The sequence below is a fragment of the Chenopodium album genome, chromosome 21 (genome assembly GCF_948465745.1).
Source record: "Chenopodium album chromosome 21, dcCheAlbu1.1, whole genome shotgun sequence".
NCBI classification, from domain to species: domain Eukaryota; kingdom Viridiplantae; phylum Streptophyta; class Magnoliopsida; order Caryophyllales; family Amaranthaceae; genus Chenopodium; species Chenopodium album.
Window position 1 is genome coordinate 28,451,453 of NC_137854.1, and position 111,652 is coordinate 28,563,104.

At 34.7% G+C, this 111,652-nt stretch overlaps 5 protein-coding genes and 1 long non-coding RNA gene across 13 annotated transcripts; 4 read left to right on the forward strand and 2 right to left on the reverse strand.

Moving 5' to 3' along the window:
• Positions 1–8,059: 8,059 nt before the first annotated feature.
• LOC145602423 (choline monooxygenase, chloroplastic) lies at positions 8,060–14,024 on the forward strand. Its single transcript, XM_081658614.1, has 10 exons — positions 8,060–8,551; positions 10,884–10,929; positions 11,024–11,159; positions 11,294–11,368; positions 11,572–11,769; positions 11,892–11,987; positions 12,187–12,299; positions 12,426–12,519; positions 12,933–12,983; positions 13,490–14,024. Exons 1-10 carry the CDS (start codon positions 8,194–8,196, stop codon positions 13,622–13,624), a joined length of 1,302 nt encoding a protein of 433 aa, XP_081514740.1. The 5' UTR covers positions 8,060–8,193; the 3' UTR covers positions 13,625–14,024.
• A 2,581-nt stretch (positions 14,025–16,605) lies between these two features.
• On the reverse strand, positions 16,606–30,065 carry LOC145601045 (glutathione S-transferase 2-like). 3 transcript variants are annotated; one of them, XM_081656962.1, is made up of 11 exons: positions 29,927–30,065; positions 29,668–29,764; positions 29,477–29,533; positions 25,773–25,858; positions 25,602–25,673; positions 24,580–24,633; positions 24,391–24,466; positions 21,438–21,499; positions 20,838–20,897; positions 20,570–20,680; positions 16,606–16,630 (listed from the first exon to the last, which is right to left on the reverse strand). In XM_081656962.1, the coding sequence occupies exons 1-10, from the start codon at positions 30,002–30,004 to the stop codon at positions 20,570–20,572; spliced, it is 753 nt and encodes a 250-aa protein (XP_081513088.1). In that variant the 5' UTR covers positions 30,005–30,065; the 3' UTR covers positions 16,606–16,630. The 3 variants fall into 3 exon arrangements, with proteins under 3 accessions (XP_081513088.1, XP_081513086.1, XP_081513087.1); XM_081656960.1 differs by lacking the exon at positions 16,606–16,630 and adding an exon at positions 17,357–17,572; XM_081656961.1 differs by lacking the exon at positions 16,606–16,630 and adding an exon at positions 17,852–18,438.
• Positions 30,066–31,795: 1,730 nt separating this feature from the next.
• On the forward strand, positions 31,796–35,733 carry LOC145602026 (uncharacterized). 6 transcript variants are annotated; one of them, XR_014104490.1, is made up of 5 exons: positions 31,796–32,245; positions 33,404–33,591; positions 34,159–35,181; positions 35,328–35,460; positions 35,566–35,733. It is a non-coding gene; the product is annotated as an uncharacterized LOC145602026 (long non-coding RNA). The 6 variants fall into 6 exon arrangements; XR_014104488.1 differs by having other exon boundaries at positions 34,159–34,934; positions 35,085–35,181; positions 35,328–35,733; XR_014104489.1 differs by having other exon boundaries at positions 34,159–34,206; positions 34,498–35,181; positions 35,328–35,733.
• Positions 35,734–56,968: 21,235 nt separating this feature from the next.
• On the forward strand, positions 56,969–62,163 carry LOC145600217 (ferric reduction oxidase 7, chloroplastic-like). The gene is made up of 9 exons (XM_081656120.1): positions 56,969–57,307; positions 57,406–57,499; positions 57,832–58,029; positions 58,831–59,065; positions 59,407–59,734; positions 59,937–60,210; positions 60,612–60,867; positions 60,989–61,424; positions 61,699–62,163. The coding sequence occupies exons 1-9, from the start codon at positions 57,076–57,078 to the stop codon at positions 61,866–61,868; spliced, it is 2,223 nt and encodes a 740-aa protein (XP_081512246.1). The 5' UTR covers positions 56,969–57,075; the 3' UTR covers positions 61,869–62,163.
• An 8,733-nt stretch (positions 62,164–70,896) lies between these two features.
• On the reverse strand, positions 70,897–71,568 carry LOC145600603 (uncharacterized). The gene has a single exon (XM_081656490.1). It carries the CDS (start codon positions 71,566–71,568, stop codon positions 70,897–70,899), a length of 672 nt encoding a protein of 223 aa, XP_081512616.1.
• A 4,916-nt stretch (positions 71,569–76,484) lies between these two features.
• LOC145603024 (endoglucanase 25-like) lies at positions 76,485–80,757 on the forward strand. Its single transcript, XM_081659156.1, has 6 exons — positions 76,485–77,142; positions 77,783–78,093; positions 78,236–78,694; positions 79,446–79,581; positions 79,678–79,850; positions 79,961–80,757. Exons 1-6 carry the CDS (start codon positions 76,761–76,763, stop codon positions 80,360–80,362), a joined length of 1,863 nt encoding a protein of 620 aa, XP_081515282.1. The 5' UTR covers positions 76,485–76,760; the 3' UTR covers positions 80,363–80,757.
• Positions 80,758–111,652: the final 30,895 nt, after the last annotated feature.

Here is a 111,652-nt window from a genome sequence, read left to right on the forward strand (position 1 = left end):
TGGCTTAAATTTTTTTTTAAAAAAAAAAAAAAAAACAAAAAAACAAAAAAAAATAAAAAAACCCCACAAACCACCCCATACCCAGCAGCCGGCCACCACACCCCCACCCCAATCACGCCGGAAAATCACCCCCACCCTCGAAAAACCCCTCCCTGCTGCTCTGCCGGAAACCGCCGCCCAACCTTCCCCCTACCTCGAAACCCACCCTTTCCCTTCCCCCACCCCCGAAAACCATTCCCCCACCCCCGAAAACCCCTCCCTCACTCCCGAAAACCGCCGCTCAACCCTCCCCCTTCCCTCAAAACTCCCCCTTTCCCTTTCCCCACCCCCGAAAACCCCTCCCCCACCCCTATTTCCTCCGTCACTCCCCTCTCCCCCGTCGTTTTCCGACCCGAATCCCCTTCCCCTTCCCCTTCGTTTTCGCCGTTTCCCCCTCCCCGTCGTTTCCACCCTTCCCCTTCATTTCCGACCCAAATCCGGCCTCCCTTCCCCGTCGTTTCCGCCCCCTTCCCCCACTGCCATTAACGGTGGTTGCCGTTAAGGGGTGGCTGGGTTTTTTTTTTTTTTTAAATTTTTTTTTTTTAATTTTGTTTTTTTTTTTTAATTTTGTTTTTTTTTTTTAAATTTTTTAAATTTGACCATTCATGTAGTGACACGTGTCCAAAAACAATGTAACACACAAATGTTGACCGGATTAACCGGTTGCATGTAAGTTGGGTGCAACGAAAATTAATACCCCCCAAAGTTCGGTGCAATAGATAATAAACGAAAGTTGGGATTATTTTCGGCGGACGAGGCAAAGTTCAGATTAATGGGAGCAATTTTTCCAAGTTAATAATGTTAACTTTTCACAAAAGCTACTTCAACCACTAAACTCTACCCCCACCACTACATTCCCAAACACTGATAATTTTTTCTATGTAAGTCAAACCACTAAAAGCTACCTAAAAGCTACTTAAAAGCTAGTGTCGAACACGCCCTATGAGTGTTTGGCAAAAGTAGCGGTTACAATACCAAAATATATCAAAATTGATATAACTATTGTTTTAAAAGTAATAAAAAATTGTCAAACGCTACCCGCTACTTCTAAACGCTACTATTTTTAACGTTTAAGAAAAGCTACCTAAACGCTACCTCTATCGCTACTAGAATCGCTACCTTACCAAACACTCTCAAATTTTTTCTAGTAGTGTTTTGATTGGTCCAAACGCTAACCGCTACCTCAAACGCTACTACCAAACAGGGCCTAATAAATATATAACCGAGCTTGTTGTGCTAAATTAAAGCGAATTTTTTCGGGACAAACTCTAACTTTGGTTAAAACCAAAGTAAAAAAATTATTAAAACAACCTAAACAACAAATTTTTTGGATTGATCAGATAGATTCAGGCTAGTGGATCGATCGGGTCATTGTTGATTATGTTTAATTTGAACCACGAATAATAAGTTGGAAAATTTGTCAAAAATAACACGACCTTTGAGCGGTCTTCCCAAAATAGCACCACATTTCGATTATTACAAAATAAAACGACCTTTCACATAATTCCGCTATACATGGTACGTGACCTGTTAGTAACCTGTTTTACAGGTTACCTATGACACGTGTTATAAAATTACTGGCAAAAATTTTTTTTAACAATTTTGATTTAAAAATAAAATAAAATAAACCTACAAAATCAAAAATCAAAAACCTTAAAATCAAAAAAAATAAAAATAAACCCCCTGCTCAGCCACCCTTTTCACCGGAACCACCACCCCCACCGACCCACCCCTCCTAAAACCACCCCATCTTAGCCCCCATCCCCCTTTCCGACACCCTTTCCCTTTTCCATCATCATTTCCGTCCCCCCATTCCCCTTCCCTTCCTCGTTTGTAATGCACCTATAGGTTGTAATGCACGATTATATAAAGGGAAGGAAGGATGACAATCTCCTTAATTAAGGGATTATTTCACCTATTCTTGCATTCTTCATGTCATGGTTGTGTAAAGGGGAAGAGTTTGAAATTGAAGACAATGAGGAGAAGAAGCTACGGGGAGGAGAAGGGGATTGAAATCGGGAACGGTGAAGGAGAGGGGGCATGGAAGGGGAGGCAGGTTCTGAAACAGGGAAAGGGGTCAAGGAGGGGTGGTTTCAGGTGGGATTGTTTGGTGGGGGTGGTGTTTCCCGGTGAAAGGGGCAAAGGGGGGTTGGGCTGGCAGGGGAGGGGTTGGGGGTTGGGCAAAGGGTTTAAAACTTTAAATTTTAAGTTTTATTTTATTTTGGGTTTTTTTTTTAAATCAAAATTGTAAAATATAATTGAGCCAAAGATATTGTGACATGTGGCACGGGGTAACTTGTAATAAATGGTACAAGTTTTTTGTACCATTTATAGCGGAAGTATGTGAAAGGACGTTTTATTTTGGAATAATCGAAAAATGGTGCTATTTTGGGAAGACCGCTTAAAGGTCGTGTTATTTTTGACAAATTTTCCTAATGAGTTTATATGGAAATTTCACCAGATGCCCCTGAGTTATTTTTTAATGCATTTTATACCCATGAAAATTTTCAAATTCACCATATACCGTTGAGTTTAACAAAAATGTCACCAAACGCCCTTAATGACTAACGACAGTTAAGTCCATTTGTCATTAAGGTTAATTATGCCACGTGGAAGCATGTTATTGGTTATTATTTAAGTTAATTAATTATATCTTATAAAGATAGCTTAAAATTAAAAATTTTCCAAAAAAAAAAAAAAAAAAAAAAAACAAAACTCAAACCGCCACCTTAGCCCAGCCATCTCCCCAAAACCGACACGGCAACACCCAACTAACCTAGCGTCACTATCACTGTCGCCTCCTCACCACGTCGACGACGCCTTACCTTTAGCCTTTCGCTAGTGCCCGTTCGTTCCCCAAACCACCACGCCCCCTCCTTGTCGTTGAACCACAAAAACCCCTTTCCACCTTAGCGGAACATCAAACAACCACCCCAAAACCCATTTGTCGGCAGCCCAAGTCTCATCCCCACATCGCAGCCGCCTACCTTAGCCGAAAACCACCAGTCCGAAATCGTTAAACCCCAAAATCGAAACCCCAAAAATCAAAATCTAGGGTTTCAATTTTGGGTTATTTTTTTTTATTTTTTTTTATTTTGGGGTTTCGTTAAGGTGGTTCAGGAGATGGAGGTGGCAGCGGAAATGGCAGTTTGGGTTTGTCGGCCTGGGGATGGGAGTTTGGGCGCCGGCGGTGGGGAGGGGAGGGGTTTTCGAAACAGAGAGAAGGGGGCAGTTTTAGGTTTGGGGAATTGGTGGTTCAAGGGTTTCGGCTGGTGGGGTGTCGGATTGGCGGGGGCGGTGGCGCCGGCGCGAGGGTTCAGGAGATATCCGCATTGTCAAGTACCAAGTGGTTGTCGGGGACTGGGCTCGTGGTTGGGGTTTTTTATTTTTTGATATTTAATTAAATATTTATTTTAAAATAATAATAATATAATATAAATGACAACCAATCATAAGCTGTCACGTGGCAAATTAAGCCTAAATGACTAACGGAGTTAACGTCCGTTAGTTATTTGGATATTTTGTAACAATTTTTATAAACTCAGGGGCATGTGGTGATTTTGAAAATTTTCATAGGTATATGATGAATAAAAAAATAACTTAAGGACATTTAGTGAAATTTCTGTAAGTTATAAAGTTAGTTTAAATTAAAAATGTGTATCTAAATCAATCATATGTAACACACTCGTATACAAATTTTTGACAACTTCTCCTTATCTCATCCTTAAGATCGAAAAGGAAAATCACCTAAAATGGAAAAAAAAAGTGTAAAACCTCTTTGGATGAATCTAAAACAAAGACATCTTCGATCGAGTAACTCGTCACATTCGCATTATACCACTGATCTGACCTCATTAAGCCAAAAACAATTTTGCTACTTGTTTAGGTAATTTAACCTATTTATTTTTATAATAATTAATTGAGCCGTTACCACTTATTGTGTTAGTCATACAATAGGATAATTTTCATTTTTTTACCAATACAATTGGATAATTTTTTTTAACAAGTACAACTAGTGTGTGGCTCGTACGATGTCGATGCTCCGAGTTGCTAGTTTGTAATTAATGTTTGATTGATTTTGCTTAATGTATTAATAATTATCTTCAAAATGTAATATTTTGAATAAAGATTTGTATAAGGAGAAACATATTCAATATTTGTACCAAAATTTAATATAAGTTGTTAGATTATCCTATGATATGTAACAAATAGTACAATTAAGGACTAATAATCTAATCCAAGTTAATTAACTATAATTTTGTTGGATAAATTTACACAATTTATAGTTAGCTAAGGCGGTAAGACTTGTATCGTAGTACTTATTGGTCTCAAGTTCAAGTCATGTTGTAAGCATTTTTTAAATGTCAAATCTAATTCTTGTTGTGGAGGTGACATGACTTGACATGTTTATAGAGCTTAAAAAGGTGACACGTGGCACATATTCTGTTTTAGGAACACTTTTTAATATAGAAGTATAGATTGATATAAATTGGATAATTCACTGCTATAATCACCGAACTTTAATTTTTTATTTGTTTGAATTACTCTATTTGTCCTAATTTGGTTCGCATTGGAGTAATTTTTAAAATTTCCACTACTAAATATTAAGATCTCTACACTTCATTATTAATTTTAACTAGCCTTCCCGCCCGTACAATGCACGGGTTATTCATATAAAATTGTATTGAGAGATAAGTGAGGAAATACTAGTAAGTCATTATAGGGTATAATATGTAATTGGAAACATGATTAAAGAAATTAAAATTATGGAACTTTAATCGAAAAAGAGGCTTGAATAGAAGGTGGAAAGGCTAAAATTAAAGAGAGAATAGGAAAAGGTTGAACTAAAGGGGAGAGATGAAGATTAATGGATGAAGTGTGTATGAAAGATGAAGTACAAGTAAAATAAAAGAATTTTAAAAAATAGTGTAATAAAAAATTAATATTGTAAGATGACATGTGACACTATGGTTAGAGAAGTGTAATAGAATGGATGGGGACATATGTCTTTCTTAGTTTATTGGTTATAGTTTTTAAATACAAGTATAGATATAGATATAGATATAGATATAGATATAGATAATACTCCCTCCGTTTTTAAATACTTGCTCAATTTCTCCATGCACGGAGTTTTAGAAGAAATTGGAGAAAGTAATAAAATATGTAGATAGTGGGGTTGGTGGAAAAATAAAAAAATTGTAGAAAGTAAAAGGAGTGGAGAAAATAGGAGGAGAGAGAATATATATTGGTTCCACAGGGTGAGAGAAATTAATTAAATATTATAAAAGCTTTCCAAATAAGCAAATGGAGCAAGTATTTAAAAACGGCCGCAAATAAAAAGTGGGGCAAGTATTTAAAAACGAAGGGAGTATACAAGTACCAAACCAATTGACTGTTTGTGCAGTGGTGATTGAGACTGCAATTAGTAGGGGACCGCGTGTTTAATCTCCTGCAACAATAATTGAGAGGAGATGAAACCTAATCATCCAAAACTGATCCCGAATCCGGATTAGTCCAAAGGATGATGCGGGTGGAACACCCAAAATTTTTTTTATATACTCCATCCGTCCCCTTTTGATAGTCCCTTATAGGTAAATTTTAGTCCCAAAATGTTCACCCCATTTGCTTTTTCCAACAACCATAAATATTAATTTTTAACTAAACTTCCCTCTAATTTGCAACAATACTTGTGTAAATTTATATTTCCCATGTAAATTTTGTTTTCTCATGTACTTTTACTACTTTCGCTCTCTACTTTTTTGCATACCCAATGTCAATTTACTTTTTCAATGCATGTACTTTAACTATTTTTATTTGTGTTTATTAATTCCCGTGAAAAATGTCCATAAGGGACTATGTGTGTGTGAATTAATACTTGTTAAACTCTCAAACTACACTAAATTAGTGTGGTTTTGTAAAGTGCGAACTAAATTAAAAAAGAGAAAGTATATATTTATGAACATTTGTTTAGTTACGCCATCGTACCATATTGCAGGAGTGATGTTATCATGATAAGCTATCACCACATAAATTATTGAATAATGGTGACATAGGAATTTGTCGACATCAAGTATAAACAAAATGAAAAATTGTAAACAAAGGAAAAACGTTACAAAACGACATATCAGACGGACACATCAACTGCACTACTTTACGAATACGTGGTACATTGCATGTTACATTGTTAATCTACAACTACAACAACAGTAATAATTAAAATAATAATAATATTAATTAAATATGTTCCATTATTAATAAACTTAAATACTACGTAAATCTAGCTTAGTTTAGATAAGTTTGAAAAAGTTTATACAAACTCAAAGAAGGTGCTTGAAATATTAAATAGATCACAACCTTAATCCATTTTTTTTAATGTTGTCCTTATCCAGAGTCTAAATGAATTTTAATGCAAATGAAACTTTTAATAAATATGTACTTATAAGGCAAGACATGTTTATGTATGATTTTATTTGATTTGTTTAATGTTTTTTTTTGAACAAATATTATCTTTTTATTTTTTTTAATTTTTTTTTTAAAAATAAATATATTGTCATCGATAATTATTATGTGCAACTTTAGTATTGATACGCGTACGATTAACTGCATGTATTAAATATTGTGACAATAATGATATGGATGAAAAATTAGATATTAAAGCTTTTCATTTAAAAAAAAAATACTATCATTCCTTATTTCCTTTGTACAAATCATGATGGTTTTTATATTAGTGTTGTTTTGAAAGTTTTGGCAAACTTTGTTTTTTTTGCTTGTTTTTTCAAAATATAGTACTCCTTCGATTCTACAAGTATATTATTTTTATCTTTACAAAATGAAAAAAAGGAATTACGTTTTTTAGATTATTTTTGAACAATATAACAAGCGAGTAAAAAAAAGTTCAGCAGCATATTAAATTTTTTTGACAAATATTTCAAGACGTCATAAAATGAAAATTTTGACAACAAAATTGAGACTAAGGAGGGAGTCTGACTACGTTAAATTCAGTTGTGATAAAATGTTACTACTCGTCCAAGTTTGGGCTAATATTATTCGACCGTTAAATAATAAAATTCGTGTCATTCATTAGAGACCCTCCAAAGTTCTGGTTTTCTGGACCTTTATTACTTTTTTTTTTTTTTTTTTTTTTTGAAAACCTGGACCTTTATTACTTTTACAATATTATACTAACTCCATCTCCTTTTGATGGTCCCTTATGGACATTTTTCACGGGAATTAATAAACACAAAAATAAATAGTTAAAGTACATTGAAAAAGTAAATTGACATTAGGTACGCGAAAAAGTAGAAAGAGAAAGTAATAAAAGTACATAGAAAAACAAAATTTACATAGAAAAGTTAAATTTGCACATATATTGTTGCAAATTGGAGGAAATTTTGGTAAAAAATTAATATTAATAGTTGTTGAAAAAAGCAAATGGGGTGAACATTTTGGGACTAAAATTTGTCCATAAAAAACTATCAAAAGGGGATGGAGGAAGTACTAATTTTTTTTTTTTTTAATTTTTAATTTTTTTTTACGGGAATATTATACTAATATTTAATATTTTGTACTTCCTCATTTTTATTTTGTATCCTTTCTCTTTTTCAAAGTAATTGACATATTATTACTCTATAAATCTACTTTATATTTATTTTGACCGCATGTTTTACTATGTAATGTTTTCAAACAATATATCATGTAAATTATTGTTAAATTAATATTAATACTACCTCTGTTAATTGTTATGTGCAACTTTGGTATTATTTGTGAGATATAAAATATTCCAAAGTTGCACATAATATTTAACGGAGGTAGTATGTATTTTCAAAATGTCAAAATTTTACTAGTGTTTAATTTTAATACAATTATTTTATGTATCTGATCAAACCGTGTCAATTATTTTAAAACGGAATAATAGTAAAATTCTAATAAGAAACCTGAAGAAGCTTCCACGAGGGCCCTAAAGTGAAACAGGGGTGAAGGATTATTTATATAAATAGGATATAAGAGCGAACTAAAAAAATGCGCACAGCTTGAACTATACAAGCTAAGTTAAGCTTAAGCTATATTGTTGATCATTTCACACTACTTCCTTTAAAAAAAAAATTAGAACAACAAAAGTGTGAAATTTTTGGTTGATCATCATATAATATCAATATGGCAGCAAGTGCAACAACAATGTTGCTGAAATACCCAACAACTGTATGTGGTATACCAAATTCATCATCAAACAATGATACTTCAAATAATATAGTCCCAATTCCACAAACTAGTACTAATAATCCGGTACTTAAGTTTCGTACCCCTAATAAAACCATTAACGCCGTCGCTGCCCCGGCTTTTCCTTCTTTAAACACCACCACTACTCCGCCGTCGATTCAATCACTTGTCCAGGAATTCGATCCGAAGATTCCGGCTAAGGATGCTCTTACGCCTCCTAGCTCTTGGTATACTGACCCTGCTTTCTATGCTCATGAACTTGACCGTATCTTTTACAAGGGATGGCAAGTCGCAGGTATATATTTTTTTCTTTAATTTTTTAAAAATCCTTAATACTATGTTTTATTTGTTGATTTTATATTGTTAAAAAAAAAAAAAGTCTTATTTTTGCTAATTTATTTGTTATAGAACAAAATTTGGACAGTGAAAAAGTATAATTTAATTATTACTTGAGAATATAAACTTCATCATTTGACAATTTTGGACCCTTTACATCGGACATGCATATGAGATATGACGAAGTACTACTTTGTATCATCATTTTTTTTTTTTTTTTTTTTTTTTGCTACACTTAACTTGAATTATCATCTAATAATTATAATAATTAAAATTTCATCAAAAAAAAAAAAAAAAAGAGTAATAATTAAAATACTAAATTATTTCTGATTCTAAAGATTCAGGCTATTTAAAAATGAAAAATGAAGATTGAAATTTGGACCACCAAATAAAAAACTCATTTAGAAATATTGTTGTACAGAAATCAATAAAAAATTTCACATAATTTATATCGAATTTATAGGAATGTTTAAGAATGCAAAAAATAAAAAGGAAATAAAGATAATATTGTTTAGTTACGGTTTGACGGCATGTCAACCGAGTTTAGTAGTTGCAACGAAAGAGACAACGGTGGTCAGGTGGTGGTTGCATGGTGGTGGAGGGACAAGCCGTGGTAGTGGCCTAAGCTAGTCATAGCAGGCCAGGTGGTCAGGTGGTGGTTGCATGGTGGCAGAGGAATAAGCCGTGGTAGTGGCCTAAGCTAGTCACAGCAGGCCAGGTGGTCAGGTGGTGGTTGCATGGTGAAGAAATCAGGAGATAGAGAACAGAGGTGGCTGAACCAGGGGTTCCATTTCACAAGTCCTTGAATAAAATTATTTAATTTATTTTTTTATTTTTCGGTTTAATAAGATCTACAAGAGGCAATGATGTAGACGATACTTGAATATACTTTTTATTTTTTAACCATACATTAATCAATAAAACTAGTTGACACTAATTCACTAACTATATGCATGCATGTTTCTTTTTTTAGGTTTTTGAATAAAGATCTACTTAAATACACTGATGTAGGCGAGATTAGTTCGATGAGACCGTGAACATTCTTTATAAAGCTTGTGCTATTCAAGATAGCTATCCGTTAATATCTACCTATACTTAAGACTTATAAAATTGTACCTAAAGCTCGAATAGGATATTCGTTGCGTGGTACGGAGTATAACTTATAAATAAAATAATTCATTTTGCTTATCACACGGCACTACAAAATTATAAAGGCAATATAATGGATATAGACGACATCTAATTACATATACGTACCACCTTCCAAACAATTAACCTAGAGGCATGTTTCCACCGTACTATCCATTTACTCTATTTCAAATTTTATGATGGTTAAAAAAAATATGTAGTTACGTAGAATTTTGTTAGATTCATCTCTCTCGAATCCTTGATTTTTACTTCTATAATATTAAACTCTATTACATAATTTTAAGTAACTAAAAACAAAAATACATGTGTGAAAAAACACTTACAGATAGTGTTAGAGTAATCCATAGCATTAACTAATTGTATATTAAAGTGGGTGTGATTTAATAATTCGAAAAAACATACTTGTGTAAACTTCTAAAAGCCATTGAAAAGCATAAAAAAAATAGTCAATCCATGATAACATTAAAAATAAATCATGCCAATTGCCAACTTATTAAAAAACAGGGGTCATGACTCATGATAGCCATGTATACGATTTTTTAATTTTACTTTCATTACACCTCACATATCGAGTTAATCATGGACAATTTTGTATTTGGTTTAGAAGTTGGACTATGTAGGTCAACGGCATCAAGCCAAGATATAAACGTTGGGCCATAAAAATGTTATAATGTTAGATCTTAGATTAAGATGATGATACCATCTAAATAAAACTATGTAATGTGAATATCAACTAACTTGGATAGTTATAGTTTTGTGAACTGGCATTCATGATCCGAGATCAAATCACGTCTACATCACTACCCTTTGTAACTTCTTTTTACACCTAACCAAAATAAATATTGAAACTGATGAAGATGTTTACAAATTTGGTATGTCGATAATTAAAGAAGTTTTTCATTAATATAGTGATGATTAAAGGACTTTTCTCCTGTGTTACTTGTGCTTTCGCATTTTGTATCATATGGGATCTATAATTGATTTAGCTACGATTTTTTTAGATGATTCATGCTTGAGCATTTAAGAACTATAGTAAAGAAAAAACCATTTCAAAAGGACTAGTTTTCTTAAAAAAGAATTTGGATGTTCTTTTTGAAAGGGACTTACTATTATGTGCTAAAAATTTGGTCTTCTACTCGCAGGGTACAGTGATCAAATTAAGGAGCCTAACCAATATTTCACCGGAACGTACGTTCGTTATTTCATCTTGAAATTTAAGCTTAATTGTAAATCATAGCAAAATTTCTTAAATGGTAAAGATGCTAATATGAGTTTTAAACAGGTTAGGAAATGTTGAATATTTGGTGTGTCGAGATGGTGAAGGAAAAGTTCATGCATTTCACAACGTTTGCACCCATCGTGCTTCGATTCTTGCTTGTGGAAGTGGCAAAAAATCGTGTTTTGTGTGCCCTTACCATGTAAGTTTCTACTTCTATTTCGCGTCATTTAGCAATACATTGAATGAAAAACCAATAATTGTGATATCTTCGATATTACTATAGTTTTGCTAAATACATGTGCTAATTTGTCAATGCATTTCTGTTTTTTGTAGGGATGGGTATTTGGCATGAATGGATCGCTTACAAAAGCTTCCAAAGCAACCGAAGAACAGTCACTTGATCCCGATGTATGTGGTCTTAATCACTTAATTAGTATCCAATCTAATCTAAACAAATACAACCTCCGTTTCAAATTATTTGCAACAAGATGTCATAGAGTATGCGTAAAAAAATGTTGCAAATATTATGAAACGGAGGTATTATAAGCATTTGATTTCAATCCATTTTAATCTATAGTTTATAAAACTAAAAATGGTGATTCATGTTTTAGGAACTTGGGCTTGTACCCCTGAAAGTTGCAGTATGGGGCCCATTTATACTCATAAGTTTGGACAGATCAAGCCTTGAAGTAGGTGATGTTGGATCTGAATGGCTTGGTAGTTGTGCTGAAGATGTTGAGGCCCATGCTTTTGACCCTAATTTACAGTTCATCAATAGGAGTGAATTTCCAATGGAATCTAATTGGAAGGTATAATATTGATAGTCTACTCTCTTATTAACAATTTAATGTTAGATTAGTAGAATTGTTATGTGTTTAATCGCGCGACTAACATTTGATTCTATGATTTTTCTTGTTGTAATTGAATTCAGATTTTCAGTGACAACTATTTGGATAGCTCGTACCATGTTCCTTATGCACACAAGTACTATGCTACTGAACTCGACTTTGATACTTACCAAACTGATGTAAGTTCACTCTAGTTCTTACCTAGTTACATATATTCTAATGAGGATCCTTCTAAGATGTCACTTATGTGTACAAAAAAGCCGATTAAACTAAGTTACTCCTTACAATTTTTAGTGCACCACTTCTGTATTGAAATCTTCTATTGTATATATTTTTATGTTATGGACTAAATATTGAATGTTATATGATTATCTTTAGATGATCGGAAACGTCACGATTCAAAGAGTGGCAGGGAGTTCAAACAATGGTTTTAATAGACTTGGATCTCAAGCATTCTATGCTTTTGCATACCCTAACTTTGCTGTGGAAAGGTACACATTTGGTTTACTCTTCTTACCTTTTCATGTAATGGTGGAGTCATTTAAACACTCTTTGATAATGACATTTTGGCTACTAATTTGAAAATTTTGGACCCTTTTTGTGGTTATCTTTTTCAGGTATGGCCCTTGGATGACAACAATGCACATTCTTCCATTAGGACCAAGGAAATGCAAATTAGTGGTGGACTACTACATTGAAAAATCAAAGCTGGTAAGTTTTCATTTGTGTAACTTCTAATATAGTGTTTAATGTTTACCGGTGGAAAATAAGTCATTAATGTTGAGCTTATCTCGAGTTGATTTGGTTCGAGTCATATTTGGGTGTAACACCAAAATTGATTTTGTTCTACTCAATCCGAGTTCATAATGAATTTTTATGAATAGTCAATCAAGAAAATAAATTCATAGTAAATTTTTGGGTCGATATATTTGGGAACCATTGAAAGTTGATTTTTCAAAGTATGTACTTGTATTTTTTTTTTTTAATTTGTGTGTCACATAATTGATACCATGAAACATATTTATGCTTAGTAAAAATACTTCTCCTGCAACATTATTATTTGGTCAAAATATTTACTTGAAATTTTCTTCTTTTAATTAATTTAAATTATAATTTTTGTGTAGGACGACAAGGATTACATCGAGAAGGGAATTGCAATCAATGATAATGTACAGGTACGTTAAAAAAAGAACATGTGACTTTGTTTTTCATGGGCCAAGTAACTGTGCAAACTTGGCAGTGTTACCTCAGAAATTTAAAGCTTAGGTGCAACCGTAAATGTTCGTTACTATGCATAAAAAACGAGTTTTTGGTGCACTTAGAATTAGGTACACACGCATGCACCTTGATATGTAATAGACGCGTTAAATAACCACAACCACATATAGACATGTGAAACTCCCAATTATAAACTTATATATTATACCGCTGTGAGATTTAATAATGCCAACATGACATGTACTCTAACTCTATTGCTATTATGTACTTCCATAATGTTATTGAACAAAAAACTAACAAGTATAATCCGAAAATCTACCTTCAATGACCAATATCACGTGTGAAATGACTAAAATACCCTAGTATGGATGCTACACGCGCCCAGAATGACTCGACAGTCGACACGCCATTTAGACATATAATAAGGAAATATCTAACTGAGAATTGTGGTGTAAAATTGCAGAAAGAAGATGTGGTGTTGTGTGAAAGTGTCCAAAAAGGGTTGGAAACACCAGCATATCGTAGTGGAAGATATGTGATGCCAATTGAGAAAGGAATCCATCATTTCCACTGCTGGTTGCACCAAGTATTGAAGTGATTGCAGCAGATCATCAGATGTTCGTTTCTTCTTGTATTGGAATTGGATATTATGATTAATAAGTAAAATTATAATGTCATAATGTAGTTGAGATTGTTGCTAGAGTTGAGCGTATGCTCCTCATGCACTACTTTAGTTATCAAGTGTGTATGTCTTTGGTCATGGGCAAAATGTATGTTTCTTGCTAGAATTTATATATTATGGTGCTAATGTCCAATATAAATAAAAACCATAGCACCCCTTTAATTCCCTACTTAGGTTTATATCCCATTTATTTTCGGGGGATCTATGAGATAGATTGTCTATGAACATTATTTTTCGACTCGTGTATGGTATTCATCCCTTGTGTAGGGTGAAGTAAACATTGAGTGTATGAAGTTTTCATTGAGTTTCTGCTTTACTGAGTTTTGTTAAACAAAATCACGAGATAGTTGGTGTTATTAAATATTAAGACAATACAAAATATTTCTACTATGTTTAATCTTTACAATTACATACATCTCATTTCTTAATTAATGGAGGAGTAGTTGCCAAGTATAGTCATAACTATCTCTTACTCAAAACAATTCTACCTTTTTGTTAAATCAAGAGTAGATAGATACAATTTTAGGAGGTATCTTTCTATTGGTAGTGCCTATTTTATATTGTTATATAAGCAATTTACATGTTTTCCTTTGTTTAAAAACAATCTCCTCCCCTCTCCTCCCACTCTTGCTTCCTAGACCAATTTGCTGACTATTACACCACCCCTTAGTCCTAATTCTAACAATCACAACAACAACAAGAAAGCCTTAGTCCCAAAATGATTTCGAGCCGGCTAACATGAATCGTCATAAGCAATCGTACGATATAAAGAAATGAACAAACCATCATTTAAAATAGTTTGAACCCAGTCACAAACTTTCCAAAGGTTTTTTTCATTCCCGTGTATTATGGTGTGTTTTCTTTCTTTTGTTCCCTCTCCCAAATCTTGGATTTGTTCTATATAAATTTTGTTGTCCACGATAGTGAATAGGCATTTGTCAACCCTTAAAGTAAAAGTTAAGAATTGAACATTGGTTAAGATAAGAAGATTTGATAACAATACAAGGTTTTAGTAAATACTATGCCTATTATGCGTTTTGAGTATCTTGCAAATAATCGATATGCACATAATTTGATGTACTTGAATTAATTGACCAGGGAATCAATTTTGCTCAAAATTGCTTCATTTTCAAGGCGTATTTTTTAAAGATTTTTGAGAAGAAACAAATTTGATTCATATCACAACTTTTCAATGTTAATAATTATTAATGGAAAAAATGAAGATGAAATAAATTATTTAAATTCATTATTAATACTTGTATGTACATTATGATTTATAATGTGTTATATATTATCTAAAATGAATTATAGGTTCACTTTATTTTTAACAAATGATTGCCCTAAAAATAGCAAAAAAAGGTCTCCAAAATGATGGAATTTTTTTCATTTTCATCTATTTTTAACACATAAAAGTCAATGGAAAAGGTGCCAACTCTAAGAGGAATGTCTTTTACTTTCCCTATGGATAACTTGGTAAAACGATCGGCTTTGTAATAGAAAGGTTGCCTACACCTACTTTTGCTACATCAAAAAAGGCATAAGACTCACATTTGCACCCAAATCACACAAGGCTTTTCCAGATTAACCCAATTTAGATCTCTCCGCTGGTTGAGTCAACTTTTCTCCACTAATTTAGCACTAATTGTAACTCCGTTTCATTAGTGCATCTTATTTCTTTAGCTTCATCGTCAACCTCACTACTGGCGGCAATAATACGACATCAAGATAACGGAGTACCGAAATACGATGACTGAAAATATTAAATACAGTAGAAAACTCAAGTGATGTTGTATCTAAAAAAATCTTCTACAATATCAATGATATGTGATGTAGAAATTTGAAATATTTATTAGACGTACAGAAAAATCTAGAGAATAGGAAACAACAACTCTAAAATTGTAAAATTTATTTGAAATTTATTTATAAAATTATAAAATTGTTGTATGACATTCGGGTTTATTAAGTTGAAGGAACATTTGATAGAAAAACCAAGATTAAACTACATCTTAATAAATATTATTAGAGTTTTCTAATGACAAGAGCATCAACGAAGATGGTTGGTGACATGAGCACCAATAAAGTAAAATTGTTGGTAACATGAGTTCCAATTAGGGGAGCAAGTTCGTAGCATGAGTACCAACACAAATTAATGAAGATGAACAAGATGTGACGAAGAAACAAATTGGAATAGTTGATAATATGGGTACCAACACAAAAGATCAACAATATATATAGAAAATGAAGCAAGTCAAGACATGGGCAAAAGTGGAAAACTACAAAAAAAAAATCAAATTTGAAACCCTTCAATGAAGATTTTTCAAGATTAGAGGAGTATTAGAGATTAATCTAGAAAAATCTAAACGTGTAATGAAAAATCTTGAATGGAGTAGAAAACTCATCTGATGTTGTATCTAGAAAGATCTTGCAAAATATCAAAGATATGTGTTGTAAATATATTTAGAAACATGTAATACTCCGTATTAGACAAGTGTAAAAAAATAGGTAAGCTTATCAAGAGGCCACCAATGGTTCTATCAAGAGAGTGAGAGACATGATCTCTCACAAACTTGTTTCTGTAATTTATAATGAAATATATGAAATTATAAAATTGTTGTACAGCATTCAGGTCCATAAACTTACACGTGTGCCCAAATTTTATCAGAATCAGTGTGTTGACTTTAGCTAAGGATTCAATAGTGGCACGCTGATGTAGCACGACTAATAATTTGAGTGTCGTTGATGATCAAAGTTTAATCGGGAAGGGGAGCAGCTTTCGATTAAAGTTTGGAGAAGGCCTTCTTCGGAAGTTTGTAGATGACGAGACCGCTTATTTAAGACCTCTTCCCTATAGCAACAACTAGGCCTATACAAAGCTATCCGAGAATCCGATCCGCAACCGATTCGAATTTTTAGATATGCAATCTGAATTTTCAGAAAAAAGAGGATATCGAATGAGGATTTGGATATTGAGTTTCAAATTTTCGAATATCCAATATCCGAAATATAAAGACTGAAATAGTGAAATATATATTTATTTTTATATTGTAAACATAAAACTAACCATGTATTATTAACTTATTACAATATTCTTAATATATTTGATGCTAACTTTTATTGCAAAAAAACTATTATGTTGTTAAAATATGTAGTACAGCTTAGCGATAAAAAAAACAATAAAATTAGTAAAATTTAGAAAATAATCATAATAAATTTTAATTAATATTGGATAATGTATACATATATCCGAAATTTTTGGATTGGATTTGGATATCAGTTTTTGAACAAGCCTATTTGAGAATGTTGTGAAGGGTATCTTGTGAGGCGGCAGAGATGCAGTGGTGGTAATGGAGGAAGAAGACGAAGATCGGAAGCTAGGGTAAGCGGTGGTCCAGCTATCTGCACTAGGGTGAAGCTTAGAAATTGCGATCATATAGGACTCCCTAGGCTCCAACTCCCACCAATAGAGCTAGACATTCAACATGAAATTCATCAAAGCCTCATTTATATGACAATATAACATTATTGTGTCATTAGTTTGGAGCAACAGTCACACCGGTGCAGACTTCCCCATATTTATAAAGTAGTAATCTAGCATATATTTCATATTTACTCTTCTTATTCCACAAGCAGAAAAAACTACAACTGTCATCCTTCAGCATTATTTATATTCCATAAGGCAGAAAATACTACAAATGCCCTTCTTATTTGTTGTTCTTTGTTTTCTACAGTATGCTTAAATCTGTACGAGATAAAATCTGAACATTCTGCGATAGTTGACTACAACAAGCTGGTACATTTTCAACATTCACCATACTGCTTCTTTCAGGAGATTAGCAGTAACAGTCCTGATACAAGTGGCCTAAACTGCAAATTAAAGTTGGAGATGACAGTTCAGTTAGTAAAGAACTGGGAATTAATAGTCACAAAACCTATTTTAGGATGTCCGAGAAACCTGTCACCTTCCCTGATATAGTAATGCTTTTATACTTATATACCAGAATATAGCCAACTAAACTAAAAATGATCACGATAAGATTAATATGATCCAAAAGGGTCCTTTTGTAAAAACACATCATATCCTGATCCATGTTGGCTTGTTGGGTATGGCTATTGTGATAACTAATGTTGGAGGTGGGGTTGATTAATATAAAAGAGAAGATGCATGGCCTTAAAGTGCTAGTTGAATGTATTACAACATTAAAAGTCTGATAGTTTTATATACATAATTAAAACAAACAGTAGGATTAAGAAACAGAAAGTCAGACTGAAGCTAATGCATTGGAGATAATTCAGATGGACAGCACAAGTCTTAATGAACAAAATGTTGAGCCAAAATAACAGAACATTAGCAATGAAGATTTGACAAGAATTTAAATGCATTTCAAGTATACTTCCTTGGGCTTTACACCTTTGTGGTACCCAAGACTTGCAATCGAATCCCGTCTACTTCCTTGGCCTTTGTGGCTCTTTCAACTTTCAACACCAAAAAAACACGAAATATACTATGTGTATCTATACATTTTATTTGTTGATATAAACTAATCTAACAGTAACTTACACTTTCATTTTTCCATGTATCCTAAAAGAGAAAATGAGGAGGTATTTGGTGCATGAGTATCAATATTCTACAAAGGATGATAATCTCCCAATTCCATTTTGGTCATCATTCGGATCCTGACATACTCCCTCCGTTACTTTTTACTCGCAACTTTGAGGGCAGGAACGGACTCCTAGGCAGAAGATGGTAAATGGTAATTAACAAAAAATAAGGGCATGTGTTTAAAACTAATCCAACCAAGAAAAAAAAAAAAAAAATTGAATTAAACACAACCATCTAGCAGCAGCACCACCACCTAGCAAGACCATCACCTAGCACCGTACCACCACCACCTAGCACAGTACCACCACCACCTAGCAGCACCACACGCAAACCCAGAGCCACGATTTCGACCCAGCACCACCCTCGATTTCGCCCACAACCACGATTTGATTTCTACCCAGCACCACCCCCGATTTCGGCCTAGAACCACCCACCAAATTCGAACAACCCATTAAATTCGAACAACCCATTAAATTCGAACAACCCAAAACCACAACTCACCACCACCCACAACTCCAAACCCACAACCCACGAACCTGACGAACCCACAACCCACGAACCCAGAATCCAAAACCCACAACTCAGAACGCGAACCCAGAAACCCAACCCTCAGAATGCGAACCCAGAACCCAAGAATCCCGCCCCTGAGGAAAATGGCAACCCACAATCATCAATTAAGGCTTAAAATTGGTCAAATTTAACCCTCAAAACTCTAGATCTAGAGTTCTCATGGTTAAATTTGACCATAAAACCTTCAAATTTGAGCTTCAATACCAAGGACGAAACAAAAACAAAATTGAAAGAGAGAGAAGACGGAGGCGGCTAGGAGCAAGGGGAGACGTAGGCGGCGAGTCGGCAATGGTGACGGTCGAATTGAGGGGAGATGAACAAAGAGAGAGAAAGTTCTTTGATTGTTGAATAGAGAGTGGAGATCGGTGGTAGGTGGTGGTGGTGGTGGTGGATGAAGATGATGATTTTTTTTTTTTTTGAGGAAAAGATGAAGACGCTGATGAATTTGGATGGAGAGAGAAGTATTTTGGTGGAAATAGTTAAATTAATTAATGTTAAGGTTTAAGTTAATATGATAAAATTAATAGTTTAATTAAGATGTTTTAGAAAAAAAGTAAGGGTAAATCTGTAAAATCACACTAAAAAACTTTCTATAAAAGGAAAAAAAAAAGTTTGTTGCGAGTAATATGTAACGGCCATTTTTAGTAATTGTTGCCAGTAAAAAGTAACGGAGGGAGTATTTATTTGGATGGTTATACTGCTAAACACTCTCCTAGTTGCTTAAATTGAGCATTTGAACCTTTCAAAAAGCTGAGAAGTTTAACAACGTTTCCTGGCCAAGAAATACACTTCCAGACAATCAAATCACAAAATTCACTTTTTATTGGCCAGTCATTGCTAGTGTGGTGACTTAAGTTGCCCCATGCCCTTCCCTAATACACATACACAACTCAAGTACCTAACTCCAAAACATCATATCCTAACAACAAATCAATAACTAATGTCCTATATTTTCTGCATTACACCATTTCGCCATCCTCTTTGAGATAAACTCAAAGTATAATTGATACTACCATAACTTTTGAAGGAATAACTCAATGGCTTTGTACAAAGATCATCGATTCGTACCACCTCCAACTGAATAAGAAATACAAACATAATTGACTTGCCACTCTCTACTTCCAAAGTTGAACCTATATTCAAATTTATCCTTCAAATTGAGCAATGGGTGAGGTCAGGGGTTCACTATCTGGATCTGCAATTCGTTTCTTCAACTCTAAATTAAATGGGTTTCTAGCAATTTCTCCACATCTATATTCGACCCCTTCATACATTAGAGTAGAATGTTACATCATTGCTGTTGAATCTTGACCTTCGTTCAAAACTTGTTGATTATGTTCTTTCTACATTAGACCCCCCCACCCAAAAAATAATAATAAAAAATTAAAAAAATCAATAAACAAAAATTACAAATAAAAAAAGCCACCCAACTTTCTTGAAGGATACTCCTTTAACTAATTTATTGCACAACAACACTACCAATTTGAGGAACTGAAAACAATCACACCATCTTACAGGACCTAAAATTTGAGGCCACACGCTTTGTTATCAATTAGTAAATTCGTATTGCTAGAATCAAATTGAGTTAGATTTAGGAAGGATTCTGATAGAAATTCTTTATCATAGGCTCCATGTATGAATATTCTCTTCATTCAAGTATATTTTACTGATATGAAGATCAATCAACTAACCTAGGATTTAGCGTGATCTGGGGCATCTGGTTGTTTTCCTGGCTCAGCACTCTGAAACGCTGGCAGTTCAGAATATGCTCCATTTAACTTCTCTAATAATGGGAACTCGGCCTGAGAACATTTCAAGAAAGACATTTAGGGCTTTACAGGAAATTAATAAGTACCATAATATAAATCAATGGCAATCTGTTTAGTACACGAAAAAAGAACACACTTTGACTATGAAACATGAACAAAATGATATGATGTTGAAGAAAGCTAATAATACCATGTTTATGTTGAATCTCTTAACTGCTCCTGCTACTTGGGGAGCTAGAAACAAGTCCGCCTGCATATAGTCAAATAATCTGCATTACATTACTGAAATAGTGAAATGACCATAGGTCCAGTGTTTGATAAAGCACGCCTAGGCGCTGAGGCGCAAGGCGATCAGGGGTGAGTGCTTTAATTAGATCTGGGCGAGGAGTTTTGGGTTAGGCGCACAAAAAGAGCCTGAGGAGCACCAAAAGCGCACGAGGCGCACCTGAGGCACACTTGAAGCAAACTTCAGGCAAAAAATTTTAACGCCCATATACTGCACCTCACTTCAAAGAGGCGCACTCAGGCGCGCCTTAGGCGACCCTAGGCGCAGCAGAAACCCTCTCGCTTCAGTGCGCCTTGAACTTTTTTATACATTGCATAGGTCCATCAAATATCAGACCTTCATCTACCATAAACTAATCATCTCACTCGAGGAGCAGGGGCCTTAATCTATAAAATAAGCGCTATCCCCAGTAGGAAAATAGGATAATGCTCAACAATTGAAATGTTATCAGATTGCAATTCTATTTTATAATTGAATGCTAGCAGGAGAGACCGAGAGACATACCAAGGCAACTTCATCCCCAGTAGCATATTTGCCAGAGTGTTCAGCTAATAGCTTCTCCAATGCTGAAGTTAAAAACAAAATGGAAAACAACTAAGGGTCAAACCAATGTAATTGCCACATATGGATACTATGGATTAAAACTCAAAATTTTGTCACAGCATGTATTGACTGGTAAAATTTTGCACATAGTTGACAACAATTTTTGTCCATTTGAAAGATGTACACCAACTTCTTCAACCATTCTTTGGACATGAGGTAGAAATACTTAAATAAAAAGTAAACAGATTATGCCAAGCAGAAATTTAGGGAAAAACAATCATTCAGAAACATGCTCATTCCTGACTGATCTATACTAGCTCTTCAATAAATGACAACAAAAAGTAGAGTAGCAGTGGCAGTTGTAAGATAAGAAATTTAATTGTACGAAGTAATTCCCATTTGCTTGGATAACCAATAACTGGATAACTATCTTACTATAGTAAATTGTGGCCAAACAAAGTTTATAGGCCTCGTTGGATTTTTAGAATAATTTCTGGCAAGAGAGCAAGTTAAATGGTGTCTTAGGTATTTTAGAGTATTTATCATACCTTGGTACTCCAATCCACTCTTCTTTAACATATTATTTCCAATATGCTTATTATTAAGTTCTATTCACTTTAGTCTATTATAATAGAAGAAAGGATTGAGCCACATCTTTGGTCGTTCATGCCAAACAGGCATTGTTCTCATAATCACAACTAATATTGTCTCACAGAAGTTAGACAGCACAATAGCTTTGCAACTCCATAAAAAGGTGTGGTTAACAACCAAGTTCAGAGCTTTATTGAAGCAGGACCTTGGTTAAGATAGTGCCAACAAGTAGGACACAGCTCTTCATTGCCACTGCCGGGAATCAAGTGCCAGCTACTATCCACCATGAGAACAAGGTGAAATTTTGGGCGGCGTGTAATGCAAGGAATCAATATTAGGGGAAGGGCTTGTTAGTCATAATATATTAGTAGTAACTTGGGGAATAAGCTAGAGGTTTGTTAAGAGGGATTTTCAATAAATAGGACTCATTAGGAAGAATAAGGAAATGTTGAAAATTGTGAGGATTGTTATTGGGAGAGAGGGGCCTCTCGAAAGCTCATACTTAGGAGAGAATCCACCTCTCGAAAGTGAAATTATCATTTGTTTTCCTGTAATTTTCACCTTCATACTACAGTCATTAATTTACTTCTTATCTGCTGCCATTGTTAAGCTGAAAAGTGCAACGCACCCATCACACCCACCACCAGACAGAGTCAGAAACAACAGAGGCAACGGAATAGCAGCAACATACAATCACTCCCAAGCACAAGCAACGGTCCACTGTTTGGCAGGCTGTGTTCTTTAGAGTTTTACTGTGGGTAATTTAGCTACAGGACAAGTTGTAGTAAAATAGCAATTAAGGCCTTTGGCCATTTGTGTAGTACTTGTAATAATTTAAATAGAGGAGGGCAGTAGCTAGAGAAATTAGGCAGAAAGTATTAAGTTTAGAAAGTCTTGGAGAGTGATGGCCTAAAGCCATTAACGATTGTACGAAAGCTTCGAGCTTTATTTATCCAAATCAACCTTCCGTCACATGAAGAACCCTAGTGGAGCCTTTCCTAAGTATGGACCCTCTTCTGATTTTAATAGAAGCCTAGCTTCTATCCCTCTTATTCCTCTAGGAGCTGGGCCGGCCCAATGCTACACAACACACAACCAGCCTTTTAACTCCACAAACCCCAACCCACAAAATGCTCAAACCTCAACCCCAGTCGTACAACCCTTCAACTCAAACCCAAACACCTTTCACTACCAGCAAAACCAGTCCTACACCACCGCAAACTCCATCCAAACTCCACAAACCTCTGTAGCTTCGATAAACCACCCAACCCACCCCTACCAAAATCGAACCAACCCAAGCTCCACCAGATTTAGTGGGGAGGTGCGGCGCCTAACTGAGAAGGAACTTCAAGACAAAAGGGCGAGAGGCCTCTGTTTCAAGTGCGACGGCCGATGGACGGGTCCCACTCACGTCTGCACAGCCAAGAGTCTAAGCGTTCTAATTGTGGAGGATGATGAAACGGACAACGCAAGCGAGCTGATGGCACTAGAGGGGACGGCAGCAGGGGAGTTGCTGGCTGCGATGTCGATGAATCCTTGACTCCCACCTTGAGGACAAGATGGCTCTTTTTGGGGGCGGTATTGCAACGCACCCATCACACCCACCACCAGACAGAGTCAGAAACAACAGAGGCAACAGAATAGCAGCAACATACAATCACTCCCAAGCACAAGCAACGGTCCACTGTTTGGCAGGCTGTGTTCTTTAGAGTTTTACTGTGGGTAATTTAGCTACAGGACAAGTTGTAGTAAAATAGCAATTAAGGCCTTTGGCCATTTGTGTAGTACTTGTAATAGTTTAAATAGAGGAGGGCAGTAGCTAGAGAAATTAGGCAGAAAGTATTAAGTTTAGAGAGTCTTGGAGAGTGATGGCCTAAAGCCATTAACGATTGTACGAAAGCTTCGAGCTTTATTTATCCAAATCAACCTTCCCTCCATTTTATTTATCAACACCACGCTAGTTCGTTGCAAAAAGTTGTCAGTTCCTAGCAAAATAGTTCCCAGCAAGTTACGAGTCATGACACAGTTTCATGAATATAACAGATATATATCTTCAGACTACAACATATCTGAAAATAGGGCATGATTCAAGTGAGAAATAGTGGTTCTTGACATAAGCATATTGCAATTATATCATGCAAGAATATTAAATCTTAGAGCAGAAGGGAAAACAATCGAATAAAAAGGAACAAAGAAACACCACAGTTCTTGGGAAGGGTCCTTTCACAGGAAGGAATGCCACCCGTAACCCCAGAAGTTAAAACAAAGAAAGAAACTATTAACAAATAAAACATCTGTAAGAGGATAGCAAGTAAAGGCTAACCAGCAAAGCCTTTTTTGATATGATGTTGCACCCAAGAAAGTCTTTCATCAGAACCGAGTTTTTCTTCAATATACTTCTGCATTAAGAGAAAATGCATCATATATGCTTCTCTACAGTGTAAGAAGAAAACAATGGTACTGTAAAGAACAGAAAAATATAACAAAAAACGGAAAACACATTAGGACTAACCGCTACAGCTAAGTTCTGGAAAGGCTGTATGTTCGAAGCCACAATATTTGCAGCCTAGAAAAAGAGAGAGAAAAGTTAGATATCATTTTAAAATAAGTGCTCTTTCCATTAAAACACGTCAACATAAGCCTGAACTGCTAGGCCAGCCATTCTACACGGGTCATCCTTCAACCAGCTTGTGTCCGGCCTTAATCTATTATTATACACTTATGCTCCTTCTTTTCATAAAGAATTGCAAAATTTTGTATTTTAGATGTTTAAAATTAATTTCAACTTTGCTCTCTCTCTCTACACACTTTCTCTTAATCTTAATTTTCATACAAAAAGGAACCAGGTTTACTGAATTCCACATTAACAGAGGAAGGCTTATTTAAGGTGAAAGTACGAAAAGTTTCATGTGCACATAGGTATAGTAGCAGAATGCTCCTAAAAAGGCTACAAAAGTCGGAAATATTGAATTTAGTTGCAACCTCACAATTGTTAACAAGAAATCTATCAGCAATTGATGACAAGGTTACTGCTATTTTAATGCTTGGCATATAGAAACATAAATAAATAAAATAAAAAATAAAAAATAAAATAAAAAAAAGACTGACAAAAAAGTAATATTTATAAATAAATATATAAATAAATACAACAACAAATACATACACAAATAAAGAGATACTTGATAATCAATGATATAATAATTTATCTGGGTAAATGCAGCCTGCATATGTTATAATATAGAAAGACAAAAGATATACACTACATAAACTAGCACAGATTGGAAAAGTAATGAAACAAAGAACCGTGGAGAGAGACATTAAAGGCATTCAAACGATTATGACATTGTTTATAATGAAAACTGTTAAAAAAACTAGCAAGTGCACCCAGTATATACCCAATTGATGTTTGCCTGAACACAAGACTACAAGAGAGTGAATTAATTTCTATTAGACCATACTAACATAGTACCATTTATACATGACACAAAATATGCAATCAAATTACCAAGTTTAGTGAAAAAACTTATGCTACACCTGGTAATTGATAGCTCTCTTCTGAAGATTCTGGGGCAACAACGGATGTTGTGGGTACTTCTCTTCTAGATACTGCGTATTGAATTAAGAAGCTTCTTTAATAAATATTTCAAAATGCTAGAATAAGAGCTACAAACTCTCATCTTGAATAATTTGACGGCGTATACTGACCATTATAATAGCAAATGAATCGGCAGTCACTATGTCCTCATCCACCAACACCGGCACATAACTAAGAGGGTTCAATTTTTGAAACTCTGACAATCAAAAAAAGTGAAAACGGTTTATTGCACCCACAATGCGTTGTTGACACTAAGAAAAACACCATCAATTATATAAAAAAAATAATAAAAATAAAAAATATAATTGAAAATTAAAAATAAAGAGTTAACTAGCAGTGTGCATTACCCGAAGGCCGGAAAAGTAAAATGCCTATCTCTCACAACTTTTATGCCTCATTTATGTAAGGAAAGGGGTGAGCAATGAGTAAAAAGTTGGTGTCCAATTTTTGAACTACCCATAAGCCCTTCTCTAATATAAAAATAAAAATTAATAAATAGAAACAATTATGATTGCAAATATTGAGTTTCAGAAATCATCATAAGATTTACTTAACCTTAGCAGAGATAGCCATTGAAAGAGACAATGTTATTCATAGTGGTTGCCTTAAATGAACATAATATTCCCGTTTTCATATCTACTAACCTAAAGGGTGAGGGCATTACTAAGTTACTAACATCTTGCCATGTACATAATAGAATTCCTTATAAGAAAATGAAGCTATCTCCATACAATATATGGAGAGAAGAAAACCTGTCATTAGTTATTATAGAGTTTGGGGATGATTGTCTGTTATAAGGTCCCTAACCCTAACAAAGCTAATTTAGGTCAGCTTTGAAAAGTAACTTTGTGGGATATGTGAAAAATTCAAAGGCTTATAGGCTTTTGGTTTTGGACTCAAATTTGATGAATATGAGATTGATTTTTTTACATAAAATTATAATGTGATTCCAAAAGTGTTGATGAGTCATTGCAAACATCGTGAACAGAAACAAGTTCTAATCCTCCTCATATGAATGCAAGGACAATTCCAAATGTTTTTAGTAATCATATAAGAAGTGTAAGAGCTAAAAAAAAGTAAAGAATTTAGCGTAGGAATTCATCAAATCCCAAGATATAGTGGAAGGATACAGAGAAGGTAATATTAATTAAATTCTTATCATTCTCAATGTGGAAGTTGAGAATGATGTGCCAAAGACATGCAACACTTAAAAGGAAGCAATAAATGATAAGATAAGAGTCTTTAATGATTAATATGAATGAGTCATATCAAATTTGCCTCCTAGTTCCAAAGGTGAAAAGAATGTTAATGATTATTCAATACAAAATTTCAAACAAGGCTCTACACAAAGAGAAAGAGTATATTATTATAATACACATAAATGTGGCTAGAATAGGATATATAAGGTATTGATAGTTTTATCTTATTTATTTGGTTTGCATGCTCATCCACTTTTGTAGCAATTGTAAATTCGCTACAATATGCACATATGTTTGTGAAATAGTAGAGGAATCCGTATCATTTTACAATCAACATAACTCATATGAAATCGATACGAAAAACATAATGATATTTATTCTCCTTTTTTCTGCGCATTTATAAAATTATGGAAAAGCATATTGTTTACAATCGCTACTAAAACAAAAAATCGATACAAAAAGCCTTTTTTACACTAGATTTTACAATTTTGTTTGACAAAGAGAACATAAAAACATTTCATAGCTTATTGGAAAAACCTATGTTACTTGGACTCGGATGAAGTGTCCAATTAGACGCGGGTGTCCAAGTATTGGACTCGCCCATTTTCTTGAAAAAAATTGTGTTTTTAGTTAAAAATGAAGTGTCCAAGTGTCGGTGTCGGTGTCCGACACGAGTCGTGTCGACACGGACACGTGAGGTAAATGAAAAAGTCCGAGTAACATAGGGAAAAACATTTAATATAAGGGCTTGAGGTTGCATGTTCGAATCTTGTATAGAATATATATAGGGGATTTTTTTTTTTTTTAAAAAAAAAAAAAAAATTGTAGAAAATGAGCTCAACATTTGTAGCAATTATAATCGCTACCATAATCGCCATGATTAAATATAGTTTTCCGTGTCGATTAATGAGGACAACCTCAGTGAAAGCGAAAAACACTACTAAAAGCTCTGATAACAGTGAATATTGTGTTGATTTTTTTTTTTTAACAATCGATAAGAAATGTTAGAATAATCGCTACGAAAAGGTTTTTTCTTGTAGTGAACAAATAGATGTAAAACAATAATTTAAATGGAGATTTGAATGAAGAGGTGTACATGAAGCAACCATAAGGGTGCAGAAATGTTTTAATCTCGTGGTGATGTGCACAATTTTGGATAGATTATATATCCTACATTTACAAAGGGTTTTGATATAAATTTATGTCTTTATGTTGATGATGTATTGAAATTTGATACAAACATAAAATGCATAAAAGCAACCAAGCATTATAACAAAAGCTTTAAATTTTTCATCATGTCTACCCCTATTTTTTTATTTTAATTCTTTTCTCCGAAATTCTCCTAAAATATGGCAATCTTCTTTTCTCCATCTTATCTATATTAATGGTGATTTTCGAACAAGATATGTTTTTCTTACATGTTTCTTCTCTTTTTTCCTCTCACTCTTAATGGAAGTTTCTAAGTGCACAGTGAAGGATAGGACATGTGCCCCATGTCCGGACACTTTGTGATATTAGTCATGTCCGATTAACATAGGCCCACACGACATTACATCCCATCCCACCAAATTACAAATTAATGTCCCATAACCCCATGTCCCCATCCAATACTACCACCGTTTTTTTTAGTTGACACGTATTCCTTTTTGAGAAACTTCTTTTTAGTTGACATGTTTCTGTTTTGGGTAAGTTTAATGATATAAAATTTCTATTTTACCCTTATTAAAACAAACTTATATTAAATGAAATTTCCAATTTACTTTTAGCTTTAATTGATTACTCCTTACACTTCATCTACGCTTCTGATTCACCCACCCCTCCCACATCAAATTCTTAGTCTGACTCTTGAACTCATCTTTCTCTTTCTTCTTTGTTCATCAAGTTTATTTCACGGGTATCACCGCCACCGCCACATTTACCTCTACAACCACCAACACATTTGCTCTAGCCCTTACTCATTTTCACAGGCATCATTGATGCACTGCCAGTCTGCCACCACTGACGCTGTGTGTTGTCAAATAGTCAAAGTTTAAAGCAGAATGGGTCAATTACTCGATGGTTTAATGGGAGGGAATTATTGTCTTTGCTTTCATTTACTATACCTCCTTAATATGCGCGCCAAAATGAAATGTCTAAGCATCATTTAACTTTCAAGAACCCCGTTCAACACCAACACACAAAGCACATTGACATTTCACTTTGTCAGGAAGAAACTGGTGAAGTACATGCTAGACATGTGCCTTCTCGTTATCAAATTACGGACATTTTCACAAGGGGTTGTCTCTTCTTTTATTTGGTGATTTCCGGAACAGTCTTAGTGTTCGTGCTGCTCTCGTTACAAGCTTACAATCTTCTGTTAATATCTTTCTATAATCAGTTACCTTTGATATAGTCTAACTCTATGTTAAATAGCCTATTGCCTATTGGTAGCTTAACTATTAGCATTGAAACCACTACTTAGAAATCATCTCGAAATTATACTCTTTCAATATTTTCTTTTGTTTCCATCATTGTAATTTCTAACACACATATCATGCACCACGAGCTCGTTCACATTAAAAATAACAAAACATACCCAAAACAAATAAAACTATGCATAACATTTAGAATCTCACCTTCACTAAATTGATCTCCTTTTAGCAAATTCACAGTTTTGTACTCATAATCTAACCCTGCACCAAAATAAAAAGGAAAATATTACTAGTCCATAATCATAGAAAATCAGAATAACAAAATTATTCAAAGATAATTACAAATTTTAAATTAATTTCTGAAAAAAATAAATAAAAAATTTAAAGAGAGAGACCTTTCAAATTGAGAGCAATACGGACACGCCAGGCGCAAGAACTCATCCAATAAGAGTAGAGCTTCAATTTTGGTTTTTCTCTTTCTTCTGAATTCGCCTATTTGTTAATCAAATTCATAAAATAACGGCAAATTATTCAAAATATATAATTAAAATTAGGCAGGAAATTTGAAATTCAATACTAAATTAACGATTGTATTATTTTTTTTGACATTAGATCAAAATTTGAAGTGAGATTGTGTGAGAGAAAAGGATGTACCATAATCACTTGAACAAGGATGGAGAGTTGAGAGAGGGTTGTGAGATTAACATAGCTAATAGCTAATAGCCTCAGCATTTGTAGTCAATGACGATGACAAGGGTAGTTTAGTCTTTTTGTTGTTTTAAAATATCATGACTTGGTTATGACTCATGAGTTATGAGGAGGCGGACTCAGGCAATCAGCCTGATTGACAAAATTTCGTCAATCAGTAGCTGATGTGGGCCATATACTGTCCTTTTTAGGAGTATTATATTGTATTGTACGGATTTTCGCAACAGTGAGAAATTGGCCGTTAGTAACTGTAAATTTAACGGGTCACATGAAACTTTAACAGGGATTCGAACACCTAGCCATAAAAACCTCATTCTTTACATCATCCCCTGTTTTTCTTCATCACCAAAAAAAAATTAAAACTGGCGGTTGAATTATAAACAGATGGTCCTTCAAATAGAGGAATGAGTCCCATAATTTCATTCTCTCATGACCTTAAAAACTCAGAAATTGTTCCAATTGAACCCTTAAAATCATATGTTCTCGATTACGATTTCGACTTTTGTGTAACTCGAAAAAGCTCTAATCAAGAACCTACATTAGCCGATGAATTATTTGCAAATAGGATAACTATTCCAATTCAAATCAAGAAAAAAAATATACCCACAATTCAATTTTAAAATCAAAATCATGAACAAGCTTACCGTGATTCGAGGTCGCCAAATCAGATCGCAGAAACCTGGTAATTCCCCGAACTAAATTTACGGGAATCGCTCGGCATCAAAATCTTCCCAATTGATTTGACAAAGAGCGGACTAGTTTAGGGGAATTGGTATCACAATCTTCCTTGTTGATTTGACTGGGAACGAACAATGATTCAAAATGGACGAAAGTAAAAAAAAAAAAAATCACATTTGGCCTTACACTAACTGGAATTAATCTTCAATTGGTTGGAGAAGATGATTTCGCTCGCTTTGAAGTTGATTACAGTTTACAGGGTTAACAATTTGAGAAGGTAAAGTAAACTCACGGACAACTAACGTCTTGACTCATGAAGCCGTTAGTCAAGAATTTCCCCCGTTAGTCAACAAAAACCCATCAAGTTACCGTTTATATAACTTCAACATGAATTGACACATTTACCCCATACATAAATGTGTAAAAGACGAAAATACCAGTTGATTTACATGGGATGTAAATCAGGCTGATGGACTTGGAATTCCTCAGTTATGAGTCATGAACTCATGACTAGATTAATGTACGTAGTATCTTGTTGTGATTTAGGCAATTTTCATCGTATAACACACATCCTCCCTATTTTTCTTTTGCTCTTTGCCAAAAGTTTAATCAAACTTTTAGAACTTTGATGAACAAACAAATACCCTTAGGTGTACCGTACACCCGAAAATATATAACAATCTCTCAGAAGGCAGAGGTAATATATCCATGTGGATTTTGTTTGATTCGTTTCATTTATATATTATAATATAAACTCTTTATAATTTTTACGTGTATGTAAATAGAGATTTAAATGTTTTAACACTTGTTTTAGAGATCATAAAAGTCAAATACGACAAATAAAAATATAAACTAAGGCCCTGTTCTCTTCATCTTAAAAAAATAATATTAAGTAAAAATAATTTCAATTCAGCAAAAATAAGGTGAAGAGAACGGGGCCTAAGTGAGTACTATGTAATAAACTTTGCAAAGTACAACTTTTTCCATATACACGCACAACTTTTTAATGCACGCGTTGTGTGCGTTACACATTCATTAATTGAAGTAATTTACATCATTAGTTTTGAACAGTATATCTTTAACCCTTTCTATAAATATGAGCAATCACCTACTGTAGCTTATGAACAGTACAGTACTGTAGCTTATGAATAGTGAATTGCCTATTTTGCCCTACTGCTTTCTTTCTCTCTTCTCGATGTCTTTTGCTGTTCTTGCTTTCCCCATTTTCCTTCCCATCACTCATTTGGCTCTCTCTCTTCCTACTCTCTTTCTCTCTCCTCCTCTATTTTCTTTTCTTCTTCAATCTCTGAGTTCTCCTCCTATCATTTACTTTGGGTTTATGAAAGAATTCAGAAATTGGGTTTTATGCTTTTTTGAGAGTTAAAGATCTCGGTCTCGGTTGGATATGGTGGTTTACACGTGTTAATTGATGAAGTTACGGGTTGATGTAAGGGAAAATGATGGTGATCGATTATTTGGATGAGCTGCACTATTTCCTGTTGATCGAACCACTCACTCAGGAGGAGATCGAGAAGATGGAAGCAGATGGGGATACAACAACAAGTTCGAGGTCAAAGAATCCCAAAGGTTTAATTTTTTTTTTTTTTTTTTTTTTTTTTATTTTTTATTATTGCCTTTTTTCAGTTCGATTGTTAATTTGAGGGATTTTTCAAATTCGATTGTTTGTGTTTGATCTAAATCCTGGCACACACTTTCTCCTTTTATAGTTTGGATCAAATTTTAAGTTACTTCCAGATTGATAATTGATTAATATATTGTTCATTTTTATTTTTGATTTGTTTTATTTTTCGATTGATCAAGGGAAATTAAAGAAGTTTAGTAAGCTGATCTGATTAACGAAGAAAATGGGTTAGAAATCAAACATTACAATCACTCTTCATAAAAGTGTTAGTTTATCAGTAATTAAATGGTGAAAATAAGAGTAATTAGCTTTATAAAAGTTTGCATTATGAGCAGTAAGTTGGTGTTTTTTGATTAAATTTGGTTTCTGTATGATAAATCAATTCATTTGGAATAATAAATTTGGTAAATTTTTTGGTTTATTAGTAGTAATCTGGTGAATTTAAAATCTTAGGTTTGATTAATTTTGGCTTTTTAGTGGTGAATTTGGGGTAACAAGCTTATTACTAAATTTTGGTTTAAAGTAGTGATCTGGTGAATTGGAAGTATGGGTTTGGTTAATTTTTGCTTTTGCGTGGTGAATTTTGAATAATGAAGCATATTTGATTTTGGTTGGTCCATGGATAATTGATAAATTTTGCATAACTGGTTTGATGAAGTTTATGAGTGGTAATATGTTGAATTTTGGATTGCTGGATTTGATGAAGTTATGGTTTACAAATTGTAGTTGAAACTAGATTAATGACTTTGTCTAACTTTTGGCTTTTTACATGTTTATTGGTAAATTTGGATCATTGGGCTGTTAAAATTATTTGTGGCAATTGCTGTATTTGAATTACAAAGTTTGAGCGATTCGGAGTATGAATTAGTGTTAGTTATTTGTTGTTTGAATTACAAACTAAAATCAGCTGATCAATCAGAGTTTGCAATACTAGCATACGCTGTGCAAGTTCAAATGTATTTATCAAATATATGTAAAAAAAAGTGATTTGTATCTTTGTTATTTGTGAGAGCTATGTTTCATGCTATTAGGCTAACTGTTTTTTTCTTCATTTTCCTGTTATTTTTCTGTCAAGTTTTGTTACATGTCTTTTCTTTATGTAGGCATGATATAGGAGAATACGTAGGCTGGTCCTGGCAAACCAAAGCACGAGCAGAGTAATGTAATTAAAATCAATATCTAGAGGAAAATGAAAATGAGTATATGCGCCATCAGAGGCCTAAAATGGGAGTAGATGACTTTGAACTCTTGGTTTTATGAGTGGCAATCATGTTGAAGATTAATATTACAGGTATGATCTCCCTGACAAATTCAAGGTTATTCATTGTCCCCTCTTTTATCCTTTTCAATTACAATGTTTTGCTATTGGTATATTAAACTTGTTAGTTATGCAAAAATTATAAAAAAAAAAAATAGGATTCATTTGTTTGAAATGGAAAATGGAGGAGTCAGTTTGAATTAGACAAGCAATGGTGCCTATTGAGCTTGTCAAAGTGGTGACATTGGTTGAACTTGAATTTGCTTGATACCTTGCTTTGTGATTAAACTACCAAATTCACAAAGCAAGGTATCAAGCAAATTCATAATAATCTACTAAGCAAGTTAATTATTAGTTGTTTCTCGGTTGATTGTTGTTGTCCTAGAAATGTTTAGGCTTCGTAATTCTTCAGTGTAGTTTTGAGCAGTTATAATTATTGATTTAGGGTTTAATTTAAGTGGGTATTTATTAATTTTACTCTAAGTTAAGGGTAGATCTTTGATTTTAGGTTTAGGTTCTGTAATATCTTTCATGACGATAGGTTTTGTGATTTGATTTAGTGTGGTTTGTTGATATCGTTTGATTCTCCACTTTGTTCAGATTAGCAGCGGAAGTGGTGGTGGAGGTTTGATAATGAGGAAAATGAGGGTGAGAAAAATGCTGTGGATTTATTATTTTTTTAAAAAAAAAAATTTATTTAATGTATGTACACTGCTGAAATTTGAGACACACTTAGCAAGGTGGGAATTTGGTGAGCAATGCTGCATTCTTTTAATGAAGTGTATGATGTTTATTATATGATGAAGCTTGGATTCGTTAAAACTATGGACAAGTCTTATTTTGTTGAAGTGAAACTCTGGAATTCCTTAATCTCTGTCTCTTTAATTTCATTGTTTAAATATGGTGTTGCTAATTGTGATTCTCTGAATTATGGCTTAGGATAAAGGGAAAACTATTTGCAATATGTTTTCTTAAAAGCCCACATTAGACAACAGCCAGAGCAATTAGATAAACTGCAGAACACAATGATCATGTGAAGAGACTGGCAGAGCAATTAGATAAACTGCAGAACAATCTTCATGTGAAGGAGTCTTCATAGAAGCAATTGAAAGACAAAGTCCTGCTGCTTTTTATTGTTATTTGAGTAATTTCAGGGTTAACTTTTTGTTAGGATTATCAAAGCTACAAATTCAGAATGCCCACATCACTAGGATTTATATAAATTAATGCAGGAATTCTATGTTATGTGTGTAAGATAGCCTTAATAAAACAACTCATGGATTAAAATAACCTTTTTCATGATTCTGCAATTTTCAGGATTATACTTCCTCCGTTTTCTTTTACTTGCAACACAGCCTTGTGGCACGTGTTTTGAGGTCGGGTTTATGTAATCTAAACGGACAAATTTTTCATTATAATTTTTACAAATGATACTAAACCCTATTCTAATTTTCGTGTAAAAATTATATTGATAAAATCTCTCGTTTACCCTCACTAATTATCTCCTAAAACTGCGTGCTTAAAAGGTGTGTTGCAAGTAAAAGAAAACGGAGGAAGTATACTTCAATTCCAGGTTCTTTCATTCAAGCTTGGGCTATTGGACTCATGCCTTTGATTCATCAGGTGATTCTCTTTTCCCCTCCTTCACCTAGCTTGCCTTAGTAATCTGCATCATCCTACAATTATTGGGTCCCACCATAAACTGAAATGCTTCGAATTAAATTTAATAAGCTAAATATATATTATCATTATCATATTATGTGTCTCAGGGAGAGAAAGATTACAAGATAATAGCAGTGTGTGCCGATGATCCTGGATTCCGCCTTTACACGAGCTCAATGAACTTCCTCCTCACCGCCCTTGCTGGGATTCGTTTTTTTTTTTTTTTTTTTTTTTAAGGCTGTATCCTTTGCTTGTCATTTTAGACCTTTAGAGATTATCGGTCCCATTTTAGACCTTTTAATTTTCTTCCACTTCCATTTAAGGTTGCCTTCACAGAAATTATAGATAAGAAGAACGAGAATAAGAGTGCTGTGGTGAATGATTTTCTGCCAGCTGTACATGTGATTGCTACCATCTAATCTTCAATGTCAGATTCTAACTTTGTGATAATAATAGACGATTCTGGAGTTCCTTTAGTTTCCAACTCTCCAGTCTCCACTGCTTTTTTCTTCTCATACTGGACATCAATAATACTTGTGTTTGCTCTGCTCTGTATGATTAGCTACGAATCTACGATGGGGAATACTTCTTATTGCAGTTCTGCCAGGGTGTACGTTTTACTGCACACATTGCGGAGGCATATGAGACTAATTAGAGTCACTTGTTTCTTGTGGTGATAATGTTATAGAATATACTTTGCTCCACTCACATCTTTAGATTTCTTGCGACAAATTAGATTTTGGGATTAAGATGATATTTTAGTATACTTTTGTTCACCTAGCAGGAAACTTGATTCTTGAATTTTGAGCATATAAGGAAATTTTATCATATGTCAGATTGGTTATAATGAGTTATTTGTTTGTTTCTTGATACCATTTTTGCAAGTTATAATCTTGTTAGACACAATCTAATCAGTGAGCTTCAATAATAAGATTTATAGAATGCATGAAAAATACTCTGTATGTATTGAAGCTAAAATGCATTATCTTTAACTTTCCCCCCTTATTATTATGTTTATATCAACTCACATCTGCAGATCATATGTGTTGGAATTATTGTTGTTGCATAGGTACTTATTATTGAATAGGGCTGTTGGAAAAGTTGGTAACTTGTTATCTTTTCACTTGCATTGACTAATAATTGTCATAATGGTGTGCTCGATTTTGGTCTTAATGAGATTGAGTGTGCCTCAGCATCTAATAGTTCGCGTTACTAATTTGCTTATAATATTATAACTACATCCAAAATCTAATTCTTATTATATCACAAATCAAGGAACTTAAAATACTATTTTGTATCTTTTATGACAACATATTACTTCATACATTTTTTTTTTAATTCAAGCTTTCTTCTATTTTGTAAACAGATTGCATTTTTTTTACGTTTAATAATTTTTAATTTATTCACCAATTATGTTAGGTTGAAAGATATATATACATGATTTTTTTACTATAAATAATTGATATGGTTAGATATCTAAGTTATAAATATATATTATTTTATGATATTTTTTCCTAAATTTTGTAAGAAAATATTTTGAGTTTATTCTTTTTCAATTATTTTAAAAGTTTATTTTCTTACAAAAATATATTAAAGACACACCTAAAGATGACACGTGTCATTGCTGGTGTGTCTTTTGTAGACTAGAACAGATACTTAAGGAAAAAACGTCCATAAATATATGATGAACATACAAACAATGATAAAACAATGACCAAAAGATAATACCGATAACTTGGGGAATCGCGCGCAACGCGCGCGAGTCCACGACTAGTAAAAGTATAAAATAGTGAGTAGCATGGACGTTGTATGACTCTATGACTCTATGGATACATTTTTTAAAAGCTTTGGTTGACTTGGGGACTAAGATTTCAATGTATCAAGTCTGAGGCTTTTTATTGCATTGTAAATCTGCAAAAAATTATTCATGTGACTGGTGACTTCCATATCCTCTCGAGTTGAGGAGGTTGTTTTTAAAGTTTAAGCAATATGTAGGTTACTGATCCTGATATTTTTTAAGGTCAGACATACAATACCTTCTCTATATCATAATGATACTTTCTTCGTTCATGATTTACGATCTATTACTAATTGATAAACTTGTCAATGCATATGTCTGACCTTAAATATATATAATAGTGTATTTTTAATATAAATTACGAAAAAATTGTATGTAAAATTATAAATTGAGACTAATCCAACAACATATTACACAATGTAATTTATGAGTGATATAATGGGCGGTGAATAATGATCTTAAGTTTCTTAACACAAAGGTCAACTATTACAAGTTGAGTTTATCTCATTTGTGACCATAGTATTGTATTAGTCATGTTGTTGCAACATTAGTTGAGTTATTCAAGATAATTACAAATGTAATCTTACAATTGTGAATAAAATAAATTTGTCCCAAGTCGTGATTACTTGCGCATCACACCGTTGGCGAACTACCAATTTTCTAATTACTCTGATGATTACATATTTATTTAACAAATATAATGAGCATAAATATAATATGTTGAGTTTCTTGGTCAACAATATTTAATCTTTGTCACTACTAATTAAACAACATAAACTAAAAACAGAAGGAATAATTCTGAAAACCATAACACAAGTAGTCAAATTAATTTAGCCACCAACATCTCTTCCTTCTCCACCCCTCTTCTATGTTCCTCTCTACTAACATACATACATGGATGATTATATGATTAGATGGATCGTAACGTTCACACGACCATTGTTCTTGTTTATCGTAGGCAGTTCTATAATTTCAATTTTCGCGACCGGTTTGTGGCTAGATTTCCAGCCCGGTGACTCATGCCTAGGCGTGGACATGGGCACGGGCTGGGTATATTTCATTTGTGCCTTGTTTATAATACTAGGGTGTGGTTATGTCGTGTTCGCTTGTATCAATTGTCACGAAGAGGAAAATGATCAACTATATTCAAAATGTTTCTTATGTGCGATAGGCTTCTTAATTGTCGTAGCATATACCGGTTGCTATGCTATAATAAAAAGCACAATTGGATTCGCCTCACTTGAACATAAAATTGGTAAATCGGAGAATTGGAAGGACATCAAGCATTGCCTTTATGAAAATAGCAATGTGTGCTCTCAATTCCAACACAAATATGTTAATGATACGGCAGACGAGTTCTTTGCTAGACGCTTAACTCCTATTGAGGTATGCCTTTATTTGATTATGTAATACATATTTATATATATTGAATTTGTTCTTTCACATAAGCAATAAATAAGTTAGGATGCAAATTGACCAAGTAAAGCTTGGTGGAGTTGGTGGGGAACTCACCTTATGACTCAGAGGTCACGAGTTCGATTCCCACTAATTACAAAATGGTTGGGAGTAGGGCGATTCCCTTACCTCACTACTCACAAGTGGTGACATGTGGAGCTGAGTTGGCTAAACATGTGAGAGGTGTCGGTTCAGTAGGGTCTTTCATCTTAGAAGTTAGGATGCAAATATAAAATAATAAAAATTAGGAATATTTGGTTTGAACGATCCTAATCTAGTCGAAAAATTAGAAATGATAATCCCAACTTTCATGAATTTTGGTAGAATAATCCCAACTTTTAATTATTATGGAATAATCCGAACTCTAGGGTTCTTCTTTTTTTTCAATCACTAACCGATCAACCAAAATCAATAACCTATTATATCAGGTCACTTGACACGTGTCAAGTCCCGATTGGTCAAAAAAATAAAATAATTTTTTTTTTTAAAAAAAAGAAAACCAGCAGCCTCCCTTTCCACCAGCCATACGCCGCCTTCGTCGCCCCTCCCCTTCCACCAGCCATATGCCGCCTTTGACGCCTCTTCCCCCACCACTCGTACGCTGCCTTCGCCGCACTGCCACATCTCCCCATCCGTCACCGGACCGTCGGCTCACTAATTTCCCCCTCCCCGAAACCCCCTCCCATCCCCCACGAAACCACCAATGAAACCGCTCCCCACTTTCAAAAATCCCAAATCGCTCCTCCCAGCACACCAAAACGATGGTGGGGGAGGGAGTTTTGGTGGTTTTCTTGAGTGAGAGAGGTGGATTTAAAGGGTTTTCGAGTGGAGAAAGAGATTTCAAGGGAGGGAATGGTCATCGGAAAAAGAGAAAATGAGATAAGGAAGGAAGGGAAATCGGCGCAGGAGGAGGGGAATTAGCGGCACTGGAGGAGGGGTAATTAACGGCGCAGCAGGAGGGGGAATTAGCGGTGTAGGGTGGTGGTTGTTAAGGTTTGGTTGGTGGCCGTAATTGGGATGGGTTTTGGTTGGGTGGTTTTTTTGTTTAATATTGATATTTGTTTTTGGAAAATTTGCCAATTAAAGCCATTTAAAGTTTGTATTTTGTAAAAATTGCAGCCATTTAAAAAAAAGATTGCAAATTGCAGCCCAAAAGTTCTTATAAATTGTAAATTGCAACCCAATTCAACTTTTCCATCGGTTTACGTGTCAAAAAATATTCGTTTGAGGTTTTAGGGGCCTTTTTAGTCCATAAGGATCCACATGAGCTCGGAATAGGCAAAAAATTAATGTAAGTGCCTCGTTTTGCGTAACCAAAATGTATCAATTTGTGGACAACTATTTTTTGCTGTAAAATCGAGGCACTTACATTAATTATTTGCCTATTCCGAGCTCAATTAGGACCCTAAGGACTAAAATGGCCACTAAAACCTTAACCGAACTTTTTTCGAAACCAAACCAATGAAAAAGGGCTAAAATGGCTGCTAAAACCTTAACCAAACTTTTTTCGAAACCCAAACCAATGAAAAAATTGAATTAGGTTGCAATTTACAATGTATAACACCTTTTGGGCTGCAATGTGCAACTTTTTTTAAATGGCTGCAATTTGCAAATACTAACTTTAAATGACTGCAATTTGCAAATTGTTCTGTTTTTTTTTTTTTGTTTTTTTTATTATATTTTTTTAACCAAATTTGCGACACGTGTCACTTTAACAAGACAAAAAAAAAAAAACACATTCAAATGGTAATCGGTATTTGGGATTGAAGAAAAAGAACCCCCAAAGTTCATATTATTCTTGAATAATTCAAAGTTGGGATTATTCTAGCAAAATTCATAATAGTTGGGATTATTATTTCTAATTTTTCTTCTTAAAAAATACAGATTAACAAAAAATACTGAATATACCTATATTAAGACTAAATATAATAGTTATTCCTCTATTTTTTTTAAAGTGTTTTACTTTGACTTTATTTTGACACTATTCACTCACATTAGATACATTTGGATTTATGTATTCTAAATAAAAATATTTATAATCTTTTCAATTACGCAATTACAAATATTAAGGGTCTAGATTATGTATTGAAACATGTACCTACCAAGTTAAAATGGAACAACTAATAAAATAAAGGAGGAAGTATAATTTATACTTCGTACAATGTATAACTCACTTATCACATGTTGAACTACACTAGTGGGTAAATTTATTAGAGTTTTGAGAGTTGATAAATAAGACACGAGATCAAATCTCGTCTATATGATTTGTGCTTGCGACTCTCTCAACATCAAAAAAATATATAAAAAAAAGTTCTTGGACTACATTAAAGCCCCTTAGTTTTTCTATAATATATGGACCACTAGATTAAGGTTTTTATCGAAGATTTCGGGGAAATTAAAGTAATTTCTAACTTTTGAACGAATGATTTTGATGAAGGGCTTAATTATAATTTCTTGATTAAGTCGTTGGAGCATTTCAACTCATAAAAACAAACAGGTTTAATAATGTCAAACTTGTAAAAATGAAACATTCTAGAGAAGGTATTGGGTGCAACAAGCCGCACCAATGCATCAAGCATATATGATATGCAATATTTGATATAGGATATGTATCATTTGATAGAGGATATGTACAACTTGTTGGAGGATATGCGTTATTTAATAGAGGATACGTACAGTTTTAATTTGTTGTAGGATATGTATTGTTTGCTATAGGATATGTAGTAATTGATAGAGGATATGTACAACAATTTATTTTTGGTAGATGATACTACAGTTTGTTAGAGGATATCATCATATAGCCAATAGAGGATATTGTCTAGCCTATAAATGATACCATAGACACAATTATAAATGATATCATATAGCCAATAGAGGATATCATCAAGCCAATAAAGGATATCATAGACACAATTATAAATGATATCATACAACCCATAGAGGATATCATCCAGCTATGACATTATACAGCCGATAGAGGATTTCATCCAGCCAATAAAAGATATCATAAACACAATTATAAATGATATTATATAGCCAATAGAGGATTTCATCTAGCCATAATATCATAGAGGCATATAGCCAATAGAAGATATCATCCAGCCAATAAAGGATATCAACCAGCTAATAGATCAAGAATATCATCCAGCTAATAGAGGATATCAAAAATCCGCTGGACTAACGAAACATTTGGTGAGTCCGAACTGACGCAATAGTTTGTGAAAATTCTAATACCAACAAGAATGCCACACATTTTAAAAGAAGACTTTTGTTAAGGATTAACAAATTTTCCATAACTGTGGAGTGAGGAGGAACTGAATTGAACTGAACTGAAAATAAGTTGAAGAGAATAGGCCCGTAGTGGGGTAGGTAGTAGAAGAATAAAAAATTGTAAAAAGCAAAAGTTGTTGAAGGAGTTGGAGGAGAAAGAATATGAACTTAATAAAATATGGTTAATGTTGGGTCCACTAGTTGAGAGAAATAAATTAAATATTATGCTTTTCAAAAAAGGAAATGGAGCAAATATTTAATTAAAAACGCACGTAAATGGAAAGTGGAGCAAGTATTTAAAAAGAGAGGGAGTAATTTGCAGTGGAAACTCAAACTCTTTCTTTATTAATAAAAACTATAAATAGAAACCATTGTCATGAGTACTCATAATAAAACAAAGACCAACATTTCTAAATCTAAGTCAAGAACATCTCGGGACTGCCATAAGCTCAACTATTGACTCCACCTGAAATTAGTCAACACTACTTACTATTAAGGTAATCGAACCAAAACAAATAGCAAATACCGATTAGCAAAAATATGCTAAGTACGATAAGTGTAAGATAAGTAAACTCGATTTATTTACAAACATGCTTTTAAAATCAATTCCACTACTTAATCCAATAAATTCCAAAACTCATTATTCAAAACCAACTCTCAAATATAATTTCAATAACTCAATATTTCAATAATAGTTATTATTAAAAATCAATTCTTGTCAAAACCCAATTTTCTCTCTAAGTGTGCACACCCCCCAAGCTAGTCTCCTACTATTTCAAGATGATTCTTGAGGAAAGACTAGGTCATACATTACAAAGTCCATAGTCTTCAATGAATCCGCATAGTGGGATTAATATAATAATCATGATTGTAAAGCTTTTAATAATTCAATAAAATTCCAATAAACAACTCAAACTCCTTTTTATCAAATTCAACATGCTTTCAAAATTAAACCTTTTAAACATGATAAACACTTTTAATCATTCAAAACATGATAAAAAAAAAACCTATCCTCCAATTTGTTTATTAAAACTAATTATTTAAACATGTTTTTATTTTATAAACCATAATTCAATTCCATTTAATTCAATTATCATAAAAATTATATAAAAACACATGGTATTCAAACCATTCACTTCAAAGGTATCTAGCTGCCTAAATGTACCTTTGTTCCTAGCTAGCAACACAAAAAGGAACTTCAAGAACTCTGATCAAACACGCCCTACAAATAAATATAACCTTAATTAATATAAGGTTAACAAATAATCACAACAATTAAATTAGAAACCCCCAACTATATGTACATGAACCTTATAAATTATTTTTCATAAACAGGAATAAAAATCTGATTTTATTTAATTAAAACTACTCATTATAATTTGTACAAATCCCCCATAATAATTATTAATTAATTAAAGAGAATAAGAAGAGATAGAAAACCAAGGAAAAGAGGAAGAAGAGGTGGCGGCAAGGGCAGCGACTGTCCGACAGGTGGCTGGCGGTGGCAGGTGGTGTTTGGCGGTGGTGGCCAAGTGAAAGCAAGAGAAAAAGAGAGGAGAAAATTAGAGAAATTAAAAAAAGAATTAGAGAATTTGGTGTGAGTGTTTAGCCATGAATCAAGGGGTATTTATAGTCTATCTCATGCAAGAATTATGATAGGAGAAATGTCGGAATAATTATGGTAAAAATAATTAGGGAATTACTCGGGAAGAGAGCTAAAGAATTATGAAAAGTTTAATATTAAGGTGACTAAGAAAAATTAATTTAAGGAAAGTATGTAGTCATGAAAAATACTATGGAAAAAGAGCTTTTCTTGGGGAATAATCAAGGATGATATAAGGTAGGGAAATAATATGATCAAATATTTAGGAGATGGAAAATAAGATTTAAGGAAAAATAATATATTTTAGGGAGATAATTGAAACTACAATTTACATACCAAAATAAATCACCCAAAATCAAACCAAGGTGGCCAAAAATTTAAAGCTTCCATAGCTCAAATAATTTTCGGATCCCTTATGTAGTATTTAGGGAATTATTTTTCTAGGTTTAAGGGACTAAAAATAATTATGTAAATTATTGTATAAATAATTAATTAAGAGAATAACAATTATTCACTATATAAATTAACTAAGAAAATCATATTATCCACACTAGGAAAATCTGAAAATAATAGCCAATTAGTAGGAATTTTCAGACCTCCAAATTAAAGAATAAAATATATATTTTTTTCTTAAGTAAAATATCCGAAACATATATAAATAATCCGATTTTTAAAAATAAATAAATGGATACTAAATCTTATCCAAAATCCAAAATTAATTAATTGAGTTTTAAAATACTTTTGGCGCCAAAATTCAAATATCATTTTGGCTCCAAAATTCAAATAGTAAAATAAATTAGTAAAATACCCTTTTTAGAAAATATTAATTAATTAATTAGAAAATACGTTTCAAAAATACGGGGGTTTTACAGCAATCCCTATAACACAATTCGAGTAACCCCTATAACATTGACCGAGTAACCCGTGTAATATTAACTGAGAACCCCTATAACCTTGTCAGAATAACTCTTATAACACCGATGAAGCAACTCCTAAAATACTAACAAAGTAACCCCTACAACACTAACAAGGTAATCCTCATGATGTCTGTGTGGCATGCCACATGTAAGAATTTGTTATTATATGATAGTAACATTGTACTATTCATAACCCCTTTCCACAAAAAAAAAAAAAAAAAAAGATATTATTTTTATCGAATTGGTATTCCGTCAAAGGTTTCGGGGGCTATTTTGGCCCTAAGGGATCCAAATTGAGTTCATATTTGGCAAAAAAATAACATAGATGCCTCGTTTTGCTTATTAAGAAATGTCTCGATTTACGTGTTAACATTTAAACACACAAAACGAGGCATCTACGTTATTTTTTTTGCCAAATCTGAGCTCAATTTGGACCCCAAAGGCCCAAAATAGCCCCCGAAACCTTTGACAGAATACAATTCGATAAAAATAATATTAATAAATGGAGAGTGGGCCCCACTAACGGAATTTTTTAACGGCAGGATAACGGCAAGGTTACCGTATGGAAACAAAAGGTATATTGGGGTTACCGTGTAGAAAGTCATATATGTTGGGGCACAACGTAGAAAAATGAAAAAAAAACAGGGTTACTGTGTAGAAAAACCCAATAACAAATTATAAAATTTACATATAATAATATAGAGTAAGATCAATACAAACAAATTAATCAAACAATTTCAAGGAAAATAAATCATGTGATTACCTTCGACATATTACAATCGAACTACATACATGTAGTCAAGGCAAGAAATAGATGGAGTTACAATTCACCTGCGTCCTCTCTATTGATCACACGATGCAAATCATCACCTAAATTAATAATTAAGGTGATGGATAGTAGAGAATGAATAAAAGCTAATAAGAAACAAACAAATTTGGATTTGATTACGGAATATATCATATCGAAAATTGGAAAACAGTTGTGGGTCTTTTTTTTTTTTTTTTAGTCATAAAACAACAAGAGTCCTACTTGATATTAAATAGGGTTTAAAACATTCCAAACTCTAAATTAAACATATGAAATTAGAAAAGTTATTTAATAAACAAATATAACTATTTTTTTATAAAATATAATTATAAAATCATAAAATATTTGGGTATTTCAATTTACATGCTTATAATGCTCGAACTAAGCTTCCACATATACATATTAGGGGTGTTCAAATCCGGGTACCCGGGTTTTCGGGTACCCGAAGACCCGGGTACCCGGAGTTTCGGGTACTTGTTAATCTGTCCCAAGTCCCGACCCGAATATCTCGGGTACCCGAATTATTCAGGTCGGGACATAGGGTACCCGAATCTCTTAGTTCGAATTTCAGTAGTTTTGATTTACAAAGTAAAACTTAGTTCCAATTTCAGTTCTATAAATAACATGAACAAACGCTAAATTAAATTCAATAAACAAACGCAATAAGACAAATTTGAGCACAAAATTCACTACATTTAGTACAATCACCACGATAATACAAATTACAACAAATTGAAATCGCATGAGAATTATAACGAAATTTAAAAAATACCCCTAAATACAAATTCAATTGGATTATATAAATTCAAATCTACCACAAATTACAACGAAATTAAAAAATACCCATAAATAAACTCGCATGAAAATAGAAATTACTTGAGAAGTAGTCAAAACTGAGGATTGAATCGCTTGCCTTGAACTCGCATGAACTCGTGAAGGCTTGAATGAAGGCACATCCATGAAGGCTTGAATGAATGAAGGCAGATCCGTGAACGTGTGAAGGCTTGAACTCGTGTGAACTTGTAATGGCAGGAAGCAGCGAAGCAGAGAGAGCCTAGAGAGGAAGAGAAAGAGAGAGAGAGAGAGAGAGAGAGATAGAGAGAGAGAGCGGCGTTTGGGAATTGAGGAATAAGAACCCTATTTTGCAGTAAAACTAAATGGGCTGGGCTTAAATTTTGACGGAGGTTTTTCTTTTTTTTATTTAATTTATTTTCGGGTAATTGGGTACCCGAAGATTAAAATATGCGGCCCATGTCCCGACCCGAAAAAAAGTTATTTTTTTCCCAAATTTCCCATCGGGTTTTTATCAGGTCGTCGGGAAATCGGGTTGGGACAATCGGGTCGGTTTTTTTTAACACCCCTGATACATATCCTTCATTCAATGACCTTGATTCATCGATCGATTTTTCGTCCTTTCATTGTCTGATTCTTCTAAAACTACTCGAAAAGCTCCAAATAGTTATAAAAAATTATCTGAAATGTTAAGAAAACACAAGAAAGTGTAATAGTACACAAAACGAATAACTTTAGGGTTCGTTTAGCGTCGTTGTGGTTTTCTGTTTTTTGGTTTTTTGTAAATTATATATGTCACACAAAATCAAAAAATATTTAGACTTATTAAAATCATGATAATTTTGAAAACTGACAACAGGAAAGTGGAAACACCTTTTAATTGTTTCTTGTTTTCTGTTTTTGGTTTTTAATTTAAAAAAAAAAACATGAAACAGAAAACCAAAAATGATGCCAAACAAGCTCTTATGCATTTGCGATTTAAGAAGAGACTAAAAGTGTAACACCCCAATCCCAAACAAATTAGGGAGGGGCCTATTGTCACGAAATGTGCATCAAGGGTCAACAACTGTCCTCACATACCAACACAAGTCTTTTCGGTGCATTTTTTCCTCACTCATGCAAACCCCAAGAAAACTTCTAAGGAGGTCACTCATCCCAAGACTACTCCCAGCCAAACACGCTTAAATATGGAGTATCTTAATTAGCATATGAGCTCCTTAAAAAAAATGCATCTTGTTGATATGAGTAGTATATTAAATCCATTTAAAGCAATCATATGAAGGGTATTACATACACCCCCACTTGAGCACGCCCTTGTTGAGCATAGAAAGCTAGGGACTCCAATATTACGCCTAATGGAAAATAGGTAGCCAAAGTGTTGCATTAAGTCTGGATATGGCCAAATAGCCCCAGATATGAGTATTATATTAAATCCGTTTAAAGCAATCATGAGGGGTATTACAAAAAGACCTTAAAAGTAACTATAAAGTAGCATAAACACGCCTATAAATCGTGTATGAATATGATTCATCACTATCAAATAAATATATTTACCATGACTAACGGCTAATATAATGGTAGTTGAATTCCCAAATACTATATGTCTAATTATTAATGATGGAGTACTCCTCAAATTGATAAAATGATTTATATCTTTCTTATCTCTAATTATTGGTCATGTAGGAAAACAAATGTTTGAATTTTAAACATGTTTCACAGGGGTGTAGTAACAAACTTTATTAATTATATAAACTAACTTTTATGTATGTTTTGCTTTTGATTTTAATTATAAATTTCATTTATAGTCTGGATGTTGTAAACCGCCCGTAGAGTGCAACTTTATCTTCTCAAGCCCTACAATTTGGATCAACCTTACCAATGGCACCTACTCAAATTCTGATTGTTACAAATGGGATAACAATCCCAAAAACCTATGTTATGATTGCCAAGGCTGCAGGGATGGTTTAGCCCAAGATGTGAAAAAGGAATGGACTATAAGTGGTATTGTTGTTGTCGTCGCATGCGTAATGATTATTTCATGCTTAATATTGGGGTACATAATAGGCCGATGGGAATGTCAACGATGTGAAAGAGAAGAACTACTTCCTCAATTTGTTGCATAAGTTAGAACGTATTTTTGGAGCATGTAAACTAGTTTTATAACTTGTTTATTACTATAGAAGTTCAATTAAAAGAATGATGTACAATTCATCTATGTTATTGCGTGCTTGAAATTTTGTTCGCTAACTATAAGTTCAAAGTATATTAATCCCTCCATTTATTGTCCCATTTGGAATTTCGAGAGATTATAATGCATGTGGAATCTTGTGCTTTAATGACTTTTCCATACTTTAAAACATAGTCATGTGAAGATTGGTCTTAATTTTTAATTGTTAAATATGTAACTTTTAGAAATTTTAGATATTACGACATAGCTTGAGATATTTTATTTATTATATTGAATTGAAAATTGTGAGAAAAGTAAAGAAAAAAAAAACAGAGGGATATATCAATATTCTTCTAATTTCTTCATACCCTTTTTATCCTAAATTGGTTGCAACACTTTAATATTTCTATTACAAGTTTGAGCTCTTCATTTAATATTATTTCCATTAGTTCACTTTGGACAATTAACAAAAATATAATAATCTCACAAACCACTAAATCTAATCTAATAACAACTAAAGTAATTACTAATAATTATATATATAATTATATATATATATATATTCCACTACCCTTTTACAAAAAAATAAAAATAACTTCAATATTAATTAACACTTTAATTAGACCTTTCACCGAGTGCAACATGTGACTTTAGGATTTGTTGATAGACTAAAGTTGTATCAGTTAATAAAGATAACCTAAGGTTCATAGGCTAAAATAAACGGGAAATGAAGTAGGATCGAATTCATTGGGAGAAAGCTATCCTATGATGGACGATTAAAAGGATTGTTACTCCCAAAAATTAGATTTTTGTTCTTGAATTATTTTTTTTTACTTTGATCCAATTGGTCAAGTAAAATGGACTTTAGAGTCAGTGAAAGGTTTTGGGTTAAACAAACAAGGATAAGTGAAAATACATTAGGTATTACCCAAAGGATTAAGATGAAAAAGAACTGGCTCAGAGGCAAAGTAGGCAATTCAATTTTCAAAGAGCTGAGAGTTGGCAACAAGAACCATAGCTACAGAATCAGTTGTGGGAGTCAGCCATAACTGCTCTAATTTATCTATAAATAGAAGCATGAATACCGAAGGAGGAACATCAGTAAATCAATCAATAACAAGCTTATTTCTTGTTAAGCTTTCTTCTTAGCTTTCTTAATTTCCCTTGGCTTAGTAGCCAAGAGATATGGTAGTTTCTTAGCATGTATTGAAGATCGTCTGTTCTTTTCCAATTGTATCAAATACTATGAACAACCTCAACAAAGAACATCAGATATAGCCTGCATTTCCTGCTAGCTTTCCTGCAATATCTTGTAACCGATTGCTGTTCAAGATCAAAACTCTGAATTGTCTTCTTAACCTTCAGCAGATCAATGATCTTCTGCCAAATTTCTCTAGAATAAGAGCAAGTAAAGAACAAATGAGCAACACTATCATCACAGACAAAAGAAATAGGAAGGATCGCAATTAATATGCCATTGGATAAGCCTGTCTTTAGTCACCATTCTATTCTGCAAAGCCAACCAAATAATGATACTCTTAGGAGAGGCTTGATTGTTACAAATAATCCTCTTCCAACTCACTTTGGCAGCTTGAGGTCTGATCTTAGCATAGACTCTAGCAGTAGTCATCTTACCATTATGCATAACTGCAGATCAGCCACCAATGTTGTCAATAACTTTTCTGCAACCTAAGATTTTCTTAAGGACCCAAGTGCATTTCTTAGGAACAGCTGCAGACCATAAACTCTTATTGTTGAAATAGTAAGTGTGAACCCATTTGACCCATAGATTATCAGACTTATGAGCCAAATCCCAAAGAATCTTACATATAGCAGCCTTATTCTAATTACCAAGAAGAGTGATATTCCAGCCACCACAAACTTTAGGGAGAGCCATATGATTCCAAGAGACATGAGCTTTCTTAGAATAGGTATTCTTACCAGTCCAAAGGAACACCCTGAATCTGGACTCAATTTCCCTGCACCATTTTGGGAAGAATGGAGATTTTAAGCCCAATAAGCTTGAATACCAATAAGGACACTTCTAATGAGCTGCAACCTGCCTGCATAAGATAAGTGTTTGGTAGACCAATTATCCATTCTTGTAGTAACTTTCTCAACCAAAGGCCTACACTGAGCAATGGTCAATTATTAGAAGATAGAGGGACACCAAGATACTTGAAGGGAAGACTGCCTATGCTCATCCCAAGAATAGTTTGCAAATTATCCTTCTCAATCTCTGACAAGCCCCTAAAATACACCTCACTTTTACCGAGGTTAGCAGCCAAACCAGAGGCACTGGAGAACTTTTGAAAGGCATTCAAAAGTAGCTGAACAGAACAAGCATCATCTCTAGCAAATAACAGCAAATCATCTGCAAGCATTGTATGAGTGATTCCAAGCTTCTCACATCTAGGATGAAAGTTAAAATTAGGATCTTGAGTCATTTCTTTCAAGCATCTAGCTAGAGAGATACTCCATACAAAGAGTAAAAAGGAAAGGAGACATAGTGTCACCTTGCCTCAAACCTTTCTTAGTAGGGAAGGGCTTAGAGGGAAATCCGTTCACCATTATAGAATAAGAGATAGAAGAAACACAAGCCATAATCCACCCAGCCACCTTTTGAGGGAAAACTGTCCCTTCGAGGACAGTTTGCAAGAAGCTCCATTCAACTGAGTCATAGGCTTTTCTCAAGTCAGTTTTGAGCATACATCTAGGAGTGACAAATTTGTGAATATAGCCTTTCATAAGTTCAGTAGCAAGAAGGATACTATCCCCAATATGCTTCTCAGGTTTGAAACCAGCTTAACAAAACCCACCACCTGAGCAATCCTATTCGTAAGGACTTTAGAATAAGCTTGTAGCCCATTGTACATCATGCAATAGGTCTATATTCTTTTACATAAGAGGGATGTTGGACTTTAGGAACCAAAGTAACTATAGTGCAACTCCACTGCTTAGCAATAATACCAGTTTTAAAGAACTGAGTAACAGTAGTATAGATGTCATGCTTACTAATATATCAAGCCTTCTCAAAAAAGACAACATTAAAGCCATTATACCAGGAGCCTTGTCATTACCAACATTAGCCAGAGTTGCATCAATTTCAGAATGAGTAACCTCAGCAGACAGAATATCCATAGCAGTTCTTCCCAACTGTTAGCCAGCTCTCATAGTTTGGATATCAACAGTAGGCAAAGAGGTAGCTCTAGTACTGCAGGGAATAATTTCAAGCATCCCAAACTCAAACCCCACTGTGATCATGCACTTCAGCATGGTGGCGTATAAAGGGAAAGAAACAAGAGCAAAAGAGTCACCAACAAGTTTTAGGAACTTGTAAACCGTTCCCAGGGTGAAGGTTACACCCCTTCACGATCTATGAGATCGCTAACTCCATAGGTCTGGAATCATGACTGGATATTCCGGGATGAGGGTATGAATCCAATCTAAAAGAGATTGAACCCGCCCTAAAAATAGGCCTCTAATTTATTCTTCTCATATTCACGTGCGCTTTCTGACTAACATGCAATCATTAGTTTAGCCCTAAACCTGTTTAATCTATGTTGGTTGAATATTAATGCACAAATAAAACTATTTTTGACAATCACTTGAATTAAAATTATATTAGCCTAAACCAAATTATTTATTATCTTATTAGACGTGATTTCAAGTATAAATTCCCTTTAAACCTGCATAAAAGGCATGATCAAGCAATAAAAATAATATACATCAAGCAACATAATAATAACAATCATCATAATAATCTCAATCTCAATCATAAAGCTTAATAATAATAGCAAGATCCTAGGCATGATACTAACATGATTAATAACAAATCCTAACATGTCACTAAACAATAAATATTAAAGCTTTAGCCCTAACATGATATTAACATGACATTAGAAATAGAAAGCACCCTAAACATGATACTAGGAAGCAATAAAAACATCCTAACATGATACTAGGAATTAATAAAATTTAAGCATGCTTTCTAAAAGAATAGGGAGTAAGCTAATTACTTTGATGCATTGTACCTCTTTTTAATAACAAAATACACACGTTAGTAACTTCAATAAAATATTAAATCAAACGATTAAATTAAATAATTGAAATAAGTATAGAAATTATCAACCTTTCACATCGAGGGCGAAGGCAACTTTGAACTTGGCTAGGTGTGTCTAGAACTTGTGAATGCGGTATTGTGTATTTTGAAAAAGGGATAGGCGTAGAATAAAAATAGAGAGTGAATAAGCTTTAGCTTAGAACGAGAAGAGAGATGATTGTGATCAAGCTTGTTGATGATTGAAAAAGGGTAGATATGAACTCTATTTATAGAGAAAATAGAGAGTCGAAGAATTAAAAAAAGAATCTGAATTCAAATCGAAATAAAACTCGATGGACAGCAGTTTTTGCGGATTTTGTTTTTATCATATCTTTTTATCAAGAAGTCCAAATAAGGCATATAATATGTCGTTGGAAAGCTATTGAAGTCTACTTTCCAACCCAATTGGAATCAGATTAAAATATTTTGTAGATAAGATATGGCCGAAATAGTGAAACGGTGTCAGTTTTGAATAGAGTTTCGTATTTCTTTCATATCTTTTTCGTTATAGCTCGGAATTAATATTATGATATATCATTGGAAAGATAATTTCAAGATCTATCCAACCATATAAGATTTGGATAAATATTATGAGGCAAAATAATAATATTTGACTGTCTTTGAACATCTTTAAATTCGAATAGAATTATGACTTAAAAAGGGAAAGTTTTTATTCAATTTCAAATTCTTTGATCTTATCTTTTTAAAAAGGATAATTAAGATCTTTTAGTTACTTATAAAAGCTTCTAATAAATCCTAATTTGTTTAGGAATGGGATTAAACCTTTAGACCCTCCACATGATCATTGGGTCGTAGGTAAAATCCAGTTTGGGCCCAGTTAAGTATTTTGGCCACAACTTCCTCATTATTCCTCGGATTTGGGATTATAATATATCGTTGGAAAGATTTTTTTAAACCCCATCCAACTACACAACTATTGGACCCATCTCATGGACCAAACAAACTGGATTGGACGTTTTTCATAAACAGGATACGAAAAAGGAATATTTTCGAAAACAGAGAGAAGTATTTTTATTAAAAATAACCGCATCACTAGACTTTTCACACTTTCACTTTGTTTGATAATCAATGGCGTGAAAGGTATTCATCATTGGGTTTGGATTTAGGAAGACACATTTGGGTGTCTACAAGTACCCAGCAGAACCTTATAAAAACCTACAATCTCATTCTCCACCAAAGTAGGATCCTTCAGCACAACATCATAATAACTAAAAATAGAATCAATTATATTCCTACTTTGCCTTTGCTTCATAACAGAAAAGTAGTGAGAGTTAGCATCTCCTAACTTGATCCAGTCCACTCTAGCTTTATGTTTATAGATATTCTCCTGAATATTCATCCAATGCTTAACCTACTCAATATCAGCAGCTTCCTGCAAATGAAGAGTAGTATTGGTAATATCAACAACAAGTTTTTCCTGAATTTGAACTAAAATCAGGTTAGCTTGATCAACTCTTTCAGCAATATTTGCAAAATGTTTGGTGTTTAAGCTCTTAAGACCCTGCTTGACAGTTTTGAGGTTCTGCCAAATATCAGCTTTAGCTGCAGCCTCGGAAACCTTTTTCCAGCCAGCTCAGCTTCAAAAACAAGGCAGAAATCCTTGTGATCAGCTAGGTAGTGTAAGAATATGAAAGGCCTACCTTTCCCAGGAGTACTAGTACAAATCTCCACTAAAACTGGACAATGATCAGAAAGCAAAGGGGGAAGATAAATGGCTTCAGCAAAATTATAAACAGATATCCAGGCTTGATTAACCAGACCTATCGGGCGGCGGAGAAGGAGAATTTCACGTCCATCCTCGCGCCCGGTCGGGCGAGCACTTCCCTGACCGAGCGGCAGACCGGGCATCAAAAGGGTCAGCTTCTTTGTCTTCTCTAAACAGAGAAATGAGTTTCTCATTGTCGAGAACTCTAAACTTCCTTCAAAAGTTATTTGCTTTAATAATCTTTATTAATTAATTTACAACACATTTGCCTAAGTAAACTAATTAATTAACATGAATTTTGTCTAAATTCTCAAAATTATTCAACATATTATTGTTGTTGATTTTTCGTTAACACTTTGTTTGGATAGGAAGAAATGAAAGGAAAAAAAGAGAAGAGAAATAGAGGAGAGAAATTCTCTTGTTTGTGTAAATATTGGGGGAAGGAGAGGGAGAATCCGTTTTTCCTCTCTCTTTAATAAGCATAATTTCTCCAAAATTGGAGAGAATTAAAAATTGTATGTGTGACCTCAGACACAAGCCCTCTCTCGTTACGACTAGGTCATATAGTAATATCATAATCACAATTTTAAGAGCTACTTGAGTCTACGCTATGTGTACTAAAAACAAGTAAGTTATTGTACCAGAAATGGCCACACGATGCATATACGAAACCTTTTCTGGTAGGTCCTTCATACTTGTGATACATGTAACATGTCACTTCTTTTTCCTTTCATTTTACTTTTGTGGTTGCCATTCTAAAGTACATGCGTTAACAGTGAATTTTCATGTAACTCCGTACTTCTTATCTATTCAGTTACAACCACAAAAACGAACGGCACATAAATCTCAATAATATTCCTAATTTCGTTTTCTTTGGGTTGAATTTTCAATTTAATTTTCAAATTATACAGAAATTCAATCTTTTTTTTTTTTTTGAGGTTTGGTATTTTATGTACATAAATAGTCAAATGTAGAGGTGTCAAACCCGAACCGACCCGAAAAAAATTATCCGTTTCGAACTGTAACCGATCTGATTTGATCCGAGAAATTCAAGACCCAAACCCGATCTGTAACCGAACCGAACTCAACCCGAATCCGAACTTGACCCGATCTGAACTTAATCCGGCACCAATTTGATCCGACCTGAACTCAACCCGAATCCGATTTGACCCGACCTGAACTCAAACCGAACCGATTTGTCCCGACTCGAGCTCAACCCGATCCGAAATTGACCCGACAAATAACCGATCAGATCCGATCTGTTTTGACCCGAACTGATATTAACCCGACCCGATTTAAACTCGATTTGATTTTTACCCGATCCGAATTTAACCCGACCATAATTGATTATTGACCTTTTTATTCAAGTTCTTATACTATATATTTACTAATTATTAATAAGTTAACTTCTTTACTACAAAGAAATAGTCTGGAGTCTTAAGTTTACTACAAACCCATCACGTGAGACAATCTGACTAAAAAGTAGATGGGGTTCATATAAAGAGCTCTCTCTTCCTATCTCTCTCCTTTTTTCTCTCTCTACCATGTGTTTTTAGAATATTTTAATCGTTGTTATGTATTTACAAATACATAACATTCCTTCATTACTACTTCCTCTACAACTGTGCATTATCCTAGAATTATAGGCATTATACATCGTACGGTTATACACACACTACGTACATATGCAATAATTTATGCTCAAATAAAAAGAATGTACATAGTAACAATTAACTATCACTATGTATAATGTCAAGTTTTTAATATAAAAATTGAATTAGTAATAAAGTAATTCTAACAACTCTAACAAATATCTTATACAAATTGAATTAGTAATAAACTAAATTAATAGTACAGAACTCATAACCTCGCAAGATTGTACAATTGATGAAGAGTTGTAACCTTGTAATAACCTTAAAAAATTGATATTCTATTTTGTATATATCACCATATGTAACTATTATTACTCATCAATATATCACTAGCTCGGTCTCACTTATATAGGTATGATAAGTTATCGATAATTATTCAATCTCAATTTTCCTTTAAGATAAAAATTATACATAACTTGATCAAATGAGAAAACTAAAACTTCGTGCTTCATAATTAATAATCATATTGAACCAATAATAAGGTAAAAACTCAATAATATCTCTAGATTAAAAATAACCTTATTTGGATATGAATTTGGTCAGCTCGACCAAAATCCAGCCAAACACAAAAAGGAATTAAATCGAAACTGACCATTTAATGAATCAACGGATCAACCTTATCTTAATCAAACCGAACTTGACCGAACCGAAATCAACCCGACCCAAATTCATCCGATCCGAAGTTATCCGGTTAAACCTGTTTTAAACCCGATCCAAATTTATCCGAACCGAAAGTGAACCGATCTGGAGTTGACCCGACCCATATCCGACCCGGACTCGATAGACCATGACCCGAATTTGACCCGACCCGAATTTGACCCGATCCGACCCGACCCGAGTTAAAAGGATAATTTTGATCTGAACATATCCGACCCGAGTAGACCCGACCCGAACAGACCCGACCCAAACTCCATCCGGTTATCCGAATTGACACCTCTAGTCAAATGTCGAGCTGACAATTTGGTCCTTAAGTTTCAGATTTTCTTTTTAATCATAATATTTTTGGAAAATTACTTTATTACTTGACCATATATAAATGAAAATAAATTTCGAGCCGTATTGGGTTCAAGTTGATTCCATTGTTCGTGTTAGTTTTGGGCATCTCTTATTAGCTTCGTGTTGACGTTAAAAATGCCAACTCTCAATGGATGGACATTATTTTTCTTTAATAAATACTCTTAAATTCTGCAAAAGAAAAAAAAAAAAAAATCCTCTGAAAATGTGTCCTTTTAGACAGGGTCTGAAATTCTTGTGGTCTCATTTTTTTTCAGCAACAGATAAATTCATATTGACATGAAAAAGCCACCAATGGTTCCAATATCCTGTAACACTTTTTAATTAATTTTTTTTATAAAACATGGTTGCTAAATTTAGGTGGGTCATTTTTTCAAAAAAAAAAAAAAATTTAGGTGGGTCATTTCCAATAATTAATTGAGGAAAATGAAATTGGGTGCCACATATTTTGTTCCTTTTCCTCTGATAACAGCAACTTCCCTCTTTTTAAATTAGGGAAAATTCTAGTTCTGAAAAACTTACATTTTTATAATATTTTTATTTTTTAAAGTATGGGTGAATACTCTACTGATGCACCTTTACTATTGAAAACACCTGAAGTTGAGAAGAAAACAACACCTTCATTATTCAAATCATCAGCAAAATGGGTTCTGAAATCTGTAATTTGGGTAGTTTTTGTTTCCTGGATATTGCTCATGTTTCTCTATCCTTCAGGGTTTATGACTCATTTGGTTAATCATAACTGGATTAATGCTACTAATGGAACTATTTTTGGGTTAACAGGTTTGTGAACTGATCATCCTTTGCATTTTGGAATAATTTTGCATTTTTTTCGTAATTTTCTTGACTCGAAATGTATTCATTTTGATCATAATTTGCAGGAAGTTTGTTTTTTGCTTTCACTGCACCAGTTCTGTTATTGGCATTTCTTGCCATGTTGTATCTCATCATCTCAGATGAGGAAGAGATTCAAGAGTATGTGTTTTTGTTCTTTAATGAATATTGAATTTTATAAAATATACGTCGTATAAGTTATGTTACTTAGATTCAGGGTACTCATGTCCGACATGGAAACGTGTCCAAATGTTGGGTTCAGCTGTATTTTTGACAAATTTTCTATAATTTATCGAAAATCTTGAAAATACAACATGGGTGTCTGTGATGAAATGAAGAGTCTGAGTAAACAATTTTTTTTTTTTTTGAAGGGTCTGAGTAACATAATATAGAACACTAGATAGATATTTATTTTCTGATTTTCAGATTCTTTGTGTAGTTTGTTTATGAACCCTGAATTGTTATGCTTGTAGGAGCAAGGGTTCAAAACGTCCTGCTTTGCGCTTATGGACGTTCCCTGTAATGGTGGACGGACCGTTTGGGGTGGTTAATGCAGCAGAGTTCATAGGGATACTTCTCGTTGTTGTGTTTGTTATTTGGGCCTGTGTTGTTGTTACTATACACAACTGGAAACTGATCTCTTCATATGATGCAACTTCCTTCTTCAAGAGGTAATACAAAAAGTTTACCACTATGGTGTTATACCTTTGTTACCTCAACCTAGTTAGCAATTAGCATACTGCCAAGCTTCTGTATAGTTGAAGTGTGAAATGTACTTTGATTCTACCAAACTGCATGGTTTTCCCCGTATATTGCAGCTTTGATTTATTCTGTTCTTGAGTCTGAAATGGTCGAGTTAGACTGAATATTTTGCAAAACAGCTGAATTTAGGGTGAACCTTATCTTACATGGTTACACCTTTATAAACTAGCTGCAGAATTTACTTCAGAAAATTGTTGTTTCAGAACCTATGATGGACCTTAATTTTTGTTACAGTGTAAGTTCCACCTGATTTTGAGGTTAATATCATGTTGACATTAAGTCTGATCACCTACCTCCTGCCCTCCTGGAAATCACCTTGTTGCTTTGTATCACAAGCTCCCAATTCATATTCGTAAATAAGTTGCTTTCTGCTCTTAATGTGGTCAACTCTAATCCTATTGCAATGCAAGAGATTCATCCTTGTGTACTGGTATATATAGTGAACAGATTTATAGTAAACGCGACTCTCTGTTACTGTATCATTTCGTAAAATTTATGGCTCATAGAGGTTTGGATTGTTTTGCTAGCCTTTATAATTACTTTTTAAGGAACATCAACTACTTCTGCCTTCTGTTATCCATATACACATCCTAGAAGAAGTTGAATTCATGTGCATATATGACCCTTTCATTTCTGAAATTGTCTACTGTCACTTGATTCTCTAACCTTAACTGTATCATCTTACATTTATTTCCTTTCTAATATTTCAGCTGTTTGATGTTGGAGCAGTCAGGAGCTAAACTTGGACTGATAGGGTTGTTTTGTTTGTCACTTCTTTTTCTCCCCATTTCGAGGGGGTCTATTCTTCTTCGCCTTATAGACATCCCTTTTGAGCATGCCACCAAATATCATGTTTGGTTGGGACATCTTACTATGGTGCTCTTCACTCTGCATGGATTGTTTTATGTAATTGCTTGGGCAATGGAAGGCCGACTGGTAGAACAAGTGAGTAATCCTGCCTAAAGTGTCTGCAATATGCCTCTATCTTGGACAATAAACTTATATAAAACTACTATAAGTGGCCGTTCAACAAATGTAGAAAGAAATTACATGAACCATGTATATTGATTAACTAGGAAGTGAAAAATGTGTTTGGCTGAACATGAAAGTTTAGCTTAGCTTACCTAAAGGAACTGTGGCAAGCAACTTTATAGGAAGTACAGCTTCTCAATGTTTTTGCTAACTATTCACACTTTTCCACCTCATACTTCCCATGATTTTTTATGTCAACCTACCATTAAGCTTCCGATTCTGCAAATTCATGTGTTTCTTACTTCTCCCTGCAGATATTGGAATGGAGGGATATCGGTGTTGCCAATCTTGCTGGTGTCATATCCCTTGCAGCTGGGATATTGATGTGGGTAACTTCCCTCCCTGGAGTAAGGAAGTGGAACTTCGAGCTATTTTTCTATACCCATCAACTCTATGTCGTTTTTGTTGTGTTTTTTGCTATGCATGTTGGTGACTTCATATACTGCATGGCTGCTGGAGGAATATTCCTCTTCATGCTTGATCGCTTCGTAAGATTAATCCAATCTCGTAAGACAGTGGATATAATTTCTGCTACATCACTTCCTTGTGGAACTGTGGAGCTTGTGCTTTCAAAACCTGCATGTGAGTACTTGATCTGAGGCCATCTATTTCCATGTTTTTGATAAAAATTCAGGAAATTATGGCGATTGGCTAAATTAAACTTGTGGAAGCATGTTACAATGTAAACTTACTCATTGACTTGAAACATAAGCCAACATAAACTGATAAAGATAACTAATTAATTATATGTTTCGTGATATGTCACTGACAGCTGCAATTACAGGTCTTAGGTACAATGCTCTCAGCTTTATCTTCCTTCAAGTTCGGGAATTATCTTGGCTTCAGTGGCATCCTTTCAGTGTCTCATCTAGCCCTCTAGAGGGTAAAAACCATCTTTCAGTTCTCATAAAAGTTCTTGGAGAGTGGACAGATAAGCTTAAAGGAAAAGTGTCAAACAATCAAAAGGAGCCTCAGAAGCTTCTCGAAACTCAGCTAAAATCTTTGGTAACTGCTTCTGTGGAGGGACCTTACGGACATGAATCACCATATCACTTGACGTATGTCCTATACTCTACAAGATTTTGTTTATGCTTATGTATGCTCCAAATAGCCATTGTAAGCCTGAATGATAGGCTAATTTTCAAACAGAATTTACCTATTTGAAACTCTCTGTAACCCCTGAACTCAAAATTCTACTGTTTAATTGACTAATGAGACAGTTTCTAATAGATTCCTCAACTGAAAAAATAAGATCATAAAGTGATGCTTTTCAAGTTTAGGGCTATTTTGGATCATGTCAGATTTTTTAGTGTCATTACATAATAACTAATAACACTATAGCCTTAGGTTACCATAGTCCATGGATAGTTTCGCTAAACCTTATTCTTTATTAGTCTTTGCTTGCACTTTCTTACATACTTGCATAACAACAGTCTTACCAATTCTTTATTCTTCTCAGGTACAAATACTTGGTCTTAGTGGCTGGTGGCATTGGTATATCTCCCTTTCTTGCTGTCCTAAGTGATGTCATGCACCGTCTTAAAGAAGGAAAACCTTGCATGCCCAGAAACATCTTTATTGTTTGGGCTATCAAAACCTCAGATGAGCTGCCACTTCTGTCAATGATTAATATTGACTCCATAGACCCCATTTTCTATGATGCCTTAAATCTCGACATTCAAATTTATGTCACTCGACAATCAGAACCTAAACTGGTTAGTTACCCTTCCACTGTTACCTGTTTTTTTTTTTTTTTTTTTTTTTTTTTTTTTTTTTTTTTTTTTTGTTCGGCACTTCTCATGTACATTTCTATGTTTTTGTTTTTAATCTTAACAGGAAGAGGGGAAATCATTTGGAGCTATGAATACCTGCACATATCCTGTCTCAAAGCGATCTGCAATATCAGTTTTGGTTGGTACTGGAGACAACATATGGTCTGGGATCTACATCATTGCTTCTTCAATTGGCTTCTTGATCTTCCTGGGTTTCTTGGATGCACTTTACATAAATCCTTATCGTATATCTGCTTGGTGGTACAAAGGACTTCTTGTATTTTTGTGCATGTTAGCTGCTGTTGTCATCTTTGGGGGTCTAGTTTTGGCCCTTTGGCATCTGTGGGAGCAGAGAATGTTGGCCGCTGAGAGTAAAGAATCTGATACCAAGACATCTAACACGGCGCTCCATGATGTGGCAGTTGAACAGAAGAATTCAAATCAAGAGTATCTGATTAATTCAAGTACTCTTCGATACGGATGTAGGCCAGATTTCAAAGGTACATTGCTTTCCCCTTTTCTGTTTTTGATATATATTAGACTAAAAACCCGATAATCTGTAGAATACAACATAGACAATCATCGAGTTTCCAGCAGCCTTTCATATAATCTGATCTTATCAGACCTGTTTGTCAACTCTGTTTAAATCATCAACATTATAAGTAGCTTCCAGATTTCGCCACACCCCCTAAAAAATATATCTGTCAAAGACATTTTGGGCAGTTTTTATTTTTTATTTTTTAATTTACTGCTTGATTTCAATTGTTATTGCAGAAATATTTGAATCATTGTCAGAACAATGGGGGGCAGCTGATGTTGGTGTCTTAGTCTGTGGTCCTGAAACTCTTACATCAACGGTTGCCAAGGAAATAAGATCACACAGCCTAAGCAGGAAGCAAAATCATCCGGTTTTCCACTTCAATAGTCATAGCTTCGATCTCTAGAGTAATCTAGTTATTATGCCATGTATTTCGTAATTTTACCTATAAGTTCAGTACTGGTAATAGGAAGGCATAAGTCTGCATGCCCTTCTCCAGAGCTTTGCTTTGGCACAAGCTCTATATCTCCATTATGTGTTACAACATTACAACCGAGCTTAGTACTGTTAGTAGTGTAATTTTACATTTTTACTTTCTTCTGTTTATTGTACAAATGTATGTTATGTAAAGAGGTTGTATGGTACTTTCATTTGGCAATGTATATACAGTAATACTTATGTACAGATTGTACACTTTAGCATTTTCATGGGTGCACAGAAGTTCTTAAATTGCGCATTTTGCTTTTTTGCTTTTTGCGGTGGCCATTGAGCGGTGCCTTTTTGCTTTAATCTACTAGTGTTTTCATATTTTTGATTTGGGTTCTCTAATCAGTTTTCATGTTAACCCATGACTACTAATGGGTGGGGCCGTGGGGTTAATTTAATAGGTTAATTTGGCCAGTTAGGTACTTAGGTCACATCAGGTCATAATCTATTCTGGTTAAGCGACTTAAGTCTTTGCTTGCTTAGATACTGTTCGGATTCAAATCGAGTCATATTCAGGTCAACTTGTCAAGTCATGTTCTGTTTGGTAAATTACTTGATCCAGCAAGATTGTAGACAGGTTGAAGCGGGCTATTTCAAGTTCACATAGACTTCTAATCCAATAATTTTTGGATTTGTCTTGGTTCAAGCCATTTTCGTCCTTTTGATATTGGTTGAAAATTTGGTCGAGTGTTACTAGATTCAAGATATGATCGCATTTCCATTTCTAAAATCGGATCATTATTGTGTTATAAATACTTGAGATACTTTGATGCATATCCTACACCAAGAATTAGAACTTTGTACAACTCACAATCTATCATTCGTCTTCTAATTGCAACGTTAATGCATACCCTACACAATTAATATTTTAATACTAGTAAAACTTATACCTTGGATAGCATGACTAGACCTGGCAAACGGGTCATTCGGGTCGGGTCAATTTAGATCAGCAAATATTCGAGTCGAATTGGATTAATTCGGGTCGAGTCACCAAAATGAATCCAATTAGAAAAAATAGTTGGAAAACTAAAGTAAAATCGTTAAGAAAATTAAAAAAATCTTGAGTACCTATTACTTAGGAAAGAAAGAAGCCCTAAAATAAGTAATTCACCATTTCACCTTATTCACTTCAGGAATCGGGTCACTTCATGTCGGGTCAATTTGGGTGAGGTCAATTCTGGTCGGGTCGATTCAGGTACGGTCAATCAATTCGAGTTTAAATCGGGTCGGGTCATTTTGGATTTCAGGTACTTCAGTTCGGGTTTTGGGTCAATTTTGGGTCGGGTTATTTCGAGCATTGGGTCACGTTTGGGTCTAATCTATTTCGAGTCGGGTTAGTTCAGGTTCGGGTCCATGGTGTCGGGTAAAGGGTCGGATTATTCGGGTCGGGTCAGGATTGCCAGGTCTAAGCATGACTACGGAGTATTTTTTTTTATCACATAAGTAATTAAAAAACGACGGTTAACAGATTGTGTGAATAGTGTAAAATATCAATTGTTGCAAGTTGAAACGATTAAAACAAAACGAATGAAGTTGCTAAGACCCTCTCCAATGGTGAGACTCAAGTGAGTATTTTTAGGAGAGAGAGTATTTTTTGCAATGTACACCAATAAGTTGATATCTAAACTTAGCAACTCCAAAAGAAAGTTACTAAACTTAGACACTTAACTTTGAGTCTCATTTGACAAAAAGTGTGGGCCCTTGTCAATATTCTAATATATTTTGTAATTTATTTAAGTTTTACCTTTTTTTATTATTTTTTAATCTTATAAAAATTGATGGGTCATAGATTGAAAGTGACATTTGTATATTTTAGAGTCTCACCATTGAGAATTTAGACTTCATATAAGTTGCTAAATTGAGAAGTGGGTATGGTATCACCATTGGAGGTAAAAAACAACTCATTTTGTATTTCAATACTTAAACTTGAATCTCACCATTGGAGATGGTCTTAGGGACAAAATATTCATTTACATCATCTAATTTCTTCCTCAAATTTCATACCATAGAACTATGTTGCAAGTAAAGGTAAACAAATAAATAAGGTAATTAGGAAATTAAGCCAAGTTAGCCCAGCATCAAGGCTTATAGTCAAAGGAAGCAACGACAATAATGCTGTTGAGACTTGAATGAAGGTGAACCAGAATTGATGTTACTTCAAAAACAAGCATTGGGGCCTTTGTTGTAAGGATGAAGGGAAAGTTTAGATTATAAAATGGAGGAAAAATTTATTAGCGACCCATAAACATAGGCAAGAGAACTTTTGTTGATAAACTACACGGGAATATGGAGCATTGCTATTAGGATTTTAAAGATGTCGTAGACAAATATTCTTTTTCTATCATATGATATTCGAACATAAATGTCATGTAATACAAATCTTATTCTGCATTATTTTTCAAAAAAAAAAAAAACTTCATTACACCGGTTTTGTAATTCACGAATTCTTATATTAAAGATGGGCACGGGCCCGGCACGATTCCGGCACGGCACAACCGCCGGCACAGCACGGCACGACGGCCCACCTGTGGGCCGTGGGCCGTGCCGTGACCTGGGAATCGGCACGGGCACGGTGGGCGGCACGGTGGCCGGCCCGTGGGTCGACACGGCACGGCACTTTTAATTTTTTTTATTATATTATTTTTGTTTTTTGCTAAATTAATAAAATTGTGTAAACTTAAACATAATTAGATAAATCATTTATATAACCTTAATTAAAATAAAGTTGTTCAAAACAAAATATATTAACATTAACAAATAAATTAATAACATCATTTATATAAAATTAAGTTGTACTAAAAAAAATATATATCGTTTTTATTTACATTTATTATTAAAAAAATAAAAAAATAAAAAAAAGTAAAAGTGGCACGGTTTGGCCCGCGGCCCGGCCCGCCAGGCACGTGGGTCGTGCCGTGCCGTGGGCTAGGGTGTGCCAAATTTAGGCACAGCACAGCCCACCGCGGAGCTGGCACGGCACGACACGCCCACCACCGCGACACGGCCCGCGGCGGCACGGCACGGCCCGTTGTCCATCTTTATATGTGGCTAAACTCACCATGAGGCTAGTGAGGCCAGCCACCTTATTATGAATTAACTATTGTGTAGCCCGCGTGTTGCTCCGGTTGCTACTTTAATTAGACCTTGTGATTACTATATACATTTATTTTCATGTGTTATAACATAGTTTGTGATTGGCTTAGATGGTTAAGTAATCATTTTTCTTATAAAAGGTTGAGTGTTCTAATCTCCTTATCATTATTTTTTTTATATGAAGCAATATTCTAGTTGATTGAGTAGTGATGATGTGGCATATTGAGATATGGAGTAAGTGACGTGGCATGGTCTACGTGGCACAGAGACGTTTTTAGTAACGCCTTTTAATATATTAGTATAGATAGATTTGTTATTTTTGTAAAGATTGATCGATCAATGTACCAAGGGGTACTTTTTCTGTGTTATAAGGGTATTTCGTTAGTATTTAAAAAAGGTTACTTCGTCAGTGATATAGGGGTTATTCTTTTACAAGCGGCCACATAATGTGAAGAACTTTAGAGAGAAGAATTCTCATTAATTGGGAAAAATGAGAAGTAAAGCTACAATAAGTGAGGCTCAGAGTATTTATACAATAGTTAGTTCTAACTAACTCCTGACAACAAACAATAGTAATAAAATATTATTACTAATTCCTATACACCCCCTTCAAGCTGGACCGAATGAATGAGTCCAAGCTTGGAACTCAAGAGATTATGTCGAGTTGCTGCCAAAGACTTTGTGAGGAGATCTGCTAACTGTTGTTCAGAAGAGACATAGACAGAAACAAGAAATCCTTCTTCAACTTTCTCTTTGATATAATGTATATCTCGTTTTAAATGCTTTGTTTTGTCATGATGCATGGGATTCTAAGCAAGATGTATAGCAGAAGTATTATCACAATATAAAGGTACATGCAATGTCACTGGTATGCACAAGTCTTCAAGAACACCATGCATCCATACTAACTCATCTGTTGCAGAAGACATACTTCTATACTCTGCTTCAGTGGAGGACTTACTCACAGTCCTCTGCTTTTTAGTCTTCCATGAGACTTGATTGGAACTAAGAAAGACTGTATAAGCACTAAATGACCTACTACTGAATTGACAACCATCCCAATCATCATCACTGTAGGCCTTTAAACTGAGATCTGAATGAACAGAATACCATAAACCAGATCCTATAGTCCCTTTCAAGTATTAAAGAACATGTAAGGCAGCTCTTAGATGTGGAACCCTGGGACTATGCATAAACTGGCTGAGATGTTGAACAGCATAAGACAAATCAGGTCTAGTAATACCAAGATATAACAATCTTCCCACAAGTCTTCTATACACATCAGGATCTTCAAGTAACTCTCCCACGTCAATAGACAACTTTAAACCAGAAGATAAAGGAGTAGTTGAAACTATACAATCTTCCATTCTAGCATCAGCAAGAATATCAGTAATATACTTCTTTTGAGAAAGAAAAGTGCCTTTGGAATTTCTCTGTACTTCAATGCCAAGGAAAAAGCGTTATCCAAAGCCTGTTTCACATCACTAATTTGTGAAGAAGAAGTTTTTGTCACTAACATATCATCCACATATACCAAGACTACTAAAAATTCACCATCAAGCTTCCTGGTAAATAGAGAGTAATCCTATTTAGATTGTACAAAACCAATGCTTCTCAACAACTTACTAAGCTCTTTGTTCCATTGCCTAGAAACTTGCTTCAAACCATAAATCGATTTCTTCAATTTGCATACTTGACCAGATTTGGCTTTATCATATCCAGCAGATGGAACCATATATAGTTCTTCATCTAGATATCCATGCAGAAATGCATTGTTCACATCAAGCTGACATAAGGGCCACTTATTGACAGTTGCAATAGCAATAACCACTCTTACAGTAGCGAGTTTTGCCACAGGAGAAAAAGTTTGTGTGAAATCCTGCCCTTCACCTTGCTGATACCCAATGGCAACAACTCTACCCTTATACCTTTCAACAGACCCATCCGATTCAGCTTAATCTTGTAAACCCACTTTGAGCCAATAGCCTTCTTTCCCTTGGGCAAAACAGTCAATTCCCAAGTATCATTGTTTTCCAAAGCTTCAATTCCTTGTTCATAACAGCAATCCAGTTTGGATCATGTTTAGCTTGGTTATAGTGTCTAGGCTCTTTTATTTGACTATAATTCACAGCAAATGACTGTGAAAGAGAGGATTCGGATTTTGTGTGTTTATGGGGAAGATAGGTGGTTACAAAATCCTTGAATTTTTGCAGGAGGTTTAACAGCCCTAGAAGGAATGTTAGGAGTAGAATCATTTGTACTTTGGATAGGAGATAAAGAATTATGAGAAGAATCAAGAGAATTTGAAGAAGAAGAAGATGAAGAAGATTCAAATACAATCTCTAGTGTATTATGATTAGAGATAGAATCTGTAATTTGTGGAATATTAGTGATAACATGATCACTTTCAGAACAAAAATCCACAATGTAAGGAACAGAATGTTTAATAGGAGTATTATTGTTATCATGAAAGGGAAAAATATTTTTTTCAAAGAAAATAACATCTCTTAAAACAAATGATGTATGAGTATCTAAGTCATAAAGCTTGAAAGCATTCTGACCAAAAGGATATCCAAGAAGAACACACTTTCTACTTCTTGAATCAAATTTATCTTTATCAGGATGAGAATCATAGGCATAGCAGACACCCAATAACTCTTAATTCAGAATAAGAAGGTACCTTATAAAATATAATCTCATAAGGTGTTTTCCACTTAAGCAACTTAACAGGAAGTTTATTTATCAATTGAGTAGTAGAGAGGAGACAGCCACCCCAAAATTTCTTAGGCAAATTAGCATGAAATCTAATTGCCCTAGCTACCTCAAGTAAGTGTCTATGTTTTCTCTCAACCCTTCCATTTTGTTGAGGTGTCCTAGGTACACTCTTCTGATGAATGACTCCTTTAGAATTGAAAAACTCCATACACTATTCCTTCACAATTTCAGTTCCATTGTCAGACCTCACACTCTTCACCTTTTTTTGAAATTGTGTCTCAACCATTGCCAAAAAAATCCTTTACAGTCTTACACACTTGCATTTTATTATGCAAAAGAAAGGTCCAAGTAACCCTACTATGATCATCCAGTATGGTCAGGAAATAGGAAGCCCCATTCAAAGCTTTGACCCTATATGGACCCCATAAATCTATATGAATCAAATCAAACACACCTTCAACTCTATTCACACTCTAAAAAAATGGTAGTCTATGTTGTTTGGAATTCAAACACACACTACAAATATATTCAAGAACACCAGAACAGTTACATACACCAATATGTTTCATTTTGGATAAAGAAACATGACCAAGTCTGGCATGCAACAGATCCAAACTAATCTCCTTATTCTGCCTATGTACATCACTAGTGGCAATTTTATTTGGCAAAACAATAATTCTATCATCGTTAGCAACATTCATAACACTAGTATTAGCTGTAAAGAAACCCGACTCCTGTGTATCCTCATTATTGAAGTAATAGAGTCCACTCTACCTTCTACCATATCTAAGCACTGTTTCACTAGAAAGGTCCTAAAAATAGCAACCATTTCTAATGAAATAAACCTTAACACCAGTCTGATGAATCAATCTTCCTATAGACAACAAATTGTGTTTAAAAACCCTCTATTAACAACACATCATGCAACATTAGTTTATCACTCAAGCACACACTACCAACTATAGTCACAAACCTAAAATTTCCATCAGGCAACAACAACTTAATAGGTCTATCTAGGTTTCTTTTACTCACGAACATCTTTTCAACAAAAATCATATGATCACAAGCACCTAAATCAATGATCCATAAATTGCTATCACAAGAACTATTCACGGCACAGATAATAGAGTATGTATCAATACCTGCAAAATTTGCAAAAGATATTCCTGAACCTCCATTGTCTGTCTGTTTGCCTTATAGTGTTTTCATAACTTCTTGGCAAATTCTTCTCACCATATCAGAACTGAACCTAACAGCAGCACACTACTAGAAAACAGGTAAATAACGACGGAAAAAATCCGTCGGAAACACCCTGTTTTCCGTCGGAAAACCCGTTTCCGACGGAAATTCCGTCGGAACTGGTTGTCACAATATCTTTCGTCGCAAAAAGGGCCTTTTCCGACGGAATTTCCGTCGAAAACACTATTCCGACGGAATTTTGTTCGACGGACGCGATTTCCAGGCCCGATAAAGTCCGTCGCAAGTTTCCGACAGACTGTATTCCGTCAGTATGTTGCGACGGAAATTCCGTCGGAAAATTGTTTTAAAAAAACAAAAAAAAAGCTTCCCACCACCCCCCAACCAGCAACCCACATCACCAGTACGTTTCCACCCCACACCACCAGACCCCACTGCACACTGACACCAACCACCACCAGAACCCACTGGACACCGACACCAACCGCCACAAACACCCACACCTAAAACCACCACCGCCACCGCCGAAACCCGAAAATATTAACAAAAAACAAAGGAAAATTATTCAAAATGAAAACACGAGACCTCAAAAAAAAAAAAGGAAAACATGATCAAAAAAAATTAACAAAAAATGAAAACATACCGCCACCACCACCCACCTAAAACCACCGCCGAAACCCAACATCAAACCATTGCCAAAACCCAACAAAAAAAACCCAAAAAAATTAACAAAAAAAAGAAAAAAAAATTAAAAACCCAGAACAAAAAAAGTTGAAATCAAACCAAAAAACTACCACAACGATTCTAAGTCTTGAAATTGGTCTTAAAATTGGTTATATAAGGCAAAATTCGACCATGGAAACGCTAGATCTAGCATTTCCATGGTCGAACTTGACCTTAAAACCACAACATGTCGGGAACTTGGTCGGGAAATATATCGGGGTGCTTCATGGGCTAGCTTCGGACATCAACAATGGAGGAGAGATAAAAGAGAAGAGAGGGAGTAGCAAGAGATAAAAGAGAAGAGAGGTTGTGCGGCTAAAGAGAGGAGAGAGAGAAAGGAAACTGAAAGAAGAAGGAGAAGAGGAAAGAGAAGGAGAAGAGGAGGAAAGAGAAAGAGGACTGAAGGAGAACAGAGAAGGAGAAGAGGAAAGAGAAATGGGGTTGAAGGAGAACCAGAAATGAGAAGAGATAAGAGAGAAGGAGAAGTGGAAAAAGAAAGAGGCGGAAATAATTAAGAGTTGGGGGAAAGAGAAATAAGAGGCGGAAAAAAATAGGGTAGGGTTTTGGGAATTTTTTTTTTTTAAATTATTATTCCGACGGAAAGTTCGTCGGAAAGTTCCGACGGATTTTTATTCTGTCGGAAATGGTACTTATTCCGTCGGAAAGTACATATATTCCGACGAAATTATTTTCCGTCGCAAATTTCCGACGGATTTCTGACGGAATTCTATTCGTCGGAAATATCCGACGGAATAGAAATCCGTCGGAAATTTCAACTTTTCCGACGGAAAAATGGGTCCGTCGGAAGTAGTCCGTCGCTATTTCCCTGTTTTCTAGTAGTGAGCAGGATCCATTTCCATTTCTAGAGGAGAATCTGCATTGTCCTAATTCACAGCAACATTAGCCACCATCCGTTGTCCTCCAGACTGAGAATTAGACCCCTTAGAAGCCTTGATAGCATTGTACCGCTCAAGATACCCAATCAGTTTGAAACACCTATCAACATAATGTCCCTTCGCCTTACAATGAGTACAGGTCTTATCATACTTCTCTTTCTTCCAGTCTTTTCTTCCTTGATTATATCCTCCTTTTTTATTATAACCACCCTGATTCCTCTGAGAATCACCAGAATTGTTCCTCTGAGACATGTTTCTCATAAACCTTTGAGCAGCTATAGCACTACTTTCAGCAGAATGCTCAATAGAATTACTGACCTCCTTCTATTTTGCAATTTGTTGAGCAATTGAGAAAGCCCTATTGATAGTAGGTAAAGAATCCATAGACAAAATATTTGTGATAGTTGAATCAAAACCACTATTAAGACCAAGCAGAAACTGCATCAATCGATCTTCAGACTCATGATCAGCAATCTTCTTGAGAAATTGACAAGTACAAGCATTAAGTGCACCACAATTACACACAGGAAATGCTCTTAGACTCTGCAATTCATCCCATAACTTCTTGATTTTACCATAGTAAGCTATGATACTCAGATTTTCTTGCTTCAAAGCATCAATTTCTTTCTTCAACTGATACACTAATGGTCCATTAGATTGACCAAAACGTTCATGCAATTCACACCACAATTCAAAAGACGATTCAATATAAGCAAAATCATAAGCCAATTCAACACTCATAGAGCTTAAAATCCAACTCACAACCATATAATCAGCTCTCTTCCAGCGAAGATAATCACTATGAGTTTCCTCAGGTTTCTTCAAACTTCCAGTAATAAAACCTTCTTTGTTCTTAGCTACTAGAGCACGTTTAACACTACGACTCCATCTAATGATGTTCAAACCAACAAATGGAACAGCAACCAAAAAAGTAGTTGGATTATATATTAGAATTAACGATGAAAAGAGGATTGATATTACCTCCAGAAGCACCATTGTTTGAGTTAATATCTCCAGCCGCCATTGATAAGCTCAAGAATTCAAGAAAACAAGCAGAGAAACTCCAGAAAACCTTCAAGATCACAATCGCAATCACACTCGTAATTGAAGAACAAAATCAATTGAATAATCTGAATCAATTGATCAACACTCCAATAACATGCAAGAAAATTTTGCAATCGCAAGAAATTTTGCAATCAACACTCCAATAACATGCAAGAAATTTTTTGACATGAACACATTTGTATAATTAATCAATAGTTGTTCCATAAATAATCTATTCAAATATTTAATGAAAAACTACTATAAATTATAAACAAATAATGAATAAATATATAATAAAGAATGAACCTATCTATTCAATTACAAGTGTTTTTTTTAAAAAAAAAAAAGCCCCAGAGCATCGCCTGGGCATACAATAATATATATATATTAAAACTTAAAGGCAAGCATTGTTATCTTGCCACGTGCTGTCTATCTCATTACGTGTTACCATGTCATCTATTATTACCAATCATTAATGTTTTCACATAAAAAATAATAATTTGTTAGCAGTAATAGTTGAACCCATGACCTCATATTCATTAAAATTAAACTTTAACCATCACTCCAACAACAAATCTTATGATAATAAAGTTGTACTCCGTATTATTAAAAAGAGTTATTCATGATCATAAATTATAAAATTTTAATTTCCAGCTTATTATACGTGTATATTTTTAATATGATTATAAAATTAATTTCATTTCTTTTAGTTACTCAACCTTAATTCATATAGGTTATATACTTATATTTAAGTATTAAAATATGTTGACCCATATTTAAATTAAGGTTTTTTCTTTTAACCACGAAATACTAGAAGGAATTTTTATGATATATAGCTGGAAAAAGAAATCCCTTTAACAAGTAAAACAAATTGATACGATATAACATTTACCTTAACCACGAAATATGTTACTTGAAGAAACATTTTATATGATATATAAATAGTTGTAAAAACAAATCTCTTTAACAAGTAAAACAAACTGATATGATATAACATTTAGGTTAGTTCGTATTAAATAATGAATTTTGATGTTTATATATTATTACAAAATTAACAAATGGTCGATATTGTTATTATAAAACCACCAATGTATTTTACTTTTTTTTAATATATTATTTTTATATACAAACAATGAACCGGGACAGCGCCCGGGCCAAAAAACTAGTTAACTTCTAAATAATTGCATAATCACGAACATTTATCTTGTGCTAACGGATAAAAATCCCTTTTCAAAAATATGGAGTAGTAGAATTTGAATAGACTTTGGAAGGATTGAAAGAGATTATTAACTTTTTAAAAATAGGAAAATTGGAAACTAATAATCCCACCTTTACCTTTTCTGCTCAAAACAATCCTACCTTTTCGAATTCCCAGAAATAATCTCACCTTTTCGAATTCCCAGAAATAATCCCACCTTTGACCCCCATCTACTCAAAATGAGTCTTGTAACCTACAACTTGTTTAACAGGTTAATTTGTTTTTTTTTTCAATCTCTCATCCCCCACCTTACCTATCCACCATAACCATCACCCTTCCATAAGCACCACCATAGATCACCACCTAACCTCACCACTTTCTTTCTCTCTCCTAACCTCAACCACCCCTAAAACCGGCGATTGGACCCCTTCCCCCATTCTCCCCCCCCCCCCCCCAAAACCTCCAAATTGAAACCCATTTGAATTGGAATCCTCACTCCCACCATCACCATTGATTTCGTTTCAATCAAGCTCCGAGGTTTCATCTTTGTTGTTTTTCCATGGATGTTGCTTTGTTTTCCGAGCATTTCAACGGTGGAATTTGACAAATTTCGGGGAAGGGGCTGCCATGTCCAATCCCCACCCCAAATCCCCTCTTAAGTGCCAAATCAAAACCCATTTGAATCAAAAACCTCGTTCAGGTGTGGTGTCTGGGCCCAACAGCGAAGGGAATCAGACCTTTGCCCGGCCCAGACCTCGATCAATAGCGCCAGCTAGGGCGGAGTTTCTCAGCGGCAATAGAAGTGGAAGGGGGGATCGAGAAAGAGAAAGTGGAAGGGGGAACGGGGAAAGGGAGGTGGGTCGGTAGGGATTCCAACATGGGAAATTGCGGAAAGGTGAAGGATTAGCTCCGGCAAGGGGAGGTGGGTCGGTCCGACAAGGGTGGGTCGGTCCGACAAGGAAAGGGATCGGGAAGTGGGAAGGGGTTTTTAATTTTTTTTTTTTTTAATTATCCTTCTAAAAAAAATTTTAAAAAAGAAATCCATAAGAAGGCGACACGTGTCAAGTCACCTTCTTAAACTGGTTACTAATTTAACAAATCGGTAAAAGGCTCATTTTGAGCAGATTAGGGTTAAAGGTGGGATTATTTTGAGTAGATAAGGGTTAAAGGTGGGATTATTCTAGGAATTCGAAAAGGTGAGATTGTTTTAAGCAGAAAAGGTAAAGGTGGGATAATTAGTTTTCAATTTTCCTTAAAAATATCATAAGGGATATTTACCTTGGGGAAAATTGATTATTATTATAGGCGAAAATTTAATTTGCTTTGGAAACTGACAAACTGCATTGGTGAGTGACGAATTGTCAGAGGTATTAACTACAGAGCAGATTTTAGTGTTCTTTTTTTTTATTATTATTATTTGGGTAATTTTAAGGCCCTCTTTTAAACTAATTTTGGGCTTTACAAAACTGGGCCCTGGGCGGTTGCCGCACCTGCCCCGCCCCAACTACGGCCCTTTTTGTTGTTTAGGTTCTGCACAAATCAAACACTATACCTAAATCTTATCCGCTTTTAATTTTATATATACAGTAACAAATATCCCCTTGCAACGGGTGAAATCGTTATTGCATACTCGAGGATAAAGTGTTAGCTAAGAAACGTTAGACAAAAAAAATAAAGATCCAAGAAATGAGAAATGATTGTAAATCCTCGAGGTTAAGCAAAGGAAACACAAGTAATACCCAAAAAAAGTAAACGCAAGTGTGTGATTAAGACACAAATGGTTTATTTCAGAAAAAGGAAAAAGACACATAATTTCTTTTTAAAATGACAGAAAAAGAACACTAAGTTAGACAGTAAAATACAGTGTTGATAATGCAAGAGAATTTTATACTAGTTCTACGAAGCAGTAGACAGTCTTTGTCAATTAGTAGAATCGTCGGTGTCATCCACCTACTACTCTTTTTCAACATCACCAATACTCTAATCTACCATTACCACCGTCAATATTACACTTGAATTTCTTAACAATATGGTAAAATTAGCACAATCGTATAATTTAGGAAGCTAATAAAAAATTAATTTACTCTTTTTGTAATAATTAAAAGTTTTAGATCAAATGTGAATTTTTGTTAGTTTTGATAATTAGTTTATTTCTTTTCTTTGTATCAATTTTTGTTAGCTTTTTTTTTTTGACAAATTTGTTAGCTTTCATTATTAGTGAGTTAATTATTTCAGTTTAATAAAGTTTTTGCAAATTTGCTATCAAAATTATAAGATCACATATATAGTGTACCATGAATTCATGACACGTAGTACTATTAAGTATATACATGTATTTTTGTTTAAAAAATGTATTATATTATCTCGATACATTACTATAATTTTTACGATATACCAAAGAATTGGTACTAAATAAACTCTTAATGACACTTAAGAAAAAAAAATCAATGTATTCTATAAATAAGCTCTTAGTGATACAATGAAAGTTTAGTCCCCATTACTATCTTTTCACATGAATGACAGTTTGGCAGAAAATAGGTGAGATCCACACCACCTACCTCTCTCTTCCATACACTTTTACTGCGATTTAATATATCATATGCATTTGTATTTTGTAGTGCATACTGCTTAACATATACTTCATATGAATTAGTGCTTCCTCAAGTAAAGGGTAACTTGGATCATTAATAAATGGTAACTTTTAGAGCATTAGTAAGAATTTCTTAATCTCTCTCATATTTGACATCATCATCAACTCCTATTTAGAATCATCCTTTCTATAGTTATAGAAATGCATTATTTCTTTAGCCATATCTCTTAATCTCTCCCCTTTTATCTTAAAATTTAATTTGAAGCAAATGAATACATGTGAGGCACATATGAATTTTGGGATGACAACATCACTATTTGCAAACTCCAAATTGGACACACATATTTTGTATATAAGAGCTAGCTTTTAAAATTTCTCCTTCCTTAAGAACCCCAATATTGATGCTCTTACATGAATTGCTTTTTGTTGGCAAGGGCTACAATTAATGATTAAAATGCCTTTGAATTAATTTTTGTTTACTTGAATAGCACAATTCATTCTCTTCCCCTTCCATTCTTAATTGCTACCACTAACCAAGCCACCACCATCAAAACCACCACCACCTCCTTCTAACACCCAAGCCACCAGCATAAAAACCATCACTACGACTACCAACACCTTCTACGACCTTAACTTGCAACACAATCCAACTTTCCGATTTCAATTAAAGTGACGACAATCCATATACTATATGTATGTACATAATATGAAGCAAGACACGACACGACACGACCCACAACCATCTTTACATAAAGTAAGTAAAATTTGTATAACAAGCAAAAACAATCTTAGCTCTTTAACAACCTAACATCATTACAATCTAATATGATGAAATTGATGATAACGACTTACCTAAATTTCTTAAATCTTAAATTCAACAATAAAAACACATATTTACCCTCCATATAAAATAAAAAAAAAATAAAAATAAAAAAAAAAAAAAAAAAAAGAATGTGATTCCAATTGTCCAACCCACATGTTACACTATTATTGATAAATTAATCAAAATTCATAATAATCAATAAATACTTGTATTTTAATTTCCCCTCTCTCTTACCATTCACTCCACTTCTACACTACCTTAGCACCCACCCATCTCCATCACCCCACCAGCCACTTCACCGGCTCTCTCTCTCCTCATTCTCTCACTACCGACACTCCCATTTCACCCTTCTTCTTCATTCATTCACCATCAAAATACCTTCACAATCCCTTCTCCCTACTCCCCAGATCTCCCCTCCTCCGCCTCGAAGTCAGTAGCATATACCCCAACTTATTCATCTATTCAATCTCATCCATCAAAAACCAACTCTCTGAAACAAATACTCAAAGAGGCGGACATAGACATCGCTTACAATGTCTATGTACGGGAGGGATCCGTGGGGTGGACCGTTAGAGATAGCAGCAGATTCGGCCACTGATGATGATCGAAGCAGGAACTTGCAAGACTACGACAAAGGTGCGTTATCATCACGGCAATTAGATGAAACACAGCAAAGTTGGTTGTTGGGTCCAACTGAACAAAAGAAGAAGAAAAAGTATGTGGATCTTGGGTGTATTATTGTTAGTCGTAAGATCTTTGTTTGGACTGTTGGTACTATCTTAGCTGCTGGTTTACTTGCTGGGTTCATTGCACTTATTGTTAAGCTTGCTCCTCGACGTCATCATGCTGCTCCTCCTCCTGATAATTATACTCAAGCTCTTCATAAGGGTCTTATGTTCTTCAATGCCCAACGATGTATGATTCTTACCCTTTTTGATTCAAATTCAAATGTCAGATTTAGATTGCTTGGTTTTGTTTTTTATTAGATTTTGATTTGATTGGTTGATTGATATTTCCAGATTTGGTATGGGATTTTAGCTGGATAATGGATAATTCTCTTGATTTAATGTGGGATTAAAACATGATCTATGTGGGAGGAGAGAGAATTTATGATTTTGATTAGGATTGATCATTGGGTATTGTAGTGATTTTGATTAGATTATTGGGTATTGTAGTGATTTTGATTAGATTTTTGTGTATGACTATACGGAATAATTACTTTTGGTACAAGTAGCCGACCTCACTTATGGGGTTAAGGCTTTGATGGATTGATTGATTAGTAGGGAATCTGAGGGAATTGAGTTTGATCAAGTATTTTTATAAAGATTGATCAATATTTACTTGATCTTTGTGTAATATTTTGCAATTGGATTATATAATGGCTATGATTGGTTAAATTTTGAGATATTTATTGTAGATCCTTTAAAAATCTTATAGTTACTGATGGGGAATTGAAGATCCTTTTGTTGTTGTGATTATCTGATCAAAATTTTATTTTTGTTGATGATTTTAAAGGAATATTCTGATGGCATTGATTTGGTGGTTTGTATTTCAGCTGGGAAATTGCCGAAGCACAACAATGTTTCGTGGAGGGGGAATTCATGTTTGAATGACGGGAAGGGTGATAGTGGTAGCATTTTCAAGGACCTTAAGGGTGGTTTCTATGATGCTGGGGATGCCATTAAGTTCCACTTCCCTAAATCTTTCGCTATGACCATGTTGAGTTGGAGTGTGATCGAATATAGCGCCAAGTATGAGGCTGCAGGAGAGCTCAACCATGTCAAGGAGATCATTAAGTGGGGGACTGATTACTTTCTCAAGACCTTTAATTCATCAGCTGATTCAATCAGTATGCTTGTGTCACAGGTAGAATTATGTCTATTTGTTGCTTATTTTTTGTTTGCCATTTTGATATGCCTTAGTTTGCTTACACTGGAATCAAGGTTTCATGTTCTAAGTAGAGTCTCTGATACATGAAATTAAGTCACGCTGAATTATGTTATGACAGGTTGGGTCAGGTGATACCTCTGGTGGGAGCACAACTCCTAATGATCATTACTGCTGGATGCGTCCAGAGGACATTGATTATCCAAGACCAGTGGCAACGTGTAGTAGTTGCTCGGACCTTGCTGCTGAGATGGCTGCTGCTTTGGCTTCAGCTTCTATTGTTTTCAAGGATAACAAGGCATACTCTCAGAAACTTGTGCATGGTGCAAAAACACTATACAAGTTTGCTAGAGACCAAAGAGGCAGATATAGTGAAGGCAATGAGGCTGCTACTTTCTACAATTCTACCATGTACTGGGATGAATTTGTATGGGGTGGAGCATGGTTATATTATGCCACTGGAAATAATTCTTATCTTACCATTGCAACTCATCCTAAAATGGCCAAGCATGCTGGTGCGTTCTGGGGAGGCCCAGACTATGGTGTGCTAAGCTGGGACAATAAGCTTGCTGGAGCACAAGTAAGTTCAACAGATTGTTTCTTGTATTCTTTTTGTGATATACTGCTGCAAACTGAAGCTATATAGATTTAATGATATTAAAGGGAGCTGAGTTCTTTGGTTCATTTTTCAGTTTATTCTAACACTATAACAGTTTACCTTACGCATTAAGATGGTATTACTCCAATTAGATCAAACATATAGCCATTTAGTGATACTTTAGGTGCCAACTCACCACTTCTCACATTCATTATTCAGATTTCCATTCAGGGAGTCCAAGATGCACTATTTAACGTATCAATCCAAATTTGATAGTTCAAAAATTACTTTTGTTAACCTCAGGCTAAGTGGCCAAAAATATGGTAGTCAAGTACAGCCTGTGTGCAACCATAATTTATCACCTTCGATTGCATTACATTTAACTTTGACTCCAAGTTGCATGTATGAATGCCTTTGATCTTACTCTTTTGTAAACTTGAGTACTTCAAAGCGGTTATCCTGGTCTTGGAAATATCTTGTTCTGAAAAAATATAATTGCCAAAGTATGAGCCACTGATTGTTTTATATATACTGGCTTATGAGCTACTTGTTTTTATTATTTGTTGCCTTACATTTGGGCCAAAATCATTTCATTGATAAACTATCCATATGATTCCTGTTTTGGTTAATTATTCAAGACTTATATTTTACATAAGAAAAAATCATGTTAGGAATGAATCATATGGCTGTTGCAGAGTATGTATCTCACAAAGTAGCAATTTTCCTTTTTCAGGTGCTTCTTAGTCGTTTAAGATTGTTCTTGAGCCCTGGTTATCCTTATGAAGAAATACTCTCGGCGTTCCACAATCAGACTAACATAATTATGTGCTCCTACTTGCCATATTTCAATAGCTTTAATAGAACAAAAGGTATACTGTCTTTCTCTGAATTTAAAATTTCAAGTTGTTCCCTGCATTTCGTTTGTCATGTATATTAAGTCCGATGTTCTTGCTCAAATCTTGTAGGGGGTTTGATCGAATTAACACATGGAAGACCTCAGCCTCTTCAGTATGTAGTAAATGCTGCATTCTTGGCTACCCTTTACAGTGATTATCTTGAAGCTTCTGATACACCTGGTTGGACATGTGGTCCTAATTTCTACTCAACAGATGTCTTGCGTACATTTGCCCGGACACAGGTACTTGCTTGTTTTCTTTTCATTGTGTTGAATCCTCTAATACATACAAGAACTGCTACAAAGGGATGAAACTTCAATTTCTCTTATTTTTTTACATTCAATTTTCACAGATTGATTACATTCTTGGCAAAAATCCTCGGAAAATGAGCTATCTGGTCGGCTTTGGTAACCACTATCCAAAGCACGTGCACCATAGAGGTGCATCTATACCAAAGAACAAAGTTAAGTACAGCTGCAAAGGTGGTTGGAAGTGGAGAGACACTAAGAAGGCAAACCCAAACACAATAGTTGGAGCCATGGTTGCAGGCCCTGACAGCCGTGATGGGTTCCGTGATGTCCGCACAAATTACAATTACACTGAGCCTACGCTTGCAGGAAATGCAGGTTTAGTTGCCGCTCTTGTTGCCCTTTCTGGTGAGAAGAGTGTTGGAATCGACAAAAACACTATGTTCTCTGCAGTACCTCCTTTGTTCCCTAATCCTCCTCCTCCTCCCGCGCCCTGGAAACCTTGAAGAGTTTAAGTGGGCATTATCATGGAGTTATGTTGTTTCAGGTGCCTTTGCCTTTTGTAAGGTTGTGTTGTAGGGATTCCTTGGATCTAGAAGAGTACTGGAACAAGAATGCATAATTAAGGAAACGCCTGAAATGTAGATCCTTATGCTAGAGAGAAGAAATCGTACTTTAACTTGCTCGAAGATGTTGGTGAATGGTGACAGGGTGAACTAGGCTTTTTGGGAGGTTTTCTTTTTTGTTGTTATACTTCCGTGTATATGTATGATATATTCGTTTAATATGTATTCTTTTGAAAACAAAATACTGAACAATGTGAAGCTGATAACATCTTGATAGCTGTCCATTGAAAGAAGTAATTCTTTTTCCCCTCTGTTCAATTTGTAGCTTGTAATTATACTTTTGCCCAAGTATTCTAATGGTCTCCAACACAATTGGTATGTACATCTGCTGTTTGTGACTGTTAATTGTAAAACAACTAGTTTATCCGCAGTATACTGGGTCAGTACTATTCCTAGTGGGATGAAAGATTGAACAAGTCTTAAAAATTATTGTGCAAACATACAATGCATTCCAGCGAAAAGGGTGGCTGCTGCTTCCTCTTCTAATGACCTGATTCAAGGGCAAGGTAGATGTATTTTGGCTAACCATGTTCTGCAAGTTGAAGCAATGGCTTGTCTTCAGGCCATCGTATTAATTACTCGTAATGGCTATCCAATAGTCTGTGTGGCCACATATTCCACTCTTTCGGCCACTGGCAAGCTTGGCAGAATCTGATTAAAATCGATGCTACAAAAGCTAGTGTAATACTATGTTAGTCTCCTTAGTAATATACAACCTTTTGCCCTTTTGTGTTCACTTAAGCTTTATACTAGTATTTATAGTATTTCCGTCTTACTCAAAATCATTTTTTAGACATACAAAAGCTTGTGTGATGGACATGGTTAATAACGGACCAAAATACGTTAAAAATAAGGCCCATTGGTCAAGCAAACCTTTCATCTTCAAAGTCGCGCGTTGCCTCCATGCGCAACTTTCAAAGTTGTCGTGGATCTCAAGCGCAACTTCGAAGGTCGTGTGTTGAAGATATTATCATATTAGAAACTATAATATAAACTTTAAATAATCCGCATAAAAATTAGGCAGGTTTCGTGTGCGACTCTCAAACTCACGTGCACCTGTCGAGTGCAATTTTGGATCTCACGCGGGACTTTAATAATTGTGCGCGTATTTCTCATGTGCGGTGACCGAGTCATATTTAAACCATAAACATGTATCAACATGTGGCCTTAAACCCGTTTGACGGGACATACACGAAATAACCCTATAAGCTTGGAGGACTTATATCCCGCATCGAAGCAAATCCTTGCGGGCTAGGGCTCAAAGAGGACAATATCTAGTAGACTTATATTAACCTGGGGTTGTGACAAATGGTATCATAGCCATGGTCAATTTCAGTGCCCTATTGTGCCTTCGGGTTACGCAGGCTCCTTAAGGAAGGGTAGAATATGATTATGGCTCTTCCATATCGAAAGTTGAGGAGAATAAAGTCTTCTTTATATAAGGGGTTAATACCTCAGCCTAAGAGAGCCCTCTTAGGTAGAAATTATGTCTTGCACCTGGGCTAGCTATGGCCCAAATTAGAGGACCATATCTGAAAATTTTACACTACACTCCGGTGTAGCTTCTGCTACCTACACCCCCCCCCTCCCCAAATGATGTCATTTTGCACATATAATATTTCAAAACTGAACATATTTTATTAATAGTTGTAAATGAACATACAATTATTTATAATTGAACATTTAATTAAAGAGCATTATTATAGATGAAAAATGTATAAAATTTATAATTTTATACTTGTTATTGAAAATTTTTGAAGGTAGCACACACTCTTTATTGTAATTGTAAGAATCATTTCCATAAAAACTACAACATAGCACACACTCTTATTGAAATTCCTTATTAAATTTGTTAAAATAACTAATTCATGATATAATTGGGTGCTTTAGTTAGTAGTATAAAAATGAAATTTTAAGTATATGCACATATTCATTTTAAAATTAATGCATTTACTTGTTGATCATGAATAAGAACGAAAATGAACATTTATCAATACGTAAATTAACATTTATATATAATGAAAATGAACATTTATCAATATGTAAATTAACATTTATCATCTATTAAAATGTGAATGACGTTATACTAACATATAAATGAACATTTAACAAAATGAAAATGAACATTCATAAAAATAAAAAAAATTAAAGAAATAATAAATAATAAAAAAATAACTACGAACTATAATCTTTGTTTCTCTTCTCTGAAACTATTTCCTTCGCTCTGCAAACAAAACTGAAGAATGTACAGATATAATTTATTAGTTCTTCAATAAAAATTACTAAGATTATAGTATAATATTTACATTGATTTACATTACTATGTATGTAAATGAACATTATGAATTTCATATATGATCAAAAGATTTCATAGTATGCACAAGTCAGTTTCTCAACTCACATGAATGAATATTTATGCATTTCATAAATGTGCATAACGTATCATAAAAATGAACATTTTTTATTTTGGCATATAAAGTCAAATATAAACTCAAATAGATTCAAATATACAAATGAACATTTATAATTCAGTATATGTTCATATATTACCTCGGAATTGTAGAAATGTTAACATCTATACCATAAGTTTTAATATCTTTTAAAAGTTCTTGATTTATAATAGGAGATTTTTACAATGACTGTGTAGTAATATATAAATAAATATTTGTATTAATCATTTATTAACATGTGAATGATTGTATACTAATATATAAATGAACACTTATCAAAATGAAAATGAACATTTATAAATTTTTTTTTTTTTTTTTAAAAAAACCACTACGAACTAATTTAATTAATGCTTACTTTTCTCCAGATTTTTTTTGGTGTTCTTCTCTGAAGCTATTTCCTTCATACTGCTATAAAAAAAATGAAATACTTCATACTCAAAATTTAAAATGTACTTGTTCAAATTACTAGTTTTAAAACTAAAAATAGTAAATGTTCCTGTAACACAATTGCAACAATAAATTATAAAAATTAGGATTTATACTCTTTTTCGAATTAAATATGAACAAAATCACTTACTCCTTTGAATTTCGACCTTGATTTGTTGAATTATGTAGCAGTTGAACAGCTTTTTTAGATAATTTGTCACAAATTTTGTTGAAAATTTTGGATTAGAAAATGCTAAAAATGGGTGTAGAGAGAGAAAATGCAGAAAATGGGTGAGGAGAGAGAAAGTGAAAAAAGATAAATGGTAGTTTGATTTTTATTTACAATTGCAGAAAGTGGGTATATGAGGGAGATTGTGAGGGGGGGGGGGGTGTAGGGTTTGGTACCTACACTAGGGTGTAATCCCCCGTATTTTTAAATATTTTATAAATGAAAATTTATTTTATTTATAATATTTATTTGTTTTTTTTCATAATTTAATTTCAAAAGTTTCAAATTATTAATCTGGGTCGAAAATTATTTGAACAAATTATTTTATGCACCTTTATTCTACAATTTATGTCCAATCACACAAGCCTAACCCATTTGTTTACTTAATCGACCCATTATTTTTATGAGGCCCAATCTTTCTTTGTAACACCCCAATAATTCTCTCTTTAAACCTTTGAGGACCCTGAACAATATTCAAGAGAATTACTGGCGTGCTACCGCCACGTGTTCAAACGTTAAGGCTTTATCAGAAAATAGCAGCGGAAAAACTAAATCAGTTATAAATAAGTTTCAAAACCAACGAATGAAACCAAATTAAGTCATACAACTTGGAACCATTAAGACCCTTATTCAAAATCCAATAAAAGTAGTAAGTGATTAAATTCAGTGTTCAAATAAATTCAAATCCGAAAGAAATAGTGTCGAATAAAATCGAATTAAAATAAATTCAAACTTGCAAAAGAAATAAAATGCAAACAACCAACTCTCTACTCAAGATCCCACAACCTTGATGAATGCTGCATGTGTAAGAACCTGTGGTAATTTTGCTCCCCAATATTACAAGTGTAAAAATTGGATCGTCACAGGGTCATTGAAAGGCGAAGGCCATGACCAAAGAAAGACACACAAAGCACGCAATCAGCAAAGCTGAGTACATACAAGCTGCAAAATAAATTAAGAAATCCATAACATGCTACTAATAATCAATCATCATGCATCATTAAATTATAGATTCGATCAACACATGACTCAACTATTTATATTACTAAGACTCCATTAATTAATATTAGGTAAATCATTATTTTTATTCATTGGATTACGCAATAAACAAGGTTGTCCAACCCATGTTCCATTTGGAACATCAATAAAAGAAAAACCCCATGCCTCCTTTCGGAAACATCAATAAACATCCAACGACCACGGGCGCGACTCCGTGACCGTAGTTAGTATGAGATCTCACCTAACTCCTAGTTTTGAAAAATATTTGAAATAAGAGACTCGTAGATCAGACGGCCTCGAGAAAAGTACACGGCTAATACCCCATGTACCCCAACCCCTGATTGTCATTACTCCAGAAGTGCACCAATCCAGAGTTTTATTGCTCATCCATCTTGCACTTTACGTGATTTACAGGTTTAGACTTGGTGATGACTCATATGCATAACAATTCAATCAATCCAATATCAATTCAATCAAGTAAAACAACTTTTCAATTTCAATTCTTGATTTATTAGTGGCAAGCAACATTTATTATCTATTCCTTTACTACCTCGGTGTATAAACACCTTGAGTGCATAAGGCACCCCAAAACCTCAACCTCGTCTTAGAAGACTTAAATTCTTCCTTTACTCATCCTGCTTGCATAATCATGAATGAGTAATAAATTAATCATTACACCAATCATATACCTTTGCCTCTAAGCGCACCTTGCATAATTAGAGCACAAATAATACTTGCAATATAAAATAGTGCACGTCATACGAAATTCACAATGTATAACCAAACAATTTAACTCAGTCATCCCTATACATGATACTAAGTTCTCGATCCGTCGTCCTTAAACATGCACCTAAAAGAAAGGTTTCGTAACTTGTACATACGTACCTTGAGCAAACGAATTGGTATGCCACTTTACTAACTAGAAATCACCTTCAATAAACTCCTCTCCTAAGCCAAATAATAACATCTCAATCAATACCCAATCAATCAAATTTACAGCAATACTAACTTACTTTAAAACCTTCAAAATCCAAATCAAACAACACTTTAAAACCTTCCCTTTTGTTAAAATTAAAGGCTTATATATAGTTCTTTAAATTTTTCTTCATAAAAACCTTAAAATACACTCTTATACATGAAATTACAGCAAGTTCAAAGTCTAATAAAAATCTAAAAATTATATAAAAACCCCTAAAAATCTCCCTTTTAATAGGTAATCACACCCTTTTATTAAAATCACAATTATACTACTTTAAATAAAATTCCAGCATTTTAAACTAATCGAAAACCACTTCAAAAATTCATCAAAATACATCTTTATACTTAAGTTATCCATAGAAAAATTAAATTATCTCTTACCCTTTAAACTCAAGGATAAAATTTTTAAAAAAACTTCGTTAAAAACCAAAAACTGCCCGAAAATCATATTTAGAGGCAGAATTTGGCCGCGAGAGGGTGGTGCCCACTACCAAAGGTAGTGACTCTTTCTTAAAACATCGTTTCCACATGGAAAACACTACTTTTTTTTGTCAAAATCGGATGAGTTCAGAACCTGATCGGGATTAAAACGGGATAATATTAACGAACCGAAATCTAAACATTAAAACACGAATTTACGTGTTCAAAATAATCTGGAATTAAGTTAAACTAATTAGTAATTATAATCACCAAAATTTCAAAACATCATTACTATAAAAGCCCTAAATCAATTGTTCATAAAAACCCTAAAATCATGATTTTCAATAAATTGAAACCCTAGGTTTATAATTCATAAAATATGAAATTTATAACATAAATATAATCTGAAATTTATAATATTTATACCATTAAAATATAATTTGATACTAAAAATATAATCTTTATACTAAAATCAAAACCCAAAACAATTAAATTAACATTAAGCAAAATAATGAAACAAAGGAGGATGAAAATAAGACTAACCTTTTTGTGTGGGAAATTTTTGGAGATTCATGGAGTATTTATAGGAGAGAATTATTGTAGGGTAAAAAGAAAGATTGGGCCTCATAAAAATAATGGGTCGATTAAGTAAACAAATGGGTTAGGCTTGTGTGATTGGACATAAATTGTAGAATAAAGGTGCATAAAATAATTTGTTCAAATAATTTTCAACCCAGATTAATAATTTGAAACTTTTGAAATTAAATTATGAAAAAAAAACAAATAAATATTATAAATAAAATAAATTTTCATTTATAAAATATTTAAAAATACGGGGGATTACAATCTACCCCTCTTAAAAGAAGTTTCGCCCTCGAAACTTAACCCAAAAGCCATAAATTTTCCAAAACAATTCAAACTTTTGTGTTTTATATTGCTGTAAATTGATTGATTCTCAACATACATACTCAACAAACTGAACTTTATGCTTAATAGACTCGTACTTGGCCAAAGTTTACATACTTTAATTGCATGTAAATACAACAATAGTGCATATTAATAAGCAAAATAATGCAAACTCAAGCAATAAATAGCATAATTGAGGTAAAAAGCGCGAAATTACATCGCATTCTACCCCTCTTAAAGAAAAGAGTTACGCCCCCGTAACTCACCTCAATAATATCATTAGGAATTTCTTTTTCATTTCTTCTTTCTGCAATAATTTATCCATAACTTGTTATTCTATAATTTCCTCAAATTTGAATAGTTCAATTCATAGGCACTCAATAATCCCTTTAGCTCTCCTTAGCTAACAACCAAAGGCTATTAAGATCTGTAAAAAATCTTTCAAGTGACACTGTATTTCGAATGAATCTCCAATGTAAACAATATATACGCAATCTCAAGATCATGGTAGGGTAATTGGTCTCATAAGATTTGTCTTGGCAAGAAGCATTATCATTTTTTCCATTTAGTTGCAACACACATCCATTAAGTAAAAACTTCAAGTCCACCACTCCCATTAGGCAAGACTAAAACAAGTGCAACGATTAAATGTTCTTTAAGAGTTAAAAGGCTTGTTTACATTTCTCATCCCATTCAAACTAACTCTCTTCCATCAAGGTATATACAACAATCCTCAAAAGTCCTTCACAACCCTCTTTAAACATCTAATCCCAATAAACTCCTTATATCGGTCACATTGTTAGGTGTAGACCACTTACTCACCACTTGAATTTTTTTGTCCCAAAATAAAACTTACTTTCATTAATAAAAATTCACACTTCGAAAACTGAGCATATTACAAGTCGTCCCCAAAATGTCACAGAATCCTCAAATGTCTATTATAATTCTCCTCACTCTTCAAGTATAGCAAGATATCATTAATAAAGCCATATATTTATCGAATTACTGTACTCATGGAAATACTCGATTCATTAAATCCATAATGATTGTTAATACATTAATTAACCCAAAAGGCCTGATTTATATTTCCATGTTTATGAATCCATGGGCTCCTCAAAATTTTCTTCTCTCCAACTTGGTTTTCAAATTCTCCCAACGAAAGTCAATTGTCTCATGTTCACTTGGATGTGTTAAATTAGATTTCCTTTATTCCTTCTCCTCCTCAAACTTTTAACCTTTAATCAAAATTTTCTTATCAAATCATTGGAATTGCGGAGTATGAAGTGTCCATAGGCGCAAGGCAAGAATCTATGTAATCCCCCGTATTTTTAAATATATTATTAATGAAATTATATTTTATTCATAATATTTATTTGTATTTTTTCGAATTTAATTTCAAAAGTTTCAAATTATTTTTGGGTTTGATGAACGATTTTATTACAAATAACTTTTTATGAACCTTTCTTCAATAATTTATGTCCAACAAACAAACCAAACCCACTTTACTTTCTTAATTGGCCCATTAATTTTATGAGACCCAATCTTAAAACTAACCCTACACTACTCTCTCTCCTATAAATACCCCATACATCCCCAAAATTTCCCCACACAAAAGGTTAGTCTTATTTTCTTTCTCTTTTGTTTTATTAATTTGTGTAATTATAATTATTGACTATGGGTTTTGATTTTATTGTTTGAAATTAATTTAATTAGTATCAAATTGTATTTTGATGATTAAACTTTATAATTTTAGATTTTATAGATGTTATAATTTTCAGATTTTGTAAATTTAATAACCTAGGGTTTTCAATTATTGAAAATCATGATTTTAGGGTTTTTATGAACAATTGATTTAGGGCTTTTATAGTAATGATGTTTTGAAATTTTGGTGATTATAATTACTAATTAGTTTAACTTAATTCCAGATTATTTTGAACACGTAAATTCGTGTTTTAATGTTTAGATTTCGGTTCGTTAATATTATCCCGTTTTAATCCCGATCAGGTTCTGAACTCATCCGATTTTGACAAAAAAAGTAGTGTTTTCCATGTGGAAACGATGTTTTAAGAAAGAGTCACTACCTTTGGTAGTGGGCACCACCCTCTCGTGGCCAAATTCTGCCTCTAAATATGATTTTCGGGCAGTTTTTCATTTTTTAACGAAGTTTTTTTTATGCTTAAAATTTTATCCTTGAGTTTGATTAATAAAATTAATTGATAAAATAAGGGCCTTATATGGTTCCAATTTGTAAGCTTTGACTTATTCGTTTTCTAAACTATGTTATTTTAAAGACTTAAGTTTGTTTTTCCGCTACGATACTTTGTAACACCCCAATAATTCTAGGTTATTAAATTTACAAAATCTGAAAATTATAACATTTATAAAATATGAAATTATAAAGTTTAATCATCAAAATACAATTTGATACTAATTGTAGGGAATATTTCAAGCATTATGATCCCAAACTTGAACCCCACTGTGATCATACACTAAAGTATGGTGGCGTTCCAAAGGGAAGAAAAAGAGAGCAAAAGAGTCGCCAACAAGTTTTAGGAACTTGTAAACCCAAAAGACAATCCAAAAGGACCATCAACTCCATAAGGTCTTGAACCAAACAGGGTCCGGGGATGAGGGTACGAATCCAATCTACAAAAGAAAGGACCCGCCCTATAAAATAGATCTCTACTTTGTTCTGCTCGTATTCATGTGCGCTTTTCGAATAACATACAAACATCATATTAAACCTACCCTGTTTAATCTATGTTGGTTGAATATTAATGCACAAATAAAACTATTATTGGCGATCACTTGAGTTAGAATCACATTAGCCTAAACCAAATTATTAATTATATTATTAAGCGTGATTTCAAGTACAAATTCCCTTTAAACAAGCATAAAAGGTGTGATCAAGCAATAACAATAATAATGTAAATAATATCAAGCAACATAAATAAACAATAAAATATAATCATCATAATAATTATAATATAATTATAATCATGATAAGGCATAATAAAGCTTAACTAATAATAGCAAGATCCTAGGCATGATACTAACAAGATTAATAACAAATCCTAGCATGTCACTAAACAATAAAGATCAAAGCTTTAAACCTAACATGATACTAACATGCTAACATGATATTAGAAATAAGTAAAGGCACCCTAAACATGATACTAGAAAGCATAAAATAACATCCTAACATGACACTAGGAAAATAACATCCTAACATGACACTAGGAAAATAACATCCTAACATGATACTAGGAACATTAAACAATAATAAACATGCTTTCTACATTGCTAATAAAACAGGGAGTAAGCTAATCTACTTACTTTGAAGCCTCGTACCTCTTTCTAATAACAAAATACACAAGTTAGTAAACTTCAATGAAAATAATAAAAAGAATAATTAAAGAATTAAATCAAATTAAATAAGGTTTAAACTTGTTTTGGACCAAACCCTCAGAAATTATCAAACCTTGCACGTCTAGGGCGAAGGCAACTTCGAACTTGGCTAAGAGACTCTAAGTCTTGTGAATGCGGAATTGTGTTTAATGGTTGGTTTAGAAAGAGAGAGAGAGAAAGAATTAAGAATTAAGCTATATTGCTTAGAGAGAGAATAGAGAGAATTGATAATAAGAATTGATGAGAGTTGATGAATGAAAAACAGAGATTCGGGACCCTATTTATAAGGAAATAGTCCGAAAAATTACAGAATTTGATAAGGAATAAAACTACACGCTGTCGCCAGGAATCGACTCTGTCGCGACGCGACAGGGTCTGTCGCGAGGCGACAGCCTTGTCGTTTGGCGACAACCTGTATTAGCGCGTTTTTTCCACGCGGAATCCGATCTTTAATCAACTTGATCTACGGAATCCGTACAGAAAATAAAATACGTATTTTTAAGATAATAATAATAAAATAATGTTTTATTCCAAATAAAAGTCCATTTTAAAATAAATAATTATTAAATCTAATAATATTAGAATTAAAAAGAACCTTCCAGAAACTTCTAGAAAATTATAATTAATCCTAATAATTTTAGGAATAATAATTAACATTGGGCCCTCCTCTAGATCATTGGGCCGTATGTAAATAATTAACCGGGCCCAGTTTAGTATTTTGGCCATAACTTCCTCAATATTCATCGGAATTGGGCTTATAATATATCGTTGGAAAGGTCTTTTCGAGCCCCATCCAACTACACTATTATTGGACCTTAATTACGGACCAAACTAAACTGGTTTGGCTATTTTCAAATAAATAGAGTTATTTTCAAATAAATAGAGTTATTTTCAAAAACAGAGAGAATAGAATTTTAATAAAACTAAACCGCAACACTTGACTTTCAACCACTTTCACCTCATTCGATTATGGTTCGACGTGAAAAGCATTCATCACTGGGTTTGGTTTTGGGGAGACACAAATGGGTGTCTACAGAAGCCCCCACTTTGACTGAGTTTGGAGAAACTTAAGTTTCGAAAACGAAAGTCAAAGTATCGATAGGGACGGAGAATGATTCAAAACGTTCTGCGATTCCAAATCATTCTTATAACGCCGATACCTGCAAACTAATCATTAGTTAAATAGATAAAAGAGTTTAAGAAACGCGTATCTTGCACCGTCGAGCACTCGTCTCTGAAAGTAACCATTTTGTTGCTTCATTTGTTGTTTGTGACAACCTCCACAGTGCCTCGTGAACTCCATCATTGAAAATAACCATATGTCGTCGTCTTCAATATTCTTGGTGACAATCTTCCACAGTATTTCGGGAACATCGTCCAAAATAACTGTATGTCGTCATCTTCTAGGTTGTGGTCGTATGTCGCCACGGCAGTGTATCGCCGCTATAGACAATCTCTTCTTTACCTTGAGGGACCGTCGAAGGTGACCTTGCTTCGCCATCTCCAAAATTTGTGACATTACCTCGCCACGGCCGTATCTCGCCACTAGACAACTCCTCTCTATGTTGGGATATCGCCAAAGAATCATTCTGCATATTGACTCTTAATATATCGCCAAAGAATCATTCTGCATATTGACTCATTATTATTTTTGTTTGTTCCAATGCTTCGGTGCTTTTGTCTTTGTAAACCATTATTTCGGTGCTTTTATTGAACCATTATTTCGGTGCCTTGTTATGAGCCAATACTTAGGCGCTTTAAGCTAAGTGAGACGATCTTTCATCAAGTCGATCACTTAATGCAACTGCAATCAAGCTGATTAAATCATGTCAATTTTGCTTAAAGGGGCTAACTGGCGTACCAAGGAACCCAAACTGCTAAAATAGGCCCACAAAGTCATAATGTGGGACCCAGCATCTTGTCGCCGCTCCAGCGCTGACCAGAGACACCTGTCGCGAGCAATTGCGTCTGTCGCCTCGTGACAATTCTGTCGTTTGGAGACAGAATCGAGGTTTTAAAACCCGTCTTCTTCTTCTTTCTCATTTCGCTGCTCTGCTTCTTACGTTTCGCAAAAATTTCAATTTGCTCGTTCTTGTTCATTTCTCAACCAAATTTGCTCAAACTTGTTGCAAATCAAAGCTTTTCTCATCTATTTTCCCGATCTATGTAAGTTTTGCTCAAACTCTACTCGGTTTTTGATGAATTATGCATTCTTTCTCGCAAATTTTCGAAAAGTTCGAAAATGTTCTTGCTTAATTTGCTTTGTTTGTTGGATTTTATGCCTTGAATTTGTTTAATTATGTTTGTATATTACCTTGGGAGTATTTTGAGACTTGTTTGACTTAATTTGGTGAAAAAATGAACGATTCACCATTGTTGGACCTCTTGAGGTCGTGAAGAACAATGTGGGTCGTTCTTTGCATTTTTACTGCTTTTTCTTGTACAATTTGTCACAATATTCATCATATGTTTGCAAGAAATTGTTTGTTTGCTCAAAAAATGCTTTCATGCGTAGTTAAATTTTTACTCTGTTTTAGTACGACGTACACTGTTTTGCGAACATAGTATCATGCGGCCTAGGCGAACCTTAGATACTGTAGAGCCTTAAAATTAATTACTTTTGTATACTTTAGCATGGCTAGACGACATGGTTCTGGCTCTCGATCGAGAGACTCGCGTCGAGAGGACGAGCTTACCAGTGAGGGCGAGGACGTGCCTTCTACTTCCAGGCTGGGTCTCATGCCGGATTGGGACGAGCGCACCCTGTTCCATGCGCCAGTTAACCATCTGTCGGAGCGAGTCTGACGAGGTCTTGCGAGCGGGAGGACCCGTAGCCACGGCTCGGGTAACTCCACCATCAGTTCTCTATACGACAACTTCATCAGTCGTGATGAGGGTCTTCGTCGTCTTTGGGAGTCATGTGGGTTGACTCCTCTTCTACTGGCCACCCGGGCCATGTTTTCATACGATGGGGGTAACCTCGTCGTTCGTGCTTTGGTGGAGTTCTTTTGGGACACCACCAACACCTTTCACTTTCCTTGGGGTGAGATGACGGTCACTCCAGCTGACTTCAGCCTCATCATGGGGTTAGAGTTCCAGTCTACTCCTCTCCCGTTCGACGCCGGTGTCACTGTCTATTCGCCAGAGGTTCAGGAGTTGTTGAGGGCCGATTGTTGTTCGGGCCCAGGCTGAGGCTCAGTCGGGACAGCTGAGTTCTCGATGCATTCGTCGCTGCACACTGGCTGCAGCTTTTGAGGATGATGCCACCATCCGAGAGCAGCGGGTGCGCATCTTTGTGCTGATTCTGCTATCAGGGACATTTTCCCCTGATCGAGGTAGTAGAGTACTTCTTTACTACCTGTCCACCGTTCGCGACCTTCACTTGGTCGGGACATATGACTGGGCCAGCATGGCCTATGCGGACTTTCTTCTGGGCCTGCGGCGTTCTTGTTGTCACAAGGCCTTGTCTGGAGAGGTGGCCCTTTCCAGCTTCTGGAGGGTCGTAGAGGTACATCTCTTTTATTTTTGAGATTTAACTCTAGATTAGAAGCATAATCTTTACTAACTTTTGTCTTTCCATATAGATCTGGTTCTACGAGTATTTCCCCTCACTTGCGCCTGTGAGGCCTTCTCCTCGCGTGCTCCCCATTGCTGCTAGTTGGGGAGGTCGCAGAAGTCCACCGGAGGTGGTACGCCTTCAAGAGATGATCCTCTCGGTAGGTTTCTATAACTTATACTTTTCTTTCATTACCTTTTGGTATTAGTGCCTTATTTAGTGATTTTTGCAGGAGCCCAGCCCGGTCTATCGACCTTGGACTGCTTTTCCTATTCCTGCGCTGGCGGCGCAGTACACTGCTGAGCGTCGTTACTTTCTGGGGACGTAAGACGCGGTGGTCAACCTGGGGGAGAGGGTAGCCATCCAGCACTCCTCAGACGTTTTTGTGGTTCCTGCTCCTCCACCTCGGCATATGTTCCACGATGCCTTTCAGCGGGATCGTGCCAGTGGATCTTCTCGGGGTACTCCTTGGAGGTCATACGTTCTCCTTGAGCAGAGTTATGAGGAGGACCTGCTACCATTGCTAGCGCCGGCTCCTGTCCTTTCAGAGGAGGCAGCGGTATGCTTTTACTCATTGGATTTATCTTTCTTTAGGTAGCCCCCAAGTATTTTCCTAACCTTTTATTCTTACCAGGCCGGTCCTAGGGAGTTTATTCCCCCGAGGATGTCCATACGTTACCAGGGCATGTATGGGCCAATCGAGGAGCTCATTCCACCAGCTCCAGAGGGGGAGCAGTTTGTGGAGTGGTCTATTCCCCGTCACCAGACTCGAGTAAGTAACTTCACATATCTTGTCTTTATATTTGTTTATAGTTGTTACTGACTTAGTTACTTTGACAGTTTTCTCGCGAGGTGGTATAGACGCCTTTCGCAGCCAGCTTGTGAGGTTGCGGAACCGTGCTACCTGTCGTAGCAACGACGCTGAGGAGGTATTATTTCTTACATTTAGCATCTTTGTCTTGTTTTTTTATTTGCATTTGCTTACTTTGATTTACTTTTGCAGGGGCAGCCTATTCCTTCTCCACGCACTCGGTCGAGACCCGAGCCTAGGAGAGAGACTACTAGGTCCGACTCGAGGCGTCGTCGCACTACTTCCGGTGGTCGGGGTGGTCGTTCTGAGGCCGCCGCTGTAGAGGACTCGGCGTCATCTCCTAAGGACGTTCCGACTGGGCCTATCAGCCGAGGTGGGATGGGTGGTGGGACGTATGAGTTTGGCTCGTCGTCGCAGCAGCCTTTGCAGCCCCAGCCTCTTTCAATCGGGTACCAGGGTGAGGTTAGGTGGCATGGCCCTTAGTTGCAGTTTGCGCCGCCTGGTGGTTCAGGAGATGGTGATGGACATACTCCACGGAGTAGGGCTTTCTTTGATACATTCGGTGTCCCTCACGATTTACGACCTCCGGCACCGTAGTTGTACCTGTATTTTTATTTATTTTGACTTTGTAGGACTTTGTCTATTTTATTTACATGACTCTTGTATTAGATATTTTGTATATATATACACTTATTATTTATTAAGCACTTTATCTCTTATTATTATTTATTTTTATTGTGCGTGTGAGTGTGTGAGAAAGTGTAATTTTTGCGCAAAATTTTCCGTCATTTTTAATATTAGTGGAGGGTACCGACTCTCTCCCCCAAAAAAAGGAAAATGAAAAAATGAAGGAACAAAAGTATAATTATAAAAAATAAGCCTAAAACTAATTAAGCTTAATAAAATATAATAATAATAATAATAATAATAATAATAAAAAGAATAAGAATAATAATAATAATGATAATAATAATAATAAGGGTAAAAAAAGGTGTAAGGATAAGAAAGGAGAAAATAAGGATAAGTCAAGTCAAAGTCGAATTCGAGTAAGTAAAACACGGTTTTCAACGCGTAATAGCTGTCGCTGCTAAGAAAATACTGGCGCCACGTAATTAAACCTGTCGCCACGCGACAGGGTCTGTCGCCACGCGACAGAGGCACTTTTCCTATTTCTCACAGGAGTTGAATTCTGCCGTGAAAAAAGCTTATAAATAGCCCCCGAATCCTTCGTTTTCTGCATAATTTAACCAGTTTATTAATTAATTAATTTAACTAGTAATCATGCCTTTAGCTAAAAGAACTTTTTGTGGATACATGAATAAGTGGTGTCGTCTTTTAACTTCTAAAGAGAAAAAAGAATTAGACTCTTTCCATATGGGGGGTATGTATGGTGTAAAGGGGGTGAGTCTTGACATAGACTTTATTTATTCTGCCATAGACTATTGGGACATTAATACTCACTGTTTTCGATTTTTCCACAATGAAATATGCCCTTTACCGGAAGAATTTGGAGCCATTATAGGCTATTATTCCACAGATCTTGCGGTAATGCCTAGAGTAAGTGAATATTATTATAAAGATTTCGAATGTTTCTTTGATCTAAGGGGTATGGATTTCAAAAATATAGTGCATGGCAATGTAGTTGATTTGACAGAATTTGCACGTTATTATTTTGACAAACCTAACCCTGGATTTCATGTCTATAAAAGAAGAGCTTTCCTCTTTTGCATGTTTAGCCAACTTCTTTTAATTAGTGGTAAAGATAATGAAGGCCAAGCAATAATCATATCTGTTATAGAACAAGTTGAATCTGGGAGAAACCCAATGCCACTAATTGTTGGAGAGACCATGTTGTGGCTAGATGCATTGAGAAAGAATCCAAAAGCACCTTTTCGAGGTTCTCCAATTTTATTACAGGTATAAAAATAATACTATTCTTAATTACAAGGAATTAAAAATATTTTTACACTGTAATACTAATCAAATGTATGTTTTACAGATATGGCTCATGGAGAGGTTAAAATTTATTAATCCTCCTGATGATAAACACAAATACACTCCCAATTGCATAGTCCAGCGAAAGAAACGATTCTTGAGGATAGGTCGCCGTGAGTGGAGCAAAGTGTTTGCTGCTGGTGATTTTACCATAAACTAGGTCATCCCTTGGTGGAAGATTGAGAAGATGGTTGGTTGTAATAGCCAAGCATACTGTCGTCTCCCGAGCTTATCAAAGTTGACCTTTTATTTCCCTTGTAGAGTTAAGAGACAATATGGTCTTGCACAAACCATCCCTACAGGAGATCTCCGCCGTCCTTATGAATTTCCTGTGTCGCGGAAAGTTGAGCGCTTTGACAAATATTGGAGTGGTAGGCCCTTATGGGAGGTGATTACCCACAGGATTCCACCTTGTTTGTCAAACAGTGTGAAACAATGGCTTGATGGAAAATTTCAGAAATCCCAAGTCAAGGTGGAGAAGACTGATGTGAAGAATCGTCTAGGTGACAAAAAGGTCCCTGCTAAGGAACTCCTAGGGGAAAGGAGTGAGTTCAAAACTCTTATTATGCCAAGAAAGAAAAGTTCTAAGAAAGACAAAGGAAAAAGGAAAGTTGACTCGACGGAAAAGAAAGCTTGGGTAGAGAAGAAACACGGGGTTTTAGCGGAAGGGGAAACTATCTATACTAAAATAGAGTGTAGATCTTCTAATGGATGTCTCTTAGCAAAGGTTATGGATGAAGAAGAAGAGAATGCGGACAAAAATTGGAAAAGAATTAAGAAAGAGAAAAAAGATTAGAGCATTGCTTTTCCTTTGATTTATTAGACAATGTTAATTTGTTTTAGTTAATTTTTAAGCTTTTATTTCATCAATAATGTAATTTCTTTATTAATTAATAAAATTTCAGCTTTTATTTAAATTAACTTTACAATTAAAGCAATGAAAACAATTACAACATTTATTTTTCGGAGAATTAATTCGAGTACGGAAGTCGAACAAATTTCCATAATACACAAAATTTTCCTAGACATTCGCAGAAACCTGGCGCTGTTATCTAGATGTCTGTCGCTGACCAATAGCCTCTGTCGCCTGGCGACAGAGTCTTTTTCTGGCTCCAGTCAGACATGTATCTTTTTACTCTGGGATGCGAAATTTTGAAAAATTAAAGTGGCCGCATCCTGTCGGGGTTGCCTACGTATCCTTTGTTAAAGGAATCAGGCCAAACGTAGCTCTCTTGAGTGTTTTACTCAAGTAATTATGGGTAGTATTTCTTAAGTTGGTCAAGATTTGTCATGTTTGAAAATTCATTACCATCCATGTCAGTTAACTTAGCCGCGCCTCCTGACAGGATTGTTTTGACAATGTATGGTCCGGACCAATTAGGCCTAAATTTGCCTCTTGGGTCCAAAACATTCTTCCTTAATGCTTTTAATACCAAGTCCCCAACCTTGATATTTCTAGTCTTGACCTTCTTATTGAAATGTCTAGCCATGCGGGTTTGATAGCATTGGGTATGATGTAGAGCCTCTAGTCGTTTTTCATCGAGCAGAATTAACTCTTCATAACGTGCTCTAGTCCATTCGACTTCATCAAGTTTACTTTCTAACGCTATGCGTAGAGAAAGTATTTCTAACTCTACAGGTTGTACGGCATCCATTCCATATACTAGGTTGAATGCGGTATTTCCTGTTGATGTTCGGATTGACGTGCGATAACCCCACAGTGCGAAGTGAAGTTTGTCAGGCCAATCCTTATAATTTTCAGTCATTTTTTCGATAATTGTCTTTAAATTTTTATTAGCGGCCTCAACTGCTCCATTTGCTTGAGGTCTATAAGGGGAAGAATAATGATGTTGAATACCATATTTTTGTAGCAATTCTTCACATTCGACTTGAAAGTGAGTTCCATTGTCACTTATCATTTCATGTGGGACTCCGTATCGACAAATTATGTTTCTTTCGATAAAGAGTGCTACATGTTTGGCGGTGAGTTTAGCATATGATTGTGCTTCTACCCACTTTGTGAAGTAATCTATTGCGACTAAGATGTATTCATGACCTCCTGTTCCGGGAGGCGTAATTTTTCCAATTATGTCTATTCCCCATGTAGAGAAAGGCCATGGTGAAGTGTATGTGTAGAGGAGAGATGGTGGGGCATGTTGCAAATTTGCATAAATTTGGCATTTGGGACATCTTTTTACATATTAATGACAATCCTTATTCATGGTAGTCCAATAGTACCCTTCTCGCATTATCTTTTGGACTAGCATTTTGCCATTAACATGTGTTCCACATATCCCTTCATGGACTACTCTCATAGCTCTTTGAGCATCCTTTTTGCCTACACATAATAGAGCTCGACCTTTAGGTACCCTTTTGTGTAATTCATTTCCTATGAGTACAAACTGGGAAGCTAAAAGCCTTAGTGCTCTTTTTGCTCTTTTGTCAACATAAGGAGGATATTCTCCTTTGGTGACATAATTTGGTATGTCTATAAACCATGGTTCTTCTTCACGTTCTTCCTCTTGAATCACTTCATCGTCTTCTATAGCTTGAATATATGCTGGTTTATGCCTTTTTTCTATGGTTTAAGGCATTTGCTCAATTTCCTTAGGAATCCAAACCATTGAGGCTAGTCTTGCCAAGGCATCGGCAAATTGGTTTTCCTCTCTAGGTAGATAAGTTTACTCTACCTTTTCCAACTGATCAGTGAGGGTTTCCAAATATGTTTGATAGGGAGCTAAGCTTTCGCTCCTAACCTTCCATCTCTTTGAGATTTGATTAATAATCAATGAAGAATCTCCAAATATCCGGAGTTTCTTTACTCCTAAGGCTAAAGCAGTTTCGAGGCCTACCACGCATGCTTCATATTCGGCTGCGTTGTTGGTAACGTCAAAATCTAACTTAATGGATATAGGAACATGTTCCTCTTTAGGTGATACTAGTAAGACTCCTACGCCGCATCCCTTTTGGTTTGAGGCTCCATCAAAATATAAAGTCCATGTATCATCCTCTGTCATCATTAAACTTTCATCTGGAAATTCGTTCTCTTCTAGGGGTGTCGAATCTTCTATTGGGAAATCTGCCAGAAAATCCGATACCACTGATCCTTTGATTGCCTTTTGAGGCATGAATCTTATATCGAACTGGGCCAAATTTACTATCCACCTTGAGATACGCCCATTAAGTGTAGATCTTTCGAATAGATATTTGAGAGGATCCATTCGTGAAACTACGTAAACAGTATGTAATGTCTTAACTTAGTTGTGGCCCACACCAATGCGAGGCACAACTTTTCCAATGGTGTATAGCGTGTCTCATACTCGAGCATTTTCTTACTTAGGTAGTAAATAGCATTTTCTTTATTTTCTACCTCTTGTGCAAGCATGGCTCCCATTGTTTCTTTTATGACGGTTAAGTATAACCTTAGGGGTATTCCAGGGAGTGCTGGAGCTAATACGGGAGGATTCGAGAGATAGGCTTTGATCTTTTCAAAGGCTTTTTGGCACTCGTCGTCCCATATAATTGGTACATTCTTCTTAAGTTTCTTGAATATTGGTTCACATATTGTGGTTAACTTAGATATGAACCTACTTATGTATTGCAACCGGCCAATGAATCCCCGAATTTGCTTTTCGGTTTTGGGCGGTGGCATGGACATGATCGCCTTGATTTTGGTGGGGTCTATCTCTATTCCTCTAGAGCTTATGACGTATCCCAAGAGCTTTCCTAAGGTTACTCCGAAAGCACATTTGGAAGGATTTAAACTCATGTTATATTTTCTTAGCCTTTCAAAGAACTTTTTTAAGGCTATTAGGTGTCCTGGGCGGTCTTTGGATTTTACGATCATGTCATCCACATAGACCTCCACTTCTTTATGCATCATGTCATGGAGTAGGGCAATCGCTGCTCGTTGGTAAGTGGCACCCGCGTTTTTCAACCCGAATGGCATTACCGTGTAGCAGTAAGTACCCCAAGGTGTTATGAACGTTGTCTTTTCCATGTCTTCTTCAGCCATAAGGATTTGATTGTATCCCGCGTACCCATCCATAAATGAGAGAAGCGCATGATTTGCTGTATTATCTACCAAGATATCGATGTGTGGTAAAGGGAAGTCGTCCTTTGGACTTGCCTTATTTAGATCTCGATAGTCGACACACATTCGAACTCTACCATCTTTTTTCGGAACCGGGACGACATTGGCGACCCATTCGGGGTATTTAGATACCCTAATAAAACCTGCAGTTATTTGTTTTTGCACTTCTTCTTTTATTTTAAGAGCTACGTCGGGTTTCATTCGACGTAACTTTTGTTTTACAGGTTTCATTCCTGGAATTAATGGTATTGTGTGTTGAGCTATCTCTCTATTAATGCCTGGCATATCTTCGTATGACCAAGCAAATACATCAATAAATTCTTTAAGTAGATTAATTAAATCAGTTCTTTCATCTTTACTTAGCGTTAGTCCGATTTTAACTTCTCTTTTAATGGTTGGATCTTTTGAGATATCAACCGTTTCTGTATCCTCAATTATTGGTGTCTTGTTTTCAAGTGTTTCCATTGCTTTAATTATTTCTTTGTCATTTTCATCATTAGTTAAGCAATGCTCGTCATCTTTAGATAAGGAAAAACAAGAGGAATACGGGGAAGAAGACATATTATTGAATTCTGAAATCATTACATCGAATAAAGAGATGTCCGTTGGGACTTGATTGCTAACTATCCTAGGAGTAGAAATAGAAGGTGATGGTGCTACAACTAAAGATTTGGAAGACTCGATAGGGGAAGACTCTGACTCAGACGATTCTTCGAACACTGGCCCTTGTCCTGTAGTTACTGAAATCTTCCTTCCATTTGTAGTGATTATCTTCACTGTTTTGCGTCATCCCCGCTCTTGATCTTCTATTGGAGTGATGAATTTCGAGGGATCAAAGTTTTCACTTTGAAGGACCGTTTGAATGAGCGAAGAGTTGTCTTCTGCGTATCTTGGCTCATTCTTTTCTCTTCCAAAGAAGAGTCCCATGACATTAAAGTCAAAGCAAGGGGGCGCTTTCTCCTTATAAATTGGAGTTGGGATTTTGTCTAGGAAGTAACAATCCAAAAATATCTCGATCCCAGGTTGTCTTATGCCATTTACAACGAAAGGTTCAGGAAATTCATGACAAGGATAATCCTCTCCTTCTCTTATAAATTGTCCATTTAGAGTGAGAGATATTGATCCATGGGTATTTCCCTCTTTTGTGCACGAGCATTCTTCCGTGCTCTTGATTTTTCCTGGGGCCCGCTTAAGATCTTCGCGAGTTGGTTCAAAACCAAGTCCGAAAGTATCCAATTTAGGGAGACCAGGTAATCCCATATGCTTGGCTATTCCTTTCTTCTTTCCTAGAGTCATTCCAGGGAAGTGTCCTTGTTTTCTTAGAATAGCTTTAGTTATCATATTTGAGTTGAGGTCGTAATGAAGAGGGGTCCTTTCATCTTCCTCTATTAAGGAGACCTCTTCGCTAAAGCCCCACAAATCTTCATCATTTTCATCGTGCTCTAAATTGATTAGTGGATTTTCCACCGTTTTGATCCTCATAGATGAAGCATCGATGGTGATTGGAATTCCTCTAACTATGGCTTTCACTTGTTGGTGAAGAGATGAAGGGACGGCCTTTAAATCATGAAGCCAAGGGCGTCCCAATAGTAAATTAAAAGATGCTTTAATGTCCACTACTTGGAACGTAGTGGCATGTTCAATTGCACCCGCCGTTATGTTCATGGTGATTGTTCCTAATGCTTGACGGCGTGAGTTATCATAAGCTCTTATCCCTTGAGTTGATGGGGATAAATCCTCATCTCTTATTCCTAACATTCTCGCGGTTCTAAGTGAGCAAACATTAATTGCTGAACCATTATCCACAAGAGTCATAGGAACATTCATCCTTTTACATATTACTGTGAAGTTTAGAGCTTTGTTATGTTTGTCACCTTCCGGTGGGAGATCCTTATCCGAAAAAGTGACCAAGTTGATTGGACTTGGAAGATCACTCGTGAGGAAGTTAGCAAGTCCCTCAGGAGTGGTGTCCGAATCTATGCCTACTTTAGCCAAGGCATCCATAACTGCAACTCTATGCTCTCGGGATGTGGCTAAGAGCTTCCATATGTTCATTTCAACCTTAGTCTTTTTTAGTTGTTTGACAACATCGCTGTCTTCTATGATAGGTATGGGAATTTGCTGGATAGTAGGCATAGGTTGTGTTAAAATGGGAGGTTGCATTCTCCCGGACCTGGTGAGGACATCTATGGGCAAATCTTCCTCGTCCCAAATGTCACTTACTGGATATATTGTTGATAGAGGAGTCTCTTCGATATCTTTGAGGTAGACATCCTCATCATCACTGTCCCACACTCCATTGATCGTAGCATCTTGTGGAAGTTGAACCAGTTTCTTTTCATCAATCAAACGTTGAACCAAATCTTTGAACTTGAAGCAGTTCTCTATTGTATGTCCCCCTGATTGATGGTATGAACAATAGTATTTGTCCACCCTTTTTAGTGACTCAAATGGTCTCGGTTCGAGAGGTTGAATTTTACCATTCTCGGAGAGCATTTTGAACATATTAGCATATGACGTCCCAATTGGAGTATAACTTTTGTTATTTTTCTTGGGAGTGTCAATTACTTGGAGAGAAAAGGGTTTCTTCTTCTTAGGCGGAGGTCTACTCTTGAGTAATTCATTTTTCTCTCTTAAAGCCTCATAAGTTTGGAACAACAACTTGTACATTTCTGACAATATTAGTGTTAACACATAGACGTCTTGCTTAGTTGCAGGTTCTTGGTCATGAGATTCAAGAGCATCTTCGAAGATTTCCTCTTCAATGGTCTCGATAGGCTCTATGAGACTAGATGGGTCCACTTGATTTTCTTCGTCAGAAATAGCCAAGGAATTCGACAGAGGTGCGGTGTTGATGCTTGGCTTCTTGCTTGCAGGGGGCAATGGAAGCTTGTTACTATCGATCAAGTCTTGAATGGCTTCCTTTAGCCTCCAACAATTTTCCGTAGGATGACCCCTGCCTTGTGATATTTACAATGTGCATTTGGGTTCCAGCTAGCCATTCTCCTTTCGACATGTGGGTCCCCAAATGGTCCAATGGGAGTTATGAGACCTTTTGCGTGTAAACGGTCAAATGCGGTGTCATAACTCATACCAATAGGAGTATAGTTCTTCCTAAATGGTTTCTTTTGTCCTTGATTGTTGTTCATTGCTAGGACTTCATTTATATTAAAGGTGCTAACATTGTTTGAGTGGGTGGATTTAGATGAAGAAGGATTGTCGTTCTTCTTATTCTTCCAGCCACTATTTGAATTATTGTTAGCAGCTTTTTGTTTAGCGAGGTCATCTTCAATATTAATACCAATATCAAAGACGGCCTTAAAGGTGTGTAGATTGCTTTGGTACCTAAGGTGCTTAGAATATTTTTCTTGGAGGTTCTTAATGAACATCCTGACATATTCTTTCTCACTAGGAACTTCAACCATTTTTGCAGTGGTTTCCCTCCATTTATTAAAGAAGGAAGTGAAACCTTCATTTTCTTTTTGCTTTAGAATTTCAAGCTCTCTATGATCAGTTTCAATTTGTATATTGCATGTATACCTTTCAATGAAAGCACTTACAATAGACTCCCAACTAGAGGTCTTTTCTTTATCAAGTGAAAAGTACCACTGTTGACATACAGCTTCTAAAGACAAAGAAAATACAGAATGAAATGCTTTCTTATCTATCCCCTTAATATTCATTATAGTTTCAAATGCTCTTAAATGAAAATAAGGGTTATCCATAGCCTTAAATTTAGGGATGTCATTGGGATTGAACTTCTGCGGGAGAAGGTCCTTATCCACCGAGACCCCTTGTGAGCTAATCCCTTGGAATCTAAAGTCGTTGGACAGCTTGCCCAAGCTTTCCTAGATTAGGTCCATTTGTTCCTGTCTTGCAGGGTCACTTATTTGCAGAGATAAGTTTTGCAATGTCTCAGCCAAGTTAGCTACCTGTCCCTTGACTTCATTAAGTTCTTCTTGACTAGCCATTGCCTTCTTAGCTTTCCTTTTCCTACTAACCGGTTTATCAAAAAGTAAGATTTGCACAAAGGTGTTGTCCTTGATTAAACGCCCTTCCTTTCTTGTCCACGCGCTGTAAGTTAAACCATATTTGTTTTAATACTCGACTCTAATTGACTTGACTTTATGGTTTAAAATTAAAAAAAAAAAAGAAAAGGCAAAAATAGGGTATATATTTTAAGGGAAAATTTAATGAAGTTTTAAAATTGGAGGATTAATATCCGACTTACCCCCCTAAAAAAAACGACGGAAAACACGCATACAAGACTCTCTAGACATGGTCATAATGTGACAAACATGTTATGTGTGTGCTTTAGAAATGTGTGTGAGTGACATGCTTTGACTCTTAGTGTATGACCATTGGACTTTAAGTGCCTAGACTCAATTAAAGGCTTAAACGTGGTTTGAACCATTAATAAATTGATAAACTGATTAGTAGACTGTTAATTAGACTCGTCGTGATGACTCGAGCAAGAAAACTGGACTGTCGCCAAAACAACAGGACTGTCGCCACCGTTTAAAGCCTGTCGCCAGACGACAGAATTGTCGCCAGGCGACAGACATTAAACTGCAGCGCCACAGTCCAAATTTCTGCGCCATTGCTGGAACATCAATCTGGACTGTTTCTAGTAATTTTACTCTAAGTGGACATGCCTAAAGTCGTACTAAGTCAAATTGATTGATTTATAAGTCTTTAATTAATTCAAAATTAATTAATTAGACAAAGTCCTTTTAGTCATTAGTCAATTTATTTAGTCTTAATCACAAGTCAAACAAACGGTTAACACATATATAATATGCACAAACAAGGATGCACAAGTAGTTCACATAGTCACAATATGATGCAATGAGTTTGCAACCTAACCATGGCTCTAGTTCTCTAAAGTTCAAGGATATGGGTTAGGTCAAAAAGGTCCATGGTTATGAATCCGTATGCATTGCACACAAGCCTACCGTGAGGGTTGGTGCGAATGGACGGGACCCCGCGAGTTCGTGATGAAATCAAACTCGACTCCATGGTTTGGTGGATTCACAAACTTTGCACGTACCCGTTGTTTGCACATATAGTGGATATTCAATTGGGCAGGTGAAGCAGGAACCCCCAGAGGGTTATGTCCATATGTAGAACACATGTAGGTTCAGAAAAGTGAGAAAAGGACTCAATCAATAAGTAAAATCGAGCCAACAATGCTAGAAATGGTCAAAGCAAGAAGGCAGACCCCTGGCTCGGTACTGGAAGAACTAGGCGCCAGACTACAGGGACTGTCGCCGCAAAAAAGCCTCTGTCGCCAGGCAACAGAAACTTTTTACGGGCGACAAGCCCTGTTTTCTAGACGCTAGTTCCTACATGCCTTGGCAAGTTTCTGTGTTCTTAGAATTTTCCAGATTTCGCATCGTTTTTTCGATTCTGGTCATGAATGATATTTCTCAAATTTCCTACGTGTAAAAATCCTATGTATTGACTCATTGGTCTCTCCAATGAGAACCTTTTAATGCATATGACAATAATGTTAATCAAATTACGCACATGAAATACTTAGAATTTTTCGAGTCTCATCCGCTCATTCTAAATAATTGCCAAAATAAATTTTAGGAATATAAATAGAAATCCTCCCCAGTGGAGTCGCCAAAAACTGTAGGGAATATTTCAAGCATTATGATCCCAAACTTGAACCCCACTGTGATCATACACTAAAGTACGGTGGCGTTCCAAAGGGAAAGACAAAGAGCAAAAAGAGTCGCCAACAAGTTTTAGGAACTTGTAAACCCAAAAGACAATCCAAAGGGACCATCAACTACTCCATAAGGTCTTGAACCAAACAGGGTCCGGGGATGAGGGTACGAATCCAATCTACAAAAGAAAGGACCCGCCCTATAAAATAGATCTCTACTTTGTTCTGCTCGTATTCATGTGCGCTTTTCGAATAACATACAAACATCATATTAAACCTACCCTGTTTAATCTATGTTGGTTGAATATTAATGCACAAATAAAACTATTATTGGCGATCACTTGAGTTAGAATCACATTAGCCTAAACCAAATTATTAATTATCTTATTAAGCGTGATTTCAAGTACAAATTCCCTTTAAACAAGCATAAAAGGTGTGATCAAGCAATAACAATAATAATGTAAATAATATCAAGCAACATAAATAAACAATAAAATATAATCATCATAATAATTATAATATAATTATAATCATGATAAGGCATAATAAAGCTTAACTAATAATAGCAAGATCCTAGGCATGATACTAACAAGATTAATAACAAATCCTAGCATGTCACTAAACAATAAAGATCAAAGCTTTAAACCTAACATGATACTAACATGCTAACATGATATTAGAAATAAGTAAAGGCACCCTAAACATGATACTAGAAAGCATAAAATAACATCCTAACATGACACTAGGAAAATAACATCCTAACATGACACTAGGAAAATAACATCCTAACATGATACTAGGAACATTAAACAATAATAAACATGCTTTCTACATTGCTAATAAAACAGGGAGTAAGCTAATCTACTTACTTTGAAGCCTCGTACCTCTTTCTAATAACAAAATACACAAGTTAGTAAACTTCAATGAAAATAATAAAAAGAATAATTAAAGAATTAAATCAAATTAAATAAGGTTTAAACTTGTTTTGGACCAAACCCTCAGAAATTATCAAACCTTGCACGTCTAGGGCGAAGGCAACTTCGAACTTGGCTAAGAGACTCTAAGTCTTGTGAATGCGGAATTGTGTTTAATGGTTGGTTTAGAAAGAGAGAGAGAGAAAGAATTAAGAATTAAGTTATATTGCTTAGAGAGAGAATAGAGAGAATTGATAATAAGAATTGATGAGAGTTGATGAATGAAAAACAGAGATTCGGGACCCTATTTATAAGGAAATAGTCCGAAAAATTACAGAATTTGATAAGGAATAAAACTACACGCTGTCGCCAGGAATCGACTCTGTCGCGAGGCGACAGCCTTGTCGTTTGGCGACAACCTGTATTAGCGCGTTTTTTCCACGCGGAATCCGATCTTTAATCAACTTGATCTACGGAATCCGTACAGAAAATAAAATACGTATTTTTAAGATAATAATAATAAAATAATGTTTTATTCCAAATAAAAGTCCATTTTAAAATAAATAATTATTAAATCTAATAATATTAGAATTAAAAAGAACCTTCCAGAAACTTCTAGAAAATTATAATTAATCCTAATAATTTTAGGAATAATAATTAACATTGGGCCCTCCTCTAGATCATTGGGCCGTATGTAAATAATTAACCGGGCCCAGTTTAGTATTTTGGCCATAACTTCCTCAATATTCATCGGAATTGGGCTTATAATATATCGTTGGAAAGGTCTTTTCGAGCCCCATCCAACTACACTATTATTGGACCTTAATTACGGACAAAACTAAACTGGTTTGGCTATTTTCAAATAAATAGAGTTATTTTCAAAAACAGAGAGAATAGAATTTTAATAAAACTAAACCGCAACACTTGACTTTCAACCACTTTCACCTCATTCGATTATGGTTCGACGTGAAAGGCATTCATCACTGGGTTTGGTTTTGGGGAGACACAAATGGGTGTCTACACTAATTAAATTAATTCAAACAATAAAATCAAAACCCATAATCAATAATTATAATTACACAAATTAATAAAACAAAAGAGAAAGGAAATAAGACTAACCTTTTGTGTGGGGAAATTTTGGGGATGTATGGGGTATTTATAGGAGAGAGAGTGGTGTGAATGAGAAGAGCTAGTAGAGAGTGGGGTATTTTCATGATTTCTTCGTGAATAAATTTAATTCAACAGTAATTAGGTCTCGCACTACATGCATTTGCCTAGTGATAAAATTGTGAATGAGAAGAGCTAGTAGAGGACGTTTTAGGGCTGATCGATTACTTCGTATGATTGGCTTTTTCATATGTACCCTCGTTCCCAAATCCATATCTAGTTTTGAATGACTTATGATGGGCGGGATTAGAGGGAAAGCCAATGCATCATATTAAACCTCGTGCATACCATGGAGGGAGGTATGAATGAGATTTATGAGTTTTTCTTAAGATCCTTAGGTGGCTCTTTACGTAAAACTATTAAATATATACTTGTTTCCTCTTTATTTGGTCTCTCAAATTGTGAGGAATTCTAATCCTCGATACCTCCAGCTTCAAAAGGCTCGGGCACGAGGAGGAGAGACCCCACAAGGCACCATATATATGAAGGATGTGAAAGTTATGCATACGGCACATAAATGCTTAAACTCATTATAGACCTTATATATCGCGCGAGGCCGGCGTATATGCTTATAACCCGATTGCAGGTAACAATGTTACAAAATGATTTAATTTTGTGCTATTAGGAGATATAACCAGGGCCATGATCTCAACCATGGTTTGCGAAAGTAGTGTTAGTTTCCTTACTCTTCATTTTGGTTTTCTCTTACGTGTATTCTCTTGAACTCTACAATGTCAGTGAGCAAGTAACAAAGACTAATTGATGCCATTGTACAAAAGCAAGCATAAATTTCTCAAAAGAGTGCACTTTGTTTTTTTTGCAGATGTGCAAATTCAATCCATATGTCCCTTGTAACTTGTAAGACATGCAGCTCATTCCTCATGTATACTAATTAATGTAAGATATACCCCCGATCGAGCAAGAGGTTATTACATGTCATGAGAGGAATACTGAGGATTACTACATTAATAAGTAGCTGTAGTTATTTTAAATTTCACGCATTAAAAGACCCTTTATGTTATAAAAAGTACAGTAGTAGTCTACCATGAATACTAATATCTTGCATAGTTTTTGAGTTTATCTAATTATGCATAATTGCTTATGGATGGATGGATGATTTCAAATTTTCAATGATAAAAACTATGAGGATTAGTGGTAATATTAGTTAGATTTGGCTATAAAAAATGGATTAAATAATGTCAGTGTTATTCTATTCTCTTAAATCACTTAATTAATCATGTTCATGTGATTGAATCCATGGTTGTTTAGTCCTCAATGGAAGATGCTGCTTTTTTTTTCTTTCCAATATGCTATAATTGCTTCGTTTGCAACCAGATATTATTGTTGATTTAGAAATTCAAAAATCTTTGAAGAAATTAATATCACGCAAAGATGGCGCTACAATTTGAAGAAATTCAACTTCATCGCTTTTGAACCAAGCTTGCTTGTTTACAATGAATTATGTTTTCTCTTTCTAACTTTTTGTTTATTAATTGGAACCATTTAACAATAATGAAATTAGGGCTTCCTAATGTTTAATTTTTCTTACCTTTACAAAAAAGTTAACAATAATGAAATGACCTTAAGCAAATGTTGTTTAATTAAATTAACGGTGAGCAAATGGTGTTAAGTCCATTCACACTCAAAATTTACCTTATCACCCTTCTCTTTTCAAAAATATCACCAAAGTATCCTCTAAGTGACATTTTGTTGTCAATCTCATATGCCCTTGCATTGTAAAGATATACAAAAGTGACTCAATTTGACGTGAAAGTAATGTGATCCAAATTTTAACTCGCATGACCATAATAATTTAATACATAAGTAGTGTATACATTGGACGATGCCCTGGGTCGCTAGTTTGTGTACTTCTTGTTTCAATTTAACAATTATATTCGATTATTTGTAAAGTTAGTGTGTGTAGTGGTTCGGGCGTTGCCTTGGATGTCATTTTTTTTATACATCATATGTATTTATATTCTAATCTGGTGAAAAATAAATGAATTATATTATCTCTAATTTACTTAATAAATAAAAGGATTATATTATATTATGCAGGGCCGGCTAAGGTCCTGTGCAAACAAACCCTTAGCACAGGGCCTCATAATTTCAGGGGCCCCAAAATTTTTAGAGCCCAATTGTACAAAAAAGAAAAAAATAATTTCTAGACTTCCTTTCTCATGCATGAGAGCTATATACACAGTAAAACAATGATACCAAATTTCTATAATTTCTTAAATACCGCAATCAATGCACTGCAATTCCCATTAATTTGTCAAAACTTCAATGTTTCATTTATTACTAATTTTCTGTTAATTCTCTTGTTACACCCAAAATTTTCATAAGCCCTTTAAGACTCTTATCATTCTCTGCCAATTAGTAAGCGATTTGAGGAAGAATTTTTCATTAGTTGAATTACTTTTAACCAGAAAAGTAATTAATTTTCTCCCCGAATTAATCACTGGTAAAATTATAGCACCTATAATATCTCCACCAAATCTCGATATATATGCATAACCAATACTATCAATGAACAATTTGATCTTGAAAGGTAAAAGATTAAGATTAACTAGCCTCTTGCATTGCTTGTATATTGCTCATGAGGTATGCAAAATGGAGTAATAGTATGTGTAATTTTTATTTTTATTTTTTATTTCCTATTATTTTATTTTAATTATAGAGTTTCATTAGTTAAAACAACTAGTTTTTCTAATTAAATCAGAATTTTAGAATTTTTATAAGTTGGAATTAAATGTTTAATTGTTAAAAAGGAATATTTTTCCCTCTCATTTCTAAAGCATATAAAAACGAAAAGTCTTCCATTTTCAACAATTAATAATTGAATGATTGGATTATTAGGTTAATATGGTCATTTAAAGATTATTTTATTATTTTTATTAGTATTCCCGTGATAATTAAAAATATATTTTTCAAAAAAGCTAGAATATTAAAAGCTGGAAAACAATTGGGGTTTATTTTTATTAATTAAAATTGCATTATTTTTTTTGTAAGGGCCTTATTTTTAAGATTAGATTAGGGCCCAAAAATGTTTAAGACGGCCCTAATATTATGTAAAATTGAAACATTAATAATAGTAGGTTGAGATGATAAAAGTATTATCTATGTTATGGGTTAGAATCTTGT

Excerpts from the sequence above, each read along its gene's own strand:
- LOC145602423 (XM_081658614.1), top strand. The coding sequence starts at position 8,194 with ATGGCAGCAAGTGCAACAACAATGTTGCTGAAATACCCAACAACTGTA. Across the intron at positions 11,160-11,293 it reads GTTTTGTGTGCCCTTACCAT|GGATGGGTATTTGGCATGAA; the intron begins GTAAGTTTCTAC and ends TGTTTTTTGTAG. Across the intron at positions 11,988-12,186 it reads TTGATACTTACCAAACTGAT|ATGATCGGAAACGTCACGAT; the intron begins GTAAGTTCACTC and ends GATTATCTTTAG.
- LOC145603024 (XM_081659156.1), top strand. The coding sequence starts at position 76,761 with ATGTCTATGTACGGGAGGGATCCGTGGGGTGGACCGTTAGAGATAGCA. Across the intron at positions 79,582-79,677 it reads TAGCTTTAATAGAACAAAAG|GGGGTTTGATCGAATTAACA; the intron begins GTATACTGTCTT and ends CAAATCTTGTAG. Across the intron at positions 79,851-79,960 it reads GTACATTTGCCCGGACACAG|ATTGATTACATTCTTGGCAA; the intron begins GTACTTGCTTGT and ends CAATTTTCACAG.
- LOC145600217 (XM_081656120.1), top strand. The coding sequence starts at position 57,076 with ATGGGTGAATACTCTACTGATGCACCTTTACTATTGAAAACACCTGAA. Across the intron at positions 57,500-57,831 it reads GATGAGGAAGAGATTCAAGA|GAGCAAGGGTTCAAAACGTC; the intron begins GTATGTGTTTTT and ends TTATGCTTGTAG. Across the intron at positions 59,066-59,406 it reads AAGGCCGACTGGTAGAACAA|ATATTGGAATGGAGGGATAT; the intron begins GTGAGTAATCCT and ends TTCTCCCTGCAG.
- LOC145600603 (XM_081656490.1), bottom strand. The coding sequence starts at position 71,568 with ATGGTGCTTCTGGAGGTAATATCAATCCTCTTTTCATCGTTAATTCTA.
- LOC145601045 (XM_081656962.1), bottom strand. The coding sequence starts at position 30,004 with ATGCTGAGGCTATTAGCTATTAGCTATGTTAATCTCACAACCCTCTCT. Across the intron at positions 21,500-24,390 it reads TATCAAAAAAGGCTTTGCTG|CATTGGAGAAGCTATTAGCT; the intron begins GTTAGCCTTTAC and ends TTTTAACTTCAG. Across the intron at positions 20,898-21,437 it reads CTGGGGATGAAGTTGCCTTG|GCGGACTTGTTTCTAGCTCC; the intron begins GTATGTCTCTCG and ends GACTATATGCAG.